The sequence below is a fragment of the Bemisia tabaci genome, chromosome 7 (assembly GCF_918797505.1).
Source record: "Bemisia tabaci chromosome 7, PGI_BMITA_v3".
In the NCBI taxonomy this organism is placed as follows: domain Eukaryota; kingdom Metazoa; phylum Arthropoda; class Insecta; order Hemiptera; family Aleyrodidae; genus Bemisia; species Bemisia tabaci.
This window is the reverse complement of record NC_092799.1, coordinates 11,702,325-11,818,855: the sequence shown is the minus strand read 5'-3', so window position 1 is coordinate 11,818,855 and position 116,531 is coordinate 11,702,325. Positions and strand designations below refer to the sequence as shown.

The 116,531-nt window shown below is 39.7% G+C and overlaps 4 protein-coding genes across 4 annotated transcripts; 3 read left to right on the top strand and 1 right to left on the bottom strand.

The window, feature by feature from the left end:
• Positions 1 to 7,446: 7,446 nt before the first annotated feature.
• LOC109035271 (uncharacterized) lies at positions 7,447 to 10,385 on the top strand. Its single transcript, XM_072302521.1, has one exon. It carries the CDS (start codon positions 7,512 to 7,514, stop codon positions 8,283 to 8,285), a length of 774 nt encoding a protein of 257 aa, XP_072158622.1. The 5' UTR covers positions 7,447 to 7,511; the 3' UTR covers positions 8,286 to 10,385.
• Positions 10,386 to 18,240: 7,855 nt separating this feature from the next.
• On the top strand, positions 18,241 to 25,874 carry LOC109035259 (uncharacterized). Its single transcript, XM_072302413.1, has 2 exons — positions 18,241 to 18,884; positions 24,522 to 25,874. Exons 1-2 carry the CDS (start codon positions 18,444 to 18,446, stop codon positions 24,543 to 24,545), a joined length of 465 nt encoding a protein of 154 aa, XP_072158514.1. The 5' UTR covers positions 18,241 to 18,443; the 3' UTR covers positions 24,546 to 25,874.
• Positions 25,875 to 59,563: 33,689 nt separating this feature from the next.
• Positions 59,564 to 77,917, bottom strand: LOC109035268 (uncharacterized). The gene is made up of 2 exons (XM_019048841.2): positions 77,674 to 77,917; positions 59,564 to 62,953 (listed from the first exon to the last, which is right to left on the bottom strand). Exons 1-2 carry the CDS (start codon positions 77,915 to 77,917, stop codon positions 61,683 to 61,685), a joined length of 1,515 nt encoding a protein of 504 aa, XP_018904386.2. The 3' UTR covers positions 59,564 to 61,682.
• A 20,882-nt stretch (positions 77,918 to 98,799) lies between these two features.
• On the top strand, positions 98,800 to 113,101 carry LOC109035267 (uncharacterized). The gene is made up of 9 exons (XM_072302475.1): positions 98,800 to 98,870; positions 99,340 to 99,393; positions 99,806 to 99,983; positions 101,992 to 102,152; positions 102,761 to 102,857; positions 104,399 to 104,664; positions 106,636 to 106,714; positions 110,498 to 110,556; positions 111,456 to 113,101. The coding sequence occupies exons 1-9, from the start codon at positions 98,829 to 98,831 to the stop codon at positions 111,549 to 111,551; spliced, it is 1,032 nt and encodes a 343-aa protein (XP_072158576.1). The 5' UTR covers positions 98,800 to 98,828; the 3' UTR covers positions 111,552 to 113,101.
• Positions 113,102 to 116,531: the final 3,430 nt, after the last annotated feature.

The window sequence follows — 116,531 nt, the reverse complement described above, 5'->3', positions numbered from 1 at the left end:
AATGTTCTTTTATGAGCGGAACCACCACAATTTTCTGTATTCAAACTCATCATATCTCGGGGTGCATTTAATCAAATGAGGAACGAACATAACTCCACCTCAAGGTTGCAAAATTGAGTCAAACAATTCATCTTCTACAATTTCCGTCCAGTAATTTCCTAATTTTAGAATGCGACCATGAGGGAAATCAGGAGGAATTTCAATTCGATATTCCCGAGATTTTCCCGGTGGAAATTCAATTTGCGAGGGAAAATTTAGCTACATCAAAATGTAGGAACGTTCTTTTATGAGGGAAACACCACAATTTGCTGTATTCGGACTCGCCGTGTCTCGGGTGCATTTAGTCAAATGAGAATGAGACGAGGTGTCATTACCCAACTGCACAGCGACCTATTGATCCGGTTTGTTTACTCTGGTTTCGCCACTGAATCGGAACCGTTTGTCACACTGGGAACGAAGCGGAATTGCCAACGGTCGTGAAATTCAGGCCGCCCCGGTCCGGCCGGCGCCGCTAACGGGGGGAACCTCGCGCAGTTCGGCAGATCTGCAATCGATCGTTTATGCGAAACCCCAATAACGGCCCATGTTAAAATCGCAATTAGCCTCACTGCATTTTGTATCTCATCAGTTAAGTGCCCCCGGCCGAAGGTTGCGAAAATCGCCGCTTTACTCTGATTCATTTCAGCCGGGCCGCCGCACGAGCGCGGATTTTGAAACGATTTTTCCTCCACACGAGAGATTCTTGCGAAAACAATCCGCATGAATCATTTCAAAGAATGGGGATGGAAAGCTCGCCTGTAATTGGACTACAGTTTGCAATTTGGAAAAACAATCTCCGGCTCAGTTTAGAAACAACGCATCCACCGGTAGTTTCCCTACGTACTTACGAGTTTTTACGGATGAGTCAAAAATTGTAATTAAAAAATGAAGTCCAATTATTTGCAGTGGAAAAAAAACACTTTGGATCTAGAGTCCAGACTCTTAAAAACATCGACAAGAAAAAATACTCTTGATTCAATCAGATTTAAGCTTATATCAAGAACCAAGCCTCTTAATTTGAGCGGATTTCCTTTAGATCTAAGCTTAAATCTGATTGGATCAAGAATCATTATTCTTGTCAATGTTTTTAAGTGTCTGGACTTTGGATCCAAAGTATTTTTCTTACCAGTGTGGGGTCTGATATAGAATGGAGCCTATTTGACGACGGTGGCTTCAAAACTGTACGACTTTTTCTTTGCTTTAAAACTCTTAAACATAAATATATATGATAATAAAATTTACAGGATCATTTCCCTTTCAAATAATGATTTTTTACAGAAGAAACCTATTTTCTATTCTATGTACTTTTTTGGATGAGGTCAAATATGCACAATCAGCTGAATGCGGTCAATTTATTATTATACATTGATGTACTGACTGAGAGAAAAAAATAAGGCATAACTTCACCGGTTACGATGGGAAAGGCAACGGCACGTGTGAGCCAGGCCTTTGGTTGACTCATGGCATGGAGTTCTCCAGTTTTCCATTGTTTTCTGGGATAATTTCTACTCAGACTGTACGGCAATCGACTTAGTATTTGGGCTTGTCCGGAGTTCGACTCCCGGTAGTGGCGTCAAATTTTCACGGAACTGAGGAGTAAATCCGCAACAACAGATTCCACTCGGCCTCAATTCCTGAAAATTTTAGAGCCCAGATTACGGATGTACCTCGCGATGATGTCCAAGGGCACTAAATAGTATCTGTGTATTGCTATACGATCTAAATTGGTATATAAGCTAATTAAAGAATTAAAAATAAAAAAAATTGGGGTTAGTTTGTATTTCACTTCCTATATTAACGAAGAAAAACATGAGAACATACCTTTTTTTTTCTTAGCGATTCCACAGTAACGTGGGACCCTGGCAGTTAAAAAAACCGAAATTGAGTCATGGATCTACTGTTTAGAGGACGGCGATATTTCCGGTACCATACCGATCAGTGGTTATGAAATGAAAGTCCGTATTTCCACCTCAAGGTTTGAAAATCTCCGATTATATTTTTTTAAAGGAGGACCAGGCAAAATATTTACTTGAAATTTTCTGTGAATATATCAAGGTGAGCGATGAACATGCGTGCTATTTTGGGAACAAACGTTGATTAGTTTCATTTAAAAGAAAATTAAATAAAACGACAGCGAAGACTTGCAACGTCGCAATCTAAAGTTCACAAATTGTGCGACTTCAATATATGGTATGAACACGATATCTACAGGTGGCATAGAGTAAAAAGTACGTGAGATTACTAGAAAATTTGTCTCACGCGCGTGCGTTTCAAAATCACTGCTGTTCTGCAAAGAAAAACTAACGAGCACCATTGTTCAAAATTTGCACTCAAAGTATAACACGGAAAAGTCGGTATGGATTCCGAGTGTAGTGTATTTTCGGTTTCCCGTGTATAAGTAAAATGCATTGAGGCATGACGTCACGTATTGATCAGAGTTTTGATTACTGCTGAGAGTATCGTGGAGTTTTGTACATTAACGATTTCCTAAAATATTCCAGCTTTAATTATTATTTTCATATCATTCATTCATCTGTTTGCAACAGGCTAATTGCGCTGAGTTTCTTAATAAATGTCATAGACAACAACAAAAAGTTGTCACTGACCACAGCATTCAAGTCACTGCAATTAACCAATTAGTCCAAAGTTGCTCCATAAAAAAACTCAAACTCGGGACTGATTCATCGCGGAGAAAAAATAAAAATCGCATCGCGATTTATTTAAATTTATTTAATTACATTTATTTCATCCCGAAAAATTTTATTCGCATGCGCATTGCATGCGAATAAAATTGTGACCACTATCAAAATGCAAATTAGCGCCACCGTGCCCTAACACCGAAAGATGGGCTCAGTTAACCCCTCATTTTTTAATGATACTTTCAGCAGAACAACACAATCCTGGGAAACACTCAGAAATATACCATTCTGCAGATCCATAACTGTCTCATAGAAGACGCAAAAGCACCTTCAATATGTAGTTATGCAACACGCACTTCCTCTAAGCCCGAATCGTTGCGTCAAGTCGGTTTGATCTATACGATAATGAGTTTGGGAATCGTGCTGAGAAAAGAAAAGTCTCTCCTCGTCATTTAGATATATCATAAATAGACTTAATTTTGCAATTTGGAATTACGATTCCTGGCCCAGTTTAGAATCAACGTGTGTACCATTAATTATTATGAGTGAATAAGTGTTTTTACGGATGAGCCAGTAATTGTAGTTCCTAATTGTAAAATGAAGTAAAAATAATCAATACTAAGTAAAGCTGCCTGGATCGATGAATATCAATTCTTCCGATTCAATGTAAATAAGTAAAACCCATTGTTGCCGACAAGACATGCTTTGCTAGAGTTACTATGCTTTAGGGTTCAAAAATTGTGAAAGAGTGCAACGGAACAAGGCATCCTCTATTATTCGGGTGGAGTATAGTGACCAGGAGGCGCGGAGGATTTCTAGCGTTGGACACATAGACAAGAGACCCTCCACTGGCCTTTTGGCAATAGGTGGAAGCTTTAACTTTCGAGGATTCAACACCTCCTTATGGACAATTATGAGAGAGCAACAGTCATCACTCTTTTTTCGGCTGTAGACCTACCTACTTAGTGGATGATGAGCTTCGGGTGACGTCATGAGCCAAACAAGTTTCCCAAACTTCGGTTTGTCTGCTAAGCAAAACTACCGACTCGTTGTTAACCAGCAACCAAGTAGGTAGGTCAACATTTGAATGTTGAAGTCCCGAAAGTAAAAGCTTCCACCATTGCCAAGATAATAATGGAGGGTCTCTTGTTTCAACGTCTTCTTGTTTCTGGAGTATTCACGGAAAAAAAAGGTTGTCTCGTGCAGCCATGAAGATGGTCGAATCGACCATCTTCGAAAGCTGAAAACCGCGCCAACCAAATTGTTGGCTAGATCGACAACCAGCAGGTAGTGACGCTGCCTTCATGCCGCGCGGCTGGGTCAGCCCTGCGAAGATGGTTAGATCAACCCGAGCGCTCGGCCGCAGCGCTCAGCAATTATGTCAAAGTGACCCATTTTGAGGGCTACTATGCCCGCTTAGTTTTGCCAAGATGGACAGCGGTCATTGCTACAATTTTTCGGGGCTTTTAATGGAAAATAGGGGGCCAGGAGCCCTATAAAATGAATATCTGAGAACGCTAACTTGTAAAAATGAAAAATATGAAGTTTGTTATTTTACTCAACTTATTTTACTACGATAGAATATTTTCAACCTATTACTTGGGATTGAACCTGGACCTACCTAATCCTAACCTAACACCCTAACGATTGAGCTATGACGACCGATGATGAAGGAGCACAAAAAATCTATATTTAACCGTCAACGTCGATCTGCTTGAGTTTGATAACTGGGAATTCGAATCTAGATTTGTATTTGTGATCATTTGTTTCATTCCTTTAAATCGCACAGCCTGTTTTTTTCTTTATTGTACTGCTTTTTATTTCTACTACACACGCTACGAAAAAAAATATGATCTTACCAGTGTTTGTTTATTTTTAACCATGCTGTCTTCTTTCTTTTTTTCCAATGAAGCTGCAGTTTAGTTAGTTACCAATATACCAGTATTGTAAATTACACGATACGGCTGACACCATGCTAGTGTGGCGTTTCCAACTGTCTAGTATGGTAATTTCAAGCTTTCCGAATTCCAGATGCTCCGACGAACTTTATGGATTCTAACATCCACACAACATATATATTTTTAAATATTAACTCAAATTAGCAGAAACAAATTTGATATGAAAGTAGTAGATATTTTACTTACTTTTTGATTAAAAATTCCAGTAGGTACAGACACACACAATTACTGGCAGTTAAAGCAAATTTGACGAGAAATAGCAGATAATTGCTTCACCGATTTCAAGTAAATGATATCAAAACGAAACTTGTTTTTACCGTCAAAGTATCATTTACAGACTAAATCAGTTTCACAAAAAGTTTAATTTCATAATAAGTAGATAGATAGTTCAAAATATACCTACAAAAATAAACTACACGCAGTACCAATTGCCACAGTTCACGGTGGGACAGAAACTGTCAAATTTTGATTAAAGCTTATACTCAACAAACATCCCAGGAAAATTTTACTCTGCATCAGAGTATTTTGATTCTCTAAAATTTTAACACAAATAGATATACGAACGAAGTATTCAATAATCACTGGTCTATCATTTTCAAGGGACTTCCGTATCTTCCCGCTTTCGCAATGACTTTATACAGAACCGACACTCACTAAATAACAGAACAATTTTGCGAAACGCCCTTCAAGTTTTCAGAATTCACACATTTTATTAGCCAGATTCATCGCAGCACTCTTATAACCTCCAAAAAGTGGTCTATACAGGTAAATAGGAAATCTCGGAAAATACAGGGTGTTCGTAAAGTCCCCTCCCCCCCCCTCTAACTTTTGATCTAATTGAGGTAGAGATTTGAAACTTGGAGGGTGTTCCTAGATCAAAGGGAGCTACTTTTTGACCCCCCCAAAATTTTGGGGGGCCCCATTTTGGGGGGGTTACGGACCCTAACTTTTAATTTTCAAATGAGAAGACCCCCTTTGTGATACCTCGTTCGAAAGAGCATAAAAAAAGAAAATTTTTCGCGCAAACCGGAAGTCATTATCTCAAACCGTTTCAAAATGGCGGCCGGTCAAAGTTCCAAATGGCCGAAAATTGGCACCTCTGCTATTTGCACATGGATTTGCTTGAAACTCGGTATCTGGGGGTATTTTGGCACGAGAAAAACGAATTTAACGTTAGATTTTCAAAAAAAACCCTAATTTTTCAAAATGGCGACCCGTTTAGGCTCAAAAAGGCCGAAAATTTGACAAACTCGATTTTTTTGCCAATGGATTCACCTGAAATTCGGTACCTGGGGGTATTTTGACCCGAGAATAACGAATTCAACGTTAGATTTTTAAACAAACCCTAATTTTTCAAAATGGCCGCCGATTAAAGTTCAAAATGGTCAACAATTGGCAACCTCGACTTTTTGCCGATATATTCGCCTCAAACTCGGTGTTTGAGGGTATCTGGGTGGGAAACAAACGAATTCGACGTTATTTTACCGAGTTTCAGGCGAATATATCGGCAAAAAGTCGAGGTTGCCAATTGTTGACCATTTTGAACTTTAATCGGCGGCCATTTTGAAAAATTAGGGTTTGTTTAAAAATCTAACGTTGAATTCGTTATTCTCGGGTCAAAATACCCCCAGGTACCGAATTTCAGGTGAATCCATTGGCAAAAAAATCGAGTTTGTCAAATTTTCGGCCTTTTTGAGCCTAAACGGGTCGCCATTTTGAAAAATTAGGGTTTTTTTGAAAATCTAACGTTAAATTCGTTTTTCTCGTGCCAAAATACCCCCAGATACCGAGTTTCAAGCAAATCCATGTGCAAATAGCAGAGGTGCCAATTTTCGGCCATTTGGAACTTTGACCGGCCGCCATTTTGAAACGGTTTGAGATAATGACTTCCGGTTTGCGCGAAAAATTTTCTTTTTTTATGCTCTTTCGAACGAGGTATCACAAAGGGGGTCTTCTCATTTGAAAATTAAAAGTTAGGGTCCGTAACCCCCCCAAAATGGGGCCCCCCCAAAATTTTGGGGGGGTCAAAAAGTAGCTCCCTTTGATCTAGGAACACCCTCCAAGTTTCAAATCTCTACCTCAATTAGGTCAAAAGTTAGAGGGGGGGGAGGGGAGATTCGAACACTAATTTGGGCAAATTACGCGTAAATTCACATGGATTAATATAGATAAATAAAGCCAAGCGCACAGACTCCGAACAACAACGTGATGAACTCGTAACTGACTGAGTGACAAAGGAAAAATGGCGGACCGCAGCTCAGCCAGGCGGGAACTCTCACCGCGCTGACTTTACCTGATGGTTGGGTCGCCTTTGTGATGGCCAGTTCAGCTTTGTCAAGATGGTTAATCCGTCCAACTCAGCCACAGCGACATCCGCCGTAAGATTCTTGCTGGCTTGGCCTACTTGTGCGGGTATGATAACATACATTGCTGGTTGCACCACTAAAAGATGCAACAGTCGGATTTAATTTAGGCGTATAGGTAAATTGGATTCTTATAGCGTTAGCTCTGTGTATTTCGATCTTGAGAGATTTTTCCCCTGCTTACATCACTTGAGGTCCGCTCTTGGAGCTGAGATCCAAGACGTCAGCCCACCGAAGCATCACGAGCCACGGATTCCGTCTGGCTCCTGTGGTAGCCACCTACGCCGTAGCCGAACCAGGAGCCCCCACCAGACTCTCACCCCCTCACCCCCCGGGCGCCGACCCAAGACACCGGGCCCAGAAACAAACAGAAGCAATAGAGCGTGTTATCGGTCTTTATCCAGCAATTAGAACCGCACTCCAGCAGTGGGAGCAGGCGCTGGGAGGTGTTGCAATTCTATAAATACCACCGGTCGTCGGGCGGGTTGCATCATAGATAGACCGATGTGACGATGCGGTGGTTCGCGCGGAGCAAGCTGTTGGCGTACCTCTGCGTCTTTTTCGCGTACGTGTTCACCCTCGCGGCCGGGCGCGAAGCAGCGCGGGCCCTCGGGGCGGCCCGCGCAGGGATCGGGGCCGACCTGGAGACGGCCGCCTCGAGCAAGAAGTGGAAGAAGGGCGGCGGGGAGTCCCACCACTCCGGGCACAAGCACTCGCACGGGAAGAAGGGCAAGAAGGGATACAAGTCCCACCACGAGCACGGCGAGGGGAAGAAGGGCCACCACGACAAGGGCGAGAAGAAGAAGCACTACTCGGAGCACGGCGGGCACAAGAAGAAGCACCACGACGAGGGCGGCTACTACCACGACCACCACAAGGGCGAGAAGGGCAAGAAGGGCCACAAGTACGCCGACAAAGGAGCCTATAAAAAGGGCCACAGCACCAAGGGCAAGCACGAGATTCACAAGCTCGACGAGTACAAGAAGCACAAGAAGTTCTACGACGAGCACCACGACGCCGGGCACCACAAGAAGCACGGCGGCTACGAGCACCACCACAAGAAGAAGAAAGGCGGCGAGTACAAGAAGGGCCACAAGCACTCCGGCTACAAGGAGGACCACAAGGGCAAGAAAGGGAAGCACAAGAAGGGCAAGCACTACTACGACAAGAAGGGCCACAAGGACGCTGCCGGCCACGACAAGAAGCATCATCATCATTCCGAGTACGGGAAGAAGGGTGGCCACGAGGAGCACAAGAAATGGGGCTACAGCAAGAAGAAGGGCTGAGAGAGGCAGCCTTTTGTTGGCCTTCGGGTATTCGCTCAAATTGAGTGGTCGTTTATTTATTCGGTGTTCTTGCGCGGCACGATTAAATGTGTACGATGCATAGAAAGTGCGAAATCGCGTCGCCTTTTCACCAAAAGTTCGCGTTGTTTGTGTACAGAACATTTCTAGTGAAACGTTTTCTGTGAGTTTGTACTTAAAGACTGTGATGTGCTTGTGATGTAGCGCAAGGGTGTCCTCCAGTGAGGGAAAGAGGTGGAACAATCTGATAAAGTTTTTCATCCTCGAAAAGTTCCGAGTTTTAAAAACGAAAATGGATTTTTTGTAGGTAGTTGTAAAGAGCTACTCAGCAGGTGGGTAAATGTTATTTGACAAAAAGCTCCGAGAAAAACTGTTTTGGTACTTATTTAAAAATATCAAAGGTCATGATGTCATTTTACATTTTGAAGGAATCGAACAATCCGCCTCCTCTGATTGTAATATAGTCAGGAGGAAATATAATTTCTTTACTTGAAAGCTGATATCATGGTTAATTTTAGAGAAATTTTAAGAAAACTCTCAACATTAATAGTAATTTAGTTTTTCCGGAAAATTTTATCCAGTGAATTAGCCACTAAGTATACATTCGACGGAAAATTTCAAAGAGTTTTAAAGTTGAGAATATTTGTGACGCATTAGCTGTATTTATGTCTTATCTGAACAATTTTCTATAAACGAGGCATAGACTTGGGCGTTCTTGCGGACAAAGATAAAATTACAAAATGAAGATAATGCAGCTATTAAACCACCTTAAGTAATGTATCATAGGCAAAAAGTTGTATGTTGCATCATGTGCCTGCGTCATCGTTAAATTGGGTAGGGTTTTAGTAAAAAGAATTAGAGTTTTGGTAGTGTTTGCCATACCCCTGATGAAGCACAATCTTCGTGCGGTTGATGATATTAAGACTCTGATTTCTCTCGTTAAGTTTTCAGTATGAGTTTTAAACTCTGGTTTTCTCACAGCGAAACAAATTTTATTTCTTATCAGAGAGCTAATATATGTAATCAGTTCATTGTGAAAAGATATCACAGCAGTGAGAAAGGTTTCCCTTCAGAGGATACATTAAAAATTTAAATATCACAATATCAAATCATCTCATTTGCATATACCAAAAACGTTACCATTACGTTACCAAAAATTGACAAGTGGAGTTTTGGATTATCTTTTTCCATATTGGTAATTTTCATTGTTATATTATTTTTTTTGCTTCGAATTGAATCCTTTTCAGTCCTAGACAGTTTTTTTGTTACAAAAATTATTTGTGTAAATACTAATAGACTGTTCAATGAGTAGAAATTTCACATGAGTATTCATTTTTTACATTGATGTGTTTTGATCTTAGTTTTCTGAAACTGAATTTTAATAATTCTAAAATCCTCCAGAAATAAATAGTTTGCTTCACAGGATTGATTATTATCACTGCCATTTTCAGAGTCACCTTCTTAAAGGCATCGTCTTTTGTTTAAGAATCTTAATAAATCAATCATAGATTTTTCCTGAGTTCAATCATGTACTTACCTGTAGATTTGTACAGTGCTCGATAAGAAAACTTTGAACACACCATATAAATAATTGCAAAATTTGTGACTTAACCTCGCAAAACTTTTTCGAGGCCTCAACATACTTCAGAAACCAATATGGCAAAATAAGATGGCAAATAAACTTAAATTTTGATAACTTTCATAATTTACAACAATATTGTTGGCTAAAAATAGATAATTTTGCTCGAACAATGTGATTTAGTCGAAATAGTCGGCTAAAATTACTAAATTTTAGTTTCGTTTAAGCAATCTTCTTCATGAAGTGTTAAAAACTCAAGCAGAATAGATGAGACACATTACACGGGGTGCATGTCTTAAGGCAACTTCCTTTTCTTTATGAAGTAATTTGTTAATCAAAAGTGATTCCTTGTCGTTAAAAGTCTGTCCTATACATCATACAGATATTTTAATGAAAATCCCGTGTAAACTCTGCAAAATTAGTGACACTAAATTACACCGTTTTGTAATTTCCAGTTTTCAAAAAGGGAACTTTTTTACTATATATATGTTTTGTAAATAATATAACAAGTATGCCTATTTTTATTCTTTTCCCTGACTGACACATAAATATAGAAGTTTTCAGAATCTAGGACATTAATGAAGAGAGCACCGTGTGCGATGCTGTCCCTAGTTTCATTTTTTTTTTTTTTTTTTTAGAGAAATCAAAGTCGTGAATAAAGTTGACTGATAAGTTGAAGTTTTGATTTAATTTAAACCAAGTAATGCAAAAATCATATCACTCGACACTTTGCAACGAAGTTCTGAGGATGTAGTATACACGAACTGCGAGAAAAATCTCTAATTATAGAAGATGTGTCCTAGGTTGGTAAATTACGAGTAATTTGCAGAATTTGTAGGTTTCAATTTCTTTCAAATCAATTAAAAGATGTAGTTGGACATCAAGCACCTTGACGCAATTAATTGTTGAAATGTCACGTGCATCGAGGACAAGATATTGGATTTTTATATCCTGCTCAGTCGTGATAAATTAACTTTTTTCTACGCATATCAATTTAAATTTTATTTGGTTTTTCAAACAAAATTCTCCTCAATTTGATAGATATAGCATGAGTCATATGATCAAACCGAGGCATCAAGTGGCCACGGCCAGGAACTTTTTCCTCAAATACCAGCGGTTTGCAGAAAGATGGAATGATTATTGGATAAGATGCATGGCTAACCAGAGTTCACTCATCCCATCAAATACCTACAGGCCGCTGGTATTCTAAGAATAAGTATCTGACTTAGAATATTTGATTGGTTACCAGTTCAATGCTTAATTGCTTTATGACAAGAAACAAGTCGATGTCATAATTCTGTCAAACCGAAGCCGAGCTCATATATTGAAAATAGGAGCTGAAAATGGAGTCATCAGTCGTTGCCAAAACGTTGTGATCTTGTTTTGGGAATTTGTTTATTCCAATATGCACCAAACTCATTCGTACGATTAAGACAGTGATGAACTGCATCCCAATATTCATCTAATGATGAAAACTGGGAGATTCTCACAAAGTTCAGGAAACAACTCAAAAACGGACCAACGTGTCCTTTTTTCAATTCCCGTTTTCAGATTTTGAACTTAAAGTGACGCACAGTAATTTTCCATGGCAGATCTGTAGATTGAACTTTTGAAATTCGATGTCTCTTTTGAATCCATAAGTCGAAGGAATCGACACAAGCAAGTACTCAATGCCATAAAAAATGATCACAAAGAAACTTTGATTGAAGCGGCCTGCGTTACAGCTGAAAGACTCTAGTACAGATCACGAGACAGCATTAATTTAATACATTTCATGAAATTTCTCCTCATTAAAAGTTCATTCAGAACATCTGAATTCAAGAACATCTAGAATCAAGTCGGAGTATCACGCGAGCTTCAACCTTGTTCAGAGGTCCTAGTTCCAATTTTATTCAAGTAAGACTTTGGCTTTTAGACAAGTTGGGAGTTTGAATCAAACTTCATCTCGGAATAAAATGAAACATAACTAAAATGGTTAAAAAATTGGTGGAATAGGCTAAAAACATCTATCCACTTAAAATGCAAAGTGTTTCAAGCTGTCATAGAATCATTTTCAGCTGAAAACGAGTCTGTAACGGTTCGAGACGTTCTAGCATTTTATTATTTTGACGTTTGTAGCCTTGTTTATCCATTTTTTACCTTTTTAATTTTTTTTTTCAATCGTAATTTATATTTTCGGGCTATACTTCCGTGTACCTTAAATTGCAATTAGGAACTACTAATTCTGGGTCATCCACGAGAGCAGCCATTTTTATATATTTTCTGTATAGTGGACTGCTATATCACACTCAGTTTAGTTAAAACGTACGTCTCATTAGCTTCCCTTCGCTGATAGGTAACTTTCACAGGTGAGCCAGGAATAGTAGTTCGTAATTCCAAATTGTAATCCAAATGACGTCGATTATATGACCCATTGGATCGTACAACTGCATTGCATTTTGCAATCTGGAACTATAAATTCTGGCCCGGTTTAAAAACAACGTAAGTGCCATTAGTTTCCCTCTGCACAGGTGTTTTTTCCGATGAGCCAGAATTTATAGTTCCAAATTGCAAAATGCGGTCCAACTGACTATCGGATCCAAGTTCCTGTGGATTACATTTTGCGATAAGGAACTATAGCTCCGCATACATAGTATCCTAAATACTCCAATGCAGAGGTATACTATTTTTGGCTCACCCATAGTACCTCCCTGCGTCGGGAAATTAATGACACATACGTTACTCTTGAAATGCGCCAGGGAGCGTAGTTTTCGATCGGAAGTTGTAATCTATTGGTTCTGTACTTCAAAATAAATAGAAAAAAAACCGTAAATATTTCGTTTTGAGGTTCATTACCGAGCGTCTCGTTGTGTAAACCATCTTCTACGCAGGTGAAATTTCGAGGACAAAAAGATAGAATTTTTTCTCAGACCTTGTCAACCGCGTGGTTCTAAATGATTCATTGTCAAGGATTGAATTTCCCGCTCGGACAATGGAGATGTTGCATGTGTGAGGGATTTGCGATTTGACTATTGATTCTTATGTAAAAGTTCGCGAGAAGCACGAGGGTGCCACTGGTTTTCTCTGAAATCAACTCCCAAGCTCAAAAAAAGCTCTCAAGTTGAGGCCAAAACGGAGGGGATAATCCCACCCTACCCTGAGAGTCCACCTCTACGTACATCAAAACAATCTCTCCATGCAAAGATAGGGAGCAAATACATTAACAGGGTTGCCGTGATTTCAGTTTTGAAGTCCCCAAATAAAGTGGCAGCCATGTCAATGTATTTGCTCCCTATCTTTGCATGGAGAGTTTGTCTTGATGTAGACGTGGACTCTCAGAATAGTGTGGGATATCCCCTGCTTTTTTTGAGCTTGGGAGTTGATTTCAGAGAAAACCAGTGGCACCATCGTGTTTCTCGCAAACTTTTACATAAGAATCAATGGTCAAATCGCAAATCCCTCACACATGCAATATCTCTATTTTCCGCCGATCTATTCCTCCGTCTTTCCGGGGCCGAAGCCAAGCAAACAAATGTTTGCTTCAAACATGTTGGAATCATCAGCAGCGCCCCCTAACCCCCCCCCCCCCACCCCCCGGCCGCGGCTGTCTCCTGTCTAATTCCTGAATTCAGTCCGCGCAAGGAACTGAACTCCCGCTCGAGTCATAATTTCGTTCACCGCTCATTTCAGCCTGACTCCAGCCTCCGTCCGAAACTTTTCCCCGCCAGACGCTTCCTCGAGTCACGCCTAAGGATTTGAGTTGTGGCAAATAGGATTACGGGAAGACGCCCCCACACTCCCAACACACGTCGTCGTTGCCGCATTTTCCCGCGAGTTCCCACCCGCTCGCTGAAACTATAGAGTCCCTTTATACTAAGAGTCAAGACAATGTGAATCCGTTTCTGATTGGTTCCCGTATTTTAGGCCTCCATAGTGTCACAAACGGGAATAATGATTACATTTTCACCGAATGCAAAGATTATAATCTGGAATGGACCAGGGAATTACGGGTGTGACAAGGAACAGACGGAATGAGAGAAGGAACGGAGAGAGGAATTGGAGAATGGGCCGACCAAAGATTACAAAAAACGTTCAATTTTTGTAATCTTCATTCCCGCTTGTGACTCCATGAGGGGGTGTTGTCTTGACTCTCAGTATAAAGGGACTCTAGCTGAAACTAGAGCACTTATACAGGGTGTCCCAGGGTTAAGGACGAATATTGAAGGAGTCGATTGTTTGGGTCAAAAATAGACGTTTTTGTGGTATAACTTTTTTTCCAAAAACGCTTTTCCTGGGGGTCCCGTTATCCCCCTATTACCCCCTATTAGTTCCCAATATCTCGAAAACGATGAGTTATGGCGATAAAAATGCAAGAAACATTTTGTTAATAGATTTCAACGCTAAATCTAGTGGTTTCGTCAAAATTCAATTTTTTTCACAAAAAGTTTCGATGTTCACTGCGAACACCCTATGATCGATCTTTTTTCATAGGTTCGAGTGGCGCATCAATCGAGATATCGCAAAGCAAGCCACGCCACTGATGAAGCCACACGTTGCATGACGGGAATGGATTCAAACCAAACATTTGCAAACAAAATTTCACGACAGAAATCCCAAAAAAATTTACACAAAAAGTCGGAAATGTTGACATGATTCCAGTTTAAACTTCACTAAGACGAAAATTATTGTCTGCACTTCATCCGCAGCAGTAATAAAATTGAGGGAACATTTTCGAATAGACGTTTTTTAGTGAAAACAACGCATATCTATTTTTTGTAATAATTCTACTAATACGTGTTTTTTACAGTTTTAACACTTTTTTATCGTCGCGTCACATAGTGGACCGAGTTAATAGGAGAAGTCAGACAAAATCTGGAAACTTTAAAAGCTCATATTTTCTAAAATTCGGAGCAGAAAAGTTTGAGTGTGGTTCCATTGTTTTTTCCCTGAAATTTCCTTTCAGAAACATCCTTTAAAATTGAATTTATGTTGAAATGAATGTAAAAATTTGAAATTTCAACCAACAATTTCATGTCCGACCTCTCCCATTCGCTCGTTTCACTGTGCACCGTGCGCTGGGAGCCCATCGACGGTGATGCAGTGTAATATATCTTCTGGGCGTCCCATTTTACCGATTTCAATGGCGTTCATCTTCAACTAAAGATAAAGACGAGAAAAAACACGAAGAAATGGCCCGAACTGCATGTAAAAAGGTCATGAAATGGTGCTGGATCCACACCATTTCGCGTGGAAAACTAAGCCAAAAGAAGTTCCAAAAATTATACTTAGAGTCCAAAAGTTTTGTTGACTCTAATAAGTACCAGTACAAAACTGAGGGTGGAAGTGTTCAGCTCAGATAGTTTGCATTGTTGAGGTCACGCCGAGAGACCTAAACCGGTTTGGATCTTTTTAGCCCCCATCAGTAGTTCATACTCGTTGGTGAACCGCAAAAAACAAGACGGCATAAAAAAGCCGTCATGAATATGACCCGAGGCATGATACAAAAGTGTGATCCTCGCGCAATCTCCCTGATAAAAATTGGCAATAAGAGCTGCGTTTCAAAATACCATAGGAATTCTTATAGCCGGCTAAAGAAGGCTACAGAAAATCATATAGCTGGCTGTAGAATGCGCAGAAAATCATACGGCCGGGCTATGCGAAGCGATTAAACATTAACGCCGGGCTTTACACTTTATTGCCTGGCTGTTGCTTTTTCGCCATCGATTATAAAAGGCGATAAGAAATTGTGTAGAAATCCGTGTGCTTTGGAGATCATTAAGTTTGATACGGAACCACCTTAATATTTACAAAACACACGTTATATTTTCCTTTAATACATATTTTTTCATCAATTAAAACGAGAATAATCCATACAGGGTGTGCAAACATTTCAAAATCATGAGTTGAATAACGCTGACTCCGCCGGATTAAATATTAGAGCCCAACACAAAGCGGAGCGGCGCGCGGCGACGCACTGGCGCCTACAAACCTAACAGGGATACTTCACGCATTGCGCAACGCGTGAAGTATCCCTGTTAGGTTTGTAGGCGCCAATGCGCGTTTCGCGCTGGCTGCCCGCCTGCCGCACTGCAGCGTGCCACGACGCTTGAAGCAACTATTTAACAACAAAGGTAATGCACAGGATCATACGAAACTGAAGGCGCTCTAATATATTAGGAATGGCAGGCATCCATCAAAAGTACGGAGCTTTCCTCGCAAAATAAATCAAGATACTGCGGCCCAAAAAGAGAGCAGTGGTCCAAAAACTCACTAAGTCCTAGCATTCGTAATTAGTGACGATTAGCATACACTTTATCGCTTGACTGTGAGTTGCTTAATTCGGCTATAAAAGGCTATAAGAAATTTTGTAGCCGGCTATAGAAGCTATTGGAAATCTTACAGCCGGCCGTAGGTCTATGGTATTTTGGAACACAGATTCTACTGCCAATTTGTACCACGGCTACCGTCGCTGCGAAACAACTCATATAACAAAACAAGGAAAAGCCGAAAACACTTAAATTCTTCAAACTTAATATTCCAATGCAAACTGCCTGAGCTGAACACTCTTCCCCCTCCCAGCCCTCCCCCCCCCCCACCGCCAGTTTTGTAGGATTGAAATGCAACGGGTCACCAAACATGGTACAAAATAATCACGGAATTTGGTTCCTCTGTAAACTTGTACGTAGAAAGCAATTCACAGAAAGGGAAGCTCAGAAATAAATTCAAGAAATAGGTATTTTCATACTTAATTTTGATCTCATGGAATAATATATTACTATGGCTTTACCATTTTGCTATGACAAAGAATCGATTATCAAGATGTTTGTTGCGAACACCCCACTTATTGATCCTAATCCGTAGGTTTAAATGGCAGATCAATCAATGTATCGTAAAGCATGCCAAGCCTCCTGAATTTTAAATGGGTCAAAAAAAAAAAAAAAAAAAAAAAAAAAAAAAAAAAAAAAAAAAAAAAAAAAAAAAAAAATGAAAAACTTTCAGGAAAACTGTTGGTTCGTTTTCTTTTAAAACCTTGGATATGATGTGCTATTTGGCAACAGTGCGGCACGTTCCAGTGCGTCGGGATGGCTAAATTGGTCAGATGTAATTCGAATTGAAGTAAGAAGTTATAACCAGACAGAGAAGGGAGCGCCTTCGTTCCCTCGGACGCAACCTGCTAAACTTCCCAGCTCGAGGCGCCAGCGCCAGACAACGCAAAGATTTCATGCGCTCACTATTATCGAATCAGGCGGGCACGTCTAAGCCGGGCGAAGCGTGAATCGACGATTATCGATATGTCCTCATTTTAAACTATGGCAACGAATCGATTATTAAGGTGTATCCTGATAATCGATCTTTTTCCACGGGTTTAAATGGTCAAACAATCGATTCATCGGAAGGCCAGCCTATCCAAGCTCGCGGCAGACGCATCCGTCGCCGATCCTATAAAATCAGCTGAACAAAAATCTGGTAATTGCACCGTCACATGAAATGAGGAAATGATTACTAATATGCAATCGGAGAGAATAAAACAAAAACATCAGAGAAATTTATATGCGATGAAAGTATAAAAAAGAAAAAAAACACGAGTAGGCTCATTGTGACTCGGAACTCGAACTATACTATCGTTGAGCAGTTTTTAGACCCCTACGCCACCGATAATCTTCTTAAGAGGTAAAGATGAACTTTTGCTACTTCAGCGAGTCAAATCGCGGAAGGAGATCCATGGATTGTCTTTTTCCGCCACTCAATGGGATGGCGTCCCAGTCAAATGCGTTTTTGAAGAAATGATCGATCCCCATCATCACTTTATCTCCACACATCTATTCATGTGCAAATGATGGCACGCTCCGGCAACAAGGTTCTGTGACGAAATAATTTTTGCCTCCAGAGTCTCCAAAATGTATACATCTTAGTGATCAAATGTTCAATCACTGAGAAAAATGGCTCGCGGAGCGAACCGACTGTCGAATGTCACTCGCGTAGCGAGTGATCGGGGGTCCAGGGGGCGCAGCCCCTTGGCTGGCCGTGACGGACGCGCAAAGCGCGTCCAGAACGGCTAGTAAAGGACTAAAATTACAGGAGAAATATAAGCATTTTCAAAAAAAGCAAGCTATTGCACTTATTTTCAATTTTTCTGCAAACATATTCTGTAGATTATCGTCAAAAATCATCGATACTTCCTAATAGTTTTCAATCAACACCATTAATATTTGGAATGATTTTGGAAAATTTGCAGACATTTTAATGGAAATCCGTTTAGCTCTTTAACAAAGAATAAGTTGGAAATAAACATGAGTGGAGATGTACAACGTTGCAATCGGGAATATTTTACTTCATTAATGGAAGGCGCTACATAGGTAACTATTCGACCACGGGTGATACCCATATTGCCGCTAGCTGGATTTGAAGGCGCGTTTAACGGCAACAGTGAAACAGCCACCTTAGAATGACCTTAGATGTTTATGCTTTCTGGGTTCTGTATTCAAGGTTTTTCATCTAAAAATCTAATCGAATGTTCCATTAGATGATGTGAAATGCATTTAAGCTGCCTCTAATTAAATGTATTTATGTGATATCAGGTAATGCTATACTGCTACCAACTCAGCAAGACTCGTCATCATGAGGTCTATAGGAGAGCCAATTTCTACCTCGTGAGCGGGGTGCATAAAAGACCCGCCTGGGAGATATATAGAATAAATAGAAATGAAAGAGCGAGGAGATTTGCCTTACCTTCGCAATTCATGCGAGGCATCGACCCAAAAGATAAATTAGTCGGTGTCCTCGAAAATATATGCGATGACTTCGAAGTTCATGAAAAACTCTCCGAACACCTGGTCCTTCTCGATTTTCTGCCCAGTGAGATGTTTGATAGCTTCAGTGATTACTTTTGCATCAACGATTTGGTCGTCTTCCAAAGCCAAAGCTTGTTCTATGATTATGTGCTGCCTCTTCACACCGCGTACCTCGAAGCCGTATGGAATGTAGTGCGCGTTTTCAACATTTTCTACGACCGCCAACTTATTGTAAGTTGCAAATTTGATAATTTAATTATTTGAATTTGGTTGTTGTCCATAAACTACGTAACGTGGTCTTTCTGATTTTTTGGTACCCACACAAACCTTGGAATGTGATCGTAACATTGCTACAGTCACCTCTAAAATAATCGCCTAAAATTTCCTTCGATAATCTCCCCCCCCCCCTCTTCATAGATGAAAAGAACCATGAGTGCTTACGGCCCATTTAAATTGACAGAAGTATTGAACAATTTCAATTATGCTTGGAAAGTTAGTGTATGAAGCATCAATTTAATGAAAAATGTATGTCTTTAGGTGAAAAATATTTGTTAGGAACTAATGAACAATATACAATTCCAGTATTCATACTGTTGAGCAGAGAGTATTAAGTGAAGTTTGGAACACGCTTTTCCAAACCCGCACTTGAAGCAATTCCCAACCACTGCATCCGGAAACAAGCAAAGGAATTTTGCGGCAACTTGCAGTAACGTGCGGTTCACGGAAAGTGACAACTCTACAATTATAAATATCTAAATAACCTGCAGAAGTTTTGATCTATGAAATAGGGAGATACTGCACGGAGAAAAAAATCTCGTGCGTGGGACCCGAAGTTTACGTCATATGGATCTCTGAAGTTTTCGGATTGAGCATCTGAACACTTTAAGTCTAGCTGCCGAGGTTCGGATCACACATCTGAAACTTCAGTTCTAACATATGAAGCACTTCAGATGTGAGGACCGAAGTTTTTCGGATGTGAGAACCGAAGGTTTTTGGATGTGAAAACCGAAGTACTTCAGATGTAAGAACTGAAGTTTCAGATGTGTGATACAAACCTCAGCAGCTGGACTTAAAGTGTTCAGATGCTTAATCCGAAAACTTCAGAGATCCATACGACCTATAAACTTCGGGTCCCACGCACGAAGTTTTTTTCTCCGTGTGCGCGCGGGCATGGACCACCATCGGAGATAACGTTTTTGCTCGTAAACCAAACAAACGAACGACAATACCGAATCGGCAACTACTCGGGGAATAATGGCAACTAACGAGGCTGCCTGGAGGTAGAAATAGTGACGTTTGCCTGTTCACGGCGACTAAAAAACTGTCCCACGACGCAGGAAGTTTGAAAAAAGTTAGTTCCAAATTACGCAAATTGCGTGCTATGGGGTGGATTTCAGCCTCTTTCAAAGGGCCATCGTGATTATCATGGCATTTTGTGGCTGAAAAGTCTCTCCACACGGCTGTTACTCTTGCGTGACACAGACCAATCACTCAGAGTAACTTGATATAGAGAGTGTGAAGCCACACTCTCTATATCGAGTTACTTTATAGTGTAAACGATCAAGGTGTCAAAAAGTGATTGGTCTGTTTCACGCGAGAGCTACAGCCGTGTGGAGAGATTTTTCAGCCGTAAAATGCCATGATAATCACGATGGTCCTGTGAAAGTGGCTGAAAGCCACCCCACAGCACGCAATTTGCGTAATTTGGAACTAGCTTTTTTCAAACTTCCTGCGTCGTGGGACAGTTTTTTAGTCACCGTGAACAGGCAATTTATTAGGCAAAGGATTTAGTGGTTTTTTACAAACTAGAACTTAATTCCGGTTGGGCCGGCTGAAAATTCAAAAGTCGATTTTTTCAAGGGACACCCTAGTGTGAACATGACGCCCCGTGGAGGCCTTAGGGCCCAAAAATTGCGGCTATTTGTTTAGGTTTAATTTGATGAGAGGGGAATTATAGCCAACTTTTGACGGTTATCACCAACTACGCTTACTGCCAACCACACTTTATCCACAGATTTCTCGAAAATAGGACACACACGACTGTGAAACTACCCAGATAAGACATAATATTTTTACAATATTGGGCAAATATTGTCAGTACTGTCGCAATATTTACACAATACTGACAATATTTTGATAATATTATAATCAAAATTATTTTTTTAGAAAATATTTAAAGAATCATCATTTACCCTAGTAGCAGAGTTATATAAAAAATTTGTTTTTAAAAGTATAAACCGTAAATAACCACAAGCTAAAGAATATTCATAGTTTATGTAATGGATGTAAAGTTTTTTAGTTAAAAGTTTACTAAAAAACTTATTTTATTATGTAACCCTTAGTATAAAAGTTATATAACCAAATTCAAAGAGTGTATAAAATGAATTTTCATTATTCTTCCTGGCTGGTAGCGCACTCTAGTTATGAAGTGTGCAAGTTTTCATATGCGTTACTACCAGGTGGTGGATCATCGTAGAGTTGTGACTTACCTTAAATCCGCGCCGTCCTAGTCGGGATTAGAACCCACGCTTCGGGATGGAGTTGCAATCCGAAGTCCAGTACTTTACCACCAGACCAGCCAGGCTTGATATGAATGGGCCCCTAAATTCAATCTCTTAACTATCGCAGGCCTCTGAGTCCGTAATATTTTGTTTATTGACGGATTCTTATGATATTTTACCAGACTTTATTATTTATTATTTATTTATTTATTGTTTTTTATTTCATGATGTAATTTTTTCATTTTCATTTTTTTTAACTCTCTCTCATTTTTTTAGCTCTCTCTTTTTTTTTAACTATCATGATTTTTAACTATCATTTTTTCTAACTCTCTCTATTTTTTTTAACTCTCATTTTTTAAACTCTCTCTCTCTCTCTCTCTCTCCCCCCTCTCTCTCTCTCTCTCTATTTTTTAACTTTATAATTGCGTCTTTTTCCAGTTTTAATTATTTGGGCCTTTTTCTAGTTTGAATTTATGGCGATGTATTTATGTTATTTATTTATTATTATTATCATTTCCTTTTTTCTTTTAAATTTTTATAATATTAATTTGAACATTTTAAAAAAAATCAAAATTTTTAAAATAATATTTAATAATATTTTTAAAATATTAACAAAAATAATTATGATATACTTTAAAAATATTATAAAATATTATTTTAAAAATTTTAATTTTTTATATTTTTAATATATTTTTAAAATGTTTTAAAAATATTCATTGATTGTATTTCAAAAGTACTTTTGAAAATATTTTAAAAATACATGAAAAACATTTTAAAAATATATTAAATTTCAATATTTTTAAAATATTGCTGTCTAACTGGGGAGGGTTATGAGCCAGACACGCTACCAACTGAGGTAACAGGGCTCCTCGGATTGTGTGCCGAGATATCCCCTTTTAACTCGTCTCGGAGCCATTAGTACCTCTAATAATACCTATCCCACGCAGTCTGAGAGTCGAGGGTGTTCATTGAAATGAGATCATCATCATCATTCATGAAAATGAGATAGGTTTACGTTAAAGTCATTCAGGTCATTTATATAACAGTTATAATAAGCAAATTAAGCAAAAGGATACTATGCGTATAAAGAAAATTTATAAAAACCCTTCCTCAATTATATAAATTTTATATAAAAGTTATCTTCTGAAAATATGAATAATTATTTTCATGGGCATTTTATATAAAACTTATATACACGATATATAAACTTTAGTTAAAATGGCGATTATATAACCGGTATTAATTCCTTATACGTTTGTTAGGAAGGGGAAAGTGAATCATGCTACTAGGGTAGTATTTTTAAAAATAATATGTTTACCCAAAACATCATAAAAATATTTTCAAAATATTTGTATTTCAATACTGTAAAAATTTATATCGTGAGAGTATTTTTAAAATATCAGTACATATAATATTTATATTCAAAATATTTATTATATATTTTAAAAACATTTTAAAAGACAGTAATGCATTGGTAAGTATTTTCAAAATATTTTGAAAATATTTTAAACAATAATACTGCTATTCAAAATATTTTTAAAATATTTTCAATATCCTAATCGGTATAAGTCATCATACTAAATGCCTGCCCATAACGAAAAGTATTAAACATAATAAGGCTTAGATTTAAGACGTAGCTCAAATGTGTTCTTTCTGAACAATTATCCATTATTTTCAACCTTATTATTCATAAAGGTTATTGCAGTTGTTGTCAAATTTAATATAATATAATATAATATATATTTTTTTGCCTCCCAAGAAATTGTTGAATTTCCACCTCCTTGAGGTCATTTTCAATGTATTTGCGCGTGATCTCAGTTTATTTCTTTTTTTGTTTCGTTTGTAGTTCATGTACTGTTGTGAATATTATCATTGAATGAGAATGTTATCATTCATTCACATCTGGTTGTTTATTTTTTATTTTTCAAATTTCAAATGAAACATTTAAATTCAACTGAAGAAGAAATTCTTGATCTCGTGTGCTTATTGGTCTCCTGTAGAACTTGCACTTAGTAGCTGTGCAGCTGTGAGATTATGGCAATCGCACCTGCATAGTCTTTATGAGGAAGACATCAAACTGCAATCAAATGCAAAATGCATCTCAGAATGTCGATGAAAAATTTAAAGAGAAAAAAATAAATAAAATAATAGAATGGTGGAAATAATAGAATAACAGAGACAAAAGAAGAGAAATAAAATGAAGTAAATCAAATTAATGATAAAATGAAGTCAAAGACTAAACTGAAGTAAAACATTAGAGGGAGCAAGGAGATGAAGTAAAAAAACTGAGATGAAGAAAAAAATAAAGTATAAGGGAAAAAACTAAATGAGGTTAAAGAATAGAATGAATTTAAAGAATTAACTGAAGTCAAAAAAATTATGATGAAGTATTAAAATAAATTACAGTAAAACAAAACAAAGTAAAGGAATAAGAAGTAAATAATTAAAGAAAAAAAATGAAGTGCTTGAAAAAAAAAAAAAAATAGAGTGAAGAAAAAAATAGAGTCAGCAAGGAAATAAAACAAAGTAAAACGATAAAATAAATTTAAAAAATATAGTAAAGTAAAAAGTAAAATAAATACACGGACAAATCCAGGCAGATGGAAAATATCCTAGTTGCCCGTCCAACTCGACGTTAAATACCGGTTTTAAGTCACTAAAATACATCGTCTAGTGAAGCTCAATCGGTAGGGTCGTCGGTTAGTGTTAGGTAGGTCCCGGGTTCAATCCCCAAGGTGGATGAAAAATTTCTAATCTGCAAAATCGATTCAATAACATCCCAGTGGTTTCATTATTTTTATTTTTCATGGTTTCTAAAATTATTTCCACAATTAACCCTTTTCCACCATCCCCTAGCTGCGAACCCCTAAATTGATTCAATATTGGTGTAGTATTGTCTCAATATTGATATCCAAATACTTTCCCTTTGAAGTACTGGCACAGTATTCTCAGCCAAAGTATTGGCACAGTATTTATGCCAAAAGGAAAGATGGTGTACGATTTTAACATTGGCTCAATATTTAACCAATATTGGCCCAATGTTTGCATAAATACCAAAACAATATTGTTTAAATATTGGCTAAATATTCCTGTCTTATCTGGGTATGTAAGCCCGTCGTTTTAATAATGCGTATGTGTGAAGGCCCCGCTGCGACAAAAAATAAAATCACATTAAAGTCATTTTGTTTTTATGAAATGCGCAAAACACCCGCCATTTTTCTGGCCCAATGAGCTCTATGAAGCTCAAGATGGAGGAGCCAATCAAAAGACGTCCCCTTCTAGCGACACAGTCTCTATCAAAGCTCTATCAAGTTGACATCGTATTACTTCCTTGTCCTTTCTACTGATTAATTGCTTTGTTTTGCAGATCCAGGACTATGGTGAAAACTGAATGTACACGTGGGGGAAAAAAGGTGGGCAATGTTATACCAGATGGAAAAGATGATCGACCCGTGCATGCTTGTGGAAGGGGATGGACATGGTACGTGGCCACTCCAAGGTTTTGACGATAGATATGCGAGTGATGTCTGCGCGCTTTTTTGCAAAGCCGTCAGCATTGCAGCTTACTTAAGATCGGATGAACGTGAGTACATGGAGAATGAACGATGGGAAATGTGCACAAACCTCAACGGCGAAGGAAAATGCTTCCGGGGAAATGGCTATGGAAGGTGCTGGTGCCAATTCAGACCACTCAGGACCCGTGACAGAGCTGTGGCTTGGGAATTGCTGATCTTGTGTCACAATCATGTTAGAAATAAATAGACGCGGTCGCTTTGGACGCTACAGTGAGGATTTAAGGTGTGGTTTGATATATACATAAACAAATGACAGGTTTGCTGATTTCTTGGGAGAATAGTATCTGAAATTGAAAATTAATCGTCTTCTCTAAATTTGTTCAGTAATCGTCAATTTATAAAAATGTATTGGGTGTCATCATGCGACATGTCTTTTGCCTTGCAGAGGCAATAGGCACGATGTCTGTAAGCAAGTCTATTAATAAGTATGTAGCAATGTATTAATTGGATACCTCCTCGGTAAGGGGGCGTCTGAGGTGCATGTTTATTTTTAATTCTGATTCTCTAAAAATCTAATCATTAGAAACAACCCTTCCTGTAGGAAGTCCTGTAGTAGTGCAAAACTAGCTCGGAAGAATTCATTTTTCTCCTCTTTGCACGCAATATCGTCACATATAAGTAAATGAGACTTTTAAACGTTGTAATAATCTAATAAGTCCGCACTGATTAAAAAATGATTATCTCAAATGCATTAAATTTTAATGGCATCGTATTAAAAATTCAAAGGCGTTTTCCTCGAAACACAATTCCCCCATTTGAACAATGATTCTAACCACTTCTCAAATAGAGGCTTTCCCTGAGCCGCAATTGCTCCTATCAACAAAAAAATTAAAAATTAAAAAAAAAGAATAAAATTTAATAAAGGTTAAAAACTGAAAATTCATTCATGCGGACATCTTCCTTTAAGAACAGTATTCGAAGATTTCATTCTTATTGTTGGACGCGTGTTGAATCAGCGAGAATCTACCCAACAGAAATAGTTTCAAATTGCGATTTTACTAGCATTACTTCTTGTGTGAAGTTTTTTTCAATATATGTAGTTTGATTCTGTTTATATTTTTTTCTATTCATTAGGTGTGTGAGTTAGGTTTATCAGTACAATAAGTATAATTTACCTTACAATTAAAATAATTTTATAATGTGTTATCAATTACTCAATTATTTCTTGGCCCAGTTTTACGTAATTTTTTACAAGGTTTGCGTCATGGATACGCTACGGAGGCGTTAAGTGGCATCAGAATAACGTAAAAATCGCGTCACGTATTACTTTAACCTACTAAGGAGGATCTAAGTAGGATCTTGAAAACTCCTTGTTAACTTTTTCTGTGGCCGGAGAATAAATGCAAATCGGCACTTCACTTCCCACTCGAGACAGTCTGGATGGCGACTTTGCCAAATTGCTCGCGTGTCAGCCCGCTGAATATATTTTTTGTAACATGGTTTTCATATCCTTTTTTATCTGGCAATTTCCGAATGCTGTTGCCCACGAGACCGGCAGATGAGGGGACTTTCTCATCGTCTTATATTTATGGTGTCTTATCCAAGCGACATTAATCTCAATGAGCCGCAGTTGTGCCGGCAGAAACTGCAAACAAGCAGTAAGCTCCAACGCATTCGCGTCGGAAAGCGGCTCTGGCGACGGTAGTTGTTAAACGTTTACGGTTTCCTTGGTAACCTTTGTTTGCTATCAGCTGATATCGAGTAATATGCCTAGGAAGCTCCAACCACTGCATTCTTCCAAAAACCCGCGAAAACTTTAAAATTCAAAATTTCAAATTTTGAACGTAAAGTACATTTTTTCCATCACGAGATTAAAGCACAGACAAGTTTTGAATTATTGACTGTATCACCATGATTCCAAAAATACACTACACAACATAGCATTGGCTAACAATAAAACAATATGCAATAAAATAAAGTCATGACAAGGTACATAGTCGAAAATGGCGCCGATTCCCATCAACCAACGCGCGGTCTCTCCAATGTAACATGGTCCATTGATACTCCCCAGCTGGGACCGTCCGGAATAGCAGCTCTAGTGCAAGCACCAGAGCCGCTAAAATGAATAAAAGAGAAAAAAAACCAAGAAGCACGCAATCTTTAGTTTTAACCCATTTGTACATCGATATTTTAGAGTCAAATACGTTAAATTTAAGCGTTTCGTTAAGCGTACACCTCGCTGCAGCACAATAAAAGCACAAAATGTAAAATAAAAAATTAAAGTGCTTTGGAAATCATTAAATTTGACACGGAACCACCAATTTAAAAAACACACATTGTATTATTATTCTTCTTTGATAAATTGATACGTACTTTTTTACCATCAATTTTAATGAGAATAATCAATGCAGAGTGTGCTAACATTTCAAAATCATGAGTTTAAAAAAGCTAAATATTAAAGCCTAACGGAGCGGAGCGGCGTGCTGCCAGCGCGAGAGGCTCACTGCAATGGCGCCTACAAACCTAAGTGGATACTTCACGCATTGCACAATGCTTGAAGTATTCACTTAGGTTTGTAGGCGCCAATGCGCGTTCCGCGCTGGCCGCCCGCCCGCCGTCCGGCGGCGCCCTGAAGCAACTATTTCACAACAGAGGTGTAGCACAGTATTGTACAAAATTGAACGTATTGAGAATGACAGGCATCCTTTAAAAGTACAGATCTTTCTTCGCAAAATAAATCAAGATACTTATCGCACACAAGAAAAATCTAAGAGCCTTTAGCTGAGGCAAATATAGAGGTTTATCCGGTTCAGGTATAACAAGGTGGGAATTTCTTGAAAGATAAGTAAGTTCTGTTACACCAAAGAGGTGTAGAGAGTTTTAGTGAATTTTTTCCCTTGGAATTGACACTCTCCCATTTTTACCAGAACTCTCAACTATATATTATTCTCCGTTGGACCAAACAGAACAGGACTCCTGGCAACTGGACCAAAACTCCCGTCCCGAAAAAACGCGTGGACGTAAATTACTGGAAAAAACAGGTGCGCGGACAAAAAATCGTTTACGAACTGTCCTATAACCGCCAATTTCCGTCTTGAATTCATAGTTTATCGGAAGTAGAGATGCAATTTGTTGAGATGATCAGTTTATATTTGCAAGGTAAAAAAAGTTGCACAATCCTAGCAATTTTGAAATGCCCTTGGTTCCTTTTTGCAAAATTCAATCCAATATTAGCGATAAGTTTATAACTAATCTAGAAAAATGTTCGACTTTAGAATGAGGGATGGATCATTAAAACGAGATCACTGCAAATGAGATAGTTGCTTCATTCCCGGATATCTCAGAGTAATCTACGTTTTTGATCGATTTAACAAAACATTTGGTCAAGTATTTCAAGTCCTTTCAAGTCTTTTTCGGTTGATCTGACCTATAAAAAACGATTTGAAAGAACCCATAGTAACCATAAACACGGACATTTTTAACTTTTGCAAAAGCTCTAATTTTATATGGAAACTATACTTTTTCAACACATCGCGACATTAACACCGAAGTGTGATAAAGTTAGACAAAGCCTGGAGATTCTCTATAGTATCTGCGGAAGAGCAAAGATCAATTGAAAGGTGACAATGAAGGTGATGAGTAATATGAAAGAAGGAAAAGTTTTGATCAAGGCGGACGAAAATTTGAGAGGGGGAATCTCGGGTCGATAGCCCCGATTTTGCGGGTTTAAAGCAGATAGGGAACCATGAAAGAACCAGTGTTGGTTGTTCATGAGACGCTGCACTTGAGAAAAATGTCTATTCTTTAGAGAGAGGTGGGATGTCCAAAAAGAGACACCATGGTGACAATAATGTAAAATATCAAGGTAATTAATGAAGTTAATTGAAAAGGATGATTTGGTAGAAACCCTACATCGACGGCGAAACTTCTAAATCACGTATCTCGCTTGTGGTGCTTCAAAATCTCTGCTCCTTTTTTAATTATTTGAAGTAGGATACATCAATATCATTCTTGGAAGTTTTTTGCACCCACTGCATTCCTTCTAGAAAAAATGAAGGACCTAATCATGAAATTCCTCATTATAAATGTATTCATCTAATAATAAAAAATCAGGATTCGTATCAATATCCCTACATCGACGGCGAAACTCCCAAACCACGTATCTCGCTTGCGGTGCGTAAAAATCTTTGCTCATTTTTTATCTCTTCGCAGGAGAACAAATCAGCATCATTCCTTGAAAAGTTCTCCAGAATTTACTTTGCACAGGTAAGGACAATTGCGGACTCTTTTAAGAGTTCGTGTTCAGTAATTCTTCGTGTAAAAAGTAAAGTATGATAGGAAATCTACAACGTCACAACCCGAGATACGTGGTTTGGTAGTTCCACCATCAATATATTAATTCGTACCTAATCCAAAGGACAGTTTCAAAAATGTATATTTATTTTACGTAGATGCCTGAAATACCAGAATACTTAAAAGTAATGCCCTATCATACACACTGCATACTGCTGAGCCTCTGGTTTTGATGTACACAATTTCATGGGCAATCCTCAGCCGTTTTAAGGGATCTGAAGGAGCCACGATTTTACTTCAGTCTCGGAGCGCCTTCAATTTCAAGGCGCGCTCTACGCCTTGCCTCGCAGTTGGTTTAGTTGCATGGCGGATCCAAACCCAACTTAGAGCCTTCGTAAGAAGTCTTTTAATGCTTTGCTTAGCCCGCCACTCACATAAAAAACTCCGTGACTCAATCGGAGAATTCTCACATTATTTCTCTGCCAAATTCTTTAATTTCATAAAAACCAACAAACAATCTTCTATATTTTTCAGGTGACTGTATCGTGCCATAATGGAACTAATAAGGAACGAAAGGCTTAGATACTTTCTGATGGCGAAATTGTTATGCATCTGGAACTAACTTGCACAGTTTTTCTGTAATGGTTTTTTCTTGGTGGCAATGCAATAGTAATGTTCTAAGTGATAATATAGCAGAACTTAACTCCAAAAAGTTTTAATATACTGAAAATGCGATCAGTCGCTGAGAGCTGTAATTCCATCAGAGTCTCTGGTTCAGCGGCCGACAACATGCCTTTTAAGTTGAGAACTCACTATCTAAAAAACCTAGAGGTTCAGAAATGCAACCTAAACCACTGACATTATGAGCATAGCTACGAATTTTTCATTGAACTTCGTATTGCAATTAGGAATTTTATTCTTTCTGGCTCAATTTGGAAACAACCTATTCAAAAGAGCTCTCGGTGTTCCTGCGTGAATGAGTGCTTTGTCCTTTGCCTCATTTGTAAGTTTCAATGATCAGACCACTGGTAAGTATAGGGAAAATTTTCAAACAGTTTCAGCGGTGATAGTGGCAATTTCTAAATTTTCAAGATATTTTTATTACAAAATGCACCCGTAAATTTTAGCCTCCAAATTTCAGTGTTTCCATCCTTTGCGTCACTTTGGCAGAACTGGAATGCGCGATGGGCCGAAAGGGGTAAAGGAGGAATGCTCGCAAGCCAAGTAAAAACACCGTGCGAACTTTGAGATTTTGTCAAATTTCCATCGATGAAACACACACTTTCAGGGAAAATCGTGACTATTTTCCTTTCAATTTAGCAGAGAAATTAATTTGTAATTTAACCTGAAGTACGTAAAAATTCTAAGATGAATTCCGTATAACTTCTCTCACAAATTAATGTTTCATCCGCGGAAATTTGGAGCCAACCGGAAGTTCATGCGGCGTTTTTACTTAGTACGGAAGAATGGGGGTTGGGCAGAGGGGGCGGAGGGGTGCTATGGCACGATAGGAAGAATCTGAGTCGCGAGGAGAGACAAAACGACGAAATTGATACTTGTCAAATTATTCCCCTCATTCTTCAGCTCAATGGCTCTTATTAAACTTGCAGCTTATTATGTCGCACAATGCATCTCCCCCCCTCCCTCCTCCCTCCTAACCCCCGGTGTTCTCCCTTCAGTGGCGTGGCGTGCTTTGCGATATATCGATTGTTATGCTATTTAATCCTATAGAAAAGGATCGATAAACAGGGTGTTCGTAGCGAACACCTTAATAATCGATTTTTTACCATAGGTTTAAATGGCATAACAATCGATATATCGCAATTCACGCCACGCCACTTCTCCCTTTTCCACGGTGGGCGATGTCCCAACTCCACTCCCTTTGTGCTCCTTCATTTTCACGATTTTTTCGAGTCTCGAGTGTGCGATGTTTACTTTTAATCACAGCACCCTTGAGTCCATTGAATTAGCGCCAAGGATTATGATGAAGAGACAGGAGAGAACAGTTTGTACAGAAATGAAGTCTTGAGAAAATGCGCTTTCTAGTGGTTCAAAGAACAAAGATATTGAACTAATTCCTCCTTCATCGTAGAGTGATCGACGATAATTGGTTTTTATTTTTAATCATAGAACCCCTCAATCTTGAGAGTAAAGAAAACTCCGGCTTGGGAGCCGCAATTACGGGTTATACACCGTCCGTTTCGGGCTCAAAGGCCAAAAATTCCGGCTACTGTAGCCGTAGCTTCGGCCTCTGAACCCGGAGCAATCGAAGTTACGGCTCCAGCAGCCGAAATTTTCGGCCTTTGAGCCCGGAACGGACGGTGTGTATAGCCCGTAATTGCGGCTCCCACGGCCGGAGTTTTTTTTTCCAGTGTACCTACACAGATAGAGGATGGGCAATTGGGTGCCGCTTTTTCATTGGTCGCAACAAACAGACTGATTTAGAGCTCCTTTGCGGAGGAAGCGAACGAAATGGTGATTCCTCTTAACCGTTGCATTTTTTCTGGGAGTAATAAATGACATAGTCATAAAATATCTTATAACAAATGTATTCCCCTATTATAAATCGAAACAAGATTGAGACTAATTTTAAGTAATAATCACATGTTCAAGATACCCACAGGAGCTTAGTGTTTACTTACTTGTTGTCTTTAAACACTAATATTACCTTAATATATCAGTTTTGTTATAGTAATCGACTTTTTTCCGCTATATAGTTTTGACATTTTATATTCCAATGCCATCAACATACGTTTCAATAGGAAGTCCCTCCTATGACATCACAAATATTTCTTTTTTTTTGGGTTTCGAACAGAGATTGCTTGTTCCGAAAGAATATTTTACTTGATCGCCAGGAAAAGCAAAGTGATTGATTTTCCAGGTATCATTTTCCTTACGGGCTTAGCGAGGCTTCCTAGCAAGTAGCTGTGTACTACTATGCGTGTGTTCATATTTTGAAGGGGTCTCTTCGTTTTGATTCTATTCCATCGAACTCAAGTCCAATGCAGCAGACTCTAATTGAATTCTTCTTCGCCCTGAGCCATCAGCTTTTCATTGATTTTTTAGGATAGAACGTTGCAAATGAATATGCGGTATCCGTTGATAAAGTCACGGTTCTTCGCCACACAACAAAAACTATGCGCAAGACCTTATTTTAATACTTCTCTGCAAAATATGCGCTTCCAATAACTTGTTAAGGATAGGAAATTAGAAATAAGAAAGTCTTTGTGGAGTGCGCTTCCGGCCGGAGGTTGCAAAAATCGCCGCTTTACTCTGAATTATTTTTGTCGGATCCACCACCGGACCAGGGATTTTGAAACCATTTAACCTCGATACGAGAGATTCTTGCGAAAATAATCTGAACGAGTAATTTCAGAGAATGAGGATCGGAAGCTTACCTTTAATTTTACTACATTTTGCAATTGGGAACTACAATTTTTGGCTCAGTTTAGAAACAACGTATGCACCGTTATTTTCCTCTTGCACATACGTGTTTTTACAGATAAGTCAAAAATTGTAGTTCTTCATCGCAAAGTGAAGTGCAATTGAATGGGATCGGATAGAATGGAGCCAATTTGACGACGGAGTCTTCAACACTGTGCGGCTTTTCGTTTGCTTTGAAAATACTAAATATAACTGTATGAACAATAATAAAATTTACAAGATCATTTTCCGTTCAAATTAATGGTTTTTTTTTTTTTTTTAGCAAAAAACAAAAACTATTTGCTATCCTGCATACTTTTTTGGATAAGATCAAATGAGGAGCATTCCGGAAAAGGGGCACATACGCGTATTTGCCCTTTCCCGGAAATGGCAGAAACGGATTCCTCGCATCCCCGCCCAACACGAAATATTGCAGCAATATTGCAGCAATATTGTCAATATTGAAACAATATTGTCATGTAAATATTTCCTTAAATACACTGCAGAAATATGTTGACAATATTGCTAAAATATTTCATGACAATTTTGTAACAATATATTTATAAAAATGTTTTAATTATATTTACAAAATATATTTATGTAATTACTTTTAAAACAGTTTGTAAAATATATTTACAAAATATTTTAAAATTATTTTAGAAATATTAGTTTAAAAATATTTGTTTAATATTATGTTAAAAATATTTTATAAATATTTCAGCAATATTTTTAAAATATTTCCGTGTTGGGCGGGGCGGCGGTTCGAGGGAGAGTGGCTGGCTTCTCGCCCCTTTGTTTCAGACCTCGTTGAGAGTGTTTGATCCTTCAAACGTGTTTAAGTACGATGATCGAGCATACCAGGACCATTGCGGAAAATTTTAAAACTACGTTATTTCCATTTTTATGAAATGCTGTCCAGAAGGGAAAAAAATAAATAACATAACATAAATACATCGACATAAATTCAAACTAGGAAAAAGCTCAAATAATTAAAACTGGAAAAAGACGCAATTATAAAAAACAGTAATTTGGTAAAGAAAAAAATGAGAGAGAGTTAAAAAAAACGAAAATGTGTAAAACATGAATAGGAATATGTTGAGTACAACTAATAAAGAATTTGAAACACAAATTACAGGATGAAATAAAAAATAATTAATAAATAATAAATAATAAATTCTGGTAAAATATTATAAGAATCCGTCAATAAACAAACATATTACGGACTCAGAGGCCTGCGATAGTTAAGAGATTGAATTTACGGGCCCATCTACATCAAGCCTGGCTGGTCTGGTGGTAAAGTACTGGACTTCGGATATCAACTCCACCCCGAGGCGTGGGTTCTAATCCCGACTAGGACGGCGCGGATTTTAAGGTCAGTAACAACTCTACGATCCACAACCTGGACGCATGTGTACATTAGAAAGAAAATTAGTACCAAAGACGTCTCCTAGAGTGCGCGCACACGGATATGGAATATTATAACCTCATCGCAAGTAAATATTTTTAAAATATATTATCAATATTACCTTGACAATATTGCTGCAATATTGTCAGGGGGGCGGACAACAAACTATTGCAGCAATATTATTTCGATATTGTTAAAATATTGTTAAAATGTTTTTGACAATATTTCAGCAATATTTTTAAAATATTTCCGTGTTGGGCGGGTCCTAATGTACCAATATCCCGAGTTTCAGCTTAATTAATCAATTTTTGGAGCTAAGAGACCAAGTTTTGTGAGGGTAAGTCAGGCGTATTTCATCTTTTCGCCCCTGGGTACGGTCGCCGCGACGTGGAGTTGCGGAGATAGCGCGCAGGGCGCAGGCAGGCAGGTGATGGGTACTGATATAAGTAAGGATCCCTCATTACAGATGCATCGCACTGATTCTACTAATCAATGCAATATCATCGGGTTGCAGTGATTGTCTACGCGTTTTACTGGTGACACGTGAAATTCTATAATTATTAATAATTCAATTTTTAATGGTCTCTTGTGGGTCTTAGTTTTTCGATTTTTTCGCGTGTATTGCTGTCTTTTTTGTTAACGATGATCGAAAATGATGGACCCGCACGTTAGCGATCGAAAATATGATTTATTTTCGTTTAGAAACTAGTTAAAGTCTTGAAAATTTAGCTTTGAAAGCCAAAACCTATAACCACCGGTCCATTTCCGGAAAAAGGGCACATAACGGAAAATTTTAAAAAATTCCTCCCACAACACTGAAAGAAGTGTAAGTTTTACCGATGGTCGTTATTCATTCTAGGGTGTATGAACGTTGATATGAGTGCCCCAGTTCCGATGTATGTCATCATCAAGGCCCAGAAAGTAGGAATGAAAACTTCAAATGCGTTTTTCTCACAACTTGTTTTTTCGGTTTGTGCCCTTTTTCCGGAAAGCTCCTCAATTGTATTTAGCAAATGGGTGGTTTTTATACGAGGATTAAGAACAAACAAGTGGTTAGAAATTAAAACAAAATATTATGAACTATGCAAAACGATAATCCGGGTATCGGAATGGAACGGATTTAGAGTAGTGCATGTAGTATAAGTCATAAGCACCTGCACCGGCGTCGCGGAGTCGCGCGGGACGACGCGGATTGGCGACACGGGTGGCCGAGTCCCTCGCCCGAGATGCCAGAACTACGAGTGAACAGATTGGCCCAGATATTCCGGACCACATTTCACCAAAAACTTCTGTTTGTCAAACCGCCGTCAACACCTACCAAGCGGCGAGTAGGCCTTCGGCCATGCTCGGCAATCTTCGTAGCCAATCAGGTTGCCGCTCGCCGCCCGTAATCTCGAAGAAGGTTCGGCTCCTACACCACCTTACACTTTTCGAATTTTGGCATTCGGCCTGATTCTCTTTTCCTCTTTTCCGTAATTAATAACAATAAAAAATTCATTTAATCATTACTTAGCGGCACCTTGTCCAATTTGTGCCTAGCGCCTCTACAACTTTGCAAATTTGTACGTTACCTTTTGAACATTTCATCCCTTCCCTTTGAGATTACTTTGAATAAGTACACTTCACATGGCTTTATTCGCAAAGGATCTTTTAAGAAGTAAATTCTTTCGATAACTTATTGGGGATGGTCAAGTCACCAATTAGAGCCCGCCATTCCATGCCATTATTATTACAGGACTAGGTTTCTTACCTATAATTTGATGGGCACCGTGAGAATAATAGATAACCGTATTTGATCCGTGCCTTAAAAAATGAACTGCTGGTGGCAGAACCATCTTGGTGATGTTCATTAGGAATTTTAGACTTTATTCTATTTTTTCAGCAGATGAACCTTACATGGTAACTTGTAAAGTTTTGCCTCATTTTCCTTGAGCTCTACTTAGTTTGATGCCAAAAAACAAGAAAATTCATGGAGAAACGTGCCTTAAAGGTGATAGTTCCCCCTCATACTTACTATCAGAGTTCCAACGGAAAAAATCTTGTTGTCATAGGTAAATACGGTTTCCATTGCCTCTTCAGCTGTTAATAGACAACTATGCGGGTTTGCTGGAGAATTTGGTGACTGCTAGGATTGTTAATTAGTATCTCCGAAGCCTGGTTGTTATAGCTAAACTTAAAGCATTGGCTTCAACGCATCGCAAAACCAGAAGCTTGGAGAGACCAGTGAACATCCATGAGAAAGTGAGTGAGGAGCAAGGTACCTAGCATTGTACATCCGTCTGGTTTTCACAACTACCGTTCCCAGGGATTTAGGATTCAGATTCGCACATCAACCAGTAAGCTTTTCTCCCAATCATCTTGATATAGAGACAGCTATAGAGCCAGGTAGTCCAATGCTCAAGCCACTTAATCAACACAAATATTATCCTAACTTACAACAAAATGACTTGTTTCTTCTCTAACAATGGAACCGGAAAATGTTACTTTGAATGCGCGAGAAACTTCTTTGGTCGAGATGAAGAAACGTATAAATGAAGAAATGAGTCCGGAACATCTCGACCAGGTACAGGCCGCTTTGTTTACATTAGGAGTCTGGAGTATCTCGCCGCAATTTCACTTGAAATCACCATGAACAGATCAACGGGGTAACTGATATTTGATTTTACGAAAGGGATAAATGTTAGACGCGGACGAAAGTTCTTTTGTCGAGGTGAAGAAACGCTAACGCTGAGAAATTGAGTCTGGAACATCTCGAGGAAGTCCGCTCTGGGTACGCTTTGTTTATGTCCGGACTATGTCGCCGTTCGTTTGTTTACATTAGGAGCGAGTTTGACACCGATGACAGACTTTGGTTTTTGATGAAAATTTGGTCTGGAATATCTGGGCCAAACGCAAAAACCCAGAACTACCCAAAATCTAGGTACAATCAAGATCAGAAGCCTGGTGGCGCGTGAAGGCGCTCCCCCAGAGCTGGCACCCAGGCGGAGTTCGGAACCTGGCCGATTCACCGGAGATGCGTTCGCGGGTCTGCTTACAAGTCCTTTGGTCAGCAGATTTGGGGATGCATCTTCCCGTGGGAAAGGACGCCGTGGTCAAACTGAGGAGGCCTGGAAAATCTAGGCAAAAGGCGCGGACCTCAGTCTCCTCGTACCGTTCACCGCGTCAACGGGCTAAAGTCGCCACGGGCACTTCCCTCCTTCCGGCCGGTCCTGGAAACTCCCCTTTAGCGCCACGGGCCTAAGTGGTATTAACCGCTCACGTCTTAAGTTTTATCTCGAGTTAAGTTAGTGTTATATCGAATCTAAGTTCTATCGATTATAAGTTCTGAGGTCTCTTTAGAAGGAAGTCGTGCCGTCACGGACCCGCGATCCGGGCCTTAGTGTTTAAGTTGTAGAGTTAAAGTTGAAGTTATTTTTGTGTGTTAAAGTTGAAGTTTTAAGTTACGAAGGATTAAAGTGTATATAAACCTATCTAAGCCAGTGTTGGATTATTACCATCCCGCTTCCCCTCGCCCAGAAGCAAAGGTTTGTGGGTATTTTAGGGATCTGGGGTTAACACTGAGGTCATTCGGAGAGTAGAGTTAGAGGCATTGCAGGAACTTGGCTGTTTTGAAAACGCCTTCAAACGCAGCGTGATACCTCACGCATTCCGGAGAGTTCAAATAGTTGTATCATTGCGCCGTAAGAATGTGACGGAAGATTACGATTGAAATAGCCTTCATGCACGCTAGCCTTTTCGATGTTCGTTCACATTTTTGCAGTCATCAATGCATAGCTTAAGTTCGCTTCAGCTAGAATATATGCTCGAGTTTTTAGTTAGTTAGTTAGTTATTATAATTTTGAGACATTCAGTGACTTAGGCTATTAACGTCTTTACAGATAATTTTGAAAATAGGAGTATAAACGAAAATTTAGATTTTTAAATTAAGAGAGGTGAAGAGTTTTAGAATTTTGGTGGTAATATTAGGTTCATCGCATGTAAGAGGGTTTGTATTTCTGTTGATTGTAGGGGAGTAGATCTGTGATTGGAGATATCGGAGGGAAGAGCAGTCCATAAGTTTACTATCAGCTGAATGCGATCTATTAGTGATATACTTGAAGAAAAAAATTAACACATAAATTCACCAGTTACCATGGGAATGGGAACGCAAAGTGTAAACCGAGCCTATGGTCGATTCATGGCATCGAGTTCTCCAGTTTTTCCATTCTTTTTTCTGATAAATTCAAGGCAAAACGTTGCGGCAATCGACAGAGTATTTGGGGTTGTCCCGGGTTTGAATCCCGGTAGTCGCGTCAAATTTTCACGGAGCTGATGACGAGTACATTTGAAGCAACAAATTCTACTTGGCCTTAATCCCTGAAAATTTGGAAGCCTTGATGATGGATGTGCCAACCCCGCGATGATGTCTAAGATAACTATACAATATCTGTAGATGGCTAAAGGATCCAAACTAGTACATAGGCTAATAAAATGACACATCGTATGACACTGAAGAAAATATGTGCATTTGCAGCACGCGTCATGCTTTTTTTAGGTGTCAATATTTATAACTAGAGGCTTGTGGCCGCGTTGAGGCAGTCAAAGCATTAAAAGAAAATTGTATGTACGTAAGGTGAATCCAGGGTTCGATTAGGAAGAATTCAAGATTAGAGATAGCGCCACCAGTCACCACTAAGAATTTCACTTTCCTTTGACGATTACTGAAATGATATTGTTCAAATTACAAAAAGCAGATCCACAAGATGTAGATTATTCTTTTGCTCGATTTTTTCAGCCAAAAATATTGGCGATTAAAATCACAAGCGCAGAGGAAGTACGGTTAAAACTTTCAGCTCAGCGGTGGCGGCGGCCGGGCGCGCAACTGGATCCCTCGTGTTCTGTCTCTCTCCCTCCCATCGCCGCAATGGGAATACTTTCCGCCGTAGTTACGACTTTATTTTTGGGAATTTTGAGAAGATTTTTTTACTGAGTGTCCCTCAAGTATGTTGCTATATCCCCTGGATCCCCAATCTTGAATGAATACTACGGTTTTTATTATTTTGGCAAATATATACGGTTATGCTGAGCAGCGCGACGTGGTGGCCAAATCGCGAAGTTCGAAGCCTGGATTCATCTTCAACAATCGCAAGACAATCATCCTCATTCCTTAAGTATAATTTATGGATTCATGACATAAATCTCAACATGGCAATGAGATGTATTACAAAATAATCAGCTTTGTGTAATGTTATTATTTGTCCTTGGAAACAAATCTTCGGAAATCTTTATGGCTGAAGTAATTCATGTGTTAGTGTAATAATACAAGTTTGAGGCGATTATGTTTCACGCAAAGGCTTTCAGGACTTTATGTCCACCTACCTTTCGGCCATTAAATAAATGTCCACCGCTATTTATGCCCACTAAACGTTAAGTCCAGTCTTTATTAAGTCCACATGATTTAATGAACAACCACGAATATGTCCAAAATTGTCCAAATTGTGGACATGTTATGTCAACATTTTTTTCTTCTCATTTAAATGACAGGGACCACCTCAAAAATAAATGCATACTACTACTACCTTCATTCTTAGAAAACATTTCATTTATGAATCAATTCATGAAAGAGTTAGTTAGTTAGTTAGTTAGTTAGTATATTTTGAGACATTCAGCGTCACAGGCTATTAACGTCTTTACATGGAATTTTGAGAATGAGAGTATATACGAAACTTTAGATTTTTAATTTCAGAGAGGTGAAGAGGTTCAGAATTTTGATAGTAATATCGGATTCATCGCATGCAAGACAGACTCTAAGAGCAGATAAAACATATGTTCATGTGTACAGTGTACGGATATAATAAGATGAAAACCAAAGCGGGAGCCTAGGAAACGCTCCAATGCCAAATTAAACATTTTTCAGTAACAGATGCAGTTAAAATTGAAAGTCCTCTTTGACAAGTTATTTCGTGCGCCTTCGATCTTGTAGGACACTAAGCAACGCCTCTGACGCGAAATAGTTGCTTAAAGCGTTGCGGCGCGGCAGGTAACCAGCGTGACACGCGCATAGGCGCCTACAAACCTAACGGGATACTTCCCGCGTTGCGCAATGCGTGAAGTATCCCGTTAGGTTTGTTGGTTTGTTCCCGTTGGCGCCAGTGCGCGTTCTGTGCTGCTAACACGCCGCTCCGCTCTGTGTTAGGCTCTAATATTTAAACTCGCGGAATCAGCGTTTTTCAACTCATGATTTTGAAATGTTTGCACTCTCTGCATTGATTATCCCCTTTTAAACTGATGAAAAAGAAATATGTACTGCTGGAAAATATAATGTGTTTTTTGTAAATGTAATAGTGGTTCCGTGTCAAATTTAATGATTTCCAAAGCATTCAAATTTATTCTTTTATGTTTTGGGCTTTCACTGTGCTGCAGCGTGGAGTAAGCGCAACTAAACGCTCAAAATTGGACGTATTTAACTCAGGAAGATTGATGTACAAATAAGTTAAAAACAAAAAATTGCGTGCTTCTTAGTTTTTTTCCTCTTTTATTAATTTTTGTATAGTTTCATTCATCACAACTACGGCTCATTGAGATTCATATCGATGCCATTGCTTGGAAAAGGTCTTACAAATATTTACCACGTTTTAAAAATGTAAATGTTTTTAAAATGAAGTAATCAATTTCATTTAAAAAAAAGAATGTACATTTAAGGCATTTTTTATATCGGAAACTTCAAGGGTAGAAATGAAACCAAGTATTTACCAAAGACAATTTGAAAAGATGAATCAAAAGAAGAAATTAACATTTCATTTAAAATATGAGTTACGATAACAACACCTCATTCTCTCTTAATTTTCTCATTTCGATATCGTCAATATAATTTTACACACGGACTAAAATATAACGCTTGAATTTGATTTTAGTGGACTTCACATTTGTGGACTTAACTTAGTGGACGTTTAAGTAATGGACTTAACAATAGTAGGGGCTTCAGAACTGTGGACGTAAAAATTGTGGACGAAAAGTCTGAGGACGTAAAAAAGTGGACATAAAGTCCGTGTACCACGCAAAGATATTCAGATTTTCTAGAAACCCTCGTAGTAATTATTTTTTGGTGATTTTTTTCCAAAGAGAAAAAGCTCATGACATTAAATACTAAAACATTAGTTGATCAATTAATGCAAGTGTATATTTGAAAAATTCATCAAAAACGCATACTTAAAATTAACTGTCAACCGTTTGATTAAGGAGCTACGCGAATCCGAGGAAATTTACTATTTTATAAATGTGACGTCGCTTGATTCAAAAATTTATGAATACCATCCAGAAATATAAAAGTTGCAAGGCATTTGAAAGTTTTCCGGCATGGAGAAACATAATAGCACCTGTATAATTCGTCTTGAATATTGATGCGATAAGATCAGTTTCGAACTACTTACTTGCGCTTCGTTACCAGATAACTTGATGCATCGGTAGTAATCATGGGTGTCATTCATATACGTTTTGAATCAAGCAATTTGATTTTTTTCAGAATTTTGAATTTTAGAAACTACTTAATGTGTTTTTGGCAGCAATTAATAGTTATAAAATGTCCTGGATTAGACTATTCCTTAAAATGACACGCACTGCATTGACTACATTCAGAATCCATCAATCCATTGTTTATCTCAAAAAGAGTATTTTCATCTCATTTATTCGACGGAATATACCTGTACTGCATGACAAACTAATGCTGGAATTGCTGAACGTTTTGAAACACGTTCGGTGTATTAAGTGTATAGCATTAAATTTGCAGCTGATCAAAACCAAGGAAGTGATCAAAATTTAGTTTCTTGAAAAAGCCAACCGACATTCCTATCTGTCTTTTTTGAAGAACAAAATTGTTTAAATATAATACTGATGTCTGCTGTCTCCACACTGATCGTAACCTTCTTAAGGACATCAGATCGAATGTTCCATCGACATCTTAAACTCCGATTTTTCAATTCCCTTCTACGTAAGCTCTTTGAAAAAGTATCCCACCATGGACTGAAGTACTTCTCTCCCTTGAACGGACAGATGCACATGTTTACCAGTTTTGCCTGAGAAATAACTCTTCAAAAAGCCTCTATTGAGGATGGAGCACCATCGTGAGTGATTTCGATCACTCTCCAAATGCGTGCAATGGAAAGCGCCACTGATTGAATTTGCGACTATCTAATTCTGAGCACGAGGATACACGTTGCATGACGAGGACGGATTAAACAAAAAATCATTTCGACGAAAAATGTCGCATAAAAAATCGCAAAAAAATTCTCAAAAAAAGTAGGAAACGCTGACATGATTAAGTTTCAAATTTCACGAAGACAAAAATTCTTATCTGCGCCTCAGTCGTAGAAGTAGTGAGATCGAGGGAGCAGTTTTGAATCAGTGGCGTGGCGTGCTTTGCGATATATCGAATGATCTGCCATTTAAACCTGTGGGAAAGGATCGATTATCAGGGTGTTCGCAACGAAGACCTTAATAATCGATTCTTTACTATAGCTTCGGCGATTTTCGGCGTTCTTGCTGAGCACGGCGGAATGGGCGTAACGCGGGGCTGCATGAATACCACGTGAAGGCGCGTCTTTACTCTACTGGCTGTCTTACCCATAGAGCACGTAGAGTCCGTGCATGGTTAGAGGAGCGGGCGCCACTTTTAAGCATTTTCCAGTCACCGAATTCTTAGTCCGAGAGCCCTTTGACATTTTTTGCCAAACTCGTGACACAAGTTTTGACTCCTTAAATCGATAGCCTTACATGGACTGACGCTGATAATGATCATTGGTCACGTTGTAATGGGTCCCAACTCGTAGCTGACAACCATTTTCCGTGTCAGTTCACTTTTTAGTGCGGTCGCAACAGTGGCGTGGCGTGAATGATCGATTATCGATATTTTTCCATTTGAAGCGATGGTAAAGCATCGATTATTAAGGTGTTCGCTGCGAACACCCTGTTTATTGATCCTTTTCCATTGGTTTGAATGGCAGATGTATCGATATATTGCAAAGTACGCCACGCCACTGGGTCCCTAGTTTGTCACAATATATCGTCGGGCTCTCGGAGTAACAACGACTCCTGTCAATGATGTCCTGTCGGGTGACCATTTCGATCCACACTGGATAAAAAACACATTGGATCTAGAGTCCGGACTCTTAAAAACATCGACAAGAAAAAAACTCTCGATTCAATCGGATCTGAGCTTAAATCAAGAACCAAGCCTCTTAATCCAAGCGGATTTCCTTTTGACTTAAGCAAAAATCTGATTGATTGAGAGTATTTTTTCTTGTCAATGTTTTCAAGAGTCTGGACTCTAGATCCAATGTGTTTTTTTTCCCAGTGCAGTATCGATTTTTCTCCATGCACGATAGCCCGATGTAATCAAAGAGGTTAAGAATAATTACGTATCGAACATAGTCATTTTGGATCTGAAGAGTATCGAGAAGGTGACCGAATCTCGGCGCACACCGGGCTTGGAACTCATCGATCAGAACATGACCCCAGCTCACTTCATTGTATTGCGACTGTATGCACTCTATGGTCTTACCTCAGTCACCCATAAGATACCATTAGTCCGAGAGCCCTACAATATGTTGTGACGAACTGGGGACACAAGTTTTGACCACTCAATTCTGAACTGACACGGAAAATGGTTGTCTGCCACGCGTTAACTGATTTTGAATCCAGATTTTTGCAACGCGACGTAGTGGGGTTTTTCGGGAGAAACGCTGAAGATTCACCTAATAGTTTTTAAACCTCTGCTTTTAGAAACCATTGGATCTGAGAGAGACCTACTTAGGTTGCTCATCCGAGTGTAGAGTAAACTCTTGTCTAAAGAATAATGTTTCCATATTAATAATTATAGTTAAGTGTATTGAGTTACAACTTTTTGTTTTTCAAAAGTTACATTCGCTTTTTTCACGCATAAAATTTTTTGGCAGCTAAAAATTAGTCTTAAAGGAAGTTATGGCGAAAATATGAAAATAAACGAGGAATGAGAATGAACCGATGATATAATTATAAATAAAATTAAAACAAATGCCACGTTTGATGATTTCTTGCGAAATTAGTGACTGAGATCGAATATTATTAATCATTTTTGCTGAGTTTTTTCAGTAATTGTTAGTTTATACACATGTTTTATGGTGTCATGAAAACCTCGTGTCTTTTGCCTTGCAAAGGCGATAGGCGCGCTAGTACCTATGTCTATAAGCAAGTCTATTTTGAAGTATGTAGCACTGTATCAATCAGATACCTCCTTAATAAGGAGGCGTATGAGGCTTTCATTAATGCTAAGATTGTGCAGCGTAGTTGTTAAATTGCAAGTAACCTAGACGAATGCTCTACAGGATTTTCCCAGAATCTGCTTCGAATTTTTCTCAAGTATTGCCCGAAAGGAAGTCGACTGAAAATTAATTTCAATTGCTGCAAACACTATGAAAAACTTTTACAATATTAGGGGCATTGCAAACTTCAGCTGCCCTTTTACCGCAAAATCCCTGTATGCGTATTAATAGAGCGATCAGTAATTATGGCGGTTTACGGTGGAGTCCGATGACCCAGAATCCAAGCAACAGTGATGGTAGGGTGAATGTTAAAGTTGAGCAAGGATGGCGAATAGCATAGGGTTGTTTCCTCGATTTTTTAGAGCTGTAAGGTCTGAGAGAGAGGCTGATGTAAGTAGACATTTTTGGGGCTGCGAGGATTATATAGTTTTCATGAACTTAAGGGGCTTCTGAAATTGCATATATTCCTTTTCATTACACAGACTACAAAGAAAACAGGATCTATAGAAATAATATGTTTTCTTCCAGTTCGACAAAAGCACAGCCTGCACCATTTTCTGTCTTCGATGAATACATGAAAATGAGGTAAAATTCATATATTCATACATGTGGAATATTTATTTTTTTACCTCTTTTGTTCTACCTCCAGCTGGATTAATTTCCAAGTCAATTCCGTCATTTTTATTTCTGTTCCGATTCTCTAAGAATCTGACCCTTAAGCCCGTGTCCGACTATCAAATGAACTCATCAAATGCAAAATGGCGATTGCTCATCAACATTTGAAGTCCTGCCAATTAGCGGACACATGCTTGTGTGACACTATCAAAATACTCCATCAAAATATCGAGGTCAAGTGCTGCGATTGGTCCAAGTCGTCGAATAAGCCAATCACATCACCTGACCTTGATATTTTGATGGAGTATTTTGATAGTGTGACACAAGCTTTTGGCGAAAACCAATACGCATCTTCGCCACCTCGCAATCCCTGAGTTTATTTGATACTGGGACACGAGCTTTACAAACAACCTGTCCTGTAGGAAAAAAAGCGTAAAATTAGCCCGGAGGAATTCTTTTCCCCTCCTCTGAACGCAATAACTGAACCAACATATGAGTTACACGTTTTCTCAAAACATAATTTCCCACCTTAGGCTTTTCTTTAACCAACTTCTCCAATGGAATATGGAATTGTGTTTACATTTATTTTTGTGTGAAGTTTTTTTTCAATTTATGTAGTTTGATTCTGTTAATATTTTTTTGTGTATTCATGAGGTATGTAAATTAGGTTTATTAGTAAAATACGTATAATTTAACTTACCATTAAAATAATTTTATAAGAGGCCATTAATTATTCAGTTATTTCCTTGCCCAGTTTTTTACGTGATTCATTACAGGGTTTGCGTCATGGATACGCTACGGAGGCGTTAGGGGGCATCAGAATAACATAAGAATCGCGTCACATATTCCTTTAACCTACTCTAAGTAGGATCTTGAGAACCCCTTGTTAACTTGCTCTGTGGCCGGAGAATAAATGCAAATCGGCACTTCACATTTCCACTCGAGACAGTCTGGATGGCTACTTTACCAAATTGCTCGCGTCTCACCCCACTGAACATCATTTTTGGAACATGATTTTCTCATTTTTTTTTTTTAATCCGGCAATTTTCGGATGCTGTTGCTCACGGAATCGGCGATAGTGAGAGGACTTTCTCATCGTTTCACGTCACTAAATTTATATTATGTGACATTCTCGTCCCTGACATTTCATTAGCGTTAAAATATAATGTATTTTACTCCTTACTATTTGGTCTAAATATGAAGAAAACACTTTTTTCTGAAAATTGACATGGATCAATTGCCTTGTATTCATTTTTTTTCAAAAATTTCATTACCATTTTACCACTGCCAAACTCACGACCGTCACGTGCCCCTACATCATGATTTCTAGCGTGCACTGATACAACTTAAGGAGTAAAACGTCCTTTGAAAAGTCACACATTATTCAAAATCGAAAAACGTTTCTTGATTGTAAGCCAAGAAATAAAAGATGAGACATTTGCAGTATAATTCGTACACAAGTAGATAAGAGCGTTCGCAACAGTTTACTCACGACCGTCGCAGCTAGACTTATCGAGATGAATGCTCATACTAAAAAGTGCGTGATTAGCGCAAAAGTAATCTGGTCGGCGTAACGTCGCTGTTGCTGAGAGACATACTTAAGTGGGTGGAAGTATTTGTCTTTACCAGGTTGGAGTTTTTGGTGAATCGCGACAACGTTAGTGGGCAAGTAATAATTCTGTCCACTTGAGTACTCACGACCGTCACGCTCGTTATTTTGATGTTGATATGTTTTTTGTTGAAATCATGCATGCCATTTGTCGAAAGGTGTCAACCGACCTAGATATCTAGTGCTCATTCGTTCCTTTTTCAAAGATGGCGGCAGGTTCTGCGTTTTTGCTTCAAAACTCACGACCGTTAAAATTTGACTGCTAAAATTTGAATAGGGAAAACTGCGTACAAAAAATTCGATTAAGTTGGGACCATGTACGGTTTTGGATTCTGCCGTCCAGAGAATTTCCAGGGAAAATGATGAACTTGATTTTTCGATTTTTTCCACCTGAAGTGTCCCGTATTTGAAATTTTAAGAAGTATTAAAATATTAATTTATTTTTAAAATATTAATTTTAAAAATAAATAAAAAAATGCGATAAAAAACTGCACTTATGATCTTTGTCCTTCAAGCCTCTCGACTGAGTCATTTTCTAGAATGGACCTGTGAAATGTTACAATATTTATGACGTAATATGCTTGTTGCTAGGTAACCTGACAAACAGGGCTATTCCCTAGTCACTCGTAAAAGGAAAAAAAGACCTAATTGTAATTCTGGGCGATGCTCAGATCTTACGACGTAATTTCAGTTCCAACTAAATATAACGAGCACCCAAGCAAATATTTCATACATACGACAAGACTAAAAGTTAAGAGGACTTCTTTGGAAAAAAATACCACCCAAAAACTTGTCGGATGCAAAAAACGCACAGAGTTGCACAACCTAAGTAGCACTACATAGCTGAAACGTAATTTCTACAAATGACAAAAAATTATTTTTAGTATCCACTCGAGAAATTGCGTAAACTGCGCGGCGGAACACTGAAATCCGAAATCTTCCATCCACGAAAACTTCAAAGCGAGAGGAATATACCGCAGGGCCCCTAACTTGTTTCGGTCCCGCCCTGCTCTGCCAGTGCGATTGCATTAATCACGCATTGAGGATGGGGTTGGCGAATGTTGCATTGAGTTCAAAACTCGGATTGTAAACAGTCATGCTGCATGCTGCAAGCTTGACTGCAAGCAAGACTTTTGTCCAATAGTTTTGAAATGCTGTATTCAGATGCTATCAACATGCGTTTTAATAGGAAATCCCTCTTACGACATCACACATATTTTTCTATTTTGAGGTTTTGAGCAGAGACTACTCGTCCCGAAAGAATATTTAACTTGATTGCTAGGAAAAGCAAAGTGATTGATTTTCCGCCTATCAATTTCCTTACGGGCTCGGCGAGGCTCCTTTATGAGTAGCTGTGTACTGCTGTTTGTGTGTCCATATTTTGAAGGGGCCTCTTCGTTTTCATTCTATTCCATCGAACTCAAGTTTAATGCACAAGACCCTAATTTAATTCCTCTTCTATTTTAGCTATCCGCTTCATGTTGCTTTTTTAGGATAGAAAATTGCAAATGTATAGGCTTTATCTACTTATTGAGCTACGGTTTGTGGCACCGCGCAAGAAATATTATGAGCCAGACCCTAATTTAATACTTCTCTTCGAACTATCCACCTTTGATAGCTTTTTAAAGATGGGCATTTCCAATGGGTATATGTATAAGGAACCATCGGATGACGTTGGAAAATGCGTATCAAAATAGCAGTGCTTAGAAATCTCGAATTATGTTTTATTTTCCTGAAAAATAACTAGGGCAAAATTTTTGAAATGAGAATTCAATGGATAGTATCTGAAATATGAATATTGTGTTTGAGAGGAAACTACTAAGTAAACTGAGCACGAGGATACCCTTGTTTCATAAATTGAACATTTATTCGAGGACATAAACGATCTGATCTGCTAGAATATATGTATTTGTGTTGAAATAGGATGTGCCGCCAGATGACGGCACCAGGCGGTGCATATTCTCACATTCAAATTGCTTTTTATACTATTTAGCTTATCAGAAAAAATTATAAAAAAAATCGAAATCTCCTCTTAAAGTACTCTCGGATGAAGCAATGAAAAAGTTTGAGCGCAAAGAGATTTTGTAACAAGATGGAGAAATGGTGCTGAGTCCACACCATTTCGCGGGGAAAACAAAGCCAAGAAATTCAAGAAAATTTCAATTAGATTCAACTTTTTTTTGCTCACTCATTAGACGTACGATTTAGCGAGAAACACTCATTAGACGTACAATTTAGCGAGTAACACTCATTAGACGTACGATTTAGCGAGTAACACTCATTAGACTACGATTTAGCGAGTAACACTCATTAGACGTACGATTTAGCGAGTAACACTCACTAGAGTAAAAAATGTTTTTTGATTCTAATGGAATTTTTTTTTGGAATTTCTTGGCCTTGTTTTCCCTGCGAAATGGTATTGACCCAGCACCATTTCTCCACCTGTCACATACCTACAACTCGGGCCATTTTTTAGTGTTTTTTCTCATTCTCCATTTTGTGTGGATTCATTTGAATGGTAGAATTAATGAGGACATTTCACCGGAAATTTCAATAGAAACAGTTGTTTAGTTTTTCTTTGAGAACATCAGTGCGTCAGCGTGTTTCATTTTTGCTGCGTCAGGCAGCATGTATCATTCACCAACATGATCGTCTCAAAGATCAGTCCGATAATTAGCTTTTATCTGGCATATACAGCTCAATTGTTTTAATCACAAAATTTGGTAACTTTGCAACGAAGTCGGATAGAAAATGACGTCAAAGTCATAGCGCTCACCATTGATGCCGGTGGATTCTTTTGATCCATACAATTAAAAAGTTTAAGGAGAATTCTTTTTAATACACGGCTTGCGTGGATGGTTGCCACTTTGCTGGCGCTGAAGTTCTTTTAAAATGAAACTTCGTCTTCCCTCTGACGCAAGAGCACTTGACTACGTGTCTCCAGCAATTGATGGTTGTTCTAAGGCTTGATGTAGCCGGTAAAAAATTGATCTATTTGTGACCGTATACGTGAAAGAGGACCTCAGTCTATACAGGTAAAACTCTCAGTGAAGTAATTTTTGTGAGAGGAAGAGCGGGTCTATTAATCAGAGATGATGAATACAAAATTTGACTATTAGCCAATTTTACAAATATAAACGACACAGGCCGCATTAATTAAGTAAACTAATGTAAAATCGGCCAATAGCCCGACTTTTGTTTTCATCATTATGAGTAGCCGAAAACCGAAAAATCTTGTTAATCAGAGACTTTCCGAGCAACTGGTTTGCGATAAAATCAAATTTAGGTCATTCTCGGATAAAATAGCAAATAGTGCGTGGACTTAGCTTCATGTGGACGTTTTCAAAAAACATTTACCTACCTTTCCTTTTTGAAGCGAATAATGGATACGATTTATATTGGGATCGGTCGTTTTATAGGGGGTAACTTTTTTAAGCAGAGTACCTAAGAGAAACTCTCAGGTATGCCGTTTTTTTGTTTCTGAAAAAAAAACGATTTTCCTGATGAAGCTGTTGAGTTGATGAAAAAAAAGCCCACTGTGATAGAAAAAAGATTATTTTTTAACTGAGGGCTACAAGATACACACAACAAAATTAGGAACATGAGTTCAACAAACATGAAATCAACGGGAAACTGGATTTTTCCGCTCTTTTTTAAGAGAAACAGAAAAAAGAGAAAACGCTTGAATTTCTCGGTAAAATCTACAAAAGCTTGAAGTTTCGCTAGCACCTCTGAATGCTGGCCAAAACCAAAAGCAGTCCACAACCTTCCTTTTCACATGAATGGAAATTTTGCCCGCAAATTTTTTGTTGCTTCATCTGAAAGTGCGTTAAGAGCTGATTCCACAGTATTTTTTTAAAAACAATTTTCGATATTGGAAACAGTATAAAAAATAGATTTAAAAGAGAACCCCGCCTCATGACGTCATCGAACGGAATTTCCCATCTAAACACATGTATTTTAGCAGATTACATCATTTTGTCATATCTCACCCGAAAATTGTTCAATTTATTAACCAAGGGTATCCTCGTGTTCAGTTCACTCAGTAGTTTCCAATGGGCCTGTTGCATGCAAGAGATACAGCCGTGCGAATATACTTTTCAGAGGTTAAATGACACGAAAATTACGATGGTCACATTAAAAAAGTCTGAAATACACTCCTTACTGCGCAATTTGTGTTGTTAGGAACGCGCTTTTTCAAATTTCCCGCGTCTGGGGGCAGTTTTCTAACGGAAACAATTAACGGCAACTCGCGGCTATTTCCGGTCAACTAAAACTGACAACATAACCTAAAAATCGGAGCTCGTGACATCGTGAAATGAAATGTAGAAGGATTGCGTTGGATATTTAAAAGTTGATCGATTTGGTTACTGCATAAAGCGTATATGGACCACTATAAGAGATCACGTTGGGTTTGTAAACAAACTGAAGGAAAAAATAACAACAACAACAACGACTCGGCATCTTCCGGAAATCACCGAGCCCGCCGTTTGCTCGTTTCCGGTGATTAGAAAACTGCCCCCAGACGCGGGAAATTTGAAAAAGCGCGTTCCTAACAACGCAAATTGCGCGGTAAGGAGTGTATTTCAGGTTTTTTTACTGTGACCATCGTAATTTTCGTGTCATTTAACCGCTAAAAAGTCTATTCGCGCGGCTGTATCTCTTGCATGCAACAGGCCCATTGAATACAAAATTCATCAAATTTCAGACACCTGCAAATACTCCATCTGAGCCATTATGCGGGGGTACCTCAACCTGAAAGGCCACCATGTGCAATTTTAGCAAGACACATGACGCTGAGAGTGTTTCGAATCCTCATTCTTTGGATTCGAAGTCTCGAACGCCTTCTCGCTGCGACGACGCAACCACCCCGACCAAATCCATCGAAGCGAGCCTTTGTAAGCCCGCGTGTTAACCGGGTTTACACATGTTTTACATACGCGCAACCAGGGTGCAGCGCGGTTAATTAATTAACATATTCATCGAACCTTTTTGCATTTGTTTGTCGCCGCGCCCGGAACGGGGCGTCTAATCAAGCTTTTGAAGTTCTCGGGTACCTTTGCATATTTATTCCCGGCACGTCTTCTTCTGCAATCCGCTCTGTTTACCTCCGCCTCCGATAGGTGCGCTGCTCACATCCTTGCTTTTATTTATGCGTGGCATATCACCCCCATGAATAATTAAAGTGACTTAAGTTTGAAATTAAAGAAGTTTAGTCCCTCGTCTACGGTGGCGTGGCGCGCTTTGCGATACGTCGATTGATCTGCCGATTAAACCTACGGAAAAGGATCTATAGACAGTATGTTCGCAACGAACACCTTGATAATCGATTCTTTACTATACTTTCGAATGGGGAAACGTCGATAGTTGATCGTTCACGCTCCGCCAATGCTCGTCTATCTCCTTGCGTTCCGGGCGCTTCTTTGAGTCTGTGAAACTCTTTCCGATATTGGAGGTTGTTTGCGTCGTTCCTTTCTCGGCCAAATTGACTTAAGTTTTTTGTTTGATGCGTTTTCGTGGGGGAGGATTTTGCGGTTCGGTAAGGTTGGTTGATTGGTAGGTAACCTCAATGATCGCAGCTGTAGACTTTCTTACGCGTTAAGGATGCGGATTTTTAGTAAATTTCGTTATTGTCGAAGAGTTGAATAAAAACGGATTGATATAGGTGGTTAAAATCAATTTTTTTTTGTCTCTATTAGCTCCTGGGGAGCTGTAAATTTGTCAATTGAATATTACAAAATGGAGATGCTTACTGAGAAAGCCAGAAAATTTCAAAATTTCATCGTTTTGAGAAAAGAATCGATTGAGTCGATAAATCGGGGTCAAGAATAGTTTCGATTTTCTGCATTTTCTACTTCAAATATAGGTTTTTGGCTCTATTTGATCAGAAAAATCTACATGCATCCCTAAATTTTGCACAATACTGAAATCGGCGCAAGGTAATATGAAGCACAAGTCTACGGGAAAACTGTAAAAAAATGAATCTCAATTTTGCTAAAATTGGTGGATCAATATTTGCTCTCCTTCTTCACTATTTTAAAGCATCATATCTCAATATTTGCACATTTTTTCAGAGAATAGACTAGAACACATGAAAAAAATGCACATCATTATGTTCAATAACAAAGATTTCTCTCCCGAGAGTAAATCTTAATACAAAATCCGGAACGTCGTCATAAACTGAAGAACAGACTTTGGTAGTTTTTCACAGTGGATGTGCGTTTAAGTCTATAAAACTGAGAAAAATTACGTTATCTTTACAAAAGCATACCGTGGTTACATCTGCATCTCTTAGCGCTTAAAAGATCTGATAATCCTGTAAATTGGCCCTTTGAGCAATTAAGAGCATTTAAAGTACGATGATGAAAACTTTTGAAAGTTAGTGAAGTTTAGTGGAAGGTTTGAGGCAGTTTTACAGCCGTCTTTTTGTTGTTGTTGTTGTACTTAATTAGCTAGTCCTGTCTGGTACACCGTGTGTTGCCTACTTTTTGAAATGAAGGCGATTCTATCGGCTGAGCTTAGCGAGCAGGAGGCACTTTCTGTAGCTTTTAATTTGGCTGACAATGGAAATTTGTGAGTGAATTTCCGTTACTAATTAGAGTTTTTATCAACCTCTCGGTGCACTTGGCTCCTTTCTGCATAACTCGGCAATACAAGAGAATATCATCACAATGCTATTATAGGGATAGCAACAAGTTTAGTTAATTTTCAATCTAATGAACTTAAATTCTCTAGAAAATAGGTGCCCTGAATATTTATGAAACTTTCATTGTCGTTTCCTCGCTACCTCTTTGTGTGGTGTAGAAAAATATTCTTACCTCCAAGTTTCTTAAGGGATAAGATTCATGGGACTATCAAGAATATGGATAAAATACCAAAACAGAGGAATATTTAGATATTATTTTGATTCGGAGCGCTGGCAGGTTACGAGGATGCTGTTTTGATAGCCTACCCTCCCTTCCTGTTTCTTTAATAATATTTGGGATAATTATTTTGAAATAAGGAACTACAATTTCTGTCTCTTATACACAAATCTATCTGCATAGGGAGAACTAATAGCACATATGTTGTTTCTAAAATCAGCCAGAAATCGCAGTTCCTAATTGCAAAATGTAGTTCATTTATTCAAGCGGACCACTGATTATTTCAGATCTCTGTGAGCCCGGTCTTACCCAAATAAGTCAAGAATTAGAGTCAGTCCACGAGTGTATAGAAAGTAACTCACACAAATAAGCCACTCAACTTTAGCCAATATTTGAAGAAAAACTTCCGCCACCTCATTCCGCCATGCTAAGGAAAAACACCGTATGAACATTTGAGAGTTGCCAAATGTCTTTCTATGAAATTCTATGTGGGGGCGGGGGGGGGTATGGATAATTTTACTTGATATTTTCAGGAACTTCAGAGGAAATTGCGAACAAAATTATACACAAAATTAAAAGAAAAATATTCATGAGTTCACCAGGAAATTCGTTTTTTTATCGAAGGAATTTTGGCAACGCCTGTAAGTTCATAAGGCGTTTTTCACTAGCAAGGCAGTATTGTACTTACCGGCCGCGATAGTGCGCCCTGAGAACTTAAAAATCTAGCCAGTTCCCAAGAGGCGACCATCGAGAGGTCCTTAATAAGCATTATCATCCTGCAGTGGCGTGGCGCGTGAATTGCGATAGATCGATTGATATGTAATTTAAACCTATGGTAAAGAATCGATTATTAAAGTGTTCGTTGCGAACACCCTGTTGATCGATCCTTTTCATAGGTTTAAACGGCAGATCATTCGATACATCGCAAAGCACGCCACGCCACTGATCATCCTCGAGTCGAAAAAATCGCTCCGGCGACCAAACATCTCTTTCTATAATCATTCGAACATCGAAAATTAAAGAGACACAATCCGAACAAAAGCGGCTCCATTCTAGTCCGTTTTCGCTGGACGGGCTCTTGTAAGTAGTCGCATTAGATTTAATATCGGCCGTTTTTAACTGTTGTTTGTCCCTTTTTGATCCGGATTTCAATTGGATCGGAGCGAGGGAACTTCTCATCCCGACGGATTCTTGTCACGATTTCAGGGACTCTCTTTCAGCTGTCTTCTCGTGCTTCCCTTTTCGTCTCCCTCCACCCTCCCTGACCCTCCGTCTTCAATCTCGGGCCACGCTCAGCGGCGCACAGTGAAACTATTTGAAAGGGCCCCACATGATATTTTGAAAAATAACTGCACATTTTGGGATTTACACCTTCAAATTTTAAATTTTTAGAGGTGCATTTCGAAGAAAAGGTTACAATTTGAACGCGTTAAACAGAAAGGAACCAAGCCACATCAGCTATTGCCAAACTTAATCGGGCAATTTAGTTTGTTAGATGAAAACGGTTGTTCGGATTTCCGTGCAAATTCCAGTGAATTTTCTCCATAGTACAAAGCAAATTCCTCACAATTTTCAAAGGAATCCGCACAAACGTTTTCTCGTAAAAAATCAAATCACCCAATTAAATTTGGCAATAGCTGCTGTGGCTTGGTTCCTTTCTGTTTAACGCGGTCCAATTAAACCAGTTTTAAAATCTCAAACCCTTAAACCTCTTGGTGGGAGACAAAGGGGACGCCCGGTGAAAGGGTGGCGACAGGGGGTTTGGATGAGATGAGGGAGTGCCAACTCCCTGATGGCTTGAAAAAGGGCCAAGTTTTGTGGCGGTTAGGCGTCGCAGAGCGCTAGAAAGCGCTGTGAGAGCGACTCTCATGTATGTGAAACCTCAAAGTTTTGTATTAAAGGAGTTATGAGCTGTCAAAGTTACCACGTTTTGTTCAGCTTCTCCCAACGACTTGTTCCATTGTGTCACGCACCATGGTCGAGAATTTGTTTGTCTCACAAGGAGGTATAAGAAACCAAAATGTCTGTCTCATTTTAGAGGCAACACGTGTGGCACTAATATGTTTAGGCATAGGGGTTGTTTTGGGGATGCGTTAGAAATAGTGGCTCTTTATACAAACCTATGACGTCACAGTATTCGTTTGCGCGGTATATTTTGGTTTTTAAGGATGTTGGACTTCTCAGGGTGATGAAATTTTTTTTATATTTTTAGGCTTAAAATCGAAACCATAAAAAATGAGAAAAAACGTTCGTCTCCTCAGATTTTAACCACTCATTGAACATGATCCGAAAAGAATGTGCACCAAGCTTATTTTAACGTCACAAATTTCTACAAACGGTGGAAAAAAGGAGGAAAAACGGGGAAAAAGGCTAAAAATACACAAGTAATAAACCCCAAGACGTTTCGACTCAAAACTGAGTCATTTTCAGTCGAAAAAGGGATCTCTTTTTCTCAGATCCCGGCCACCACCATGTAGTGCTCAGGTTTTTTATCGTTTTTCTTTTAAATGGACCACTAGACAAGGTACGAATTTCAACATTCTGATACATGTTTCTTTATCAAAATTGCACGTAGAACACGATACGCACAACGAAAATTACCAAAATCAACTCCTGACGAAGATATATAATGATTTTTGATGCGTGAATTCAAACCCCCCGCTCATGAAAACTCAATGCTCTACGTATTTCACATTGCGCGCTAAACGTTATCATGACAGTCTCTGCAATGTAAAAATCTGGCAACCTTAATCTTGACGCTTTGGCTCAGCTATAGCAAATTGCTTATAGTTTGAAAAATACATGGCGGGAAATGAACATTGCTCGGTTGAGAAGCTTGCTGAAACCGTTGTAGTGCGCAATTTGACTCACGTAGAGCTTTGAGTTTCTTGTGAGCGGGCAGTTCAAATTCCTCGTAACCAATGTGAAATAAAAACGTTAATATCTTCGTTAGGAGTTGATTTCGGTAATTTTCGTAGTGTGAATCGAGTTCTACGTGAAATTCTGGTTAAGAAACATGTATCAGATTGCTTAAATTCGTACCTTGTCTAGTGGTCCATTTGTATTTTTTCCGACTGAAAATGACTCAGTTTTGAGTCGGAACGTCTCGGGTTTCATTAATTGTGTAATTTTAGCCTTGTTTTCCGTTTTTCCTCCTTGTTTTTCCACTGTCACCACTGTCTTGGGCTGCTCTTAAAAATGTGCATCTATAGATTTCTACAAATCGATGCAAGTCAAGCCAAGTTGAAGCGAAGCCATGGACCATGGTGCGATGCTTCCTATCTCAGGACGCGGAGAATTCACTCACAGCTTTACAGATTCCTTTAATTTGGGGAGCTTTGATACAAATAGAATATTCTCCGTCGGGAGACATCCTACCAGGGATCACAAAGCGTATTTCCTTCGGGAGATATTCTTTCAGCTCCCCCTCACCCCCCACCCACTCTTGGAGCTGAATCTATTTTTAATTCAATCCAAGGAATGTCATATCCGCGTCACTGTTTCGCAATCTTCCCGCCCAGAATTCGAATATCCATTACGTTCCGCGAGTCAAGTATCCCTTGAACCGCAGGACTTTAATGGTCCCGTGGATGTAGCTTCTGCCGAAGGAGTCTCAACGTTAGTCATGAAGAAAGATCGGATAATAGGGACCATCTCTTGGCAGCCATGCAGCCCAACCTCCGCTTAAGATTCATGAATGATTTCTCGTGAAAAAAAAGTAAAAAAAGAGGGAAAGCAAAAAAAAAGGCCAGGGTCAGGATGGAGAGGAAGAGACTCGGAAGAATAAAAGAAAAAAAGCTAAAAAAGGACGATAGTGAGACTGGATAAAAATCGTACCTCGTTCGCGATGCATCAGAATTTTACCTATTTTATTTCATAGGAGGGAAACATACCTCGGCTGTAAGCTCAAAATTTTATTAGAACAGTATTCACACGTATGAGATAAATCAAGGAATTTTTCAAATGGTTAGGCGGTATTTTTCCATGTGAAAAAATGTAATGATAGAGAGTCTGTAACGCCGCGATTCGAAGTACTCTTTTTTGCAGTATCAATGTCAATGAGGATCTAATGGAACCCTTAACCTCAACTCCGTGAATCGATCGACAAATCTGTGAGTCAAACCCTTGAAACGATCGACAAAACCCGTGAGTCGATCAACTGCTCCGTGAATCGGTCAGCAAATGCGTGAATCGATCAGCAAATGCTTAAATCGATTGACAAACCCGTGAACCGATCGAATTATGTCGATTGGTTCACGCTTCTATTTTTCAATCGATTTATGTGGATCGAATCGAGGCTGGTTTTTTAATCATTTGACGATCGGTTCACACTTTTATTTTTCGATCTATTCATGTTGATCGAATCTATACCTTCCAGAAGCAACAAAGAAGGGAAGAAAATGTTCACTTGTGCCATAGTATCGTTTTTGAAGTGGGAAGCTCAAAAAACCGCAAATTTCCTACGCAGATTGTGAATTTATAAGTGCATTTAAGACTTTGCCGATGCCCTCATCGCGATTTTTGAGACTTAATCTTTAAGAAACGACTCTTATTTTTGCTGTAGCAAAAGTTTGCAACAAACCTATTCCGTAGCTGTTGATCGACTCACGGGTTTTGTCGATCGATTCAAAAGTTCGTCGATTGACTCATAGTTTTTCAAGCCACAGACTCGCAGAAAACAGCAAACCGCGATTAATTCCCGCGGACAGCACGAAGAGTCGCATCGACACCCCAACCGCGCGAATCGCATGCATACAAAACGTGAGAAAATACGCGAGTCATATTCGTTCGACGCGCCAAAAATGCAAAACACAGGGGCTTGAGCTTGAGCCCGTGAGCCGCGGTCGCGACGAGAGGAGCGTGATTTGTCACGTGGCGAAAATTTTTCCTCGGAATCCGTTCGGAGCCAGAGTCTTTCCCGGTTCCGAATCCTCATAACATTTATCACCCTCCCATTGTATGATCCGGCGCGTGTGATTCCGTCCCCCGCAAAGCTATCGCACCGACGCGTCGACAACTTATTCACCTCATGATTTTCCACGGAGCATTTTATGACGCGACCAACGGCTCACGGCTCACCCTCCGTGGTAGCGTGAATGCCAACGTGTGGTCCGCTTCGAGGGGCTCTTTCATTTTTAATTTTGAGCGTTGTTCCGTGACATAGGAGGATAAAGACATCTCGCACGGGGGGCAAGGGGGTCCGGGAGGCTTCACCGAAAAAAATATAGTGGATTTTACCATACTCTGACACAATGATATGAGTATGCTAATAAACGTCAGATTCTATGGTAGCATTTACCATATAATGGTAAGAATCAGCAGAGTTCTGGTAAATACTACCATAATGCTGGTCATTTTCACTAAATGGTATAACTGTGCAAAAAATCAAGTAGACTTATAGTAGATGTTACCATATTTTTTTTTTTCAGTGTCCACCCAGAAAATATTCAAAATTTTGAGACATTAATACTGTTTGAGTCGAAATCGTCATGGATAATCAGCAAATACTTCCTCATGTGTGTCTCTTCGGTCGTTCCTTATTTCCTTCCTTCGAAGGTGGGGGGAGGGGCGGCGTCAGGGGGGTCCGGAGGGCTTCCACAGAAAATTGTCAAAATTTTGAGGCATCTAGTATGCTGTTTGAGTCAAAATCGTCATGAATAATCAGCAAATACTTCCTCATGTGTGTCTCTTCTGTCTTTCCTCATTTCCTTCCTTCGAACGGAGGGGGGGCGGGGGCGGCGCCAGGGGGTCCGGGAGGCTTCCACAGAGAATTTCCAAAATTTTTAAACATCTAGTATGCTGATTGAGTCAATTTAGTCATGAAATTAGCAAATACAAGCTTCTTTCCTCATTTCCTTCCTTCTCTCTCTCTCTTTTACCTTATTCCCTTTTTGCGGGCGGATTTAAGGGGCGTCACCCTTCCCCTGGATTCGCCTATGTTCCACGAGGGTATGAGGACAACCCCAACCCCTTGGTAACATTAAGTTTGGAGATACAGAACAGAGTTACAGAGTAGCGGATTCTCAAGGGACCGGCCGATTTACACCATCCATATTTTCTGTGTGTCAAATTGCATATCGACGGTGAAACTACCAAACCACGTATCTCGGTTTGCGACGTCGCAGACTTCCTGTCATACTTTATTTTTTAAATGAAAAACTACTTAACGTCCAGTCTTGAAAATTTCTGTGATTTTTTCTCTTCGAGCGAAGAAAATTCTGTGAAAATTTCAAGGAATGATATTGATTTGGTCTACTTCAAGAAAATAAAATGCGAGCGTAGATTTTTAAACACCGCAAACGAGATACGTGGTTTGGTAGTTTCACCGTCGATATTTCAATTAGCACGGCTGCCACACATTGTACAACGGAAAAAATGGGTTTGCTGAGTCAGAAAACTGTGCAATGATTATTACATATTGACGTGGCAAATGCTGAGTAGCGTTTTTCTCCATTATTTTTTACTATCAACAAAAATATTGAAATTGTGCCAAAAAATAATGGATCTCCGCGGATGCGGCGGCAATATGTGACACAGATTTTCGAAAAATTACAAAGTATCGAGAAAATACTTTATTATAAATTACAAATATATACATTATTTACAAGAAACGAGAAAAACTATGTCATGAGAAGGATATGTCATTTTATTCACAATTCGCAATGCTTACAGCGCTATAAAAATATACTCCCAAAAATTATGCTGTAATTGAACGCCAACAAAAGCTTAGGGAAAGGTTCAAATCTATTCAATTTTATAAAACTTAAAACTTGAGATGAAATTAAGTAGTTGACCATTGTCGTTTTGAATCTGACTGCAGTCATACATCTATGAATCTGATTCAAAATGAAACGTAAAAAAGGTGAAGGGAATCTAAGGTACTAATTTAAGGTACTTTTTACAGAATCGATGTGCACTATGCTTAAAACAGGAAAACTTAGCGTTAAATTCTGATTTTATCATGGTGTCACATATTTACACACATTGGTTTAATTCTACTCAACATGGAGTCCACACTGTTATGGGCGATATGAACGAACGCTGAATCGTTAAACTGAAATGTCGATTTCCAAGGTCTTCGGATCTTTTCGCGACTCAATTAGTATCCGTAGGAGAAACCACTGCACCAACTGCAGCTACAGGAAAAAAACTTCGTCGATAAAATATAAAACTAAATCAAGTCTTTGTGTCCATTTTTTATCTGGACAGTTTTAATTGCAAATTTTAGCATAATTTTGACACTTAATTTTGAGCTGAAGTTGACAGGATTGAGCGAGTACCTTCCTGCAAGCCTTCTACCTAACTTCCTGCCGTAAGACTACTTTTTTTTCATGAATTTTTGAAAAGAAAATTTAATTCACACCTCGTCGAGTGGACCATTGTAGGAATGACGCAATTTACATTTAACAGGGTACAAATTCAAGCATCCTGAATATGATTTCTAACTGACATTGCTCGCAAAACACGATTCGGGGGAGGATTATTACCGAAACCAACTTCTAGCTACGATATTCAAAGAGTCTTGACGCGTGAATTCAACCCTCACACTCATGAAATAACAATAGTCTACGAGATTCAAATGGCGCACAGAAATTATGCTAACTTAACTTCAACGCTTTAGTTCAACTGTTTTACGTTATTTTCTCGTTGAATGACGCAATTCAGGGGGAAAACATTGCTTTAGTAAGAAGCCCTTCAAAATCGTGCCAGTGCGCGATTTGATTCAAGCAGACTATTGTTTTTCATGTAAGCGGGGATTCAAATACACGAACGAATTTAAACTAAATAATTCAATATCTTAGGTAGGAGTTGATATCAATGCTTTTTGTCGCTGAAATCGTGTTCTGCGTAAAATTTTGGCTCGGGAAAATGCTTCAGAATGCTAAAATTCTTGCCTGTCTACTGATCCATTCAATTTATATAGGGCAACATGAAGCGCGCCCGTGCGCTCGCTGCGGAGCGCCTTCAACATCGGAGAAATACTTCCAACGCTACACCTTTTTACACATTCGAACTCGATGTTTATGTTACGGGTAATGTCGGAGGGCCGGATGACTTTATCCAGTCACTTTTCGTAATGTCAAAAATTAGGCATAATTCATTATTTTCTGCGCCTTATCGGCAAACTTTCGATGAAAATATGCATTTCCAACTTTCGGTTAGACATACCCAAAGCGACATGGGTAAAGCCGACATTATCCAGGTAATGTTGACGATATACTTGACATTACCAAAAAGCAACTGGATGAAGTCGACATTACCCGGGCTTCCTACACTGGAAAAAAAACACATTGGCTCTCGAGTCCAGACTCTTGAAAACATTGACAAGAAAAAATACTCTTGATTCAATCAGATTTAAGCTTAAATCAGAAGGAAATCCGATCAAATTAAGAGGCTTGGTTCTTCATTTAAGTTTAAATCTGATTGAATCAAGAGTATTTTTTCTTGTCGATGTTTTTAAGAGTCTGGACTCTAGATCCAATGTGTTTTTTTCCAGTGCACGTTACCCGTAATACTCATACACTGCAGAATCAAAAATCGCTGAATCCAAACTTGTTATGCTCATTGAAGCCGGATTTCTTCCCAAACTCATCGAAGTTCCCGAAGTTAGAGTCGAACCCGCTGGCGCCCTTGTGTCCGGCGTGCTCGTTATCGAAGTGCCCCTTATCATAGAACCCTGACTTCCCTTTGTGCCCCTCGTTGTAGGCCGAGTCGTGGTACCCGCCGTGCTTCTTGCCGCCCGAGTGCTTCCCGTGGTCCGCGTGGTGCGAGCCGTGCTTGTCGTGGTACCCCTCCTTGTGCGCGTCGTCGTAGAACTTGTGCTCCTTCTTGTACTCGTCCTTGTGGTACGTGTTGTGGTACCCGGTCGTCTTGTGTCCCTTCTTGTGGTGCCCCGTCTCGCCCCACGCCGCCCCCTTCTTCCCGTGCTCCCCCGCGTGGTGCGTCCCGTAATGGCTCCCTCCGTCGTGGTACCCGTTCTTGTGCCCGGCCTTGTCGTTGTAGTATCCCTTCTTGCCTTCCTTCCCGTGGTGTCCGTACTCGCCGTCGTGGAAGTCGTGGGCACTGTCGTAACCTTTCGACCCCTTGTCTCCGTGACTCGAGTGGAAGCCTGAGTCGTAGCTGTTGCCGCCTCCTTTCGAGTACTTCCGCGGGTGGTGACGGTATGTGTCGTGGTCGTCGTATGTGTCGTCCACCAGGGGGCTGTGGAAGGGTTCGTTCTTGTGGTGCCCGATCGTGGAGTACTTGAGTGGTTCTAGCAAAGGCCCTGCGCGGCCTTTACCGCCGAGGTCGAAGATCGGCGCGATGAAGGCTTTGACGGTGGGGGAGGTCAGGCGCTTGGCGGGGGAATTGTTCTGCGCCTCGGCGGGTTCGTCGAACCCCTCCGACTTGTCTTCGAGGTTGCTCTCTTGCTCGTCGGTCGGGGGTGTCGCCTCCGAGTATTCGGGGTAGTCCGCCCCGGAGGTGGAATTGCCGGCCTCCGGCCCGCTTTCTGTTGTTTCTTCTTGGTAGTCGTAGTCGGGGTCTTCGCCGACGTCATCCTCGTTGACGTCATTTTCGTTGACGTCGCTGCTATTGACGTCATCGTAGTTGACTTCGTTGACGTCGTAGTTGGCACCTGAGAAGTTAAAGTTAAGTGGCACGAGAGGGTCGACGGTGTCCTCGTCCAGCGAGGACGGGTCGAATGGCACGTAGTGGGGGGTTTCGGGGGACGCAGGGGGGTCTGAGGGGTAGTGCCCCCCGCTGTCGTCGATCGGGCTCTCGGGGGGTTTTCTGTGAGACCCCGGCAGTGAGCTCGCAAAGCCTGGAACAAAATGGGAGAAATTAATTAATTACAGCGACGAGGATAATTTATCGATGGTTGAAGTGGGAAACTACACATCTCGATTGCGGTGTTTAAAAATTTCCGCTCCTATTTTATTTTTTCGAAAAGAAAATAGTCAATTTTCAGGCTTGAAATTTATTTAGAATATTCTCCAAATAGAGGAAGCAAATGAAGAAGAGTTTATGAAATTACGTAGACTAGTTTTTCAAATAAAAAATAAAGCACGGTAGGAAGTCTGCAACGTCGCAAAAAGAGATACGTTCTTTCAAACTCTGGTCATCGTTATAATTATTTTAATATAAATGCAGAGTCGTCTCTATTGCCCGTTGTGATTGTTATCGGAAGTTTGTAAGGTCATCGAAAACTAAGAATAATGAGAAGCAACAAAATACTTGATTCAAAAGAAATTGAAAATGTCTTTGATTTTTGGGTGGCGACTAATTGAAACAAATAAGTTGCGAATGATTTCATACATTTTTGTTTTTTTACTGAAAGGTGCGCAGTTATATTTTAACCAAACAATTAAGAGCCCAGAACCTGACAGAAAACATTTTGTCCAGATTTTTGTCGTAATATTTGTTCTCTTAGTTCTAAGCTTCAATCCGTCAATGATGTTTTCGTACCAAAATGTTTCTTTAAAACTCTTTCATGCAGTGATACCATGCACTGTTACGTTCTTTGGGACAAAGGCGAATCCAAAAGGGGCGTAAGACCCCCCTCCCCGTTTGCCGGAAAAAAGGTGGGATAAAAAGGAAGAAAGTTGGAGATAAAGAGGGAATGGAGGAAAAAAGAAGGAAGGACGTTTAGATTTGGTGATTATTAGGACGAAATTGACACAAACTGCATATTCGGTGCTTTATAGAAAGTGGTAGATTGTGGCGAAAGTGGTGAAATATGGTAGATTTTACCATACTCTAACACAGTGATCCGAGTATGGTGATCAACTCAGACTTTATTGTAGCATTTACCAGTATGGTAAGTAGGTATCACCTGAGTTCTGGTGAATACTGCTACAATTCTGGTTATTTTCACTGAATAGTATCACTGTGTAAAAAATCAAGGAGAATCATAGTAGATGTTACCATACATTTTTTCAGTGTAATGACTTGAAGTTACTATAGCCAATTTTTCTTCACCTTTTTAAAGATCCTATCCATAAGGTCATTACCAACCAAATGACATGTCCTTATCGAATTATTGGGATTATTCACCAATCAAATTCGAGAGAATAGTCACGATCAGTTTAATACGACGAAATTCCGCCGATCAGCGAAAATGACGCGAATGTCAAGGCCTCCTGCTCGTTCATGCCGCGCTTTGAGCCGTGACACCGGTTAAAACGAGGTTAGATGCTAGGATGACATAGGAAAATACGTCCACGGTCGAGGTTACGATACAATCTCAATAAGTATTGGCCATCGAGACGGTGGAGTAATCTGACTATCAATTCCCCAACCGGATGATCGGCGAAGGAGGAAAATATAACTCCCTCAGTTCGCCGGGAGGACGAACCCAAACGGACGATCAGCATTGGCGGATCTAGCTAATTGGCAACATTGTTTTTCTCCCTTTAAACCTATAGAAATGTATCGATTATTGGAAGGGCCAGGTGCTTCGGCAAGAATCGATTGTTTAACATAGGTTTAGATGGAGGGAATCCGGTGTTTGCCAAATTGCTGAATCCGCCTCTGATGATCAGTCTATTTTGAGGGTCTCTGCGCACTGCGTGGCATACAGAAATCTGGGTCATAGTTCACAAATTTGAAGACTCCGGCCATACATTATATTTCAAGTCGATGACCATAAAAATAAGGAAACTTTCCACCACTGGATGCATGAGAGGCAAATTTTGGTCCTAAATTAAGCTTCTAAACTTTTGAAAACTTCCTAATATTTTATGAAAATATTAACAAAATTCTGTAAAATATTTTTTTTGAATTTCGGTTCAAAACCCCAAACTTATTCTTCACACCGCGTCTCGCATTAAATCCGTATCTATGGCACAATATCCACCCGAAGACTTTAATTTTGCACCTCAGTTTGCGATTGTAAACTTCTGAAGATTCCCTTAAACTTTATGACGATATCAAAAAAAAGGAAAAAATATAAATCCAATGCGTAAAATTTCACTTTGCGTTTCAGTTCAAAACCCGAAACTTTTTCTTCACACCGCGTCTCGCATTAAATCCGTAGCAATGGCACAATATCCATCCGAAGACTTTAATTTTGCACCTCAGTTTGCGATTGTTAAATTCTGAAAATTCCCTGAAACTTTATGACGATATCAAAAAAAAGGAAAAAAATGGAAATTCAATGCGTGAAATTTCATTTTGCGTTTCAGTTCAAAACCCGAAACTTTTTCTTCACACCGCGTCTCGCATTAAGTCCGTACCTATGGCACAATATTCATCCAAAGACTTTAATTTAGCACCTCAGTTTACAATTGTTAACTTCTGAAAATTCCCTTAAACTTTATGACGATGAAGAAAAAAAACAGAAATTCGATGCGTAAAATTTCATTCTGCGTTTCAGTTCATAACCTCAAACTTTTTTCTCAGAGAAAGTCTCTCGTCGAGTCCGTATCCGCGGCAAAATATCCACCTCAAAAGCGCAGCCCGCCACTAAGTATTCAGGGGCAAACAGTATCGCGGAGAAAATGAAATTCCGATCGCGGGGCTCCTGGAAGCGTATTCCGTTGGCGGAGAGGGAACGCAAATGATTTTTGTCCCGGCGATACATGAATTTATCATAATTCAGGAATACCGATCCTGAATGCAAAGCAGCTTTTTTCCTTCCTCCCCGGTGACTCCGCCTCTCCTACCCCCGTCTCCCGCAAAAAAATGACGTAAACACACATCAAGATGAGCCCTATCGACCGTCCAACGCCACTCTCTCCATAGCTCAAGTTGAATTTGTGTTTTGTCCCTCCGTATCCGGGGTGTCGAGTTCGGTCCAATAAGCTAACAAGTTCGAACGTGTATTACTTCCAAATTATGTTTAAGATCCTCTTTGAATAAGACTATTGCATCCAGCGCTGCCAGTTTGACGCGTGGGAGGCATTTTTTTGGAGGTCTGAATTTGGTCGAGTTGGGGTGGATTGATCTTGCAGCCGTGTAAGTGGATGCTTTTTGGTTTCATTTTGGTTTGGCCGACGGGCGACGGATGGCCGAATTCAATTGGGATCGAACAGGGCCACGTGCCAATTGTCCGGTGGATCCAGGCCTCAAAGCTGCTGATTCTTAATGCCATGTTGCCGAAACGCGGGAAACAACTCCTTTTAAATACAACTGCAACTCTTACGAGAAAAATTCATAATGGACCACTAGACAAGGTTCAATATTCAGCATTCTGATACATGTTTCTTCATTAAACTTTCACGTAAAACACGATGCACAAAACGAAAATTACCGATATCAACTCTTTACGAAAATATTTAATGATTATTGATGCGTGCATTCAAACCTCCCGCTCATGCAAAATTCAATGCTCTATGTGGTTCACATCGCGCGCTAAACGTTATCATGACAGTCTCTGCGATATAAAAATCTGGCAACCTCAATCTTGACGCTTTGACTCAGCTATAGCAAATTGCTAATAGTTAGAACAACACATGGTGAGAAATGAACATTGTTCGATCGAGAAGCTTGCTAAAACTATTGTGGTGCGCGATTTGACTCACGTAGAGTTTGAGTTTCTTGTGAGCGGGCAGTTCAAATTCCTCGTAACCAATGTGAAATAAAAATGTTAATATCGCCGTTAGGAGTTGGTTTCAGTAATTTTCGTTGCGCGAATCGTGTTTTACGTGAAATTCTTGTTCAGAAACATGTATTAGAATGCTTAAATTCGTACCTTGTCTAGTGTCCATTTTCAACGATTAAAGCACGCATTGTACTGAACGCGCAATGCGGGTAGTATTCATACGGTCTTGTAGGCGCGAAACGCATTCGCGCCGACCGCGCACTATGTTTGGCGCGATTGAATGAACAAGCAGAGTCAGTATTTTTCAGCTTGTTACCACAATTAAGACCACAACATTTTGTGCACACTCTGTACGGATTACTGTCAATTATAATGATAATTCACAAACTGTAAACATCATGCTCGCACTTCTTGTGAAACTGAGCTGATTTGTCAACCGCTGGAAACTCGTGAACAACGCTGCAGTTCAAAGTAAAAACGCTGTATTTCCATTTAACACCTTTTCAATTTTTTTCTGACAAAATGTTGTCTCAAAAAACGTGTCAACGGTATGTCTTGAAAACTTCCTTCATTTTAGTTCTTTATTGTCATAAAATTTTGTACGCATATTCCATCGAAAAAGATGGCTTGTTTCGAAAATATAATACCGGAGCAAAAATGTAAAAACATCAAAATGGAGATACGTGGTTTCATCCTTTGGCCATTGATGTGTCGCATGGCAATTTGCAGTCGCCGGAAATTTGCGAGCGGTTCACGCGTTGTTTCAATAAGTCGCAGTAATATGCATCGGCATAATGCAATTTTTAAGGGTTACGGTCTTCAAGACTATGCGCTCGGCTTGAAGCGCCTTCATTTTTTGTGATACTTTACGCTTTGTCACGATGTTAGTTTAGTTGCCTGTCCGATCTCAACCCAACAAATGCCACGTACGGAGTTCACTGCACGCTCTCCCGAGTGTGCATATTTCTGCCACGCTTTTAAGGATGGGAAAGTGTCTGTTCACATCATAGGCAACATAATCAGCATTCTAACCTTGTTCTTTTATTTTTGAATTTAATGTTTTCTATATTTATTTATCACTGGCTGATAGTGCTGGCGATTTCCAATGGACCACTAGACAGGGTAAGAATTTAAGCAATCTGATACATGTTTCTTAACAAGAATTTCACGTAAAACACGATTCGCGCAACGAAAATTTCTGAAACCAACTCCTAACGGAGATATTAAAATTTTTATTTCACATTGGTTACGAGGAATTTGAACTGCCCGCTCACAAGATAAGAAACTTAAAGCTCTACGTGAGTCAAATTGCGCACTACAACCAGCTAGCCTCTCAATCGAGCACTGTTCATTTCCCACCATGTGTTGTTCAAATTATAAGCATTTTGCTATAGCTGAGCCAAAGCGTCAAGATTGAGGTTGCCAGATTTTTATATCGCAGAGAATGTCATGAAAATGTTCAGCGCGCGATGTGAATCACGTAGAGCGTTGAGTTTTCATGAGCGGGTGGTTTGAATTCACGCATCAGGAATCATTAAATATCTTTGTAAGGAGTTGATATCGGTAATTTTCGTTGTGCGCATCGTGTTTTGCGTGAAATGTTAGTTACGAAACTTATATCAGAATGCTGAAATTCGTACCTTGTCGAGTGGTCCATTGTCCGCGACGGATATACCACTTTGTCCATCCAAATCACACTGAGTCTTTAGCCGTCTATGTTGTTATACCGCCGACACGTCACGGCCCGATTCTAATCCGCGCGCAGCGAGATTTTCATTTGATATTCCTCGCGCGGAGCCGATAGCATCAGCGTTACGTTGCAGGACCAACGCTCACGTCAACGCATCAACGGTCGATTAATCACCGATCGGGCTTCGGGCTTCGGGCAGCCGAGAGGAAAATGAACCTCCCGGGAAGACGCTGGTCAGTAAATTCCCCGACAATCAAGCGGGGAGGAGCGCTTGTTTTCCCTCAATTTTCCGAATGGATTGATTTTTTTAATTGCTTTCCTCGGATCTCGGATCCGCGGTCTTGGGATGTAGGTTTCCAGCACAAACAAAAGTTCACTTAAAGCGAGCGACCGCGCCGGGAGCCGCCCCCCTCCCCGCCCCGCCACAGGGCTCCTATCCCTTCCGCACGATCCCCTCCATTGTTTGATGAGGCGCTTACGTCTCGCTAAGTCGGAGCGAACATGAAGAGCAGGAACTTAACATTTTTTGCCTCCGTTGTCGGACCGCCTCGCTCGAGTCCACTCCAACGTCGATACTACTTGCAACATTTCAACAATAAAGGGTTTGCAGGTGTCTGAAATTTGATGAATTTCGTGTTTAAATGGAAACCTTGCTGGAAAAGAAACACATTGGATCTAGAATCCAGACTCTTAAAAACATCGACAAGAAAAAGTACTCTTGATTCAATCGGAATCTAGCTTAAAGCAAGAACAAAGCCTCCTAATTTGAGCGGATTTCCTTTCGATTTAAGCAAAAATCCGATTGAATCAAGAGTATTTTTTCTTGACGATGTTTTTAAGAGTCTGGACTCTAGATCCAATGTGTTTTTTTCCAGTGCAGTGGCGTAGCGTGCTTTGCGATACATCGATTGATACGCCACTCAAACCTATGAATAAAAATCGATTATCAGGGTATTCGTAGCGAACACCTTAGTAATCGATTCTTTACCATAGCTTCAAAATGCGAGATATCGATAATCGATCATTCACGCCACGCCACTGGTGGAAATTACTGAGTGGACTGAACACGAGGATATCCTTGGTTCATGAATTGAAAGCAAGTTCAAGCAAGTTACAAAGTAACTTTAAGTAAGTTTACAAAGCAAGTTCTGTGAAAATTTCAAATCATTATGTTGGTTCAAACTCTTTTTTAAAAATAAAATAGTGACAGAGATTTCGGAGCACCGTAACTGAGATACGCATTTTTGCAATTTCACCGTCAATAAGTAATCCAAACAAGTCAGTTCTTAAAAAGAAATTCGTCGATCCAGACGAAGGAACGTCACTCCATTCTAAGGTTGCGAAATTAACTCAAACAATTCAATTTTTCTACAAGAATATACCTGTGCACTTTTCTGAATTTTGCGAGAGATCAGAAACAAAATCAGTGTAATTTTCAACTACAAATGCCATTTGAGATGCTACGAGCAAAGATGCTCGTTTTAAAAATGCAATCTTTGAGAGGAAATGTGGCAACATTGAAACGTAGTTACGCTCTCTTGTGTGAGGAACGACGGAATGCAATTTTTACCAAAGTTTGTCTGGTTTTTTGATAAAATCAGAAGATAAATCAGGGAAATTTTCAATTAGATATGCACAATGATTTTCCTTGCAAAAATGCTATTTGTGACAGAAAATTTGGCAGCATTGAAATGTAGTTACATTTTTCGCGAGGGAAACCACAAATCTTAGGACTCATACCGACCTGCAGTGTAAGTTTTATCAGGAACTCCCAGGGAAAAAAGCATACTTGACCGCTTCGATACGTTAGTATTTGAGTAAATCTTTTCTGAATAGTCCTCAGAGGTAGTCGTTGTTGGGGAACGTGAGGGATTAGGTACTTTGAACCTTGAAAATTCCGTAAACAGTTCGGTTCTAGAGTTCATCATATTCGGTTGCTTACGTCTGTTTACAGCCCTCTCGTGTAAACTGCTTAAGCAAGAGGATTTTTATTTTTTTCAACTTGTTGGACTTATTTGCGACCCGAATGAGAATAAAACACTCGATATGACGGAGTACTTACTTTGATCCCTTTCAAGAGAGGGATTCAGGTTTCTGACAGGGTTTTGTGAAATAAGTGGATTGACTGCAGCTCAGGGACGGAAGTTGTAACTTTAAGGAGCCGGTGTAATTTTATTTCACTCCGGTTGAGATTTTTGCGGTAGGTAGGGACTGTGAGGGGGCAGTTTTACTCACTTCGTTTATGACGAATCTGCCAATGCTCTTGGAGGGGAAAGAAATAAAATCAATAAGGTGCTTGTGCTTTCCACAAATAGTGCCTATAATGATTTGAAATGTTTGAGTCGCGCCACATTCTATGCATTTTGAGCCACTTGCATGCAGAGGAAAGGAAGGAAAAAATGTATAATTTTGTGTCTTGTTTTTAATTGTTTTCTCTTTAAAACTTTTCGAATTTATGCGCTCCACTAAACTCAAAATCTAACCTTCGCCACACACTGCAGATCCAGTCATGCACCTTTGACCACTATTAAGTATTTCATTTCTATTCTCTTCTTTCTACTACCTCTAAATGTTTCGTTTTTGTTTTTTACTTCTACCTCCCTTTGCGCCTTTTTTGTAAGAAACTCCCTGGTAAAAATTGGCAGTAGAATGTATGTCCAAAATACTATAGACCTAAAGCCGGCTGTAAGATTTCCAATAGCTTCTGTAGCCGGCTGTACAATTTCTTATCGCCTTTTATAGCCGATGGCAACTAAGCAACAGCCAGACGATAAAGTTTTTGCTGAACGATACTAAATACGGATATTAGGACTTAGTTAGTTTCTGGACTACCGCTCTCTTTTTGTGCCGTAGTATCTTGATTTATTTTGCGAGGAAAGCTCCGTACTTTTGAAGGATACCTGTCATTCTTAATATGTTGGAGCGCTTTCAATTTTTTATGATACTGTGCAATACCTCTGGTGTGAAATAGTTGCTTCAGACGCCGTGGCACGCTGCGGCGCGGCGGGCGGGCAGAGAGCGCGGAACGCGCATTGGCGCCTACAAATCTAACAGGGATACTTCACGCATTGCGCAATGCGTGAAGTATCCCTGTTAGGTTTGTAGGCGCCAGTGCGTCGTCGCTCCGCTTTGTGTTAGGCTCTAATATTTAATCTTGCGGAGTCAGCGTTTTTCAACTCGTGATTTTGAAATGTTTGCACACTCTGTATGGATTATTCTTATTTTAATTGATGAAGGCTTTTTGCTGAGACTCTTTCGTCATGGGTCATCACGGGCGAATATGATTGTCGACTTCCGACTTTTAGATCACAGGGAAGATGGCAGTAAGAGACCTCAAAAATCGTCGTCTCTCTCACGTAAGAACGTAACTACAATGTTACTTTGGCAATGTTTCCAAACTTTACCTCGAAAATTGCATATTTGCGAGGAGAATCTTGGGCATTCCTAACTGAAAATTTCCCTGTTTTATCCACTAATCTCACGCAAAAATCAGACAAGTTTTGGCCAAAAATTGCACGGGTACATTTCGTCGTTCTTTTCGCAAAAGAGCGTACTTCAATGTCGCCAAATTCCCTCTTACAAGTAGCGTTTTCAGCAGGATACTTTCGCGAAATCCTACTAAAAATTTTCACCGATTTTTCCTCTGATCGCATGCAAAAACCCGACACATTTTGGACACAAATAGTACAGAGATATTCTTGTAAAAAAATTAAATTTTTTGAGTAAATTTTGCAACCTTAAAATAGAATTACATTCTTTCGTTTGGAAAACGACGAAATATCCTGTCTCCGGGCTTGCCACGATGGGTCGAATTTATCGAATCAGTCCCTCACCCTAGGTCGCACGAATCGAGAATCGATGTCTTGCTGCAGGTATACCTCCTTTAACTCTCTTCGTGGACTTAAATTTAGACGTTTGGTGGGGGGGGCTCCGCGCTGCGCTCAATCAGCGACTAATGAACGGGGAGCAGTGGGACCAAAATGTGGACTCGTCGAAGTCATGTCGACGTCATGACCGAAGGCTCACTATTGACTTTTGTCTCGTCGCCAAGTTTTCCCAACCGACCTGCAACTTTCTGATATGTCCCTCAGGCGAGGGTACATCACAAGATGCTTTATTTTTTCCATCTAAATGTATTTTGTAGTGTGTAATGTAATACATAGCAATGATGCACAAAAGTCGCCAGCATAATTCAACTAAAAACACGAGAAAACGGGGGACAAAGCTTGTTTTTCAGCTTTGGTAACCCGTTTTCTTGTATATTGTTTTGTAGAATACAATATTTATAATTATAATTTATTCAGCTTTCCTAAATTTTAATCCGTCATAGTTCATCATTAAAATCTACTGTGCCAATTTCCATTATTTTTGCGCCTATTGATAAGGAAAAACCTATATATGAGCCAGCTTCCTTTTAATTCTGGAAATACGACTCAGAGTTTTTAATATTAGTAGATATAATTATGAATACTTAAATTTACATACTGTATCTACACATATGTCATTGTTCGTCCTGGAGGTTTACTGCGTCATTTATGATGTTTTCCATGTCAATCATTAGGTTATAACCTTTAGAGGAGACCTATTTTTCAATTACATGAATAAATATAACTCAAGAAACGGCCGGTTGAAGGCACCAGTCACTCAAATTCAAGAGGAAAGTTAAAAAACCAGGCCGGATTACATTTTTCTTATCCTCGGTTGCGTTGTCCGCGTGGCCCTCGAAGTAGGCACAAATAAAACAAACAGAACCCGTGCAATGTGGAATTATAGCAGGGGAAAGGATGCGCGTCGATGACGGCGCAGAGATACAACTATTCGTACTTGATGGATGTCCGTGTTGCATCTGCAAAATTGAAGGCGCGTCGATGTGAGGCGTGAACTCGCAATGTTCCGCTCTATGCTGGCAATGAGGTGTCGCTGAGATTCGAAGGATGAGTAAAAAGCCCGTAAACGTCTCTCCTATCCCCGACTGTGTCAACTCTCGATTCTATAATATGTACAGTTTTTAGTGCATGAAAGTTAATCAGTAGTAATTTCAAAAATGTTTGCTTACTTTTTCCCTGAAAAATTAATTGTGACTAAAAATCTGTAACGTCGCAAATTAAGACAAGAGATTGTTTACCTCTTTAAACATCAATGTGGAATATTCTGCTCAAATTCACGTTGAAAAAGCAAATATCTTTTCTAACTTTTCTTCATTAGGCTTTCTGGAAGGAGTGCAAAACTTGTGAAAACTCCGCAAAACTGTTGAACCGCAACGAAATTAGAACAATCAGCGATGGGAAACGAGACTCGAAATGGGTCGGACCTCTCGTTTTTCTGACAAGAGCAAACTTTCAGTGTTCTGCGCGCGGGCTTTAAACAGTGGTGCCGCACAAGTGGCGTAAAAAGGAAAACATTATCCTATATGATCACATGAGGCGACTTGATAGCGTTATCTCGTATGACCGTGGATCATCGTGAAATTAAAATACTATTTTATCTTGTAATGATTAACTAAGAAATATAATGACAGATTCATCAATGGATACGAAAATGTACCAGGAATACAGTCGATAAAGTACACAATTTTCGATCATTCAACTAGAGGCTTTATCATGCTTTTTTTTTTAAAAAAAAAAAAAAAATATATATTCTAATTTTTAATGCACATTTTGAATAATACCTATCATTCAAAACCATTTTTTCCTAGAATAATGGTGGTACGTAAATAACATATATCTTTGAAGGAAAATCTTCCCTGATTAGTTTTCTCCGTATGTTTGGAAATGAAAACTTCTATTGCGCAGAAGCAGGCACCGATGTCTTCGACGCCTTTGATGCCCTTACTCAAATAATCGAAACCCAAAAATCTGCGAAATTTTGGGTTGGAAACCACCCACAATTTTTCCGTTAAAAGTGCAATTAAAAGTCGAAATATTGTATATGACCAGGAGATGTATTAGTATTCTTCTCCTTCTTCACTAAAATCGATCTAAATTTTTCAGAAATGGTAGGTTCTTTCCCCACTCGATATAGTCGTCGTTGTTACTAATAACCCCCCCCCCCCCCACCTCAAAGGAGGCAACCACCACCGTCTGCGGATTCCAATGGGGTTATTTTATAATATTTTTTGCTAATTCCGGCTGTATTTGGCTGATGCCGTCATCAGAAAGCCCATTGATGACGTCACCATCACAGGTGCCACACAAAGGTTGCCTCTGGATTCCAATACGACTATTATCATCTATGTTTGGCTCTTGAAGTCATCGAAAAATTCATCGATGACGTCACGAAAGCTCCTAATACTGACACCATCGGAGTGAGCGTTTCCGGCAATTTTTATGTTTAGGGCCGTTTTCAGCTATTTCTGACTGAGAGTTGTTCAGTGACTGATTCTGGAAAACTCGGCATCAGCGGGCCAACAAGGTGTCTGGCCCGAGATCCCGAGTGGACACCGGGTTCGTCGATTGTAAAAGCCCGGGTGACCGCAGACCGACCAATAAAACGGGCTGAAATATTGCGGCATCGATCGCTGCTCGCCAAACCGCGTACCTCGTGTAATAACTCCATGCGTGTGTGCGGTTTTCGCCGTGGGGGCGGGCGGTGGGCGCTCACCACAAATCGAACGGCATCGGCCCGCGAGTACATTCTCGTAGTGGGGTCCACCGCTGTGCGTAGGATGAAACCGCGTAAACTACATTAAAATTCGGAGTAAGTGCGTGTTTTATGCGCGGACCACCTACATGTCATTCGGCTGTTTTTGTTGAGATCCCGGGTTCGATTCCCTCTCCCTTTCCAGGTGATTTCTGTTTTCGTAAGTTAACGCCAAATTATTGAACCGGTGACTATTGTGGTTTGAAGTGGAAGTTAATCGCCTACTGACATGAACGGTGCCATAGACGATTTATTTTGGGGATCCCACACCACTCCGCCGTGCAACACAAAAACGCCGTAAACGCCATTTTACATTTTTTGGAGAGAATGTATCATAGCAGAAAAACTTGTGTGCCTTGGGGCAATGTTTCTACAAAATTCTTTCTCATATACTATCCAGAACTTGACCTGAAAATTTGAGGTGCATGGGTAAAAGGTTTTATTTTCTAAAGCGTTAAGTTCCAAAAAACGAGGGAAAATTTTGATGGATTTACGACGTTCTTGCTTAACACGGCAGTACTATCTTCCCTATTCTGCCTCGATAAAGAAGAACGTCGGATGATTCTCCTGTGTTTGCCAAATTTCTGTCAACACATCACGATTTTTCAGGAAAATGTATGAATATTTTCGTTTGAATTTATTCAAAGAATTTGGCCTGCAATTTTATCTAACGAGTCTTACAATTCAGAGGGAAGATATGTATGACTTTTTTCAAAAATACTTATTTTCCGAGAATAAATTGAGCAACGTTCGAATGTTTATACGGCATTTTTCCTTAACACGGCAGTATATAAATGTAAAAATTGTACTCGGAAGCGAACGATCACATTCGCCTAATAACCTCGTATTTAAAAATTTGAGCAATTGGTTCTGAAAATTGGTGTTTTATCAAAGGAAATTTGGCAACGCACGAAGGCTCATACGGCGTTTTTCCTTAGCTAAAGCAGTCCGGCCGGTCCACGTGAAGGTCAGGTGACAATGCACTCATCGAACGAGCCATGCAACATTAGATCCGATTGCAATGTAATTGATTTTCACTCCACTGACCCAAGACCAGGAAAGATCTACCCGCGTTATTTCTCTAATTTCCGTGTCTTTTCTGACCGGAAAGATTAATTCCTCACCTTATTAATTAGCTAGCGTTGACAGATTTCCCGAAAGAAAAAGGACTTATCCTGAAGGATTGTGAATCCCCTGAGATCACGAAAAAATGTATTTTCGAACAAGCTGGCAACAACCCGACCCAACTGACTTGATGTTTGTTTTGAAATCATTATGATTGTTCTCAGAATGATAGTTATGCCCTTTCAACTCAGCAAGTCACTGATCAATGAAATTAAATAAAAACTAAAATTCAATACCCGTGGCATGATTTTGGCCTTGTGGGTCCGATAAGAATTTAGTGGGTGGGAGATCGGGGGATTTTATTGTATACAATGTTCACCAGAAAATGGTACAAATTCAATCATATATCTGCCTCTGTGCGCAAATATGCAAATATTTGTAAGCAAATATATTGACAGGTGAGTTGTAAGTTGTAGGTGAATCCACTGTGTGTAGAAAATCGGCGCTCCCTTAATTTTAGACAAAAGTTGAAGTGTAACCATTTTCCTACACCTGCCAACTATTTCAGGGATTCTTAAAAAATTAGCGTCTAAGATAAGATAAAATTGAGACTTATTATTTATCAATGTCTAAAAAGAACCCCTGAGAGTGGATTTTTGAAGTTTGCGGTGCGTAAATCCTTTATTATTCAAGTAAAAGAGACCAGATGGATAAGGAAGAAGAAAAAACGAAGAAGCTAATAAACGAGGGACAAGAAATAAAATACAATCGGAAGGAGAGTGAAATGCAATTTTTTTTTCAAAGTTCATTATCTTTCACTCTTTTAGCTTCTGCGTCATACAATAGCTAGGTTTTTCAGAGAATTTTTGTCCATAGTTTGATCTAAAGTGTCTGAACATTTCAAAGGAAAATAGTCATAACTATTCTCAAAATTGATCTTGTTCAGGAGGAAATTTGGAAACACAAAATCTTCACACTGCGTTTATCCTCAGCACGGCAGATCTAGTTGTAGTAAAAACCAGCCCCTGCTTGCCTTCTCTACCCTACTTTTGGAGATTTTCCTTGTAAGTCGAAACCATTCGGAATTTTCGATTATTCACGAATACTTGGATCTCAACCCTCCTTCTTCCATCTCGCAAAAGCACTGAATGGACACTGAATAGGCAGTGAAAAAAGGAAACCCACCTGTCTTCTTGAGAAACTCCTCAAGCTGGTCCAAATTATGATCGCCAAATCGTATGAGGGTGGGTTTGCTGGTGGCGTCATGTCTGACGATATACCCCGAATCGGCCGCCGGTTTTTTGGAATTAAAAATTTAAATGTGCCCCAAAAGTCGCGGCCAAAAGATGAAAGAAATTCGATAGTTTCTCTTCAAAAAATATTGGGGAAGCAAACACGAGATGTTCATACTGCGTTTTTCCTCAGCACTAAAGAACTAGTTGTAGTAAAAACCAGCCTCTGCTTGCCTTCTCTACCCTAATTTTGGAGATCTTCATTGAAGTCGAAACCATTCGGAATTTTCGATTATTCACGAATACTTGGGTCTCAACCCTCCTCCTTTCATCTCGCAAAAGCACTGAATAGGTAGCGAAAAAAGGAAACCCACCTGTCTTCTTGAGAAACTCCTCAAGCTGGTCCAAATTATGATCGCCAAATCTGATGAGGGTGGGTTTGCTGTTGGCGTCGTGTCTGAAGATATACCCCGAAGCTGCCGCCGGTTTTAAGTCCACCCGGGGGTCCAGCCGGGGGTGGGTGGCGTTCCGGGGGTCATCGGGGGGCTCGGCACCCTCAGCGGTGATCCAACTGACGAAAACGGAACTGCACGCCACGAGAACACTAACCACTAACATTGTCACTTGCGAGTCGCATTTGGGTCCGGGTGAATGGCAAATGGAACCCGGCCTCGTGGCCGTCGCCGCGTTTTATACCCCTCCCACCACGGGCCCGCGGCCCCGCTGGGCCGGCGACGGTGGCCTTAGGTCTTGCTCCTGGGAGTAATTTGATCCCGAGATGGTGCCTTGGGGTGTTACATGGGTTGCGGGCCAATTTTTGTTTGGGGAAGTGCGATTTGTTGAGACCGCCGAACAGAGTACCTTAATGCTGCCGTGTTAAGGAAGAACGCCGTATGAACTTAGAAAGTTGCCAAATTTCCTTGTATTAAACGTTTATTTTCAAGGAGAGTTGCGAATGTTTTTTTTTTTTTTTGGAAATTTTGAGGAACTTAGGTGAAACTGCGAGCAAAATTATATGAAAAATTGGAGGGAAAATATTCATAAGTCTATCAGTATATTCGTTTTTAATCAAAGGAAATTTGGCAACGCCTGAAAGGCTCATACGGCGTTTTTCCTTGGCAAGGCAGAATATAGGGCGTCCTGAGGTTAAACCAACAAAATACACTGCCGTACTGAGGAGGAACGCCGTATGAACTTCCGAGAGTTGCTAGATTTCCTTCAATAAAATGTTCATTTCAAGAAAAGTCATTAACATTTTCTCGTGAAATTTTCAGATACGTTAGATCTGACTGCAAATAAAATGCTCTAGAGAACTTGAGAAAAAATTCTAACAGATATCCCTGAAAATCCGAAAATTGTTAATGCAAATTTGGGAACGTCTGAAGGCTCATACGACTGTTTTCCTCAATACGGCAGTACAGAAGCTAGTCGTATGCTGCCGTGTTACGGTGGATTGCCGTATGAACCTTCAAATGTTAAATAGCATGTGATGGAAAATGTACTCCGGAGAAAAGTTGACAAATATGTTTCTGACATTTCCAGATCGTGTTGATAGAATTACGAAACGACGGTGAAACTCTTAAACCACGTAATTGATGAACATGTTAATTTTTAACGCATTTAATTTTTTTTAAAAGAGGTCGAATCAACATCGATTGTTCAAGTTTTCACAGAATTTCCTATGCACGGAGAATATATAGAGTAAGAGAGGAAGTCTGCAACGTATATTTTCAAGTATTTCTGGAACATTTGTCTTTTATGAGAGGAAATACTTCTACGATATCAGGTCCAAGCAGTTGGTCTGGTATGGACATGTGCGAAGGATGGCAGACGACCGGTTGCCCAAGCAGGTCTTCGATTGGGTTCCTCCCGGAAGGCGACGGCGTGGACGTCCTGTGAAAGGTTGGCGACAAGGGGTGGAGGAGGAGATCAGAAGGTGCCAATTGCCTGATGATCTCTGGGAGGATAGGGGCAATGGCGATTGGGCGTCGCAGAGCGCGAGGCGGCGCTATAAAAGCGACTTTATGTATGTATGTAATACTTCTACGCCAGAATTTTTCAAGCGACATTTGCCTTAGAAATGCAATATGGGTTAACATTATGTTTTCCTCTCAGCAGTCCTTCCTACAGTGCCCTTAGTTGGTAAAATAACCGGAACCCCTTTAAAAGTATTCAGAAGTTCGTCCTCTTCTCCTAATTTTTGGGACAGTCGACCAAACCTCATGGAAAATTCTGCCAAACTCCCTTACAACAAGGTGTAAAACCCTCCGGGCGACGGTGCGCCTACATTTGGACGTATTTCTATCAAACGGAACTATGTGAATTTTGACGTGAGCTCTGTTACGCATGTATTTTTATGAATATTAGGGCTCATGTCTTAATGCACATAGTTCCGTTTGATAGAAATACATCCATTTGGTTTCTATGCTGGCAGCAATGATAACCTCATCGAAAAGTTTCGACCCATCTCCTGAGGTAGGGCGAAAAGTGAATGGATGCAAACGTTGCGGCCAAAATTCATCAAGCAACTGAGTTTAGTTCATGACTTCAGCAGAGCGTTTTCCTCCTTCGGTTGCAACCCTGTCCTTCTGGTCGGAAAATTCGACCACACTCACTCGCAGAAATTCGCCTAGTAAAATTTACGTCCAGGGGCCGAATTTTGTCGGCTTTTTCCCACGGAGTGCAACAGCCATCGATGAGTTCAATCCGCACCACCGGCCAATCAGAAGCGCTAAGCCGGACTTAAGTGCAGTCGAGACCCGTCCTAAGTATATTGGCCTGGTTACACGATCAAATTCCCGTCAAATTCCGATCAAAATTATGACCAAGATGGCGGTCGAGAGTTTTCTAAATTGATGAGTAAAATTAATTAAAACAGCGTGTTGATTGAAAAAAGCATGAAATAAGCACGGTTGTGTGGAAATTAGATGAAGGATGAGCCCCACAGCTCCATCATCTACCATCAATTTTTGCAGGCCAATTGCAGGCTCCATTTGATCGGAATTTGACGGGAATTTGATCGTGTAACCGGGCCATATTTCAGCACGGTGGAAGGACCGACGAAATTCGGCCCCTGGTATTCGTAAACAAACGTCAGTTATGGCAACTAGGCGGGGGACGGGTGATTAAGTGACCGGACAAAATGAAGCCTACTATTACTTCACAGTTCACTTATGACACAACGAACGCGGCAGTCTTTGACTTGGAACGACCTAGACCACCAACCGCGCGCTGGCGCTCCCAGTCCCGACAATGCACCGCTTTTCCCGCGATACCTCAGCAGCAACACTCTTTCCATTTTTGATAATCGCCTCGTTTCGCTCCTTCATCCGCGGCTTGTCTCTCCTCGCGCTCCCGTTTAATGACATCTTTAAATGCTTTACGAACCACCCCCCCCCCTCCCCCACTTCTTGACAACGCGGATTTGTTGCGGCCGTATATATTTTAAGCGCATACATGATAGCGAACGGGTTTTTCTTTTCAAACAGTCACTAACAGTGTGCCAGAATGCGAGTACTGGAAAAATATATTGTTTTTTTTTTGCTCATTTATTTATTCAGTTACAGTATAATTTTAATAAGATGCCATATTGGCTTACAACATATAAACACCAAATAACGGCAGAAATTACTTTAGGCTTTAAGAATTTACTGAAAAACGCTATCTCCCTCAATTAAGATGGACGGTGCATTGAGCCGGAAGCGCATGACGGCATAGCATCGGGTGTGGCCCTATGAAGGGCTGAAAATACAAGTCTTTGTGTCAAGAGATTGCTTTTACGGATTTTTATGGAAATTTTAAAGAATTTGCTTCGCACTATGCAGAAAAGTAACTGAAATTTGCAGACTAATCAGCGCAAGCGTTTTCATTTAAAAACTTAAATTGTTCCATTAAATTTGGCGATAGAGGATATGGCTGGGTTCCTTTCTGCTTAAAGCGGTCCAAATTAGGAATATTTCATGCGTCTTCTTCCATGGACCCAGCACTATTATACCATCCCGTCACTCAACACAGTTCGAGTTAGAATTTCAGTGGTTTTTGTTCCAATAATATTTATTGCAAATCGATGAATTTTAGTCCAAAACATCGTACCGAAGTAAAGGGGAGGGGCTCTTACGCACCCACCAGATTGCGTAGCCACCGGGAAAACAATTCGCCTCTCCCCTGACGTAAGGGCGTATGACTATTTCCATATGAGCCCCAGAAAGCGTGGAGATATACGGAGAACAGAGCTCAGGAGGAAATATAGATACGTCCTTACGTCAGAGGAGCGACGAATTGGGCCGGGAAAACCGCGGCGGCGATGACGTTAACCTTGGCTAATTTTATGGACATTATCTAAGGTCGTCGCAGAGGCGTCCGGCGTCCCGATCCAGATCGACCAATCAGCGTTGCCGAATCGGAGCGAGCCTCGACCGGCGGACCAATCAGAGACCAGGGGTCCCCCGCGAACGGGCAACAACGCGGCCAATTCACCGGAGATTGTGACGTAACTCGCGGGTGTCGATGACAGGGTTCGTAATCGGGCGTCGTCGTTGCTACCGTCGCACAGTGGATCGAGCTAATGGAAGAAGTTGGACATGGAATTTTTCGCTAAAATTTCGAATTTTGATGTTTATTTCGTCACAAATCCAATTTAAAAGAGTGTTTCTGAATGTAAATTTCAGGAAAAAACCAATGAAACCACTCTTAAACTTCTTTGCTTTGCGAAAGTATAAGCTTTCAAAGTTTCCGGACATTGTCCGACCTCCCGTATTGGCTCGTTCCATTGTGCGCCGCGACGCCACCGAAGTCCGTAGATTCTTGAGATAACTCACAATCGGTACTGAAGAACGTAAATGGGTCGTTACAAACTTATGATATAGCGAAAAGAGTTGTTCAAGAGGGAAAATGGTTCGAAAATCACTAGGAAGTATGAAGGTATCGGAAAAATCTAAATATCACACCTCTGCCATGGCCATATTCTCGAAGTAAATCTGTTGGACATCCAAGCTCCTATTGGCATCCTATTTGGTTTTCGATGTCTGATCGATGAGCTTCTGATGTACATATTAATTCTTACATTCATAAAAATTAGAGAGTGTGTTTAAGCTCATAGCAATGTTTTCGGATTGTTCTTTTGGACGATATTATAACCTTACAAAAAAAGGAGTTTAAAAGCGAAAAGATGGCGTCCGAAAACATAGCACTTATCAGGGCCTCCGGGCCACGATCCCGATTGTTGGTTGCATCTCTCGCAATTCGTGCAGCTGTTATCAATGGACAGCCGCGCGGATTATAAACTCGCGACAGAGGCAATAACGCCATTAGCGGATCCAGCAAATTGGCAACATTGTCTTCTCTCCATTTAAACCTATGGATGTATATCGATTTTTGGAGGGGTCAGGTGCTCCGACAAGAAACGATTATTTAGCATAGGTTTAAATGGAGGAGATCCGATGTTGTTAAATTGCTGGATCCGCCTCTGGGCAACACACGATCGCTGTCGTGGCCTTTAGCGAGAGGAATATCTTGGGACGGTATAAAAATTGGAACTTAAAATACACAACTTGGAACTCCTTTTCCGTGGATTGTTTTCGTTCTAAATTCGGGAAAATTCCTGTGAGCGAGGTACAATCCCTGCTTTTCAAAATGGAACAAGCTGACATCTGCGGCCCTCGGGTGCCAGATAAGGAGGCGATTCGATGTTCCCTCGAATAGTGTATTTATTAAATTTAATCGCCCGGCGGCAAGTTGAATTATGGCAATCGCCGCGAGATTAAAAATGAATACGTCCTAATTGGATCGCATTTAGCAAAAAAGAACCAGCGTGATTCAATGTTGTACAAACTTTGCTTCTTCATAATTATCTGAAAAATCTCTTCGAATAGCAAATAGTTTTCTCTTTCTACCAAAAAATTATTAATTTTAAAGAATTATAATTGTGTACATTTGAATACTACACATACATCAGGTATTTTTAAAAGAAAATGAGAAGTTGCACGATTTGGAAACACTGAAATCGTGCTGGTTCTTTTTTGCTAAATGCGATCCATTTCGGCACTTACTGCTCTCTTCGCTGACGGCATAGCGGAGGGTCTCTTTGTCTCTAGATTTTCCAAGATCTGGCATCGAGGCCGTCAGGTGTGTCACCGCTGCCGCATGACAGTCGATGTCGACGGGACGTTCCCCGGCGTTTGAAGCTCTCAATAAAGTGATGGCTGGAGTGGCGGGGGGAGGGGGAGGGGGGCTGGGGGTTATTCTAATGCTGACTGCCAGCTTATTAGATTCCGTTCGTCGTCCTCGTGTGCTTGCGCGCGTTGATTCCGCTGATAAGGGATGAGGGATGACAGGCCCCAGATTTAAAGCTCCGCGCATTATCGCGTCTGCCGCGGCATCAGGATTGTGTGGCCGGAGACAAAATATCATCGGGGGCCGTCTGTAATGGAGTGACCATGCGGGGAGAGAGTGGTCATCTGCATGGGCGCTACTTTATGATCGGTCGAGAAAAGCCGGTCGTCATGCACACTGAAACAAAAATTTCGGTAAAACCGAACTAGTTAGGATGATAAAGAACCAGGTTGTGTTCAGTACACACAACCGAATCATTCGGTCTGCTCAACCGAACTGCTCGGGCCGCTGAACCGAACTATAAGAGGTTGCTATAGTTCGGTTGCACAAACCGATCAGTTTGGTTGAACAGACCGAATGATTTGGTTGTGTGTACCGGACAAACCTCAGTTCCATATCGATGGTGAAAGTGCAGAAGTGCGTATTTCGATTTTTGACAGTTGGCTGCATAAACGTGTATTTTTGTGCAAAAGAAAAATACTTTTAGTAGATGTTGCAACTTCCGAATGAAATCACGTTCATTTGTTCATAGAAACGACCGTGTGTGCCTCTTTTAGATTAGTCGTGAATAAAAAACATTCATCCACTTCTTAATGGTGAAAGTAGGAAAATAAGATGAGTGGCTTACCCAGCACTTGGATGGATTCAGTAAGGACGAAAATGATACATCTAACATGAGACCTAGTCATAGCGGAACTTGTTCATAACGTAAAACCGCTTTTTTACGGAAATTTGCTTCGGTCCCATAGATTTTAACTGCAAATGCATGTAAATAACCTGCTCATAGCGGAGCCTTATCGACGTAGTTAATTTCAATAGAGGTTATCATCGTTTATTATAGGACACGTTTTCTCGTAAGGTTTCAAATATGAAACATTTTCCTCCCACTTTTTCGGAGAAGAGGAGAGAGTGGGCTAGCTAGAGCGAAGAGTCCAAGCTAGTTACTCCAAGAAGAGCATCAGGGTGACTTGAGACAAGTTTACGCAGCAATTAACAACACCGCCGCCGTGTCACCCCGAACAAAAGCACCACCGAGAGTTGCGTCGGGGTTTTTTCCTGCCCCCCCCCCCCCCGACCGGCCCCCGCCATTTCCCGGCCCAAACGAGATCCCCTCTAAGAAGGCGAGCAACTATTTTCATTTGAGATCAGCGCGGTGTTTACCCATTGGCGCAAAGTAACAACTTTCCCTTACACGGGATGGGCGGATCCTGAACATTCTTCCATCAACTATCATGCTTTATTATCTACGTGGTGCTTAAAACGGCGTTGCCCGGTCATAAAGGATTTCGAAAAGTTTCTCTTTAGGTCGAGGAATTTTAAAATCGTCACCTTCTTGGATTTGCGTGCTTACGAAACATCCGAACCTGTTGAATTTGATCTTTCAGCGTTTCTAGCGTGTCAATGTGCATCTCAATTATTTGTTAAACACTGACCTTAATTTAGTTGACGACATTTTGTTAACTAAAAACGTACAAATTCTTATGAAAATCTCTATTTTCTAAAAAAACACTGGAAAAAAACACATTGGAAATAGAGTCCAGACTCTTGGAAACATTGACAAGAAAAAATACTCTTGATTCAATCGGATTTTTGCTTGAATCAAAACGAAATCCGCTTAAATTAAGAGGCTCGGTTCTTGATTTAAGCTAGATTCTGATTGAATCAAGAGTACTTTTTCTTGTCGATGTTTTTAAGAGTCTAGACTCTAGATCCAATGTGTTTTTTTCTCCAGTGAAAAATATCGAATTTTATCGTCCTTTCAACCCTTTCATACCAAAGCTGGGTCAAATTGACCCGAGGCTTGCCAGATACAAAAAAGCTTGCCCCAGCAGGTTGTATGGAGCCGGGACGTACGAGATTTAGATTTAGATCTTCGAATACATCCTGAAAAAAACAATGAGACGTCAAATTGAAAAAGGGGGGGTCGACGCTAAGGAAATGGAAGACGTGTTCGGGCCTCTTTTGGCAATTTTTTTCTCAAATCTGAGCGACACCTCTTTGGTAATATACAGGAGGGGCATTTCAAGTTCACACCTTGCGCCTTCAATTTGGCAGATGCGACATGGACATACATCAAGCACGAATAGTTGTATCTCTGCGCCGTTAATCGGTATCAACGCGCAACCTTTCCAAGTGCTCTCTTTCTATATTGTGTTTGTTTTCGTTTGTCCTCCTTGTAATGATGATTCAAAGGCCACATAAGTAACGCAGCCGAAGATAGGTGAGACATAATCGGGCTACCTTTTTAAACTTTTCTCTCGAATCTAGGGTACACATCATAGACAGCACAGGGCGGAGCATTGCGATTTCACGCCTCGCGCCATAGCGCCTTCAATTTTTTAGATGCCACACGGACATCCATCAAACACGAATAGTTGTATCTCTGCGCCGTCATTATTTAGTGAGGGTATTTCTTTTTAATTTCAGGATTTAAATTTGAAGCTGATACAGACCACATGTGTTTCTCAAAGCATCTCATAAAAGGAAAAGGAGAACCACGAATTAAAAAGGCACAGCTGCGCTTGGAGCAGACACAGAATTCATCTCGAAGATCTCGCACAGATGAACTTGCTCTACGTAATTCCACTCCCAGGTGAGAATGGATCGTGTGCGCTGCTAGTTACAGAAACGTTCCTTGATTATTTCAGATTTTCGATCAGTCAAAAATAATGAGATCTAACCAAACATTAAGTTTTCATGTTCAATATGGAGGTTTGTAGGGCAATATCTCCGTTAACATTGGACTTAAAAACTATACCTAATATTCAAAACTATTTGACAGATCTTATTAATTTTTGCTAACCTATCATCCCATACCATCAAAACGAGATTTTGCGACCAGTGCAACTGAACCATTATTTTGCCAAAAGAGGTGGTAATAGGACATTTTCTCAACCTTTTTTTGTCCGCGCACCTGTTTTCAACCAGCAGTTTACGTTCACACGCTTTTTCGGCAGGAAAGTTTTGGTTCACGTACCAATTTGGACCCAAAGTTAATTGTCTTTTGTTGGATTTTGTCAAAGTTAAAAGTCTTGGAAGAATGAGGCTCTGCTTTTTTTATTTTTGTTTCTTTGGTCCAACGATAAAAATATATAATTGAGATTTTTGGTATTTAAGTAAGAGTGTTAATTTCATGAGGGAAAATTCACTGAGACTCTCTGCACCTCTTTAGTGCAACAGAACTTAATCATCTCACAAGAAAATCCCATTTTGTTATACCTGAACCGGATAAACTTTTCAATTTGCCTCAGCTAAAAGCGCTCAGATTGTTCTTGTGCACGATATCCGCGACGGCGCCGGGACACAATGAAGGAGCAGTTAGATGGGGTCCTGACATGAAATTTTTGTCTATAACTGAAGATTTTGATGTGTAATTCGTCACATTATAAATTTTAAGGGGTACTTTTAAAAGAAAATTTCACGGAGAAACCAATAGAAATACTTTAAAAATATCAAAGTTTTGTATAAACGGAGTTATAAGCTTATAAAGTTTCCAAATTTTGTCCAACCTCTCCTATTGACTCAATTCACTGTGCGGCGTGTCGCGGCGCTACGAGCTAATATTTTGCCACGGAGGTATTGCACAGTATCATACGAGATTGAAGGCACCCCAACGTATCATGATTGATGGCATATCTTTCAAAAGCATGAAGCTCCCTCGCAAATTAAATCGAGTGACGACGACAAAAAAAGAGCGGTAGTCGAAAAACTTAGTAAGTCCGTATTCAATAACGTTTAGTATTATTTTTGAACTTCAATAGAGGAAAAAGTGATTTAATTCAAACAGAATTATGCTCTTTACTACCTAGAAGATTTCCTTAGTCAATAAAGAAAATAATGCTTCTTTAAAGTAGAAAAGATGCTTGTGTAAAAAGAAAAGTTACTTACATCGAGCAGAAACCAGCTTTCATTCAACTATTTTATTCTTGATTCAGAATGAAATTTATTCCTTAATGGCATACTTATGAATGTTTCTGCCTAAATCTAGTCACTTTTTTCTCTAATGAAATTCAAAAATTATGCTAAACGATATTACTTATAGATGCTAGGACTTTTGGAATACCGCTCTTTTTGTGCAGTAGTATTTTGATTTATTTTGCGAGAAAAGCTCCGCACTCATAACAGATGCCTGTCATTCTGAATATGTTGGAGCGCTTACAATTTCGTTTGATACTGTGCAATACCTCTGTTGTGAAATAGTTGCTTGAGGTGCCGTGGCACAATGCAACGCGACCCGGCGGGCGGTCGGCCAGCGCAAAAAACGCATTGGCGCCTACAAACCTAACAGGGATACTTCACGCATTGCGCAACGCGTGAAGTATCCTGTTAGGTTTGTAGGCGCCAGTTCGTGTTTGCCGTTGACAGCACGCCGCGCCGCGCCGCTCCGCTCTGAGTTAGGTTCTAATATTTGAACTTGCAAAGTCAGCGTTTTTCAACTCATTGTTTTGAATTGTTTGCACACCCTGCATGGATTAGCCTCATTTAAATTGATAGGAAAAAATATGCATTAAAGGAAAACTGTAATGTCACATGCACAGGATGGGTATCTTCAAGGATGAACCAAAGTGTAGGCTGTGTGAGGTAGAAGAGGAAAACTGCAGAGCATATCATCTTCGACTGTGAAGCTCTGGAAAAGAAAAGACAGGACATCCGAGGAGATAAACTCCTGGGATGACTGTCTAGCACCTGAGTTAGTTGCAGGCACTCTCCTCCAACTTGTTGAAGGGGAGGGCTTCTGGGACTAACCAGGAACCAACAACTGGGCACAATAGATCGAGAGGTCGCAGTGCATGGGGCAACCCACCAGAAAAAGGAAAAAAAAAAAAAAAAAAAAAAACTGTAATGTGCGTTTTATAAATATTAAGGTGGTTATGTTAAATTCCGTTAAATATTAAATTGTTTTGCTCCCTAGAGAATAGTTTTTGCTCTCGAGAGGAAGGTTTCCTCTCCCCAGAGAATAGTTTCTCTCCCAAGAGAATAGTTTTCTCTCCCGAGGGAATAGTTTTCTCTCCCGACCCGAGGGAATAGCTTGCTCTCCCGACCTGAGGGAATAGTTTTCTTTCTGGAGAGAATAGTTTTCTCTCCCGAGGGAATAGTTTTCTCTCCGACCGAGGGAATAGCATGCTCTCCCGACCTGAGGGATAGTTTTCTCTCTGGAAAGAATAATTTTCTCTCCCGAGACAATAGTTTTCTCTCAAATGTAGACAGGACTACTGCTGTTATTGAAACGCGTCAAATTGAAGAAATAATCTCTCAGTGTAACAGAAAAGCAGCTTTTCCCGCCATAGTTTTGTTCCTTTCAAAACTTGAAATTTTCAAGATATTTTAAGATGATGTTTCCCAAGAAACCCATATTATCTCACAGAAAAAAATGAATGCCACTATTAAACAGGATTTAAAACTGACTAAGGCATCAAGCGAGTCCGGATACATTTTTTTATCTCCTTAGTAGGGATAACTTATACATTTACGAACTTTGTACGAGCAGTACGGTTGATACAAACATATTTTATCGTATACCCTCCAGTTTCTAGATACTCTACGCTAAATGCGCGACAACAACGCTAGATCCTTTTCGTCGACCGCACGTTGTCAAACTCGGGGAATCTCACCCCCTCCTGAGTAGAAAACCCTTGTTTCCCGCGGTGACGTGACAGCAGCCCCTCCGTTCCCGGATCATGGTTTTTACGACTGCCGGCACTTCCTTGGAGCCGGCGTCCCCTGCGTCGCACCTCGGCGAAGAAACTTTGCTCTCTCGGCTGCTCGCGTGGCGCGTCGTTTTTAATTACGCCTAAGAAATGGGCGAATTAGCTTTGTCAACTTGGGGCGCCGGCCCTGGCAGCGCGCCGGAACTCCGTCGCGGCCTGGCCCGCCCGGATTTATTGCGCTATTTACATCCCCGGCAATTGGCTGATTTACGCTAGCGCCCCTTCCGAGGAGATGCTCTTTATGATTTTGAACCGCCTGTTTTTATACCGTTGCGACACCGTAGTACAAGGAAAATTGGACTAAATTTTGCAACAAGGGGCCGTCCCTAAATTACGTTTTTTATAATGTTGTTCACTATTTGGCTAATATGCTAAATGGAACTATGTGCGAATTGAAAGATCGGGTGTGCTCGTACAAGCTGCTTAAGAAACAATGTAAAAGTGGATAAAGTTCCTTTTGAGAAAATGGAAAGTCAAAAAGCTCACTAAGTCCTAGTATCTGCATTCAATAATATTTATAAAGATTTTTGAATTTCATAAGAGGAAAAAGTGATTTGATTCAAGTATTTTGCTTAAATTTACCGCCAAGAAGGTTCACTTATAAAGCAATAAAGGAAATAATGATTGTTTAATGAAGAAAAGATGCTTATAAAAAAGGAAAAGTAACTTGCATCAAGCAGAAACCAGCCTCCATTCAGCTATTTTATTATTGATTGGAAAAAAAAAATCTTCTTGGCGGCATAGTCAAGAATGTCTCTGCTTGAATCGAGTCACTTTTTACTCTAATGAAATGCAAAAATTATGCTAAATGGTATTGAATACGGATGCTAGAATTTAGTGAGATTTTGGACTACCGTTCTCTTCTTGTGCCGTAGTATCTTGATTATTTTGCGAGGAAAGCTCCGCACTCATAACAGATGCCACTCATTCTTAATATGTTGGAGCGTCTTCAATTTCGTTTGATACTGTGCAACACCTCTGTTGTGAAATAGTTGCATGAGGCGCCGTGGCATGTTGCGGCGCGGCGCCTACAGACCTACAGTTCCTTGCTTGAAGGGCCGTGGCGCTCCACAGCGCGGCGGGCAACCAGGCGCATGGGCGCCTACAAACCTAACAGGGATACCTCACGCATTGCGCAATGCGTGAAGTATCCCTGTTAGGTTTGTAGGCGCCAGTGCGCGTTTTCGCGCTGACAGCTGGCCGCTCCTATCTTTGCTACGCTCTAATTTTTCAACTCGACGGGTCAATGTTTCTCAACTTGTGATTTTGAAATGTGTGCACATTTTGCATTGATTCTTCTCATTTATATTGATGAAAAATTGTGTATTAAAAGAAATGTAATGTGTGTTATGTAAACTTGGTTTTTTTCTCTTTTATTTTTTCTTGTATACCTTCTTTCGACACAACTAAGGCTCATTGAGATGAATATCGATTCCATCGCTTGAAACGGGTTTTTACAAATATTTGCTACATTTTAAAAAATGTAAACGTTGTTTAAATGAAAGTAATATTTTGATTTAAAAATAAAAAAAAAAAAAAAAAAAAAAAAAAAAAAAAACTTACTCATTTTTCTTTCTTTCTCTTTTTGCGGAAGAGCACTCATTATGAACATTTTGGGCCTTCTTGGTTTGAAATTGGAATCTGAGAACTGGCAGTGACTTTTTTGTGTTAGAAGATTGGCTGCCCTTTATGGCCCTATACAAGCTCCATATTTTGACATGTACCGTACACGATGTACGCACTCTTTCTGAATAGGTATTCTAGGCACCACTTTTTCTTTAGCGTCTGAAGAACATCATACTATCGCTTACCACGGCAAATCTGATAGTTAATGACTCTACAAAAATAATTACATGAATAACTTTCTAGGCTCATTTTCGGGATACATGAAAATTTTAAAAAATATTACAATATTTTTCTTTAAATGTTTTTTTTTTCACTTTTTTTTTAAAAAAAAATTGTTTTCATAGTTTTTTTAAACCCCTTAAGTTTTAAATCCTGTTAGTCAGTAAGTCCCCTTACAATTATTTTTAAATTGAAATGACATTTTCGAAAGAATTTTCAAATTTCAAAAATGTAATTATATACTGTTCTTTCATTACTAAATTTAAAAGAAAAACATCAATAGACTAATAAATGAAGTATAATCATAATATTAAAACAAAGATGAAAAACTCATTATTCAAGTTTGAGAAATGAAAGTCTAAAAATGTAAAATGAATAATGAGAAGAGAGGAGACTTTACACTGGCGTTACTATCTCCCCCGCAAGGGATTAATCCAAAGATTAAAAGTACTTTCAAGGCGAGGAGATTCCGGTGAGGTGTAGCTGGGACACATCTCAGAGATTACACGACGCTGTAATTACCTATTCCGCAAAATCCCGGAGAAAAGCAGATCAGCGAAATCCCCGAGGGGGCGGGCGGGGGGTTAGTATCGCTTTTTAGTGCGGCTTATTTTGTTGAAAGCGCAGTTACCCGACCAAAGCCCGAAGTCGTGAAGTGGTACCAACTTGAAAGACGCGGATCAGGTAAAAATAAGTGCGAGGGCGGCGAGGGGGTATTGCCCGCGCGAGTTCCCGCGCCGTTTTTTCGCCCTGTTCTCCGTCGAGAAATTGCTTTATTTCGTCGGAAAGTTCCGACGTATAAAACGAAAGTTGCGAAAAGTATAATCCGGAATTTTCGAAAGCTTATCATTAATCTAGTCGGTTGTCAATAGGATGCGATGTTGATGGAAACTTTTAAAAATGAGCGCGCTCGTGACCAAAGTTTATCACTCTCGCCCGACCTGGAAAGCCATAATACGAAGTTTGAGAGCTATTATTTTATAGATTTCTATTCTTATTCCGATTGTAATTTACTTTTCGCTCCCGCATTCATCACGGAACGGAACGGCGGCACATACATCAGTAGTTTTCACACGCGTCCCCTGGCGACAACCCCTGTCCCCACGTTTGAACTGGTCTTTGTTCAGACTTTGTTCGCGAAGCTATTTAAACGCGGGAAGTTACTTTTTAACTCGTAAGGGGGGGGGCGCCACTTGCGTGATTTTTCCACGATTATCCGAGGCTTTCCCTTTATCCCGGAGCAATCTTATTTCTCTGCCTGGTTTATGTCGAAGTTTAAAACTTTTTTACGTCTTCGTGAAAAAGCCAGATGACACACTTTCCGATTGACAGGAACTAATTTAACACAAAGTATGAGTTTTGCTATCAATTCTCTTTCGTAAAGTCTATGATCAAATAAGAATGTAGGAAAGAAAAAAAAATATTCTATAGGACTTGCGACTCTCTTACCTGAAAAGCAAAAGATCAGTTGCCATAATAATCAGCCAGTAATGACCATTAGAATGATTAATAATGCTGGCAAAACTCAGCAAAAATTTGGACATAAAACTGCATGGTCTTTGTGTAAAACATTGAATTTTTCGAATTAATTTTGCAACCTTGGAATGGAGTTACTTTCATTTGTCTGGGGCAAGCAATTTTGTCTAGGTTTCGACATCGTCCACGTGAACTGAACTACATTTTGCAAAAAGGAATCACTATTTTTGGCTCATCCACGAGAAATATTTATCTGTGTTTTGGAAAACTAATAGTTTTAATGATGTCCCTAAAATGAGGCTGAAATTAAGGCTCCCTTATCAATAATGTAATCTTATCAGAAATGGTTTGCCTTTATACCCCTAGAGGACAGAATTGTTAACTCTCACTTGAACTACACAAAATTTTATTTCAAGTTCTTTTTTTTAACCGGCAAATTTATATCTTGCATTTTTAATGACTTTCTGTGTCGCGTGCAAAATAATTTTTACTCCCTGATTGAAAAATAACCGAAACGTTCATTGCGGTTTGAAGTGAAGATAACAGCCGAGTTAACGAAAAATCGCAATCGTGATACGCGATGTTTTGTAACTTTTGATATTGAAACATATATTTTTACTAATGAAATTTTAGGTTAATTGATCCTTGATCGTCAAGAGGAGGAGTGTGGAGGGATTTGACGGGTCGAATGAAAGATCGTAAAAAAACTCCACAACAGAAAACTCCAACAATTTCCACAATGACTGTGTCAGCTGACCTTAGGCACCTCAGTGCGCCTTCAAAACAGCTAGGTAGGCAACCTAACATCCTAGACGCTCGAATAGTTGCTGCCTCTGATTTTGATACTTTTTTATAATATCCGAATATACTGTCGAATATCTGGCGATCTTTTACTTAGCCTCCTTGAATCACTTTAAACTTCTATGCTGATTGTATTTTAGAGCCAATGTACTTTCAATTTTATATATTAAAAAAAAAAAAAAAAAAAAAAACCTAGATCGCGAAGTTTAATTATCTTTGCAGCTGTCTTACTTTTCGCTTAAGAAAAGAACGAATGAATTTGACAGTTGTATTATATTTTTAGAGAGTGTTTTGCTCGTGACACAGGATAATCATTAATAAATTCAAGATATAAAGTTTGTCTGATTAGAAAAAAAAACATGAAAGAAAAAAAAAAAGATAAAGAGAGACCAGAAGTCCGTGACGTCTCAAACCGAGATTCGTGTTTTGTATTTGTCACCATGGACACCCGTGCCATTCTTTCGCTGATCGTTGTCCAAATGCATAATTGAAGATGAGGTCTGGCTATTGTTGATTCGTATCCGCTGTGACATCGTCAATGATATGCTAATTGCAGTGACATGCGAGCGAACCCAAATAGAACTGAAACAATAATCACGGCTTGTCAATTTTCTCCATCGACATCGAACCGATGACCCCATTCGGTCCAACGCAGGGCGGGTGAAGAGGAGGCTTAGAGAGTTGCCAATCAGTTTTCAAATTTGTCTAATTTACAACAACCCTTCCAGATAACACTATGAAAGGGAAGCAACATTTGCGGAAATTAAACTAGGTGGTTATCAATTGGGAGGGTATGGAGTCAATCAACACGAATCGATCGAAACATTACTCAAAAAATCGGCCGTAAAGTGATAGATAAATCTGTGTGTTGATCAAGAAAATCCGTGGGTCGATCAGCAAATCCATGGATCGATCGAATTTTCCCCGTTTGAAGTAGATTGAACTTGTATCGTAGAGCTTAGAAAAAAGATATAATCCAATTCACACAATTCGTTGCCCTTTAGGAGTAAGGACGTTTCTCGATTTCCACAAGAATCCCAGAGAGCATGGACTTACATGTGAAACAGGGCTCAAGTAAAAATTGAGATACGTCCTTACGTCACGGCTACGATGACGTCATAAACAGGTTTTCTGGTAACGAAATCAGCTGAAAAAAGTTTAAAATTACCATAATTAGACAGGAACAGCTAAAATAGCCAAAAACTGCCGGACTTATTGTTAGCCAAAACTTGCCGAAACCAGCCAAAAATAGCAGAATTCCATTCACGTAGGCGGTCAAAAGCAACAGGTCTAATACCATTGCAGGTGAGGGGGTTGAAAATAGCGGAGAGGGAAGATAACACAATTTCTTGAAAAATCCAAAACCCCTCCTCTCCCCTCGAAAATTTTCTGCCCCCAGAAATTGACCGCCTGAGACTCAGATACTCAGTTGTTTATTTCAATCGAAAATACAGGAAAATTCGGAAAAAAGGCTGAAATACATAATGGCCATACATGTATTTCAGCCTTGTTTCCGCATTTTCCTGTGTTTTCGATTGTCGTTTCCGTTTCGGGCTGCTATTACATCCTCTTTGTTTTCCGTTGTTTTTTCCTTAAATCAGTCATATCAATCCATCACGAACAGTTGAGATTCTACTCTGTCGCGCTAGGAAAAAACGCCGTATAAACATTCAAACGTTTCCAAAATTTCCTCTTGGATGATGTTTCATTTTGAGGAAATTTATGAATATTTTTCATTGAAATTTCCAGACACTCTAGATCAAATTTTGAACACAATTCTCCAACAAATTTAGAGATTTTCCAGAGCGTTTGTGATTCGTCTCAGTTTCTGATGGCTAAAACGGCGGTTTTCCTTAGCACGGCAGTATTGCAGTCCCACTCCTCATTTTACTAAAGAGATAATGTTAAAAGACCACAATTAGGTCTGCTCAATTTACTCTTGTATACTTTATCGTTATGTAATCCTGAATGAAAAAGAAGAAGAAAAACTCCCTTCTGCAGATTTTCACGCAGCCACAATCCCAACTCTGCCGTGCTAAGGTAGTACACCGTATGAGCCTTCAGACGTTGCCAAGTTTCCTCCGATAAAAGCTATGACTTTACTGTGAAAATTGCGAATTATATTTTCCAAAATTTTCAGACAATTTTGTACGCACTTTAATCTAAAATATCTGAAAATTTCAAGGAAAAATATGCATGAATGTAGTCAAAAATACATGCTTTATCGAGGGCAATTTGGCGACTTTCGATGGTTCATACGGCATTCTTCCTTAGCACGGTAGAACCCGCTAGAGTACCTTTATGGACAGAGTATGGCCGTTTCTGTGCCGGTTTTTCATTGGTCGCCAGAAAATAGGCTGGCACGATGTTCTTACGGCCGTAAATAAAGAAAAAAGATGGATGTTATAAGCAAGCGTGTTTGAGGTTGCCGGCCAGGTTGGCCTAGTGGTTAGCGCGTCTGACTCTAGGTCAATAGGTCCCGGGTTCGAATCCCGGTGGTGGCGACAAATTTTCATGGAACTGACGAGTGGATCTGTAAGCAGAATTCGCTCGGCCTTAATCCGTGAAACTTTGTAAGCCCGAGCATGGATGTCTACCAAACTCCCTGATGTCTTCGGACAATAAATAGTGCCTATAGATGGCTGTAGATTCCTAAAGGAATAAAGCCACTAAACTCTCAATAAAAAAAAAAAAAAAATGTTTGAGGTTATGCACATCTTACATCCTCCTGTGATAAAGGCGAAAGGCGATTCAATAGGGTTTTCATGTGTTTTTCATGTATTATTCGTGGATATGCTAGTTTAAATTACTCTAGTTTCAATTGTTACTACCGTATGATAGAAATTTTTGTCGAATCTTAGCTTCTTATTAATGTTACGGCGGGTCACCATCTTGTTTGTTTATTTACGGTCGTAAGAGTATCATGAATCCTAAAAACTCGTTGACCAATCAAAAAACGGCACAGTTTTCCCGTAGTAAAGGGATACGAATGACCATACTCTGTCTATGAACACTGAAAAAAAATTCTCGGCGTTTTTACCAAGGTCCGTTGGTACCTTTACCATCTCACTTTTTTTTACCAATTATTGGTAATTTTACCAAGACAGACTGGTAAGCTTACCTAATAACCGGTATTTTTGCTGTTTTTTTCAGGTAAGAATACCACTTTTATTGGTAATCAATTCCCGGTAACTTTGCCATTTTATCTCGGTAATTCTATCACAGTGGATACAAAATATTGTCGTTTTACCAAGGTCCAGTAAAATTACCGAGAAAGTTCAATAATTTCACCGAGATTTCTCGGTAAAATTACCATTTCCATAAATGGTAATTTGACCAAGAAAAAACTGGGATCAAATAGAACCCTGAATTCTTGGTAATTTTACCCTTTTCTTAGTAAATACACCGAGATTTTTTTTTTCAGTGATGGTACTCTAGAACTCGCGTGTGCCCAAAAATAAGATCCACCGACGACGCATGCAGGGCGCGTTGCCGGCGAGAGAGGAGCGGTATTTGTATAAGTGTCAGGGTTTATTAAAAAACTGGGGGCATGATTGGGGCCGAGGCCCGGGTGGGGGCGGGGGGGGCGGGGGGGCGGGGGGGGCGGGGGGCGGGGGGGGCGGGGGGGCGGGGGGGGCGCGAATCTAATAAAAGTCGACGGACGCACGGCACATCGGAAGACGCCCGCCACAAAAGGGACCCGCGCCGCGGCCGACCCCGAAAACCCTCCCTCCCGGAATCGACAACGGCGCGTCCCTTTCGCAGCCCCCCCCCCCCTCCTCGGTGTGTCATACGGCCTATCATCAACCCGGCCACGGATACGTGCCGCGACTTTACTACGTCTCATTAATAAACTCCTCCGCTCCGCAAATATTCAAAATCCGGAATGCGCCGTTGCCGCGCCATGCTATGCGATGAATCGATTGATCGGCCGTTTGAACCTACGGAAAAGTATCGATACACAGGGTGTTCGTCAGCGAGCGCCTTAATCGTCGATTCTTCAACACAGCTTCAAATGGAGAAATAGCGATAGTTGGACCGCGTTTAACGGAAAGGAACCAAGCCACATCAGCTATTGCCAAATTTTACTGGTCAATTTAATTTTTTACAAGAGAGCTCTTGTGCAGATTCTTTTGAAAATTTTAGTGAAATTGCTTTAAACTATGGAGAAAATTCGCTGAAATTTGCATGGAATTCCGTCCAACTGTTTTCATGTAAAAAATTAAACAGCCCGACTAAATTTGACAATAGCTGATGTGGCTTAGTTCCTTTCTGTTTAACGCGGTCCAGTTGATCATTACTGATCTGCACAGAAATAAAACTACTATTAATAGATTGCCGAATGGAGTTATGGCATTTCATAGGGATTTGCGATGTGACAAATATTTCAGGAGTTATTGAAAATTAAAATGTTTAAAATAAAAACGCTCTAGGTTAGAGGAGGGGCGGTGAGAACCTTACGCCATTTCAAAAAGGGTTAAATTTTATGGACCTTCGTAGAGATAAGAGCCACTGGCCTTCGGGCGACAGGTGGAAGCTTTTCGCACTTTCGGCGCTACGCGTTACCCTTCTTATTTTAAATTACGAAGTAAGATAATTGTAATTATTAGAACCTTTTTTCATATTTTGCCATCATAGAGGATCATTGCCCCCTGGAGATACAAAACCGTCAGCATTTCACGAATAACTTCATACACCAAACGTATGAATCAATAGAGATGTTGCATGTGTGAGGAGTTTGCGATTTGACTGTTAATTCTTACGTAAAAGTTCGCGAGAAACACGATGGTGCCACCGGTTTTCTCTGAAATCAACTCCTAAACTCTAAAAAAGCTCTCAAGTTGAGGCCAAAAGGGAGGGGATATCCCACGCTATCCCGAGAGTCCACCTCTACCTCAAGACAAACTCTCCATGCAAAGATAGGGAGCAAATACATTGACAAGGTTGCCGTGTTTTCAGTTTTAGAGTCCCCAAATAAAGTGGCAGCCCTGTTAATGTATTTGCTCCCTATCTTTGCATGGAGAGTTTGTCTTGATGTAGTGGTGGACTCTCAGGATAGGGTGGGATATCCCCTCCATTTTGGCCTGAACTTGAGAGCTTTTTTTGAGCTTCGGAGTTGATTTCAGAGAAAACCAGTGGCAACATCATGTTTCTCGCGAACTTTTACGTAAAAATCAACAGTTAAATTGCAAATTTCTCACACATGCAACATCGCTATTACTCTTGACGGGATACATTTTGGAACTTACATGTGTTGGATCGTTATTTGCGGTTCTGTATTTGTCTTTGACTGCGCATCGAAATTTTCATGACAATTCTGCTACTCCGATTATTCTGATTTGTCGTACGTTGTCTGCACTGCTATCAAGATGAAAACCTGTGAATGTTATTGGCCATTCATAATTTTTACGGTAAGTTTCCACTGTATAAATTTACGACTTAGGATTGTAAATTTTAATGATCAAAACCATCGGTTTAATTCTCAAGTCATTTCGAGCCTCTTTATATACCCTACACATGTGCTTCACAAGATTTCGCACACATACTATAAGAATATGCCTGCCCACTTTAAGAGTACAAATATGCTCGTATCGTCATATTCACAATGTTCCCCGAGGAATATGATATGATGGTCTACCGATAATAATTTTTGGTGGTCAATTATTGAAATATACTATGATCTGAGACTCATAAAATCTAACAGAATCTCGTTTGAGATTACTTTGTCTTTTTCGCTGTCTAAGCAAAACAGGGAATTCCTTCATCGCAACATGATGAAACATGCAAAGTTATCTGAGACGAGCTCTAGGAATTGATCAAACGTGTGTAAAATATCAATATATTTGTAGAAATATAACCAACTAATCTGTTTTGATATAGATTTGGCGTGTAACTCCAGTAGCTGGCTTTAAATCATTTTCGGAAACTGAGCTGGTAAGTTTCACATTCCACATAAAATACACCGGAGTAGTGTAAACTGTACATTTCTACAGTGTAACATCCTTACTGCTTATCATGTACATGACGCATCCATTAGCAATGAAGCAATTTATATATGACTATTATATTACATTGAAATTATTTTTTTACTGAAATAATTATTGATGTCTTCAAAGGGAAGCATGATTACTGTAAATCCGACTTTTAAAATTTAATTAAACGCTGGGACGGATACTTTTTTTTAACATTTCTGACGGTGTCGGTACCCTGGTGCCCCTATTTCAGCTTTGTTTAGTGTTCCATTACAATTTTCTTTAACATACCTGCTTTCGTGATCTGTACATAGTTATGTTATGTATAAATTATGCATGAGCCTTCGTGCCCAATTTTCTGATTTTCTATGAAGACACATATGAAGCAGTTCCGCGAGTTCATGGTTAAATTCAATAAGACATATGAAAGCAAGGCCGAGGAAGTGAAGAGATTCGGTATTTTCAAAAGCAATTTGAAAATAATTGAAAAGATGAATGGCGATGAGAACGAGAAAGCCGAGTTTGGAGTGACAATGTTCTCAGATTTATCGGGTAAGTACGATACTGGTATTAGAATTAGTTCAAGTCTTACAAATAAAGGAGTGATATGAAAAGGATTGATGAGTTGAAAAGTTAACATTTGTCTGCTTTGACGCTATGATGATTGCTTTGAACCTCCATGTAACTACCTCTCTATCTTGATTGACAGATTTATTTTTTGAAAAAAAGCGATGTATCCGGACTAGACGAACGAAGTGAAGACTTCCGTAGCAAAGACTAGTTTTCAACCCTAGGTTTAAAGGTGAGCTAACGCTTTAGCTCAGCTATTGCAAGTTGTTCATAGTTTGAACAGTACATTGTGGGAAATGAACATCGCTTGATTGAGAAGCTTGCTGAAACCGTTGTAGTGCACGATTTGACTCACGTAGAGCTTTGAGTTTCATGTGAGCGGGCAGTTCAAACTCCTCGTAACCAATGTGAAATATAAACGTTAATATCTTTGTTAGGAGTTGATTTCGGTAATTTTCGTTACGCAAATCGTGTTCTACGTGAAATTCTGGTCAAGAAACATGTATTAGAATGCTTAAATTCGTACCTTGTCTATTGGTCCATTGTGGTCTACTCGGAGCCTGCGAATCCACATATAATCCGAAGCTAAAAGTCCTAAATATGGACTATTTCTGTTAAACGAAATAAGCGCCAAATGTAATTCCTTTTGATGGTTTTAGAAATCCCCGATAGCGCGTTCTCGTCAAACGGAACTAAGCACCATGGGAAGCATGCGAGTATAGGAGACGAGCATCGCGTTCGCACACCCCCAATCCAACCCCCTCTGCCTTCCTCCCTCATAAGACGCTAGTTCCGTCGAAGGATACGCATATAGACAACACGATTTTCACTGAATCTCGGTCGCTGTCTCAAACGCCTGTCCAAACAACGGCACTTTTTCCTGAAATTCAAAGCACTTTGTTCATTGATGGATACTCTAACTAGCACGAGTTTCCATGAATTCGGTCTCTAGATCCAAAAAAGCCAGTCCAACAAAATGGCACTTTTTGGAAGATTTGTCAAGGCCTTTTTGTTCAAATGTGGTCCTACCTCGAGACTCTGACTCGAGTCGAACGGGTACTACTAATGCAGCGTTGCAAAACTCACATTTTTTCCATCGGAAAATGTTAGTATTTTAAAGTTCTTCGGTTAAAAAAACGATTTAGGTTGATTTTTTTTATGTGAGGCACATTATCAACACTCTTATCAACAATGGAGATTTGGCGCGCAAATTTATTATTGCTTCATCTGAAAGTGCCCAAAGAGCTGATTTTGCAGTATTTTTTATAATTTTTTTCTGATATGGAAAATAGTATAAAAATTTATTTCAATGTGAATAATTTGACCGCCTAGGGGCGTCATCTAACGGCATTTCCCTTTGAATGCATGTATTTTAGCAGATTAGATCATTTTGTCATATGTCCTCCAATCATCGTTCAATTTATGAACCGCAAGGTTATCCTCGTGCTTGGCTTACTTGGTAGCGTCCGCTTAACACGGAATTAATCAAATTTCAGACACCTGCAAATTCTCCTTTGTTGCTAATGTGCCCCTAAAAAATTTAAAAAAAAAAATCAAGTGAATTTATTTACGCAACAGAAGATCTTCAAAATTCTAGCATTTTTCAACGTTGAAAAACGTGAACTTTGCAACGCTGTATTGCCAAAACGAGCTTCGAGCTCGAGATAAAACTTTCACCGGAGGAAAACATAAGGATTCCGCTAGGTCACTATAAAATAAATTCCTTAAGTTCCTACAAAAGGACCACAAAAAGGCCCTTTTTTAACAAGCTCTTCGAGTCTCCACTCTGTTTCGATGCCGAAAATGCGAGTGTCATCTAAACTATTATGAAATTATTTTTGAAAAATATGCGTCGTCAACTGTGAAAGATCGAAAAATATCAATGTCTGGGATTCGAGCAATATTGATCCTTATCGATACCCCATCTTTGTGTCCCATATTTTCAATCGGACAATTACTTTGTATTCGGTAAAGTGTGTTAAATTTCTAGACGCGGAGTTTGAAGATCAAATGCTGATTTCATTCAATGAAACAATAGAGTATCAGGCTATGGAGGAGCCTGTCTCGAAATCTTTATCGTCTATTATTCGCCGGGCACCCTCCAGTTTTAGTTGGACCGACCACGAAAGTTATCCCCCGGTGGAAAGTCAGGTTTGCATTGATAATCATTTTACTTTTTAGTTGGTCAACTAAGAGTCCTCTTCATAGTTGTTCTTTACACAGCCCCTTCCCTTAGGAGGCTCTGCATGGTTCACATTGTCAGCATTATGATTTTTTATCTAGATCCTTGAAATTAAATACAATGATTAATTACTACAAAAAATTTAAAATTCGAAAGAAAATATGTTACACAGAAAAAATGAATTGCTGATTCAACAATAAAATTGTTAAAAAAAACATGCCTCACATGTTTCAAATGCACATTTTACAATAGTGCATGGAAGACTAATTTAACCACGGAGGGGGAGGGTGATGTTTAATTAGCAATTGTTATTGTAAAATCTACATTGAAACAGGCCGGACACTTTTATAACAACAAAATTAATGAATCAGCAATTTAATATTTTTCCGTGCACAAGTTTTGTAAATTTTAGGATAGGTTCGCTCCTACCCTAGATTCCACTGAAGGATAATGAAATAAAATTAGCAGTTGTGAATTACATGAATAGCAAGAGGTTGCCGCGCTATCGCACCATATTTTCTTCCAGTGACAATATGTTAATTACAATTCAAATATTAACCCTGTATTCTCTTTCCAGGGCAGCTGTCGCATATGTTGTGTTTTTTCAATGGTTGGAGCTTTGTCAATAATGTATTCGGTTCATCAAGGACGGCCGATTAATCTATCAAAACAGCGTGAGTCCTTGGTTTGAGATCATTATTAGTCTGAAACCTAATGATAGAGAGAAATTAACTCCTGATTTTTAATTTTCGTCATCGTTTAATTAATAAGAAGGAATTATAAATTAAGTAAGTTTTTCAATTTTTGGACGTGCACAATTAGGGCTCTGAATGTGTGAAAAATCATAACCTCTGCATACTGTCATGGTCATTAGGTATGGTGTTCAAAAAAAGACGCTTTATATTGGAACCTATGAGGTTAACGGCAGTTCTTCCATGATCTCTTGAAATGGCAGAAATGGAAGTGGGGTTGGACTTTCTTAAGAGGGATGATGATACATGTTTTGAAATATGTCAATCGGCCCTCTGACACAAGAGCGTATCCCAATGTCCACGTAAACCCCGTTTTACGTATAAATCCAAGATTATTTCTGGGACTCATGCAGAGCTTGAGATACGCCCGCCCTAACAAGAAATGCGACAATACTCAACCAGAATCAGCAAACTTACATCAGGGTTTTCCAAGCGTTCGTTCAAGTTACACTTTTCAAAAAAAACCAAGCAATATTTTGACTTACAATTTAAAAATGATCCCTAGAAAGTTTTATGGCGTCATATGTTTGAGTTATCTATCAATAAAATACAATTTAAGATGAAATCAGGCAGCCAGTGGCTAAAGGTGGCGACACAGTTAGGCTGATAGTTGTTAAACTTTTCTATGGGTGTCCCAAAAGTCCGTAACCCCCCCCCCCCCCCCTCGTAACTTCTGAACGGTTAGAGATAGAAAAACGAAACTTTGGGAATGTTTCTATCTTAAAGGGGTCCATCTTCTAAGGGGGTCAAAATTTGTGTCCCCCCCCCACTTTTTTTTCAAATAGTAACTCCTATCTTGTGATACATGAATTACCCGCCACAGCAGTTAGTTTTAAATCCTGTCATTTAAAGTAACTGCTACAGCGGGTAATGGAGATGTTGCATGTGTGAGGAATTTGCGATTTGACTGTTGATTATTACGTAAAAGTTCGCGAGAAACACGATGGTGCCCCTGGTTTTCTTTGAAATCAACTTCCAAGCTCAAAAAAAGCTCTCAAGTTGAGGCCAAAATGGAGGGGATATCTCACGCTATCCTGAGAGCCCACATCTACATCAAGACAAACTCTCCATGCAAAGATATAGAGAGCAAATACATTGACAGGGCTGCCACCTCATTTGGGTACTCTAAAACTGATATCACGGCAACCCTGTCAATGTATTTGCTCCCTATATTAGCATGGAGAGTTTGTCATGATGTAGAGGTGGACTCTCAGGATAGCGTGGGATATCCCCTCCATGTTGGCCTCAACTTGAGAGCTTTAGTTGAGCTGGGGAGTTAATTTCAGAGAAAACCAGTGGCACTATCGTGTTTCTCGCGAACTTTTACATAAGAATCAACAGTCAAATCGTAAATTCCTCACACATGCAACATCTCCATTTAGCATTTTATAAGTTCTCGCACACTTTCACTACATTTGGAATGTTAAATCAACTTCAATTTTTTTCGGTGTATGTAACGGCAGAGCTTGTAGATTGCAATTCCAATATTGTCTGTGAAAGAGGAGGTCTGACCTATCCGGAAGTGTACAGAGCCATCAAAAATACCTATCTCGCGACGGAGAGGGTGTATCCGTATGTAGGGACTGATGGACATCCTTGTAACGAAAACAACGTCGAGGAGGGCGTTGCCAGCTTGTCGGACTACCGAAACCCTACAACTGAAAGCGCCATACTAACAGCTCTTCGGAATGGTCCGCTACCTTCAAGGGTGGTTGGAAGCTACTTGCGCGTAAGTCCGTCAATGCTAAGACACTACATTTTCATGCTATCCCTGCCAAGTCTTTCCAACCATTTACAAAGTTTTTTTCTTGAAAAAACGAGAAAGCTACTCATCCTCGGTCTAAAACTTGAAGAATGCGGGCTCATTTTCGTGTAGGTTACTTACCGACGCACGAAGGAGCGAGTCAATAGGAGAGATCCAACAGAATTTGGAAACTTTAAAGCTTATAATTCCATATTCCATCTTTATATTATACAGCTACAAGCAAAATCTTGGAAGCACTATTTCTGACGAACTGTCGGACCGATAAGGATGATCTTCACATATATGTCATCTATGGTAGATGTAGATGTGCAAAAAATTATGAAACCCCGAACTTTTAATGTTGTAGAGCTTTTAAAGCTCATGTCACTTAAGTCCAATGTTAATAGCGTGAGAGATATGTCGTTTCCGCTAGAAACGTCAAGGTGTGAGATTCTACCTGAGTGACTCGAATAAACAATAAAACAATGGAAAAGCTCGTGAAAGGCTTCTCATTCGAAGACTTGAGGAACAGTGCATCGCTCAGGGTTTAAGGTTCAAGGTCCAAGATATAAGGTTTAACTCAATTTTTCCTGCATTCTTCCGGTTTCGATTTGTGGCATTCGTCAATTTACTTGATTGCTGAATTTCTATTAATATTTACAGCAGATAAACAGCAGATACAAAGTGAGAGGGCAGGCGCTGCGTCGCGTCGGGACGGACCAAATATTATTAACTCTTAACGGTCGAAATCCGTTTTTTTTTTTTTTAATTAAGTGTTTAAAAATAACATAATAAATGGAAATTTCTCCAGTAAGTGAACAGTGAAATTATGTTCATTCAGCTATTCCTCATCATTTACAAATCTGAGTGTTAGGTTAAAAATTTTGAAATCGATGAAGCTCGAACACATAATGGTGTATTAAAATGGAAGAACATTTTTGCCTATACATATGCGTATAGGGCCCGCGAAGCGGGCCTGAGGGCGCGAGGCGCCCTTCCGGGGGTTGGGCCGCATAGCGGTCAGGGGGCAGAGCCCCCTAGTATACTAAACTTTGAGGTTCTAAAAGTAGCTCCATCAGTTTTCTCGTGAAATTTTCTTTCATAGGCACCTCTTAATAAAATGTGGCAAAATAAATCAAAATTTGCAGTTTCGGTCAACAATTGTATGTTTGACCTCTCTAACTGACTCGATTCACTGTGCGCCGGTGCAGGGTGCGACATATCTCGATCATGTTGGAAATCGAGTGACGCCAGGCGGGAATCAGATCTACCCACTTAATAAATATTATAAGTTATCGAAAATTCGAGCCAATTTGAAGTATTTATTGAACCCTTTCCAAAGTAGAGCGGGTCCTTCTCCTTTGAAGGTCATCGCTGCCAACACTTTGCAGAACAGTCAACACTCTCAAGCTTCACTTTGATACTTCGTCCATCCCCCACATTTTGATCAACCTAAATTCTGAACAGATTATCAACGGACGTTTATTTGATACTGTGTTTGCAATTTATGCTAATCAAAAAGTATAGCGGCTCCTCTTCATTTTGATCGGCAACAGTGGCGTGGCGTCAATTGTGATGTATCGATTGTTATGCCATTTAAACCTATGGTAAAGAATCGGTTTTTAAAGTGTTCGCTGCGAACACCCTGTTTATCGATCCTTTTCCATAGGTTTGAATGGCATAGCAATCGATACATCGCAAAGCATGCCACGGCACTGATCGGCAACGTTAAACAATTGCATCGATATTTCATTTCGATGGACGAATTCTGATTGTGCGCAAGCTAGACATAAAACTAGTGTAAGGACTCGTTTACGGTTACCTTAATTTCAAAACGAGCCTTAACTCCAAAAAAATCAGAGCTGGAAAAATGAAAAATTTCAGTTTTTGGATGACACGATTCATCTATAACTTAACACTGAGAATTAATTATTTTTTCTTTCATTGTATCTGCAGCAATACACTGGCAACGTCCTAACAAACTGTCCCAACCAGCGCGGTACTCATGGTGTCGTCATCGTGGGATATGGAGAAGGTAAAGTTCTCCTCTATTTTGACTTGTATTCTCATTGAGCCGAATAAGAGAGACGTAATGGGGTCCCTTGTTTTACTTTTCCTCCCGAATCTAAGCAACTCCTCATTGATTGCATAGAACGGAGAATTGTTAGTTCACGCTTCGCGCCACGGCGCCTTCAATTTTGTAGACGCAACACGGCCATCCAGCAAACACGAATAGTTGAATCTCTGCGCCGTCATCATTGCGCGGTAAATTGTCTCTATTTTTTTTACATTTAAGTAAAATTAGGGTGAAGTTTGCTCAAAATATACCACGATGTGTGCAATTCAATAATAATTTTGAAACAAGTTGGTTTTTGCAATCGCTAGCGATAGCAATATTCGTCATGGGAACTTTTGCTTCTGGGATATGAAAATTTTAAGGTAGGTACAGTTCGTTTGTAGTATCTTCAGAATTGAAGGGGCTATGTAATTTTGTGTCGACATCTCTTTTTTAACATTTTTAATTTTTTTTCTTTGCATACAAGAAAGCTGTTATTTACCAATTATTTATTTTCGTTGGATTATGTATGGTTTTTGGAAGTTAACGCATTTAACTTTCAGTTTCGTTTTTTCGGCGTAAAGTATGATATTTTTACTCTACGCATATGCCCGAATACGCATCATAACGACGGTGAAACTACCAAACCACGTATCTCGTTTGCGGTGTTTAAAAATCTCCGCTCACATTTTATTTTTTTGAAGTAGACCAAATCAATATCATTCCTTGAAATTTTCACAGAATTTTCTCCGCACGAAGAGGAAAAATCACGGAAATTTTCAAGACTGGACGTTAAGTAGCTTTTCATTTAAAAAATAAAGTATGACAGGAAGTCTGCGACGTCGCAAACCGAGATACGTGGTTTGGTAGTTTCACCGTCGATAAGTGACCTATGTGCTTCCTAAGTTGCCATTTTTTTCATTCAAATAGATGTAACCGAAATGTTAGATGTGTACTACCTATACTACTTTCATGTCATTGCTTTATTTATTTATTTACTTTTTGCGTAGGTATATATTGTTATTTTTTGCTGAATTTTGGAGAAAATATTGCTTTAAGAACGTGGAATGTAAATTAATTTTATTGAAAAAAGAAAATACCATCATTAATTTGGGCGAACAGAGAAAATATACATCAATATTTGGGTCAACATCTCCCTGATTATATAAAGGATGAATATATTAGTATTTCTGTATCAAAAAACTTAGCTTTTGTCTTCAGAGATACGATGATTCTAGTCCCAGTCAATTTGTTTTATTGAAAAAACAAAAAAAACAAAAAATAAATAAATAAAAAAAAAACAACTGAAATGTTAGCATACTATTTTCATGTCTTTCTATTTGTATCAATAGGTACTTTTTGCTTAACTTACGAACGTTGAATGCAAATTAACTTTATTGAAAAAAGAAAATAACGTCATTAATTTGGGGGAACATGTGGCTGATTATATGAAGGAGGTATATTCCAGTATTTTTGTTTAACATATTAACTCACGAGAAAATGTTCGTACATTTATCATCTAGTATTAATTATTTTTTGATGATTGGTCTAAAACATTCAATACAACCATTAAAAATTATCTCCCATCGCCGGGTATCGAACTCCCGATCACCTATTGCCCGCACCTTATCAAAAATATGGGGCGCCTCAGTCGACTAGGCTATCACAGATCGGCGAAAGGAGGGAAAAAATAGCATTTAAAAGACTCGGACGATGGGCGGGACTTATCACAAGAGTTGTCCTTGAGCGATTCGGCGATTCGCGTCTTCGTAGCTTCTGGAGAAATGAGCTAAGCGCCTTTCTCTGTGAGACATTGTTTGCCTATGCTATCATGTGTCTCAAGGTTCATATCAGCAGGCATTTGCCATCGCGGCAGTAAGCTGAGGCAATATTTCTGTATTCATGGAATAAATCAATCAATCGAGTTCCGATTTTGGCTCATATATCCGTAACGGGTCCTCCAGAGCAGTTTTCCACCTTGCACAATAGTTATAATTTCTTTATTTCTATTTGTAAAATTTGAGGTGGGATAATGGCGGCTTCTCAAGAGCAACGAGGTAGGCGATCTTTTGCACCAACGAACAGAAAACTGATGGCGAAAAATAACCAATCAGAACCTCCCAAAAAAAGAATTTGCCTAAAAACGGAACTTCGTGGATCTGCGCAGATTTACCAGTCAGACACGACATCTCAAGTTGGAAAAAAACTCGCTGAAAGCGAATTTTAGCAATCAACACAACTTGATGTAGAGACATGATTGGCTAAAAAATACAACGGTTTTTGATACATCGGAAAATCAACCAAAAATCGGAGACTGGGCGAAACGCTCAAGGTCGCAGAGGTATAGGGAATCCCATAGCGAAAGCAACGGAACGATTGTAATATCATGGGGAACTCCGTTCCCATGACAAAAAGTAAATACAATCTTCATATGTCTCTCAAGCGCCCTGAAAGACGCATGTCTATAAATTGGTATTTTGGCGAAAATTGTGTAGTGTCAGGGAATGTTCTTTTGGACGACCGCCCCTAGCAATCTCAAACAAGGTAAAATTGACCTGACCATCCCTTCTGAGGAAGTTTCATATAGCGGACGAGGCGAGCGCGAGGGGTTGGGGAAGTGCCAGACCGACGCTGCCGATTTGTTACCGAAAGGCTGATTTTATAAAAAAAAATGTGTATTTTTTTACTTTCAAAATCATAGAAATAACATAGATGATAACTACTTCAAAAACTATCTAAATCGATGGATTTAGACATCTTTAAACTTAGCCTGACTGGGAACTTTGCGTAAAAAAGTCTTGGGCAAGGGTTGAACAACATTTGAATGTTGCGAAATTTTCCGTAATAAATAAATGATTCTCTGGGAGACCGGTGCATTTTTTCCTCGTATATTTTAAGAGAAACTCGAGTATACCTGAAATGCTTAACTTTACTCAAGAATTAACTTATCAGGAAAAAATTGTCAACAACCATTGTCAGTTGTTAACATTCGTTCAAACGGCCGTTTTTCGTCACACGGCAATCTGAGTAAACTGTGTCGCTTTGAATTTTTTCGCGCATGGCGCACGACTTAAAATACTTTTCTCATTTGCTAGGCTACACAAATGTTATGCGTATAAATCTCATGTGTGTGCTCTATCATGGTACGATGAGCCCCATTTTTCAATATTTAAACAAGCTGCGCAGTCACTGAAACTCTACCATCAGGCAATAAGTTAACATAGAAAAGACAAATATTCACTTTTCCCGTATGACATATGCGGATGGAATTTGACGAAGCAGTGAACACTCATGTTTGCCTTCCGATAAAAATACACATTTGAATTTGAAAAATTACATGCGCGTCCGTCACAGTGATGAATTTCACATTCAAATATTGAATCGTAAAAACCCAGTTTTATCAGTTTTATCCTATTTTTAAAAGACATCAAGTTTTTGTGGAAATGATTAATATCCTTCGGGGCGAAAAATAGCGATTGCGTCGCAGTAAACATGTCGCATAAATTTTCATTCATGATACCTAAATATGAACTAATAAAATACCACGCCAACACGAAAAATGTCACTTAGGAATAATTGGATCGCACCCAATGGCAATGTCATTAGTGATGCGGCTCTCACTATAATATTGTTTTCTTTTTTCGCGCATGTAAATTGTATTATTTTCCCAAATATTTGCGTACACGGTTTCATCACGAGAAATTCATAAAGCTTACTTTTGAACTTTAAAAGCTGCAACGTTTCTTTTAAATTGTGTTACAGAAGAAGGGGTTCCTTACTATTTGGTACGCAATAGCTGGGGGAGTAATTACGGTATTCTAGTAAGTGTTGTTTTTCCTTTCCTCTTTAATTTTTTAAACGTATTTATTCAAATAATTCAAAACTGTTACAAATACATACAATGTGACTTAATCTATTTGTTAAAAATTTGCATTTTTAAATTTGTGAAAGAAAAAGATGTATTGTTGGAGAAATTATATGCCTGGAGTAATCAGGCATAGTAAATTCTCAGTCATTTCATTGAAATCACGCCTTATTATTTGGTGCAAAAAAGCCGAAAGAGTGTATTAAACATACTCATAGGTGAGAACTCAGCTGATCACAAATACAATGTGAGCTCTTGAGAAGGATATTCTGATAAGGCCATGCAACTATTGACAACAGAGGTGCAGATACGTTGAATCAATTGGACTACATTTTTCAAGTAAGAACTATCATATTTCTGGCTCATTTTAGAGGCAACACATTTTGCTGTCAGTTATTCCACATGCAAATCGATATTTTTAAATGAGCTGGGAATAGTAGTTTCCTATCGCAAACATCTAAATCAATTAACAATACTCCGACATCTAAAACAAATTCAGCGTGATGTCTACTGTTTTAGTGATTCAACCCGAGTTAAGAGGTCGTGCTCTTATTTACGGAGATACATTTTTCAGAACGCCCATTTGGAAGGCCCTGTTAAAAAGTTATCGGATTCCTAGTCGAGGCAGTCAGGATTCCTGTCGCTTCAATGATAATGAACGTGTAATAAGGAAATTATCAACACATTTTTTTTCTCCATTTTCCAGCTTTATGGCTTTCAAAATATTAGTTTGAAATGTCATCGGGAGCCTTCTCATGTATGTCTTAAGGACGCCTGAAATGAGGAGAAGAGGCAAAATAATTTTTGTAGTGCTAAATAAATATTTTAAATTGGATGCCATTGTTTTTTTTTCAGGGTGGCCATGCAAAAATCAAAAGAGGAACATGTGCAACCCATGAAGTCGTTTACAAGTTGACAATGAAAATTAAAGGTGAGGGTTGCTGTGGGTGAATAAGGCCCAATAAAGTATATTTGCATTGATAAACACAAGAGATGTATTAAATAAAGCAATTGTTTTAAGTTACAAAGCACAGCATACGTATGGAATATAGCAGTGCAAAATCTTTAAAATACCCTGTAAGTAGTGAAATAATTAACTCAATAGGAACCAAAAATCATGCAAAACACACATTGTTTTTCCGTGATTAAACTAATGTTTCTATACTCCAGCACAAAAAAGTTCATTTTATCTTGTAATCATCATGTTCTACTCGACAAAGGTAATATATGTTAGAGACCCCACACTGTTGTCTTCTCTTTATAATGTAAAATGCCTGATGATGACTCATAACCAAAAGTTGAGTATTTTGTTTGGCTCCTAATCTAATTCGAAAAAAAGTCGTCTAGTAAAGTGCTCACTCCGAAATGCATAAGTTATTTTCACGCGAATTGCATTCGATTTTTTTCTCTGCAGTTTGTAATGCATATACCGCCACTAGGCCAAAAAGTAGTGTTGACTTCTGAATTTAACCATCGTGTCACTCAATTGCATTACTTTGATTGTTAAAGCGAGGTCTCTGGTATAAAAATTCCCTTCACTCAGCGCACATAAGAGAAGCAACTATTCGAACGCCCGCGCGTGGCACAGTATCAATTGAAAGTGGAGGCGAACTTACCGCGCTAACTCACTATGCAATTCCTGCAACGACCTAAGTCAATAAATAGATTTAAAGGGATGACTATGAAAACGAATGCTCCCTTTACCCAGCGCACATAAGCGTGGAGCGACTATTCGACCACCCGTGCGTGACAAAGAAGATTATGTAGCATCGAGCCCAAGATATTGGACTCCATACTCATCGCTAAAATTCTCACTTCTTTTCTTGAGCGTGGAGTCCAAAAGCAAAAGGAGATCTCCCTTAGTTTTAAAGTTCATCATGATAGAAAATCGTATACTTCGCTTATCTAATCTAACTTGAACTTACCTAACCTAACCTAACCTAACCTAACCTGAACCTAACCTAACCTAAGCAATGCACGATTTTTTTCGAGAACACATTTTATAGTCTTTATTTTACAAAACTTGTCTTGATAAATTTTTGGACCCTATATGCTCGTGTATTGTCCGAGGATACCTGCATTCCATAGTTTTGGACGCTCCGCTCACTTCGATTTTTCGAAAAAATTATCCCTAATTAAAGTGAGCATGGATTCCAAGATCTTGGACGTGATGAGCAACCGAAAATTATATAGCTGCGCACGGAGTCCAATATCATGGACGCGATGATACATTATCGACAAAGAATCAATCGAGATCGAGGACGAAACTACCGCGTCCTGTAGCGGTTTAAGTCACTGAATTGAAAGGAACAACGAACAACTATGAAAATAAGTGTCCCCTTCACTCAACGCGCAGGAATGAGAAGCAACTATTCGAACACTCGGGCGTGGCACGGTATCAATCGAAATTGAAGGCGAACTTACAGCGCCAACTCACTACGCAATTCCTGTAATACTTCCAGTCGCTGAATTTAAAGGAACGGCTATGAAAGTGAACGATCCTCTCATTTGTATAAAAAAAAAAAAAAAAAAAAAAAAAAAAAAAAAAAAAAAAAAAAAAAAAAAAAAATTACTTAGTCTCCAAACGTGACGTGTGCTGATGAGTGCCTTTAATTTCTCACTCTTTCTGATGGTCAATTTTAATCACATCCACAGAGATTCCTCATAAAAAGTCAGTTAAAATGCCACCTCCCGTAGGACTGGTTCCATGATTTATCTCTCAGTCCTCAAGCACACGCCTGCCTTAAGCCAACTCCACTATCGACGAGGAAAAAAATTAGACCCCCCCTCCCTCCCTCCTTCCCCCTCCCTCGTTCCCCCTCTCTCCCACCCACGTTCTCCCGCACTTTCATCACGACGACAAAGGGAGAATAATGGTGCGATTGTGTATTGAGCATACGTTTCTCGTAAAACGGGGAGACACCTGCGACTCCACCTTAATTATAAAATTGGAGAGCAAAAGTATTCTTGCGTTATTAAATAGACGCCATTAATTTATCATTAGGAAGCAACGCTTGCCGGATCAATCTGAAAATCGCGTCGATTCTGAGCCGGCCGCCGCCGCGCCGCGGTGAGGAGGAACGCCAAACGAGCCCTCGAACGATGCCAAATTTCCTCGACATATAGCTAATTTTAGCGAAATGTACTCCGTTTAGTAGAGAATCAGGATTGATAGTGATGAAGGGGTCAATTATCGATAGATACCGGAAGAAAGGTTCTTTTTATACCTGGAGCAATCCGGTCATCAAGATCGATGACTATAAGTAATCAATATACTTTTCTTTGGATTTTGTGTTTTAATTGCTATTTTTCCTAGCCGAGAAGTACAAACCTTATATTAAAATCAAATACGGTCATTATATTAAATTTGTTGTAAAGAATTGAGCAGTTTCACTGTTAATTTCATCACTCCTTTCGGAGTTTTAATATCACTCCTCTAACGTATGGACGTATCTCAATTTTCACGTGATCTCTGTTTTACATAAAAATTCTTGCTTTCTGAGGCTCATGCGGAAATCAAGGTACGCTCTTACGTCAGAGGGGCAACTATATTGTCTCACCCACCGGCCGAAGTATCACGAGCGCCATGCGACGTTTCAAAATTTCCGCCGTATTCTATTTTTTTTTCACAGAGAAATTGTCGGTTGAATCTGTTTGAAAAGTTCACTGAATTTTCTTCGTGCTGCCGGTAAAATTCAGCGAAATTTTCAAACAAATTCAACCTTCAATTTCTCTGGAAAAAATAAAATGGCGGTGGAAATTTTGAATCGTCGAATGACACTCGCGATACTTTGTCCGGAAGGTGACGATCTGGTACGCTTGCTAGATTCAACTAAAGAGAATCATTTTCTGTGAATTTTGATAAAGATACTACCACTAATAAGTCGCTCTTATAGCGCTTCTGTGCGCTATGCGACACCCAACCGCCATTGCCCGCCATCGCTTCATTTCCTGCCTTATTCCCTCAATCCACAATTTGGCAGGGCGTCCTTTACGTTTTCTGCTAGGAGGGACCCAATCAGAACCTTCTTCGGCAACCTATCATCTGGCATCCTATCTAACTAATTATTAACTTACATGTCGCTCTTATAGCGCTTCTGTGCGCTCTGCGACACCCAACCGCCACTGATAGCGATCCTGCCAGAGCTCTTCCGGCAGATCGCATCTCCTCATTTCCTGCCTTATTCCCTCAATCCACGATTTGGCAGGGCGTCCTCTACGCTTTCTGCCGGGGAGGACTCAATCCAGAACCCTCTTAGGCAACCTATCATCTGGCACCCGTTGCACATGACCATACCAGACAAGCTGTTTTGTGAAAATGTCATCCACTATGTTGTTTTCGACGCCCATAATTTCCTGGCATCCTTTCCACGAAAAAGATAATTTTTTTCAAAAATTCATATTTATCGAGAGAAGTTTGGCAACGTAAGCACATATATACGGCCTTTCTCCGCAGGGCAGCTTGGGATCAGGAAATTTGGCTGCTGAGGTCGGTGTCTCGCCCGGAGGCGCGAGGAGCCAAGTATCAGGTGGTTTCCGGAGGATTCTCCAAGGAAATCAAACGTGCGTAAAATATTTATCAGGATCGAGATTTTTTGCCCGCGCTCGCGGCGATGCTGCAATTCCTTGTTCCCTCCCGCATGTAACTCCCACGGAATACAGCAGTAAGTCCGCTCCGGCGTGACCCTCGAGCCCCGCAAAGACACGCGTCGAGTGGGGCTTGAGGTGGGATGCGCATACTGCTGTGTTCCGTTGCAAGGGGCAGTGCTCCGGGGAGGTCACTGAGGTTTGTTTAATTAAGGTTGATACGTCAAGTCTGCTGCAGCGGTCGCCGTGTTCGGACGAGGTTATATCCCTGGGCACAGTTTTCGGTCCCGCTTTACTGCGCAGCGTTTTGTGTTCTCGGCTTCCCGCTATTGCTTGTCTTATTCGATGGATTTCGAAAAAAAATATGTTTTACTCTGTCACTTTACATTACAGTAATTTGAAATGTAGTGGCAGGTAATAAGCGCCTGAATCAGTGTTCGAAACTCACCTTAAGTTTGGGAGCCATGTGGCCCATCAAGCTCGATTTTTAGGGGCAATTGAAGATTTTTTAGGGGCCAGATCGACTTTTTGCTTATATATCAAGGCGCCTTTAGTGAAAAGTCATGGACACAAGATGTCGTAGGTGCAGAAATAGTAGCTGTGACTTGAGGAGGAGAAAAGCTCCAAATATCACCAAACAGAACAATTAGGATTTTTTGGGGGAATTGGGGATTTTTAGGGGCCGTGATGGCGCAGAGCTTTCAGTATTCAGGCGCCATGGCGGATTTCCCGGGCGTATTTGGCGCGTTGGCGCCTGTAAGTTTCGAACACTGGCCTGAATGGAGTTTTGTACGCTGAGGAAAGAACTTCGGTCTTATGAACCGAACACTGAAAAAAAAGTGAAGTTGGTTTAACATTCTGGATGTAAAAAAAGTGTGCGGGAATTTATAAAATGCTGATTACCCGCTACATCAGTTACTTTAGCGATGCCAAGATGTAAAACTAACTGCTGGTGCGGGTAATTCAGAATTTTAAAAGTTCTCGCATACTTTTTCTTTACATCCAGAATCTTAAATCAACTTCACTATTATGTCGGAGAATGCACGGCGTTCAATATCGGCCGTATTGTTCAGTTCATGTAGCCGCTCTTTCGGTTCTCGTAACCGTATCTTCGGTTAATGCAACCGAGCATTCAAACCGAACAGAACTTACGAAAAAGCTCGGTTGCATGAACCGAGGATACGGTTCCCAGAACCGAGAAAGCGGTCGCATGAACCGAACAATAAGGCCAATATTGGACATTGTATGTACATTGACCGCACTTTTTTTCTCATTGTAGGGTTGCACTGAAAAAAAATCGACCCAAAAAAGTCGCCTTCTTATTCTTCCTTTCATTCAAAGACT

Excerpts from the sequence above, each read along its gene's own strand:
- LOC109035271 (XM_072302521.1), top strand. The coding sequence starts at position 7,512 with ATGCGGTGGTTCGCGCGGAGCAAGCTGTTGGCGTACCTCTGCGTCTTT.
- LOC109035259 (XM_072302413.1), top strand. The coding sequence starts at position 18,444 with ATGCTATACTGCTACCAACTCAGCAAGACTCGTCATCATGAGGTCTAT. Across the intron at positions 18,885-24,521 it reads TCTACGACCGCCAACTTATT|ATCCAGGACTATGGTGAAAA; the intron begins GTAAGTTGCAAA and ends TTTGTTTTGCAG.
- LOC109035268 (XM_019048841.2), bottom strand. The coding sequence starts at position 77,917 with ATGTTAGTGGTTAGTGTTCTCGTGGCGTGCAGTTCCGTTTTCGTCAGT. Across the intron at positions 62,954-77,673 it reads GGAGTTTCTCAAGAAGACAG|GCTTTGCGAGCTCACTGCCG; the intron begins GTGGGTTTCCTT and ends ATTTTGTTCCAG.
- LOC109035267 (XM_072302475.1), top strand. The coding sequence starts at position 98,829 with ATGAAAACCTGTGAATGTTATTGGCCATTCATAATTTTTACG. Across the intron at positions 99,394-99,805 it reads CATTTTCGGAAACTGAGCTG|ACACATATGAAGCAGTTCCG; the intron begins GTAAGTTTCACA and ends TTTTCTATGAAG. Across the intron at positions 102,153-102,760 it reads ATCCCCCGGTGGAAAGTCAG|GGCAGCTGTCGCATATGTTG; the intron begins GTTTGCATTGAT and ends TTCTCTTTCCAG.